The 144,179-nt window shown below is 40.6% G+C and overlaps 3 protein-coding genes across 5 annotated transcripts in view; 1 reads left to right on the forward strand and 2 right to left on the reverse strand.

Annotated features, from left to right (window-relative positions):
- Window positions 1-394: 394 nt before the first annotated feature.
- enpp2 (ectonucleotide pyrophosphatase/phosphodiesterase 2) lies at window positions 395-40,834 on the reverse strand. 2 transcript variants are annotated; one of them, XM_050047709.1, is made up of 25 exons: window positions 40,752-40,834; window positions 39,847-39,952; window positions 30,785-30,940; window positions 26,517-26,642; window positions 24,526-24,586; window positions 23,420-23,517; window positions 23,135-23,214; window positions 22,723-22,842; window positions 21,923-21,978; window positions 18,366-18,431; window positions 15,874-15,946; window positions 15,583-15,691; window positions 15,325-15,450; window positions 14,258-14,289; window positions 13,092-13,219; window positions 9,749-9,824; window positions 9,415-9,502; window positions 9,083-9,252; window positions 5,803-5,848; window positions 5,387-5,526; window positions 4,668-4,803; window positions 3,362-3,439; window positions 2,988-3,120; window positions 2,399-2,552; window positions 395-1,900 (listed from the first exon to the last, which is right to left on the reverse strand). In XM_050047709.1, exons 1-25 carry the CDS (start codon window positions 40,767-40,769, stop codon window positions 1,730-1,732), a joined length of 2,547 nt encoding a protein of 848 aa, XP_049903666.1. In that variant the 5' UTR covers window positions 40,770-40,834; the 3' UTR covers window positions 395-1,729. The 2 variants fall into 2 exon arrangements, with proteins under 2 accessions (XP_049903666.1, XP_049903665.1); XM_050047708.1 differs by having other exon boundaries at window positions 5,803-5,938.
- Window positions 40,835-41,635: 801 nt separating this feature from the next.
- On the reverse strand, window positions 41,636-76,966 carry taf2 (TAF2 RNA polymerase II, TATA box binding protein (TBP)-associated factor). Of its 2 annotated transcripts, none has more exons than XM_050047705.1 (27): window positions 76,429-76,966; window positions 76,154-76,208; window positions 75,222-75,382; window positions 74,154-74,272; window positions 73,669-73,810; window positions 72,858-73,089; window positions 69,966-70,150; window positions 69,600-69,713; window positions 65,947-66,046; window positions 64,523-64,608; window positions 64,274-64,409; window positions 63,999-64,153; window positions 63,620-63,734; window positions 63,069-63,178; window positions 61,897-61,962; window positions 61,427-61,553; window positions 60,682-60,807; window positions 56,143-56,283; window positions 55,597-55,707; window positions 55,076-55,269; window positions 53,899-54,038; window positions 53,488-53,557; window positions 51,877-51,986; window positions 45,426-45,655; window positions 43,710-43,874; window positions 43,414-43,516; window positions 41,636-43,311 (listed from the first exon to the last, which is right to left on the reverse strand). In XM_050047705.1, the coding sequence occupies exons 1-27, from the start codon at window positions 76,476-76,478 to the stop codon at window positions 43,013-43,015; spliced, it is 3,642 nt and encodes a 1,213-aa protein (XP_049903662.1). In that variant the 5' UTR covers window positions 76,479-76,966; the 3' UTR covers window positions 41,636-43,012. The 2 variants fall into 2 exon arrangements, with proteins under 2 accessions (XP_049903662.1, XP_049903661.1); XM_050047704.1 differs by lacking the exon at window positions 51,877-51,986 and adding an exon at window positions 52,221-52,330.
- Window positions 76,967-95,975: 19,009 nt separating this feature from the next.
- Window positions 95,976-144,179, forward strand: part of LOC126392352 (dolichyl-diphosphooligosaccharide--protein glycosyltransferase subunit STT3B-like) — a 71,275-nt gene continuing 23,071 nt past the window's right edge. The window contains exons 1-5 of the mRNA XM_050047710.1: window positions 95,976-96,568; window positions 132,819-132,927; window positions 134,347-134,634; window positions 137,243-137,308; window positions 138,445-138,544. Of these exons, the coding sequence (XP_049903667.1) occupies window positions 96,285-96,568; window positions 132,819-132,927; window positions 134,347-134,634; window positions 137,243-137,308; window positions 138,445-138,544 (847 nt within the window). The 5' untranslated portion in view covers window positions 95,976-96,284. The remainder of the gene's footprint in view (window positions 96,569-132,818; window positions 132,928-134,346; window positions 134,635-137,242; window positions 137,309-138,444; window positions 138,545-144,179) is intronic.

A 144,179-nucleotide genomic window follows, 5' to 3' on the forward strand; every position in this document is an offset into this window, starting at 1 on the left:
TCACACAAGCGTTTCCAGAAAACAACTTTCTCACCTTACCCAGTGAAACCGTCTGGGCACAAATTTTCATCTCTAATGGGAGTTTAGGAGGTTATACTCTGGCCACATGTTCTACCACCAGTCTCCACAAGGTGGCAGTACTGAACAGAGGCATAGATCTTTTATATGTGCTACTGTTGGCAGGCTCCTGTGGCTTTTGAGGCTGCTGCGTGTTGTAACGTAAGTGTATTTCATGTTACATTCATCATACAACCACGCAGACGGACTGATTGTGTTCACTTTGCTCTACTGCTGAATACCCACACTGTATCTTCTAAGGCTCTGCTGTGTGCAGCCCACAGCTGGAGGGTTGACTGAGAAGCAGCTGGACTCACTTCATACACACCACACTGGATTTAGCAAAAACACTTGTTTATTGTGATGACATTTTCATAAAGCATAAATAGGTCTCACAGGTGGTAACTGTTTTAGGAAACATTTATAAATCATCAGCATTGACATTATTGTTATTGTGCACAGAACAAAAAGTCAACAACACATATGCACACACAATCAACAGTCAAACACAAACAGAAAATATATCGAGTTCAACATATACACACTGTACACACACACACACACACACACACACACACAACATTGCATTATCATTTCATTAAAAAATAAAGGCAATTTCTTCTCAATCACTGAACATCATGAGAAACGGTTCAATAGAGACATAGTATGAGTCAACTTCACATCAAACAGAGTGGATCACTGTCTAAAGAAAACTGAAAATGTGCACGAGTTTATAAATCCTGCCGTTTTACTGAGGTGATGGTTTGTTCTAAGACTGATTCTGTTGCTGGCTTTGTAGTGCAATTGAATATTTTTACCACTTTAAAATATAACATTATTTACACATATGGAATATCGTTTGTGAGACAATAATTTGAATGTTTATATACTGTACAAAAACCCCTCAAAAACTGCTCCTGGATATTTATCAGGGAATCATCTGCAGCATGTGTTAATGACTTTTTGAAAGGCCCATGAGTAACATAGGTAAAAGATAAAGTATTTGTGAATGTGACGGATGTGGCATACCCCCAGTTCACTGCATCTCATAGACTGCTACTGTCTACTGTACTGCAGTTATTATCTGATCATGTGGCTCTGTCTTGTACTGAGGCCCTACAAATCTAATTATAAGACTCATTAGTTTATATTTTGCTACCATGCTGCATTTTTATAAATAAAGCTGTGTTCAATCACAATTTTTAAAAAAAAAAACAAAAAAACATGGTGGTGTCAGATAATATTCCACATCTCTGATATTTACACATCATGACAAAAAATTACTGGTATAGATTTAATAATGAAAACTGCATAGTAAAGTAAGATAAACTAAGCACTTTGTTTTAAAATTCCAGAATTATACTGCATGTAGGTCGTGTTTGCAATGTGGAGGGTTTTTCTGTGTATGTAACAGACATAAGTGGACAGTACCACAGCTAATAGCTCAGTGGTGTTAAAGCTATATTATGACAGATTGATAAAATGAGATGAAACCATATACTCAGTGAAAGGGCCACAATATGGATGCTGCAGAGCAGCTGCAGCCATAGCACCCAGCGACAGCTAAAGCTGGTGTAGCTCAGTGTGACAGAGATGATCGCATCTCTTCCTTGTACCACATACATCCACCACGGTTGGAAAAGGTCATTAACATTAACAGAGCCGGCAGGTGTCAGATCTCGCTCTCGTAGGTGTGCATGTAGGTCTTGAGCGAGAGGATTTCAGGGTAGCTCCGGGTCGTTCTGCGGTACAGGTCCAAGCCCGTCAGGATCTCCACGTCTCGGACTCGAGCTGTGTGCATCTTCATCAGGTCCTCCACCCAGCGGGACTCCTCCTCCGAGCTCTGCAGGGAGGCAGTAAGAAGCACACATACATTAGAAACAAATAAAACTAATATGTTTTAAGTGGATGATATGAGTCATCGCATGTCTGGATTTTAAGTTATCAGAGAAACAAGCTGAGCAAACATTAGTGGTAAGTCAGTTCCAGTCTCTGCCGTACCAAACAGTGTCACAGAAACACTGATTTTTAATGTAAAACAGCTTTATTCAGTGTCTGTACCAGTTTTAATCACTGTGTGTGCTTATTTTGGAAAGGAAGAGACCTCTGGTAAAAACTTGAACAGTGAACACTGAGGGAATTCTAACATGCATACATTCATATGTACATACACTTGGGTTGTGCTACACAAACTGTTTAGGGGAATGCTCTGTTCAGGGTGACTAGTTGATGCAGAGTAAAGTATCCAAGAGGTCATACACTGTGTGCAGTCTCTTTTCTGTGTGTATATGAGTGTCATTAAATATGATGCATGTGCATGAAAAGGTGTGATGTTCCTTACGTTACAGGTCTCGTCATTGCTGGATCTGTGCGGCAGGATGAAGGCAGCGCTGCTGAGTGGGCCGCTACACGAGTCTGCAGCCTGTGTGAAGTCTAAGCAGCTGGTCAGGACCACAAAGTAGTGTGTGGGGACTGGTATCGTTCCACTTACATACCTGCAGTAAGGGGCAAACAAAACACTTGAGCTCAACTTGTTGCATTTGAATAAACTTCTCCCCCCTAGCCAGATTTATTCTATAAAGCATTCTTTATAAACAGTGCTGAATATCTGATTTTTTTTTTTTCCAAGAAAGAAATGGCATAAATTTAAACTTCCTTAAGAGGAATCACATAATAATGGCATTGTATGGCTGAGTTATTTAGGACTGATCATTATGGTAATATTAACACATACAGCATGTGGCACTGTCAGTTTTAAATGATTTTAGCCCATTAGATGGAAAATATATTCTTTGTTTTTCCATTATTTCTTTGGTTCACAGTGAAGCCTTCACTACTACTGAATAATTTCAACAACTGAAACATTAAGAAATAACTTTCTGTTGCTGTTTGAAGCTGAATCAGAAGTGAAACAAAGTGAATGTTCTCACTCTCTTATCTTCTCAGCTGAGTCTCTGACACCATCATAGTCGTAGTCAAATATGGGTCCAATGAGCATGTTGACTCCGTTTCTCTCAGTGGCATATTTCTTCACCAGTGCTCTCTGGAAGTAACCCCATATTCCTGAGACAGGCAGGTGGATAAGAGAGGGAACAAAGAGACGAACAGAGGGATGAGAGAAGGAAATATGGAAGACAGGATGACAGGTGATTGACGATACAGAGGAGCAGTGAATATATCAGTGTCATATCAGCACTGATGAGGCTTCATTTTTATGCAGGAAAACACAGCAAAATCACAACATACAAGATTTCAACAGGACTCCAGACATCCTGAAGAAAGCTCTGATCACTGACTGACTTACTCTTGAATGCAGGATACATGGGGACGGTGTTGGTGATGAGGACAGCATCATATTTTTTGTCTATGGTTGAGGACAATTCTGTCAATAAAGAAAAATGAAATGTGATTAAAATGATTTCACGTGCAGTGATGGTGTTAGATCTCAGTTTCTGGACAAAATAATATTACAACAGATTTTAACAGTAAGGGAAATATGAGAATGAGAACCGAACTGTAAAAATCATGAGACACAGAGCATGCAGCCAACCAGTTGTTTTACATGTGGACTGTAGGTCAGAATAGCCAGAAAATCATGCTGGCTTGCATACTGCAAAATCAGACCGGATGTAGTAGAACATCCTGGTATTTTTGGCATATTACATTTGACATACTATGTACTGGGACATACTAAATCTTTTTCTGCCATACTATAGTATGTTATTATGGGGATTGGAACGCACAGATGATCTTGCTGAGCTACCTGCCAAGTGAGAAACCATTGATTGGTTTCACACTATGACTTTAACAGTCACCAGGGTTGCACATAAAAGGCAGATTTCAATCTAGTGTCAGAATTCAGTTAACAAGACAAGATTCTGAGAATTTTGAGACGTTTTATCATTGACTGCTATAGTTTACATGAGGATGGAATTTAAGATTTTGTCAATAATTCAGCTTTTGACAAAAAATTCTGAAATTTACCACACTACTTCTATTTTGTCCTTTTTTAATGAACATAGGAGATTTATTTTACAAATATCTGCAGTAGCTGTCTTACAGTGTGGTTTGCATTTTGATACACTGAGGGCAGTCAAAAGATGTGGTGTAGCAAATTTGGTGTCACTCAAGCAAAAAAAAAATTAAAGATGTGGGAGGAGATAGAATTGACAAACTTAACAGTTTTTGAGATAAACAGGGTTATTGTGACTGAGCAGGGAGGAGGAGGGCTGTTTGAGGAGGAGTAGGAAGTTGGATTGAGTCCAGGTGTAAGCCCTTTCCTACAACCTCCACAGCAGAACCCTGGGCTCCCTGATATTAATTGTTTGACTGATGGAAATATGAAAATCAGCAGCAACAGCACTGATTAATGTCTCTTTCCTCATATGCAACACAACAAGTCATCATTGCAGTGGATCCCTCCTGGGTGTCTCATTGTGCCTGACCACACAGCCTTAGTGTTCATCTTAGCTCCTGCTAACTCAAAAATCCTTACAGTAACAGAAAACCTTATACAGTCCTGAGAATATTCCACACTGATGGATTTCATAATTCCTACAGTGTTACTGTAATTCAGTGTTTCAGTGTTGAGGCCACAGTGGTAAACTCACGTGGTGGGTACAGGAAGGCGTAGGTGATCTGTTTGTCTGCTCTGTAGTTGGTACAAGACTGACTGTAGGCTGGAGGGACTCTGCTATCAGGTCTCACACAGTTGGAGAGAGCTTCGGGCAGAGGGAACACTTCTACCTGAAGGACCACACACATGTACAGAGGACATAGGTCAACTAACATTAAAACTTGAGACCACTTGGCTAAAAGCTGTTAGCGGGTCACCAACGTTATCAGACGGTGATATCTGGTTGAAATCAGGTTGTGAAGTCGGGTGACCAGAATTCAATGTCAAGACAAAGTCTAATGCCAACGTCAATTTGACTTAGAATACCGACGACAGATAACTTTGATATTTTGTTGGTTTTAAGTTGTGTTGTTAAGTAACCAAAACTCAGCATCAACTTAATATCTCATGCCAACATCACATTGACATAGAATAACATTATTTAGTTGTAAGGTATGTTTAACAAAAGCCAACGTCTGCAAAACATCAAAATGTCAATGTCCACACAACCTGAAATTCTAATGTTGTTAGACATCCTCAACCTGAGGAGAGTCATGAGTCCTCCTCCAAGTTTCTCTTTGGAACCACTAAAAAAAATCTCCCACCCATGAACAATGTTTAAAAGGTAAAAGAGACTGAAACTTTACTACACCATCCAACAGTAAATATTTACAATAATGTCCACCGAGACAAAGAGCAAAGGATGAAGAGTACCTGTCTGCTGACTGTGTATGAGGTCCACAGAGGCATAGAGAGAGCCTCACTGTAGCCGCTGATGTAGTCACTGTGGTGGAGGATGAAGTATTTGGTACGGAAGAGTACAGCAGGTCGACCATGCGGCAGGTTCCTGCTGTCTGAGAGAGGGAGAGCACAGAGGGGACACAGCAGAGGAGACACAGGTCTGTAACACTGCAATCTACAGTGAAGTGACCAAACAGCAACATGTGAAAACTAAAAACTTTGGCATGCCACATCACTGTATGCATAGGATCATGATGCAGGTGTACTTGATAACTTATTTATTTCACAGAGTATTTAACTTTGAGTGAGTTTCTTCATCCTCAGAGGCTGATAAACTGCATTAAAGACAGCTCATTTATCTATTTTCAGCAGCATCATAAAAGACTGACCATCCATAGCTTGCCTCAGTCGCTGGTTTAGCTCCTCCACTTTGTTCTGTAAGAGACAGAGCCAGAGTGACTCCAGGTTATAGCCTCGTACAAGGGTCACTTTCAAACCTCTCTGGCCCCTACTTTTTACACGCAACTGCAAAAAGATTGGAGATTGAAACAATCTCTTGCCAGAGATCTACATGGGAATCACAAACACAGCATACATAAAGTGAAACACTGCAGAGGAGGGCTGGGTCCAGCTCACTAACAATACAAGCCAATCAGGAAGTAGATCTCAGAATTACACTGACAATGTCTAGACCGAGATGGTTGTCAAATGTGAACGATAAAGCTTAATGAAAAGAGAGACGGAATTTTTGTGAATAAATTCACTACACATTTTTGTTGAACTGACTTGACTTGAAGGTGAACTGACTCCAGCTCTGCAGCAGTAAGCAAAGATGCAACAAGGCAATCAGGTACTTAGATACAAATTTTACATGTCAAACAGGCTCAGTCACACACAGACACTCACAGAAACACACAAATAACAAATTAACCATGGGTGATAGGCCCATGCAGATGATTCTTTTTACAGGTTTGCTGTGTAAAAAGACAACTTCAACTGTACTTCAAAAGCAAAATAGAAAAGTAAAAAAAAGAAAACCTCAAAAAGAGCAGGTTGTTCTCATTGTTCACACATATACCTATGAAAATTAAGGCACCAGAATTCATGTATAAACAACGAAATCATGAGCCAGTAATTTGTATATATCGTAATCAGGAAGGCTGCAATCACATGGCCAATGTGCTGACAGGAGTAAAGAGGGAGGGAGTATAAAGTGCAAAAGTTCACGTAAGGAGGCAAACTACGGTGGTGGATGGTCAAACAAACACAGGACTTTCCCCCAGAGGAACAGTGTTTGTGCCCTCTGTGACCTTTGAGCTATTTTAAGGTACGTTGTTACCATGTTTCTTTTCCTAAACCTAACCTACGTAAGTCCAGTTTGGTCAATAGCATGATGATGCACAACCATGTTTCTTTTCTTAAACTTAACCTTCATAACTTTACTGGCCTAGTTAAAGGGGAACTAGATGTTTTTCAAAATTCATAGGTTATTCCTATGTTCCAAGACAGCCCAAAAATACTGGTAAACATGATCAACTCTCTCCCAAATCAAAATCTAGCTCATGTTCACAAATGTTGATTGAACCTTCCTAGGCCATGGAAATAAAATATTGGAGTTCCTTAATTTAGGTGATGCTCCCCTTTAAGTATTAGCTTTATGTTACATACATTAGAGATCCAGTCATGACAACGTCACCTTCAAATGGAAATAAGAGCTTGTACCCAAGTACAACAGACACATTCTCAGAAAACTTTTGAATACACGAGGAACCTCTGAATTACTTTAAATTCCCATTTGACCTGAAGATTTTCATTTTTTTAGTGTACATGTCAGAGGATGGATCAATTGTTATCTCTGGGGTTTGCTTCGGAATACCAGATTTGTACACAATTGCAAGTTCTTAGACATATTCAAAAAAACGACAACATAATAATTAAAAAAAAAGCAGAATTTTGAATGAATTAGCAGCCAAAAAAGTCAGCAGATCACACGAGCAATAAAATAAACCAACTGGTCCTCATGTTTCATCTGTCTCATCTCATCTCAGTCCAAAGATTGACTCCACTCGGAGTCAATCTTTGGACTGATTGGAGGGACACTGGATAGTTCCTTATAGCTCCCTCATATCTGTTAAATCAAAGCATTACAAAATACCAGTTTTGTAATTTAGAGGCTACAGACTACTATGGAAATGAGCTTTTAGCTACATCTGGTACAATAAATACATTGTGCATTGTCCTTTTTAAATACAGACTAAAATAAAAATACAAAGATAAATACAGAGTTACTGATCCTGCAGGAACACAGGGAGAGTGAGCAGTGCTTCTTTTTTTAGGGGATGTTAAGTGGTCTCATGGTGAAATGTGAATGGTTGGCCTCAGGCCAGCAGCTCAGTCAGGTTAGTCATACTGTGAACTTTGTGAGGGTCTAATTTGGCCTGGGGGAATCAATTAAGTGTTGTGTAATTCTTATTTGACTGTGATCACAGATGAGGGAGCTGTAACATAATGTGCAACAACAGAGGTCATGATATACAGGAAACTGTTTGAGAACATGCTGAAGGGCAGTTTTACCCACAATTATGTCAACAGTATTTCATCATTTTTATATGCTGTATGATAATTACTGAAAGCGAGGGGACAGGAGCATTTGATATCATTTTGTGCCCCCAACCAAACTTTATCACAGCAAACTGCCTTCTTGCATCGACTCAAAAAGCTGTCATTGCATCATTTTCTTCACATTCCAGTAATACATTATCATTTTTGGAGATTGGCTTGTTGATCAACTGCAAACATACAATAGTTACCAAAAGTATCCATGTATCACCATTAGCTCCAGTGCTCCAGGGACATTCATCAAACTCACTAAGAGGACCAAATTTTTCCTAATTAAACCTAGTCTCCATTATATGACCTGTAGATTTATACTGCCTAATCAATGGAATCCTATCAACTTCTTGTCAGGTGCCCTGTAATCTTTGCTGTACACTCATGGCCCACTTTTCCTTTGGAAACAAGGAGAGCACTCCCTGCCACTTTAAAATAATACCGGTGAGGCCTCAAAACCATGTGATTTGCTGTAGATATTCACAGCAAATGGCCCTCAACTTCTCTAGCATTAACAGGATAGTTTGGATCTTCTGAAGTGGTGTTGTATGAGCTACTTATCCATAGTCAGTGTATTACATACAGTAGATGGTGGTCGGCACACCCCCAGTTTGGAGAGGCAGGCAGGAGTACAACACGGAAGCTAAGTAATGTACTGCTGTAGAGGGGTCAGCAACAAAATGTATTTTAGCCATCTAAAAAAAAGATCAATAACAGCTGCAGCATTCTCTATATTTTGAATATTTTTACCACTTTACCTTGCTTTCAGACAGCACTTTGTGATGGGACAGCCATTATTGGCTTCAGTTCCCCATCTCCGCTCTTGTCAAAGCTACCAGACTCGATTGAGAAAAACAATAATTTTAGCTTGCTGTATACAGTGTTAGCATAGATAGCATGGAGCAACATAGCAGCAGATGGAGACCAGGATGATTTTGGTTTCACTGATGTTATTACTAATCTAAGTGACAGACAAGCCAATCTCCTAAAAGACAGTATTCCTTTCAGCAGTCTACAGGAAGCCGGGCGCAGGTCTGCCACTGAGTCATCATGGCTGACCTTGTCGTCGCAGTTGCAGCCCAGGTCGTCTGTTCCTGCAGGAACAAGACCGGAGGCTACTGGCCTGGAAACTTCCTCTGGCATGGTGGGTCTGAAGGAGGGACTTCTTAGCAGGTGGTTCAGACTGCCATGGGTCCCATTATTGGGAGCTGGTTTCAGACCCAGAAGATCTGAGAGTGGGAAAGATCAGTTTCATGTCAGCTTAAAGAGTAAGTGGAGATAGTTGTACATAAAACACACTCACATATTAATTTAAACACATTTTGGCTGATCTAAGATGACTAGAATCAAACACACACACTCAGACCCAAACACACAAAAACATGCCTTACCACACATGACATTATAAAGCTCGATGTTTTCAAAGGCTGGAACTTTAGTCTTGAACTTAAATGTTGGTCCATAGCCCAAGAAAATAGTCTGCAAATGAAAGTTGATGGCACAAGTCAACTGATGTGTCACAATAATTAACAACAGTTAGTATATCACTGCTTCTGATTTAAGACTTTATACTTGTGTGCTTTGGTTATTAAACAGTTCAGTTTCAGTGATGGGCATCCTGCAGGCCCACAGTTTATACAATCAAAGTATAATAAATGTTGCTACACCGGATATCCAAAACCAACCATAATTCTTCTTTATGCCACTGTAGATGATCAACACTACCTGCATGCTGTTGATCTTATTGTCATATCCATGGTCACCAGCAAAGCCACAGTGCCTCTTTCCTTCAGGAACTTTCCTGTAATCAATAGTAGAAATCATAGATCAGGATCCGGTTGATGCACATTGAGATTCGCTCTGATAAGCTAAAGGTTGAATATGATGGTTCATTCTTGTCTTCAAAGTTGTGACCCAACTTTGAAGTATCATTTAAAGATATGTAAAGGTAGCCGTACAATCGTAAGAACTCTTGATTCAGCTCAGTTGTCTACTGATCACAGGGTTGGCAGTTCAATTCCCCCTTCCTCCTATTCACTTGTTGAAGTGTTCCCACTCCTGATGGTCAGGCCAGCACTCTGCATGGTAGCTTCCTGCCATTAGTGTGTGTGTGTGTGTGTGTGTGTGTGTGTGTGTGTGTGTGTGTGTGTGTGTGCATGAATAGATAAATAAGAAACAAAAACCTTGTATATATATATATATATATCCATCCATCCATTTTCTAACCACTTATCCTCTTGAGGGTCACAGAGGGGCTGGAGCCTATCCCAGCTGACATTGGGCGAGAGGCGGGGTACACCCTGGACAGGTTGCCAGACTCTCCCAGGGCTGACACATAGAGACAGATGATCATTCACACTCACATTCACACCTACGGACAATTTAGAGTTATCAATTAACCTGTCACCAATCTGCATGTCTTTGGACTGTGGGAGGAAGCCGGACCCAGAGAAAACCCACGGTGACACGGGGAGAACATGCAAACTCTNTTATCAATTAACCTGTCCCCAATCTGCATGTCTTTGGACTGTGGGAGGAAGCCGGAGTACCCGGAGAAAACCCACGGTGACACGGGGAGAACATGCAAACTCTGCGCAGAAGGGCTCCCACACCTGGGATCGAACCAGCAACCCTCTTGTTCCTAGTGTCAGGTGCAGTGGCCCCACAGGAAATTTTTCACAGGGGTGGGGGCAGCAATTACTAGGGTGGCCATGGCTCCCCCATGTAATAAACAGAACTAGAGCTTGGTGGGCTATGTGCAGTAGACCAGAGTGTTCCCTACCTGCTGAGGCCATCTGATGTCTATGGAAAAAATAAACTTTAATTACCAGGGTGACCTCTAGCTCACCTGGTAGAGTGTGCTCCCCTTACAGGCTGACCCCGATTGGGGTTTGATTGCAACCTGCAGCCCCTTGCTGTATGTCTTTGCCCCTTCTCCCCCACATCTCCTGTCTATCTTCACCTTTACTGTCATTACAGGCAAAATCTGCCCAAGAATAGTCTCTAATGTCAATGATATTCAGTCTTACATTGATCGTTTGTTAAAATCCTGGCTGGGATGTTCAGAATATTGTGTCAGATGACCCAGAAAGTTTTGCAGCTAAGGTCCAAACACAAGCTTAAATCCTGCATACCACACCAACCATTTTTATACCACTGTAACTTGTCTCTCAGCTAATTCTTTTACATTAAATTTTGTTTGGCATTTCTGAAAGACGCCGACTCATCCATCTAAACTGGGGTCAAATCAGGATAATCGAGTAAGGGAATGACAAGGAACAATTTCCCAAAAGTGGAGGAAAAAAAAAAAGAATGTGTCATTTAGACCTTGCTCAGGATTACTGGTACCTACCAACACGTGTCAAATCTCATTTCGTCTCTAAGTGCAGGAAATAAGTTTCAAATGTTTTTGAGCATGGTGAAAATCTGGGGTCAAAGAGGAGGAAGAAGCAGTACAAAAACAAAATGGTGTTTTTCTTGACTGACATACTGACCTCCAAGTCATCTCTGGCTGCATACCACATTTGTCACACAGCATTTAAGAGCTCAAACAAATCAACAAGGGTTTCACCAATTACTGCATTAACCCAAAAAGGTGTCAGATATCCAACTGGTTTAGAGCGACCTGATGCAGCTTCAGTCCACACAGCTTTAAATGGGTTAAACAGTGATATTAAATACAGCTGAAGTGCAGTATGTTGTCAGTATTCACCTACTTTAGCCCTCAGCCCAGGACAAGCAGTCCTTCACACAACCTAAGCCACAGTCCTCTAATTGAAAAACAGCCACTTTTTATTAAGTGTCCATTAAAACACTACTTCCAGTTATACACCTTAATGTGTGTATGTGTGTGTCCGTATGTATGGGTGTGCGTGTCCAGGGGGTGAAGCCGCAAGCATGTTAAAAATGTAAATGACTAGCTGACGGAGAAATGAGACAAACTCCGTGTTTCATTTGGTGTGAACGTTTAGTTGGTTTGGGATTTAAGCAGACATTGACTAATGTATATGTGCCTGTGTGCATGTGTGTGTGTGTGTGTGTGTGTGTGTGTGTGTGTGTGTGTGTGTGTGTGTGTGTGTGTGAGAGAGAGACAGAGAGAGAGAGAGAGAGAGAGAGAGAGAGAGAGAGAGAGAGAGAGAGAGAGAGAGAGAGAGAGAGTAAACGCTCGGACACTCTGCTCAAAGCTCCGGTGCCAACGATTAGCCCGTCTGTCTATCTGAGCTGCACAGACACCTCAAAGATCTCTTTCATTTAGCAGCTCTGCATGTTTGTGTGTGTGTGTGTGTGTGTGTGTGTGTGTGTGGGGACTGAGACAGAACGTAGCTCTCCCATGTTTCACCAACCAAAACAGCATGACAACTCCATGCAAGGAGGCCGTTGCTGACATGAACACGTATACACACACACACACACACACACACACACACACACACACATAGCGTCGTTAGCCAAGGTGGTTTGTTTTCACTTTCAGTCATGATGACTTCACGGTTTACTCTGTCACCGAATCACTGCAGTGAAACTTCTCACTGCTCTACATCAGACGCCTGTCAGAGTTCATTTCAGCATGTCATTAACGTTTCAGCAGCTGCACTTTTGAGAAAGATGTGGGTTTTTTACATGGATGTGGCTCTGGACAGCACATCCTAAAACTTTTCAGCACGACACGTGTTAATGATGCGTTGATAGCAGCCCACGTTTACATAAAATGTGATTTTAAGTAAAACAAGATGTGCAGTAAAAAGCGTCACTGATGGGTGGGCTGAAAATGCCACATCTACACTGACTTCACAGAACAGTAGAGCTCATCCTAGTAGTAGATACAGCCACAAATCAAAACTACATGAGTTATTAGAACTTCTTCTGGAGAACCTCAGATGGTCTAAAGAGATTTAATGATTATGGAATCTGAAGTTACAAGGAGCGCCTTCTTATGATTTGCAGGCATATTTAAGGACTGTATCTCTGATTGGCCTATTGAAAGAAGTGTCAGTTATGGGAATTGTCCACTTTAGCTTGTAAACATTGGATGATATTTGTACTTCCTGTTATAGTGGTGGTACTGTACCTTGCAATGTGCCACTTTCTGTCCACCAGCAGATGAATATCTTCAATGCGTCGGTTGTTGGCGTAGTGCAGTCTCTTGGGCAGGTGCTGCTTCATGTATGGCTTAAAGTGCTGGTCTGCCTTCTTGCACTGCAACAAAGAAGCAATCATTGGTATTCTGATCCTACAAGTGCTGATCAAGTAGGTGACAGACAGCAGTGTTAATTCTGTTGACGAAACTAAGATGAAAATTTTTCATCGTAGACCTTTTTTCTGTGATGAAAATGAGACAATGATGAGCTAAAAATAGATCTTGGTAATAAAAACTAAAACAAAATTTGTTTCATTTTCGTTGATGAGACGAAAATGTTAATGGTGGACTATCAGACATTAAAAGTCGAGAATGGCCGTGTACGATTGCGCCAGGATGTTTCGCTAGCCAGCAAAAACAATCACACCAGAGCAGAGGCAGCTGTTGGTGCGAGTCTGAGCTGTAATTCAGCAGTAAATAAGCAGCTGTGTGTGTCTGACTGCGAATGGTGTAAATTTCTGGTGAAATTCTCTTCTTATCAAATTTTATAAAATTTTCCATCATTACTTTTTAAGTTCACAAATTTTAGTGTAACATTTGTACGTTTCATATATATCATATCAATGTTTTTGAGGCGACATAGTATATGACCTGACTTTATCATTGGAAATCATGGGGGGTGAAGGATGGTGCGACACCTTGGCAAGACGCCTGCTAAGCTGCAGGATATTGCAGATCACTGTTTGAGACCATCAAACAAAAAAAACAGTTGTTTTTTAGCAAGACATTGCTGTTTCCAGCCACTTCTTAGCCACCAAATGTGGTTGTTTATTAGTGACCTGTCGCTGTTTTTTCAGTACCAGCATCTGTGCCACAAAAAGCGGTTGTTTTTAACTGAGACATTGTTTTGTTCTCTGCATGGATAGTGCTATGAGAAACCTTATTTTTTGAGATTCAAAACGTGACTTTTCCTAACCATGACCAAGTGGTTTCGGTGCCCAAACCTAATCAGTTAAACACAGTGTTGTCAAAAAGTTTCAACATATCCCCTACATAATAACGTACAAATGAAACATATCCGTGCTTTGCAGAAATGTACAATACCAAAAAATTTTCTGGCAACTGAGTTGTATTTTTCGTGCAAGTCTCATACTTACTGTTAGATTTGCAACAACAGCCTTGGGGTCATCTGAAAAAAAAAATAAATAAATAATAATAATAATGGTCAGAGCAGTGAAACCTGTTGCAAAGCATTTACCATCCATAAAGTAAAACAAAGCAACAAACCGTTCTGTATATTTTAACAGTTTACTCTCAGAAAAACAATACAAATTTCATCAAGTGTACTACTGAGAAGTAGGTTAGTAGGACAAATGAATGTAGACACTAAACAAAATGTCCGTTTTCCAAGAACAAGATAAAAGGTGGTTCAGTTGTACCATTGCATTGGTCAGACGGAGCACACTTACAACCATGTTTCCAGTGGTAGCCACTGTATAGTATGTACTGTGCACGCTGCCAATGATAATATCAGAGCCTTTTTGTTCTTGCCTGGAAATGATTGTGTCATGTTTGATGATGAAGGTCTAAAATACCAGAAGCTCTGAATACAATAAAATCTGCATAAATAAGCGGGCAGAAATCCTAAATAATGCTACGTGAAAGGAAAAAACAAAGAAACCAAAGAAACAAAACTAGAATTACTGCCCTGCAGTTGTATGCTTCCGCACATGAGTCAAGTGTCCCTAACAGTTTACATCCATGTCTGTGAAAACATGAATGCTTAACACACATCTTCCCCCCGACAGCACAGAAGATCTATACAATCAGCACAGTTTCAAGGTGGGCACCCACGATTCATGTCACCAATTCAATATCTATATTCCCTCAAGGTGTTCTTGAGATATTGTGCTCATAAGAATGAGACAGACAAAGTCACAGTGCCCTTGACCTTTGGCCTATGACCACAAAAATCTAAACAATTCATCGTTGAGTTGAAGGGGATGTTTTAGCCAAGTTTGAAGAAATTCCCTTAAGGCATTCTTGAAATATCACGTTCAAAAGAATGGGGCCGATGTACGGATGGGCATACAGACGAAAGGACGGACAACCTGAAAACATAATGCCTCCAGCTATGTCTAACGTTGGCACAGAGGCATTCAAAAAGGAGAGGGAATATCTCAGCAAAAATGTAGTATTATGAACTTTTCTCTTGGACTCTTACATTTAGGGTTGTTAGGGTGTCTTGAGCGTATTCTGCCTAGAGACCCAGGGATGAGGATGATGTCATCAACGTTGTTTAGGTAGTGACTAAGAAACTCGGTGCGTTCACAACTGGCCTCTTCCATTCCTGAAAACACACAGGAAAACAGGTAGTGTGTGATTGGCTGGTGAAACCAATTATGATGTGAACTGGCAATGCAGTGCAGTGTGTTTGTGTTAGTATGTGTGTGTGTGTGTGTGTGTGTGTGTGTGTCTGTACCATGATCCCCCACCAGGATGATGTTGACACAACGGTGCAGTTTCATCTGTTTGAGTCCATCCATCAGTTGGCCAACGATTCTGTCGATCACCCTCAGAGGGTTGTTCAACTGAAACACACAAAGGGAGTCAAAACATACTGTGTGTGTTTGTGTTTTGATGATACACACAGAGAGGAACTGTATGAATGTATATGTTTATCCTTGTGTCTGGTTTGTGAGCTTTACCATGTGTTTGTCTTTCCATACAAAACCACACATCCCAAACACAGACGCAGTTCCGCTGTACTCACTTCTGCGCTCATGGGCCCCATCTTGTGTCCATATGTGTCTGGCTGCTCAGAGTGCATGGCGTAAACATATGGCCTGAAACAAGATGAGACAAGTCAGACTGGAGATAGTAGATGTAGTGATGGCATTAATCAATAATAATAATAACACCTTTTCTAAATCATGCTTTATGGTGTATTATTTGCAGTAGTGTAACTAAGTACATTCACTCAAGTACTGCACTTAGGCACTTGAATATTTCCATTTTATGCTATTTTTCCCAATACATTTTTCACTGCTTTGTTTACTATACTTTTCAGATGAAATGTTACATTAAAACAACGTGAAAAATAAATAAATAATACAATTAAAGATTGCCACTGTTGGAGGATCAAAGAGGTCAAATTATCTAATATTTCACAAAATTCAAAGATTAGAGAGAATATAAATAGATTATATACATCTATGTATCGGAACTTAGTTTTTTCTTCTTCCCTCTTAATCATCCCATGACCTCTAGGATTTATCTGGTGACACCCAGGAGGGGCCCAACTCCTAGGTTGGGAACTACTGTACCACTCTAGCTAACTGTATATGAAGTACTTAAAACCAGCTCTGACTCAAACAGCTACAACAGTAACACGAAAGCAAGTACTTTTACTTTGATAACATAAGAACATTTTGCTGATAATACTTCTGTACTTTACTTGATTAGGAATTTAAATGCAGGGTATTTTATGATTGTATTGCTACAATCTGAATACTTCCTCCATTAATTCTCATTTGTCAAATAAATTAACAGTATGAAAGCATCAGTAAAATGTGTGGGTGAACAGAAGATGGTGAAGAGATACATGTAAAAAAGCCACTTAAGAGAAGACCTACAGGTCCATTCAGGGTGTAGAGGTTTCAGAGGGTGTACGGGGGTAGTGGAGGCCCCAAATGCAAGCCATTTACAGCTTTTCATGTGATAAGTAAAATCAAAAAAATAAATCTGAATCTGACAGGAATTCAGTGCAAGGATGCTGAATCAGGGGCAATATGGTTTCTTTTCTGGCACCACTTAAAGGCCTGGCTGCTGCATTATGCAATGGTGTGACACCGAGGCGATCACATCTGCCATGCTGCAGGCCACTGTTCAGGACCAACAGACAACAGAATCAGTTTTTTTGTTTGTTTGTTTTTTTAGTGAATCATCGATGCGTCTTCCAGCAGCTTTTTAGCCACCAAATGTGTTTTTTTTCTTAGCAACCTGTCCCTTTGTGTCAACAAGATTTTAAAGGTACTATTTGGGGCTTTTTTTGCCTTTATTTGATAGGACAGATTTAGCTTGAAAGGGGGAGAGAGAGAGAGAGTGGGGATGACATGCAGCAAAGGACCATGGGTTGGAATTGAACCCGCGGCCACTGTAGCAAGAACACAACCTTTGGACATGGGGTGCCTGCTCTACCAGGTGAGCTAGTGGGCATGAAACTGGGTATTTTAAGCCAAAACATGATCTTTTCTGACCATAACCAAGTGGTTTTTGTGCCTAAACATAACTACATGTTAACCAAAGCATTATTGAAATGTATTTGCTACATAATAATGTGCAAATGTAACATATCTGTGGATCATACAGGAACATACAATGGCAACATTTATTCTGGCAATTGGGTTGGGGTGGTACTGGCAGAAACAGCAATAGCACATGTAATAGTAACAGTGATAGCAGCAGCATTATGTTACTAGTAAAAGTAGTGGTGATGATTGGAGCAGTAATGGCAGCCGTAAGAGCAGTATAACAGCAGCAATAGTACTAGTACTAGCTAAAGACCTCTTAGTAGTAATAGTAGTTTAAAGTAGTAGCAGTGAAATTAGGCACAGTCACAGCAGCAGTTGTAATTGTTACAGCAGTGTAAGTAACAGTATAGCAGTAGTGATATTAGTAGTAGCAGCAGCAGTCAGCAGCCACACACAGTGGCTGAGTCTGATTTCTATCATTCGAGTTAAGTCATGTAATTACATGGCAAGCACAATCAGATGTACAGTAGCAGCGGAGCGCGGCAGGGTTAAACAAGGAGCTACTGATTGACTATTATCAGGAGGTAAACGGAGGCATGTTCAGCTACTGAACATGAGGTTTACAGAGTCAGTGACTCTCATTAGCTGTGATATCTGCATATCATTAGATGTAAGGAGTATGATTAGCTCTCTCATACTTAAACCATACATGTTTGTTTTGATTCAGATTTTGCTTTCAGTTTTTTAAGTTCAAATGCTGAATACCCTTTAGCTGAGGAATCTGTCATATTCAAGCTAGCTGGGTATGAATGCACTCATTAGCAACTTAACCTCGATGTATATTTTCACTCTGAGCATCCAGCTGTGGTCACAGATTACATTACAGAACTCCAAACACCTAATGGGATATGGTGAAACTGTGTTTCCCGCTCTTGCTGAGCTGTGGATGCAAGTGTTGACAAAGATGACAGACAAATGTGAGGCAGACAAAAAAAAGAAAAACTGATTTCACCTCTCTCCTTCAGGAAGGTGGAGCCACTGCAGCATGGTCAGTATCCGCCTCTCCAATGGGATAGCACTGGAACACAAACACACACACACACACACACACGCACACACACAAAGAAGGGTAACATTAGTCAAAGTCCACCTCTAGAGACATTTTAAAGTATGAACTATATATTTTTTTAAAAGCCATAAAAAGGGGCAGGAAGCAGATCTACTCTTTCTCATTTAGAAATTCTAGATCTGGCCTCCACCCCACCACCGTTGCTTGCAGTAGGTTAAGCTTTCACTTTCACCAGCACTGCTCTCGCTAGGTTGACCAATGAAAGTGCAGAGCGCATCAAGATAGCCAGTGTTAGTGAAACATCGGTGTGTTGCTTGTTATTCTCAGGCAAGCAACAGATGTCCTACCTCAAGAGAACGGTTGGTGTTAGACACCTGACATCAAAATCGACCTTTTGCGTCGGTATGAAACGCCACTGGGTAGCGTTACTTTGTAACACGGTCGGATGGCACCTGTCGCGGCAGTATGATACGCATCAGGTTGAAACTCTGACAGTGACAACATAATATAGGGAGGTGGAAAGTCTTTATAGGGTGGGTGGGAGGGGCAAATGATGGGTCCAATTAACCCTGAACTTTCACCCAGGAGCCCGGTGTTCGCTTCCAATGTAGCACCACACGCTTTTGTTGCCTAAACCTAACAATGTGCTTTTGTTGACATCCTGGCATTGATTGCACCGTCCAGGAACAAACTTTGCACACATACAAGTCAGTGTAGTCAAGATCAGACACTCTAGGGGACATAAACAGAAGAAAAATACATTTTTGAGTGAATGGGGAAAAACCATAGCTGCAAGTGACATACAAGCCAAGGACATAAACAATGAGTTCCAGTAATGGGCTCTGATTCTGGTGTCCTGCCACTTTCATGAACCATTAAACTCCAAACTGTTCCTTTAACTCTCAAAGAGCCTCATAAAGTTGAGGGTTGTAGAGAACGAATTTCAAGCCCTCTCACTGTTTAAAGTGTCTGTAAGTCAAAGGCTGCCTGTATGCTGCCTGTGTAGTGATGAGGCCACCAACCAAGCTGCTGGCTGTCATACAGTCCACAGCTGTCAACCATCAAGCCCAGTACTGAGGCCCTGAATGGGTCTTGATGTATGTGGCAGTGGGGGGCAGCATGGCGGAACAAGGAGGTGTGGTTGCACTGCATTAAAGCTTGACAGCAGGCTTCTCTCTCGTGTTTGCTCCCTCTCTGTGCTTTTGTCTATGTTCACACTTTTAAATTTTCCCTCCTCCTGTTGTCTGTTTTATACTCTCCCTTTCTTTTTTCTTCTCTCTTCTTGTGGTTTTGGGGGGCGACCTCCCAGAAAGCTCAACCCAACACAGACCCTCAACCAGTCAGCCAGTCATTCAACAATAATCACTGGTCCCCATTACCATGCCAATCCCACTGTGGTACTATATCATTTTAAAAAAAAAAACCTTTCTCAGCCACACAGAGATGTCAGCACAGACCTCCACTCTCACTCCCTGTCATATGCACACTCCTGACACTTTCGCCTGATTCTCTCTTTCTTCCTCGCACACCTCTGTCAGTGCCAAGTGCAAGAAAACACTGTAAACCACACTCTGGCCCCCATGGTTCTATAGAGTGGCACGTCTGCGACCCCGCTTCACAGAGGAATCCTGCACAGTGTAAACAGGCCCATTTGCACAAATTGCTGAAAAAACAGCCCTCTGCTGAGATCTGCCTCCCGCTCCATCAAAGCCTTCTCTGTGCTGATAAATGTGGGCTCCTTTGTGTTCCACAGGCTCTAGGTTTGGTGCAGCCGCCTGAGTAAGCAGCAGGAACATGAACGGGCATGTTCTGATGACTTCCTTTGAGAACTTTTGCCACCAAATGATTTACAGTCTCTAAATTATTAGTTGTAATACAATGCATCCGCAGTGGCCTTTAAGGCACATTAACACCAAACTCTGTTTATTTATTTTTTTAGTTCAGCTTGTTTGGACCAAGCTGCAACCTCCGGACTGCAAAATGAAGGCAAAGCAAAAGTGCCAAAAAACTGCAGTTCCCCTAATGGCCACTTGAGGCTGTCTCCAAGAGTGAGTCAATCCCCATAGATTCCAATGTGTAAATGACACAGCAGTAACAAACATGTTAACAGCCTGGAATAAAAACAGGTTTTGGTCTCTATAGCTAATTTCCTTGTTCATGACAACTGTACAGGGATGAGTTTTTAAATAACTCACTCTTTTACATTTCATTAAGGCTTTCAGTTATGCATAATTAAGGGTGTGGCTGCTTTGAATAACAGGAGGGTTGCTCTCTGTTGACAAGTCACTCCTACAGCAACAACATTGGTTGGCTAACCATAAAATAAACCCAGATTCACAGAGCATAACCCCCAATTTCCACATACTCCATCTGCGCCATTCACTATATAGCAGATACGCTCCCATTCTAGTGGATAGCTTCATTTCCGCACAGCGTCTCTGGAGCGTCCAAGAAGCGCCATGGCGCTACGCTTCGTCGGCGATACGCACTAGGTCTATTTTTCAGTGACTGCGCGTCCATAGCACGTGAAGCCACATTGCTCAGATCGCACCAAACCGGAAACGGAACGCACACAGCATCCAGTAAATTGCAATGCGAAGAAAATAACACAATGCACGGACTATGGATTGTAAACTCTCAATTTTTTAAAAATCACGTTACATCCTGTCGCACAAGTTGTCAATCAGTACAAGGGTCCGAGGAAAGATGAACGAGGAGAAACTCATAGTTGAAGTGGAAAACCATAGTATTTTGTATGACACCACAAATCCTTTCTACAAGGATACAAACCGAAAGGAGAAGACATCATGTGAAACTGCAGGAGTTTTGGGAGTGAATTGTGCTTTTTATCGCGTGATTTCGCAGTTCTCACGTGAGCTTGCGGCTCTGCTAAGTGGTACGGCGCTCCAGAAACGCATCCAGTAGGGTACGCGCCATTGGTCGCTCCAGATCCGCAGCGCTGCGCAACACGGCGCAGACAGAGTATGTGGAAATTGGGGGTAAGTATAGTCGTAGCTGTCGTTATTTCAGTGTGTTATCAGTTCATGATAGTTTACTTGTAACATTTTGGTCACCTATGAAATGCTTTTAACTTTTACGGTAAATTACGACCAACAGTGCATTCAGTATAGTAAACAAGCTGCATCTGACTCCCTCTGTGTTCTGTTTACAATCCCTGATTCATTTATTGGGCAACATGAACAAATATAAAAAATGATTCCAGAGCAGCTGAGACTCAAGAGAACAAACTATTGTACAATCGCTGCATCACCAGCTTTAAACTGTTTAGACTGAGAGGAGAGGCTGTCATTGCAAAGTGTCCAACCAGCTGTGATGCCCAAAATAGTAATAAAAGAAAACAAAACTACAAAAGTATTGAAAAGAAAAGGAAGACATTTACTGGCAGTTTGTGAGGCAGAGCACCAACAAACTGCAATTAAAGGCTGGCAGAAGTACTGAGGAAAATATTTTGCAACTGACAGCTGCAAATGTGGACTTACACAGGCCAGAAGAAGGTGGCAGCCTTCACTCCCTGTTTGAGCGCTGTGATCCAGATCTAGGAGAGAAACGAAAATTTTATCAGTCTGATAGATTACTCTGGACACAAACAAAAACATGAGCGCGACAGACCAAGTTCGTGGTGTGCAGTATTGTACGTGACAGTACACTGAGAGGGATATCCCTCTGTGTGTGGGCATATACGCTTTTTTCTGTTATTCTAGTTGGTATAAAACCATACAGTAGGTTGGTTTTTGTTTGCACTCATCAACCATTTTGAACGACACCGGTAAACCCTTGCTAGTTAGCAATGCATCCAGACTTGATGTTTTTTTGCTCAACTTGGAAAACAACAAATGAAATCCTGGCGCAGGTTTGTTCTTTGAGTAAAGCCACAAAAACAAACCCTGAGGAGTTCCAGACAACTTAATGTTAAAGCTTCGATTTTGTATGAACAAAAAGTGACCCCAACCCAGCTTTCATATTACCATCTGTTATTAATCACTGGATAATAAGGCCTATCAGACTGGGTTTGTTGGATCGGAGTCCTGCCAGTCATACTGTAGTTGGCTTCAAAAGAAAAGTCTTTCCTGCCTTTGTTGGCCACTCATCTGTGACCTGTCAGTGGAATTTGACACAGTAACTTTCAAAGCCATACACAAAAGTTATTTATCGTCAAAGCAGATAGAAAAGCAAAATAAAATCCTTGTCAGCTCAGTAATAAAAATATATAATCATAGTGTTGATGAGCTACAGATGGTTAAAAAGAAAGACTACAGCACAGAGAAGAGACAGTACTTACTGGCTGGCCTCCCCACCAGCGATGATTGAGTTTCTCTCGGCTTCTCAGGGTGAAGGTGGCATCAAATACTGGGTCATGCATGGAGTTGCCGACGATACCATGAGACTCTGGGTAGAGACCCTGCGAACAATCGAGACTATGCTTAGACCAAATATACAATCTTGTCTCAACCACTTGGCAAAAAGTACCTCTGAAATCTTAAGATTAAACATTGGCATACTTGCTCACTTATTCAGCTTTAGCTATACTCTGTTGGCCTCAGCTGTACTTTGCGCTTACTACTATTGTTAGCAGACCATTTCAAGCTACAGGTGAGGTTAACATCTGTAAACACTGGCAGCAAACTATTCATTACACGATGCAACTGACAACCTGATTATTGATGACAATGAGCCATACGGCCATGCCATACCGTAGCCAGTGAGTAGAGGTTGGGGAAGGTTTTTGAGGGGTAAACAGGCCTCATGTATGGAGCATGGGTTCCACATGTTCCTAAAAGAGAAAAAACAAAGCAAAGGAAACCCCTAGATTAGCACAGAGATGCCTATGAATAGTACCAAATCAGTTATTGATTGTTTATAAATGCTCATGGTTCTATAATTCACATCATCAACATAGTCTTCCCCCTCATTAAGGAGAGAGAACGGAGATCTTACAGCTTAAGCAAATATTTCTCATATTGCTATTCAGGTCTTACTCAGTTTCTCAATGTTGGGTATGACCTTGTTTCCTCTCTTCACATAAGAGGCTCTAAATCCATCCACTGACAGCATGATGAGGGGTGGGCGCACAAACCTGCACATACACATAGCAGAGGAAGAAAAAATTGTTGTTTTATTTTTTTTTAAAAATGCATGTTTGTATTTGTCTTTCTGCAGCTAATCTGACAAACTACTGGACTCATCAGCCTAACATTTTTTGTGCACATGTATGACTGTATGCTCAAGGACTTCCTGTGGTTGCAATGATTCACAGTTGTTGAAAAACCTATTTAATTGACTACTCTGTTTTATAAAATCACTGTCTCTTCACTCCTCTTAACTGGCTGACAGGGGCTGCAAGTGATCAGCAATTGCCTCAGTTTGGAATCTTGTTTCAGCTAGGGACAACCTGCGTGGCAGTCATGTTAGTGTTGGCATAGTCTGAGTGGGTGGAAGTTCGCTGCAAAGATCAGCCTCTCATTGGGCGGAACGAGCCACCCGCTGAAGTCCCGCCCTACCACCTCCGGTTGCAGTTTTCAACACGTCCTTTACTAACTTTTGCGGTGTTTGATCTTGCGGGGATGTAGCCATTTTTCTGCCATGGTTCGCGTCCTGTAGGCGATATTTTTGTGGGCGTGTTACACCACACCTGTTTCCCCCCGGCAATATTTTTGCAAGCGCACCGTTGCTGTGGCACCACCAAGAACGATTGTGATTGGTTGAAGGAAATACAAGCAGCTGGGGCGTTTTTTTCTCCAATCTTAAAGTGAGAGTCGGCCCAGCCAGACCTTAAGTGAGAGTCGGCCCAGCCAGACCTTTCTTTTCTTGAGAAAGGTCTGGTGAGCGAGACTAGTGTTGGCATTATCACTGTGAGACTGACATTGTCCATTAATATTTTATTATGTAGTCATTGATCCCACTCCTGTAATGCATACACGCTGGACACACAGCCTGCCATGCACTCTCCGTTTCCACCCACATGCCCCAAAACACACACTGGACAGCTAAACCTTTTGCTAGTTCAGATATGTGGCATAAAAACAATCTTTATTAACACTGATTGATCCCTTCACAGCCCTTTACTAATCAGATGTAAACGTACCCAGCAGGACATTCAGATGTCTTGATTTCCTCACACTCATCCTGCAGCCATGAGGTGTCCCCTGAAAGAACATGATCAGAGGGGGGATTGAGAGAGATAAAATGATGTATGAACAACACAAACCGGTGAATAGCTGGTTTGGAACAGTGAGAATAAGGGTGTTTACATGCATTTAAGTAATCAGGTCACTATAAATCTGCATATTCACATAGCATATTAGCAGTGATCAGACTGCTTCCATTGATTTTAAAGCACTGGCTTGGTTATTTTAACTGTGCTGACAGAAGACGCAGCATCCTCACCAAGGGATGCATGATAATACCAGCATGTCATCAGTAATACCAATATCAGCTTTAAAATGAAATATTAGAATCAGCCAACATGTTTTTTCTTACTCTGCACAATGAATGAATATTACATACATTGAAAAGTATTGTATTTCATGTCTCCATCTGCTGGTGGGCCACCACAGTAAGAGTATGCATGTATAATATGATGTTAATTCCACTACAGAAAAAAAAAAAATCACTAAATCCAGATAGGGAAAAAGTGGATATATCAATATCAATATTGGTTATCAGCCAAATAAGTTGTTTTATATTTTAAATGTTTTATGGGTATTGGCAACAAATATCCACTATCATGCATCCGTAGTCCTGACTTTTTTATTGTTGTGTGTGTCTGAGCAGACCAACAGAGCCCAGCTCTTCCTTACAGCACAAATGTGTCTGAATTCCAAATTCTTTGAAATGCACGTACATAATTGTGAAGCTGATTAGAAACATGGTTGCACATTCCTTGGGAAAACCTAGCTGGAAAATGTTTCTCATTTACATGACGTTTAAGAAATCACCTTAAAAAACTAAAATATAAGAAATCACCTTATTGAAGGAAGCTGACCATAATTTGGATAATTAAAGGAACACTTCACCCCGCAAATGACTGTTTGTATATCAGTTACTCACCCTGTGTTATGTTGAATTCATGAAGGAAAATGGTTTTGCGCATGCCTTTGGTGAACAAAGAATCCAAAAAAAAGAGAAAATTCTTCACAAATTCAAGTAATAGGGGTCCACTTTTAATGACAGCAAAACTATATTAAAATATCCATCTATAAACTCTCACACGTGTGCAGTATAATCCAAGTCTAATTTATCCAGTCGTGTGCTCAGTACTTCCCAAACAGACAACCTTTTCTGACAGGGAACTGAAATTTAGATTATGTATGCTCTCTTCAAAGCCAGACTTCACTGACAAAAACAGTAATTTTACCTCGCTGAAAACAGGAGCTGCTGGTCTACAGCTGTCTCAATCTGTAGTTTGTTTGTGTCAGTGTGTTAGGCAGCGGTAGGCCAACAGCTCCCATTTTCAGTGAAGTCAAATAATCGTTTTTGCCAATGCAGTCTGACTGTTTGTAATTGGTTGCTATGATATAGTTTTGCAGGTGTTAAACGTGGACCCCTATGACTTTAATTCATCAAGGATTTTTGGGGGTTTTGGATTCTTCATTCATCAGAGACAAGCAAGAATAACAATGTATTCTTCACAAATTTGACGTTAAATGGAGCAAGTAACTGATACACAAATGGTCAGGTGGGGGGTGAAGTATTCCTTTAAATACATGTAAACACACTGATTATAAACATACTTGTTAATTGTAGCTTACAAGCCAAGGACTTTGTTCATATTTGCATTTCATTTTGAAAATGACCAAAGCATTCGACATCTAAAGTCACTGATGCTGACAGTTAGGTGTGAGTTTTTTGGATGTTTAAAGTATCAGCTTACTGGCTAATTTGCATTGGCTATCTAGACTACAAACTAAAGTTAGCAGTGTACTTTTTCTTCATGGACTTTCTGGTATACAAGCTTGCTTGGCTCGACAAGGTGCAAGATGAAAACTGAAAACCTGTAATCTACAGTGTCAGCCTTTCCATATAAGAACATTTCAACAAATATAGGACATATATAGGACATTAAAAGTTGCAAACCTTTACACAGTGTCTTGTAGTTGGTACAACAGTCTCCTCTGGCCAGACAGTCATCAGAGCAGTGGCAGGCATGTTGTTCATTTCGAGTCTCCCCACATCGATCTTTACTGCACTCATAACCCCCCTCTGTATATGGGAACATAGACTACTAAGTTAAAAGAAGTCGTTCACATAATAACCACCAGGGGATAAAGACAGTACACTCAAAACCTTGACATATACACAACTAATCTGATAGAGTAGTGCTGAAACCACAAGCACTGAGAAATGAAAGCTGATACAGTAATCATCCAGTGGTCTGGCTGCATACCATACAGCTGAGTACTCAGCAGTTTGGGACAAATGTTGCCAACATAGTATGTATTATGGCCAAATTCTCAAGATGAGAACACCAGATGAGAGTTGTAGCTTAAAGTTCAGTGGGTATATGCAAGTATATCACCACTTTCTGGCACAGGGAGGATTACAGTGGCAAGGCAGCGGTAAGCCAAAGACCACCAGGCTGAAGGAGAGGACATAAAATCAAACCACCAACACTGGAAGTAGCAGAGGGGAAATACATAACCAGGGAGACAAGTACAGCTTACACAACAAGTAGAAAACCTGTTCAGGCTTCCATGGCTCATTTTCAGCTCATATAACTAATTTGTACAGCTGGATAATCAGACTTAGAAATGATATCTCTGATATCTTGGCTTGAGAACAATAATTTCAACTCACCAGTGTGTAAGAAGTGTTTGTCAATTTAGACGGACTAGAACAAACTTTCCTTCACTGAACATTAATAAGCTCTGTTAGTATTTGTCTAGACAAAAAAGGGCAGACATACAAGTTCAGATCCAAAATAATCAGTGTCTGGCTAAATGGCTCTATAACATGGCAACATACTGCAAAGCACAGTTATGATCAACAATGAAGCAAGTTCATCATCAAAGCAAGCAGTAGTGAAGGAAAGTGTTAAAGCAATACCACACCGTTAACCTCCACTACCCAAAGTCCTGCAGTCAAAATGATACCTGGGTAAAAGTAACTGATTAACTTTAACTATTAGTATCAGTTTTATAGGGGTGTCCACATGGGGTGATATGCTGCTGTAGTATGTAGGCTAGCTGAAAACTATGTCAATATGAGAGTTTAGGAGCTTGCATATTGATATACAGGGTTTCCATGGTCATGGAACTTGGTACTTCTTATTATTCTTCTAACCCCTGCAGCGCTCAGGTGAGGTTGGGGCTTTATAAAAAGGTAGCGACTAGGTGCTAGACCTTAAGCAGCAGGCCTCCAAGAAACACAATGCCAAAAAAAGAAACACAAATACAAGGAGGCAAATGCCAAATGAGAGTGAATCTGGGTTTTTTTATTTTTACTTTCACTTAAGCTGGCAAGTGTGTTAACAAACAGTAACTGCCAATCCTGCATAGTATACCTTTAAAGTTATTAATTAGCTGATGTGCAATTGTATCAGGGTGGCTGGGGCCGCCCTGGCCACCCCTTGGCAACGCCACTGAATATCAAAAGTAAAAGTACTCAATACAGAAAACTAGTCCATACCCACTGAGTGTACAGTTGCCCACGTACAGTTCCACATGGTGTGTGTTTGGGATACAGGTCATAGGAAATTGCAGATTAAATAGTCAACTGAACCCATTAAGAAGAGCAATGTATTCAGACAGAGTTTTTGTGAATTTGATAGTACGATTGCTTTATTGAAAGTACAGTAGTACCATTGCCAATAGTGTGATAGTTAGTGGGCTAAAACTGTACATTAGTAGTTGAGGTAGCACATTGAAAGGCAGATAGTATATGTTGTATTGACTCAAAAGTGGGGCGCACTGGTAGTTCACATGAGAAACATAGATTGACCACGTCAGTGAGTTGAAAAACATGGGACAGACAGAATGACTGACTGACTGACTGACAGAATGACACACTGACAGTTTCCGTGATTATGTACAGCATACCATACCATGACTTAGTCATACCAAAAATTAAAAAAAAAAAAAACATTGGTCCACAGGGGGAGCCACAGCGATCAGTCACATTTTAGCCATTTTTAAGCATTTTTCTGTTGTCATAGCGCCACCCAGTTGCCAATTAGAGTTAAATTTCTCCAGTCACCTTGAGACATCCTGTTCTACATATCTACAAGTTTAGTAAAAATCTATATGGCGGTTAGGCCTAAATAAGAAATTAGCTCTCTAGCGCCCCCATTTTGTTTGATCGGGTCAATAATGGAGGGGTCCCCTCAGATTATGTGTGGTCTAGTCTCTATATACAGATTCTACATTCAGTGAATGTAGAGTCTGTAGGCAAACCCCGGAGATCTTGCCTCTGGAAGTAGAGTGGAAGAGCCCTGGTTTCCGGTTATAGGCTGTTTGTAGTCCGCGTGATATTGATCAATCACGTTTGAGCCGGCTGTAGTTGTTGCCAGGTTAAACCGTCCGTGTGGTGAACTAACGAGGCGGAACATAATTGCTGTCGCTGCAAACTCTGAATCCATCGCAATGGTTCAGCATATTAACTTACATATAAACAGAAGTCGGAAACGGAAATTCGCCTCCTCCGCCCAAATCAAACCGGAATGCCCCAGAGGCTGTATCGCCGGAAGTCAGGTGCCAAATACAGCCGATGGGTTCCGAGAACGTGTGTGGTCATATGCCTACAAAGTTGCATGGTGATCAGTGAAACCCTTGAGATGTTATACACCTTTATGTGATGAGCCACGCCCTCTGCAATATTCATTGCCTTATAGAAGCTCAGTTTTAGTNCATCCTCCCATGACCCTCTACCACTGTGCCAAATTTCACATGGATTGACCAAGTCAGTGAGGAGAAAAACGTGGAACAGACACACCCACACACACACACTCGCAGACAGAGTTTTCATCATTATACAGTAAGATGACCTGAAAATAAGGGTTTTATGATTATATGAATGGATTATTGCCACTGATGCAATTGTGTGTGTAAGTAGGATTTTACAGTTGGACTTGGTCGAATTGGAACTAATACATAATACACACAATGTTGGATAAGGTAAGCTATAGCACTGCAACCCATTTTACAATATAACTATAGCAGTAACTGCAGCTGTCAGATAAATGTAACAGAGTAAACAGATAATATTTCTGTCTGAACTGTAGTTAAGTGAAAGTGAAAAATACTCAAGTAAATTACATGTACCTCTTATTTATATAAGTACAGAACTTGAGTTTTGTTCTAACATACATGATATGTTATGTGAAACATATCTGTTGACAAGATGATTCTGAAATGTGGAATGATACTATAAATCAAGACCATCCTTTCACAGCAACACATCAGAGGCACGTTACACAGCTGACTTTCCATTTTGTTGGAAAAAAGTTCTTGTCCACCTGATGGATATTAAATGCCAGATGTTGAAGGATTTCCTCCAGCTTTATGATGTTAAATTCTAGGATTGTTTTATTCAGCCTCTCTGACCTGACCTGCATTATCAAGAGCAACCGTGAGTCCAGCCCAGTCACCAGAATAAAATGTTGGCATTGTAGTGGTAAAATCAATGATAAATGGACTTGCATATGTAGCACCTTTTTGTCTTCTCAAAGTGCTTTTACACTATATGTCACATTCACACGCACATTCATACACTGGTGGCTACCATACAAGGGGCCACCTGCCAAACAGTTTATACATTCTCACACACGTGAAGAAGCAGCCATCAAGAGCATTTTGAGGTCCAGTATGTCGCCCAAGGATACTGTGACATGTGGACTGGATGAGCTGGGAAACCGCCAATCTTACAACTAGTGGACGACCTGCTCTAAGTCCTGAGCCACAGCTGCCCGTACAGTTCATATGTATCATATTAACATTTCTAAGATTACGTGCATATTGGCTGAGTTTCTGAGACTGTTGCCAAGCAGCAGACAGCTGTAGACTGTTCGGAATATTATGAAATGCGCAATGCCAACATTTATTCTGGCGACTGGGTTTTTGAGTACCTTTTCCCTGATATTGAACACACTGCCAAGAATCTGGGACTCATTTTTGTTTTCCGTCATTTCCGGTATTCTCTACTTTAGGAATATCTCTCAAATTAAACAATGCAAGTCAGTTTAAGTCACAATAGCAGAACCCATGATAGCACTAAGCCAAAGTCTTTAGTTCTTAAGTCTAGTTTTATCAGCTACGTTTTGCTCTTGCAGTACTAAGACAGAGGGGATAAAAAGCTGCATAACAAGAAACAAACAAATGAGAGGACAGGCATAGAGGATGACTGAGTACCTGTCCTGAGGCAGAGCTGATCGAAGTCTGAGCAGCAGCCGTTGTAGGTCTTACACAGGTTGTCACAGCGACAGTTTGGTGGTTCCAACTCGACCAGCTCAAAACACCTGTTCTTGCAGGAGCCAGATGTTGGCACATACTGAGCTGCAGAGCGAGCTGTGGAAAGAAGCACAGATTCAATGAGTGTTCACTTTGATGTTATTTGGATTTCCTGCTGTGGGCTGTATTGTCTCCAAACACAGCTGGTACACATGTGAAAACTGAACACTGACATACAGAAATGATTCCCTGGCTGCATCAGTAGAGTTGCTAAAGTGGACCAAATAGATGTCAAAAATATTTTAAGGGTTTAAATATTATGTGTTTCTAGTCAAATGTAATTTGAGGCAACTCTTATCATATACAACCATCAGTGTTGTCAGGTATCTGAATGATAGTTAAAGGGACAGTTCACCCCAAAATCCAAAATGCATATTTTCCCTCTTAACTGTGTTGCTATCTATGAATTTAGATTGTTTTGGTGTGAGTTGTTGAATCTTGGAGATAACCGCAGTACAGATGTCTGCCGTCATTACAATATGATGGAACTAGATGGCACTCAGCTTGTGGTGCTCAAAGCGGCAAAAAAAAAAGAAATTTAAAAAAAACTCAACAGCAATGTCTCTTTCCAGAAATCATGACCCGGTTACTCAAGATAATCCACAGACCTTGTTGTGAGCTGTTTAATGTCGGAACTATTTTCCTTTACCGAATTACATCTGCAGAGAGGCTCATGCTTGTGACAGAGACAGAGATATAAACATCAATGGTGTCCTACTTGGCTGAGCTGTAATGTTAGCTAGCTCAGTGGTGCTAGGTGAGCTAGCAGTAGAAGCAGTGTTGGGCAAGCTACTTGAAAAATGTAGTGAACATAATATAGTGTCACTACATTGAAGCAAGCTAAGCTACGTAAAAATGGCAAAAGTAGCTTGCCACTTGCAAAGCCTTTTCTCAGTGATAATCAAACGAATAGGCAGGCAAAAAGTTGAACTGTCTATTATGAAATAACAGACTTAAATTAAAACTTTCTTCTGTTTTTTTTGTTTGTTTTTTTTACTTCAAAGACTGCCTGACATTTGAACATGTCCTCCAATAACACGACATCAGTCGGCCTATTGCTCTCTCTCTTTTTCTCTCCTCTTCTGACTTAATGCATTTCTCTGTCTTGGCCTCTTTCAGTAAGCTATCTGTCTAATAAAACCATGATAAATAATAGACAGTAATATAAACAATAAAAATAACAGACCTAAATTAAAACTTTTCTTTTTTCGGGACATTAGAACATGAACATGTCCTGCAAATACCATGTGACCTCAATATGTCTCCTCTCTTCCTACTTAATTCTGTTCTCTGTCTCTAAGCTCTTTTCTCTGCACTTGTTGTGTCTATTTCTCTAGTGTCCACTGCAAATCCACCAAATATATACAGTCTATGGGCAAGACTCGAGAGACGCGTCAATAAGTGCAATGTAGCCAATCACAGACAGAGTGGGATGGGTCCTACAAAGAAATGCCATTTAATGAAAGATTAGTGTGTGATGTCATACGTAAATGCTCCCCTCGTCTACATGCCTCGGTGTGGCGCTGTTATCAGTCACATTACTTGTCCTCAGTTTCATTATCCTTATTTTATCCAGACCTCCGCAGAAAAAAAGTCTGCTGCATTTCAGAGCATTTCCTAGGAAAAAGGGCTTGCAACTTTTGTAGACGCAACCGCAGTACTCAATTAACTAATCAACTTCACTACTGAAAAACTATTTGACTCAGAAAATAGTGACGTTACCACCACGCTACTGAGAAATTTGTTAAGTAAGTAAAGTCGCTACTTGTAGTGACGCTGCTGCCCAACACTTTCTGCATGGTGATACAGGTGTAATTCAGTAGGAAGAAATAGTTCCCACATGATACCGCTCACAACAAGGTCGGTGGAGTACCTCGAGAATCTGGGTCATGATTTCTAGAGAGAGACCTGTCAGTTGAGTTTTTTTAAATGTATTGTTTGGCGCTTTGAGCACCACAAGCTGAGTGCCATCTAGTTCTATTTTATTGGAGAGAAGGCAGACATCTTTATAGCTGATATCTCCAACACTCTGCAACTCACACCAAAACAATCCAGATTGATAAATAGTACTACAGGTAAGAGGAAAAATATGTTTTTTTTTATTTGAACTTTCCCTTTAGGCCCTTTGTTTGATGTATGATCAATGATTATAAATCTCTTAGACATGTCAGAGCCATAGGCCATCTTTTTCTACAATAGTGAAATGGTATGGAGCTGATTCATACTCTATTGAAATGCTTTTTAATTTATGCTATTTATTTATTTTAGTTAGTTTTTTGTTTGTAGCACCTGACAAAACTAAAAAGCACACTTGACTTTCATAGCTTGTGAATCCCATTAGCAGAGAGATATCATGGGTCAGAGGCACACGTTCACTGTGACTTTAAACTACAGTCCCTGATTTTTGGTTTAGCCCCCAATGGTGCCCACAAATACCACTGTCGTTGAACTCAACACCTTTTCACAGTTCCAAAACATTAAGAGTGAGCTGGGAGGACATTTTGGCTCTTGGCCAGTGGGGGCAATAACACAATACTGTATATTGTCCAAAAAGTGAATGAATGGCTGCACTGTCCAAATGTCTTTAAAGTCAACCTGCAGTCATAGATACTGTATGACTACAATATACTACTTGGTCAAAAACAACGTGGTTGGCAAACTAAAAATTAACAATAAACAATTCAATTTATTGAATAATAATTGATAATAACTTCTAATATATGTGACCAAAGGTCTGCAAGCCATGTGGCAAACTAAACAGTTAGCCTACTAAACTTTAAAACATCTTCTGGGACCCAAACTGTGGTAATTCTATCTCACTGTGGGGACAGGTTTAACTGAAACACAATAATGCTCTTTTCCACTCAGGTCCCAAAGGACGGTGGCCCCGTATGGAACCCAACCCACATTGTGAGTACCCCCTGGCTTAACTGAAGACATCCTGGAGATCTGAGAGTGAACTTATTGCCACATTTCTAACAACGTGCTCCTTGTCCTCTAACTCGTGAAAAAAACAACCTTACTCACAGAGAAAACCAGAGGATGCCAACAGGAGTTCTTCAACACACATTTGTGTGCTTCTGTGTGGACATACTGTATGTGCGTGTGTGTGTGTTTTTGCAAGTACACGTGCATGTGCCAATGTACTCTATGTGAAGGAACTGAGGTGTTACACTTCAAATTATTTATGCTGCCCAGCTAGCTGGCACAGTAGTGGAGACTCAGAGCGTGGTACAGCATCAATACCCTCTTTGCTATAAGACTCACTCCGGCTCTGTGGTAATGAGTGTGGACTGCAGGTCAAAGGTGAACACTGTGGATGTCTTTTTATTTCAGCCTGCTAGAGCACATACAATGTCCTCTTGGCTCCATGAGTGTGAACTTGAGCTCTGCTCGTGAATACATTTATTTGGAGAAACAGAACAAGGGAAATGGTGGAGTGGAGTGTGTGCGGAGAGTATTAGGGTAAGAGAAAATGACAAGGCAAAAGCATAGACTGCGTAAATAATAGACGTAGCTATCATGATGCCACCTCATGGTTTGTGGACTGCTGTTTTGAAGCCCTCAATTCAGCATTTTGGCTGTTGCCATCATGTTTTTGTTTTTTTTTGGAGCCAGAGGTGACCATATTTCATTTCATTTCATTTCTTTATTTGTTCCGATCATGGCAATATTCAAAATCATCAACTAAAACATATTCCATGACCGAAAAGGAGTAGGAAGAAGAAAATCTTATTTTATTTTATTTTTTATTTGGATGGACAGTTGAAGCTGTGGCTGTAAATATGTTTATTTCTGCTGTGAAGTTGGGCATTTTAACATGTGGGTCTATGGGGAGTAACTGGCTTCTGGAGCCAGCCTCAAGTGGCCATTCAAGGAACTGCAGTTTTTGGCACTTCCTCATTGGCTTCATTTCTCAGCCTCAATTGGGAAAAAGCCATCCGGGGTGCAGAACAAAAACAAGAAGACAAAATCTGCACATACCATATTCTCTTATTGTTTATTTATTATTATTGTTTGTTGGCTAAGTTGTTTATTTGTGTTGATTTTTCATTAGCGCTTGCTCTTGTTAGTGATAAATACAATAACTCTAGAAGATAATTGTTATAGTAATTCAATGTCAGGAGAATACCTAATGCCAACGTCAGTTTGTTATAGAATATTAACAACAAATGACGTTTGATATTTTGCTGTTTTTGAGTTGTGCTGTTAAGTAATCTAAATCTGGCGTCTTCCAAACGTCTCATGCCAACATCACGTTGACCAGCCCTGTCTCCTAGAAATTCGGATTCTATACAACAAAATACCTTTTGAGGGAAACGTTATGCCAACCACATTCCGTTTTCTATTGACATAATAAGGAAATGTTGTTAATTGACATTCTCTAACCTTAACCAAAGTCCTTTTGTTGCCTAAACCTAAGAAAGGAATCTGGTTGTGAACCTGAAGATCTGGTGCCAAGGTTCTGCACTTTGTACACCCGCCATCCTCCCCAACCAACTCCCTCCGAAGCCTACATGGTACATGAATGCAGAGTTATTACCTGACAGAAATGTTCTCTGTACGCATAATCCAGGCAGTGATTACACTGCCACAAGAACGTACTTGAACGTTCTATTCAAGTATCCCAGCAAGTCATGACAGTGACACATTGAGCCAGCGTGAACAATAGTAGGATCCTTAAAATAAAACAGATAAATGGAATGTGGCCATCATTCATTTCTGTGAAAAGGGCCTATGTTCTCCACTGAGAATGGCCTGTTCCATTTAAGTCAAGACAAACCAGGTAAAAGTCAAAGGTGGTGCAGGATTTCTTCCTCACCCTGACTGGTGTGCTGCTAATGATCAGAAATACTGTATTGATCTCTGAAGGGAAACTGTCGGCAGCAGTGTGCTTGGTGCTGCCACTATAGGCTGGTTGGTTTCATCTGTTTAAATAGCAGAGAGCTTTCTGATCAGAGTAAGTAAATCCTGCTATAAAGAACTTACACTGACAAAGACTGACTGAGGCAGATTGCTTGCCATCTGGTGAGTTTGAATTTTTGACTTTGTTCAAGTAACAAACTTCATGAGGTGAGTTATTCAAATGTCCAGGTTCAGGCAGATGAATATGAAGAACTGTGATGTGTCGAATGACATCCCTGCCCCGGGGCTGGGTTATCAAGAAGTGATCCGAAATGGAAAAGATCTGATTATGTGTTTTGAATGACCAAATACGGCAAATTTGCTTTTAATAAGTTATGTATCTTTACATGTTAGGCACTTCATTGTTCTTTCATTAAGCTGGGTGTCCTTTTACTTAACACGTCAAATATACAGCTTTAATTTGAAGGAGTACACTGATGATAAGGACCAAAGCATTTACTGAAAACAAGTTTACTCAGATTCAGGGGAGACTCGTGGGTACCCATAGAACCCATTTCATTCACATATCCAAAGCTGAGAGTTCAAGGAACCGATTTGAAAATGGCCATGCCAGTTGTTACCTTGCAAAAATTTTCTTAACTTTGGAGCGTTATGAATCCCCTCTCCAGCAAACTATACCGACATAGCTGATATTAACAAATGCCTTAGGTTGTCTAGTTTCACAGCCTAAACAAGAATTACCACCTTACGGGTGTATGCCTCCACAAACCTGTCTAGTTGCAATTACTGTTTGTGTCTGTGAAAACATGGATGCTTCACACACATCTTCCCCCTGACAGCACAGAAGATCTATACAATCAGCACAGTTTCAAGGTGGGCAGCCAAGATTAGGGTCGTCAATTTAGTATCTGACCAAATGTCTCCCCTTCTGTTCCTGAGTTATGACATTGATTAATAGCCAGAAACATACTCTTGTAGAGCATTGTAGCGTCACAGTGATGTTCATCTTAGAGGATGAATTTCTGAGATTTGTGAGGTCGCAGTGAACTTTGACTACCAAACTTTTATCATTTCATTGTTGAGTCCAAGTGGGCGCTTCAGCCAAATTTGAGGAAATTCCCTCAAGGTGTTTTTGAGGTACTGCATTCGCGAGAATAAGACATACACAAGGTCACAGTGACCTTGACCTTTGACCACCAATTTCTAATCAGTTCATTTTTAAGTCCAAGTCGGCCGTCAAGGCATTCTTGAGATACTGCGCACTAGAGAATGCAATGGATGAGGTCACAGAGACCTTGACCTTTGGCCTATGACAACGAAGTTCATCCTTGACTCATAGTGGATGTTTGTGCCAAATTTGAAGAAATCCATTCCAGGTGTTTTTGAGATACCCCGTTCATGAGAATGAGATGGATTCAAAGACACAGTGACCTTGATCTTCGACCTTTGACCACCAAAATCTACTCAGTTCATCACTGGGTCCAAGTGAACATTTGTGCCGAATTTAAAGAAATGTGTACTGATGGGCTAATGAATGGACGGACGGACGGACAGACGGATGGACAACCTGAACAGATAATGCCTCCGGCCACAGCTATCACCAGCACAGAGGCATAAAAAAAGAGTGTGCCATAGTATCAGCCTTCACTTATTTTCGACGGAACGCGGGAGCAGCAATTGTACGGCTCCCTTTTGGGGGCACCGCTGTACAGAAGCCAGAACCAAATTAATTCAATATGAAATACCTTATAGATATTATTATTATTTAACTAACCCCCTATAGGACACAATACAGTGGGTCCAATTAAAGACAATTTATGTTGGAAATGTAAAATAGAACAAGGTACACACATGCATGCACAACGGGAATGTCCAAGGGTACATAGGTGAATGGTTAGCATGTGAGCTGCCCAGATGACCAAATTATGTCTCCTCTGGGACGAAACTATTGCGGTTGAGTAAATTCGCATTCAGAGCACTAATAACTGGCTTAGTAAGTTGTGCCTGGCTGATTCTAAGATGTTAGAAAGAGCCTCACACTCCTACACTCCTATATCAGTGTCTGTTCGGTTACCCCCCTGTGTTCTGTGTTGATTTGTTTTATTGTCATTAGATATTCTTCTATAAAATTAAGCAAAAATTTGAATTATAAAATAGTATATTGTGATTTGAAAAATTAAGTTGACAGAGTAAAGAATTTTTTTTCCATTTTTATGAAAATTGGAGCTTCAATCTGTTTACTCACTGATTCAGTCTAATGACGAACTGATGAACTGTTATGAAGCTGTAAACAACTTGAGATACCAGCCTGATGAAGATTAAGATAACCCTAAACCTTTGGTAAATAAAGTGTGGTATATTGAAGAACATTTGTGCCATGTGTTTTGATTTTCTTGTAAATCTACACTCATGGTGTCCACAAATGCATTTTTCCCCAAATTCTTCTGATGCAAAAATGCTGCAAAAACATACAGCAACAAAATTCCAGCACAGACTGCAGCCGCCGCCTGTTGCTATGACAATCTACGGCACAGTGAAGCAAGCTCTGCCTCCTCATGCCGACAGGGTTTGAGAATGTGGAGCAGAAAATGAGCTCCAATGCTCTCTTAATATTGACTCAAAGTAGAGCAACACAAACACACTCTCTCTCTTCAAAAAAACACGCGGGCTGCCCAATCCCAACCTCGCAGGGTCACAGTGATCCGTTGTAGCCTCCACCTACCCACCACCACCACCACCACCACCACCATCATATACTCTCTGCTCGCTCATTTCATATGCACTGGCAGACACTTCATATAGAACATAACCCAGCAAATAAAGTGAGCAGGAGACATTCCTCTGGAGCTGCAGTTGCTGGTGTGGAAAGTTAGTTCTCATCTAATTGCATGTTGTTCATTAGGGGAGTGATCTGGGAGACAGCCGGGGGTGGACGTGTGTCACTCCGGCTAACTAGGGTGACTGATTGCACTTGAAGCTCACATAGGGTTCAAGATTTACTCTGCTCTAAAAAAAACAGAAGTTGTTTTCTGCGTGTGTCTTGGACTTGGAGCGTAGCTTTAGGCATGTCCTACCCACACTTGGCCAAGATACATTAATGCAGATCCAAAATACACTTTGCTGCGCCTGTGCCGAGCCACTTTGGCAACGGAATTAAAGTGTGTGACTTTTTCTCTGGTTTGCTGAACACAGTTCTGAGAGGCTTTCACATGAGCTCAATGCACAGTTGCATTGTACTTGCTGATTAGACACACAGTGCTTGTAGTGTGGAGATGCAGGGCTGCAATTAACAATTATTTTCATCACTGATTTATCATAGTTTGTTTTCAGATTAATCTGTTAGCACATAAAATGGCAGAAAATTGTGAAAGTTTGTCTATTACAGTTTCTTTGAGGCCAATGTCCTATCTTATCCCAAACAATACCAAACCCAAAGATATTCAATTACAAAAGTCTTACGTGGTATTAAACCGAATATCTTTGCGTTTTGGACGCGTTAGTTGAACAAAATAAATAATCTGAAGCTGTCATCTTGGACTTTAGGAAACTGGAATGGGCTTTTTACACTATTGTTGACATTGCTTTTTATCATGTGCAATTTCAGAGCTCTAGAAATGATTACAATGTTACAGCCTTTCAGGGGAAATCACTGTTTAGTTCAACTCCCCACAGCTCAGACCGAAGCACCCTGTGATCAGGAGTCACAAGTACACATTTCATTGTATTGACGGGTCTTGAGCCACTGAGGTATATCACATAAGGCATTCCTGTATAAAAGGAAATACTCTTTCTGCTCAAATGATATCACACCAAAGAAAAAGGACAGATTCCCATGTTCCCACTTGACTCTGTGAAATCTTTCCATAATCTGACAGACAGTCCAGGCGCTCTACTCACTTACTGATTTTTGTAGGATTTTTTTCTCCTGCCTATTATCCACAAGGAAGCCATCGGTCAAAAACAGCCACCCTGAGGGTGGGAGAGATTCAGTCCTTTTTTTTTCAAGGCCACCTCAGTTGTGTGAGTGCTTGCCAGCTCAGGGTCAAGCAGTTCAAAGATGTTCTCTATGTTTCCTGTAACAAGGCCAGCGTACTCACACTCTGTCCTGGCTGACGTCCCGTCCTCTCCTGAGCGTCTGGGCCGGTCGTAGACAAATCCTGAGCACACATCAGTGCCACACAGGACTGACAGGATCCAAACAAGCTGAGACAACGACAACACATCTGACATTAGCCATTTGTATAACTGCTGCATGAACTAATCAAAGCTCGTGAGGTCTATTTTCCATTAGAGAGTCAACAACAAAACAGAAATGACAGACACAACAGCCTCTCATCAGACTATATACTTCTTAAAAAGTAGAAGTCAGTTCTTCCCTGCAAATGACACACACTTTTTGTGTGTTTTGCTTGGCTTTACATTTGCTGTGATTATTGCTAAATGCTTCAAAATGTGTTGTATTTCTCTCCTTATTTGCTATATTAAAAAAAATAAACAGTCCTGGAGGCTGAGCCTTCTGTGGAGCACTGGCTGCTCTATAATGAATTCTCAACTTTATATTTTCAATTTTTTTGTGAAGCATTAAAGCCAAAAAATGTGGACAGACCAAATCACAGCTTCACATAACTCTTCCTTTATTGTAATTGGTCGAACACAGGTCATACTAAAGTATTTTGTCGATGACCTAACAAGATGGTGTGGAGTTTAGTTCAAAGTGAATACGGACCACCCGCATCCGCATAACAATCGCCTTTGATGGTTTGGCGGATCTACAGTTGTTGTGCAAATGCTTAGCAGCGGAAATGAAAGCGGAAAGAAGAGCATTCTTGCAAAAGCTAGGAAAAAAAACAGGAATATGCCCTTTCAGCCACAATGAACAACGCAAACTACCAAAGATATACGGTTAAATGAACGCGTAATTACGCACGGATTTACGCACAGTGATGTCAGTACACTGGAGTGAACTAAAACTAAAACTTGTAGACATGGAGTCTTACCGTACCAGTTTGTGAAGCAACATGTTCCTCTGTCGGGCTGAGCGTGTCCTGTGCTGTAGGTCGGAGAGTGAGTGATGCTGACTCCGAAACCGAGGGACCACCGGAGAGGAGGACCGTTGAAGAGAGCAGGAGGGAGGAGGCAGGGAGGGGGGAGGTGACTGAGAAGAGCGGACAGGACTCTTATTGGTGTTGGGTTGGAGGAGGGCTCTGCTCAGCCACGATTCAGATGATACGGGGAGAGCAAAGAGGGAAAGATGAGTGGGGGGAATGCAGTTCGCAGCTCGGGCCAGGAGCAGAGATTTACCAGCTCCTCAGATCTGCCACAGCATCTTTACACATGTAATGTTGCCATCATATATGACATTCATTCTGTGTCTTTGGTTTCCACACTTGCGTACTCCCACACTTCAGCTACCCGCCAGTAAAATGAATTAAATGCCTTTATACCAGCACTTCAATAACCATCAGACACCCAGTGTCCTTTGGCAAGTGCCTGATGTAGCCTACTGTATCCGTGAGGAGCATATTTGTTTGAATCAATGCTAAAATGACCCTTATAAAATAATATGAAAGAATACTAATGAAGTAAATTTATAAAGGTAGAACAAACAAACAGCTTAAAACAGAGTCTCTGCTGTCAGTGAGACATTATGTCCTCAGTCCTTACCCTTTCTTTTATTGATAGAGGGATTTCTTCAAGAGGAATACTGGTGCTGGGGTTCCTTTTTTATCTAAGATTAAATGAGATAAGAGACAAGTGACAAACACAATCTAACCATGGACACACAAAAATTATTAGTCTTCCATGTAGCTCACAAGTTGCTGCAGCCAATTTTTCACAAAGGCATCAATACATTTTGCTTTTAGCACAAACATTTTAAGAAACTGCTAATTGTATTCAATTTATTTAAAAAAACATTAAATCAACAGTTAACAAAAATTACAATGTAGAAAACATTAGGCTCATGTTCCTAAGTGAAGCATCTTTAATTTTCCATAGAGCTTGTAAAAGCTACTCAAACTGTTATTTCTCTTTCCTCTACATGTTGGTCGGTACATTTGTGAAATCAATATTGTGTTACAGCTTTGAGCACATTATTGTGTTTAACAAAGAATCAACCTTGTATTTAAAACACCTGATCAACAGTTTGTAATCCCAAGAAGGGAATCCACAACCATCAGGGACAATCTCATATCACACTGGAGATCACAGGATAATAACAAGTACTAATGGGAATAAATGCTGACAGGGACTATTTAAGCAGAGTCAAGAGCCTTAACATGAATGTTCTGATTCTGTCTTTTATTGTTTTACTTAGGAAAGGCAAGATGGACTTGGGAGGCAGATTGAATAGGAAAACCGTTTTTTAACACTTGACCCCTCTGGTTATCTAAATGGGGCATGTTGAATTCTGCATGTTCTTTTCATTGTTTAAAACCACCTAATCAAACAAAGGGATACAGTGCCAGAGAAAACCCAGCCATAATTGCCTCTGTGGAGCTGGATTCAATCTAGTTAAAACATTCATGAACACAAAATGTATCTTTTATTGTCAATGATGACAGAGGGGAAACAAAAAATTATATATTTTTTTAAAAACACTAGTATTACTTGAGTTTCAATTGTACAGTATAAACTGTACAGGAAATTCCTCTGTTTAATTTCCATCTGTGAGCAAACAGGGAAATGTCATTTGCAGGATGTTAAAGACACCGGAGGCCCAGTCCACACAGAATGGTTTGATCCACACCACGATCAATCATACACCCCCTCAGAAGCCACTCATTGAATGCTGGAATTGAGCTGTGGGGATGAGGCGCACCAGAGTGGTGTCTATGGGGGGGCTGTCTGAGGTTGGCTGGGACTGTATTTGCCTGCTTGTGGAGAGAGGTGTATGTGGTTGCATGCCTCAGACAGATTGGAAGCGGTGTCAAAAGTCCACAAACTCCTGCAGGCTGTGTGTGCGGTGTGTGAGGATACAAGGACGCCTCAGGAGGGTTTCCTTTAATGACACTGCAGCCTCAGTTCAAAATTCTGTTTCCTCTCAGAAGCCAACACGGTCTGCTGTTTCTGCTGAGGAATCGACTGCTGCCGTTATCTGAGGATTACAATTACAGTCTCCCTGTATGATAATACTACTGTGCAATGAATGTTTGGAACTAAATATGTTTTGCCACTTTGTGTCTCCATGCTCACAGGGTTGCAAGCCTGCTGCTAAGTGGATGTTACCCTGACTGAACCAAAAGCAAACTCTCCTCTAGATGTTCAGTCAGACAGAGAGGGTGAGCGCAGGGACCTGCCGCTGGCCGGGCTGTTGCTGTAGGCGTGGGAGTTGTCCCTCTCTCTGTCCTTCTCCTTGTCCTTGCTTTCATGTTTGTGCTTATGCTTGTGTTTGTGCTTGTGCTTCTTCTTCTTTTTCTTGTGCTCATGGTGGTGGTGGTGATGGTGGTGGCCATGTTCACCGCTGTGTTTGGAGGACGAGCAGGTGGTCTCTTTGGAGAAGGACGGCACGGGTGTGGCAGGCATGGAGAGCATGGACTGTTCGACTGACGGTGGCTCTTTACCTACGGAGAGAAAGAGGACAGGTGTGGGTGTGTGTTAGCAGGTCATGTGTATTTTTATTTATTTTTCAGAATGATGTAAGAAATGTGTGTGTGTGTGCTCACCTGGAGTAGAGGGTCTCTCTAACAGGTTGAGATGATGGTGAATGAAGGCCTGACTATCATGAACCGTCTCCATATCAATATCTTCGTCTTCCATTGTGTTGAACTGCAGATTAACACCAATAACAGATCATCAATATTTCAGAGTCTTTAAAGAGATAATATTGTGACAGAATATCCCAGATGTAAGTAAGACAGAAGCACATAGCCTGAATGAAACAAGAGACAAACAGAGTACGAAAGACGGTCCCATGTATGTGGGCAGTCCCATGCAAAGCGCAGGAGCAGAGATGAGTTACCCTGATCTTGAAGCGCCCTCCTCTTCCATCATCGTCCTGCTGCTGCAGTACCTGTCCTGGCTCTGGAGGGGAGCCCAGCGGGGTCTCAGCCTTCCTCTTCAGGCCCTGAGGGGGCTGGCCCACCCCGCACACCCCCAGTGAAATAGGATCTGGCTCTTCATCCACCTGGCAGACACAAACAAACTTTAACATGTAGTTGTGTGGCTTCCTTGTTTGTCTTGTTTTTTAATAAAAGTTTAAACATTTATATTATGGCCTCTGCCTCAGCCTCTTAGAACTAACTTAGGCTGATTGCTGGTGGACAAAAGGTTTTTTATGACCATTGTTGACCCCCATGCTTTTGTTCAACAGCAAAACTCTGTTATGAAGTAGAATGATTTATTTATAGGCTTAAGTTCTCCCACTGCCTCCTCCTGTCTGTAATGTAACATGTTGACATTCTAGGCACCACCAGTTTTACAAATGACTGTTGCATACCGCCATACACACCCTAAACTCTCCCAAAAACACAGCTCTCTGAGCAAACAGTGTAATAATGAAATACACAAATGTCAATGACCAGGGACCACAGGAACTGCGCTTGACTAACATTTGTTCCCCTTTCCTCCCCTCTCCCCTCCAACCCTCCTTGGTCAGTGTTCTGTCCCCTCCTTCCCTCCTCTCTGGGACTGAGAATGTCTTTCTTGGACTGACACAGTGGTGATACGAGCAGCATAGACATCGGAGGCCAGTGCAGTAGTAGTAGCTATGCGACTGTGCGTGATTTCTGTGCTTGCATGTTAATGAACAGGGCCTCGAATGTCAAGTTCGCACAGGGCTGGGAAGAGTCTGTTGTGTTGAAATACAGAAAGCTTAGCTTAGTGTTGCCTAAAAGAATATCGATGTCATGGCTAAATCTTTTGTTGATTCCAACAATGTGGAAAAGTCCACTAGATCTCTGAACGAGACTTTTCCTTGACTGAGACTTGGTTACACACACTAACAGAACAGATCAGTGAAAGGTAAAGAAAATGTTACATTTTTCTGAAGGGTCCTTTCCATAATGTTGTCAGACACTTAAAATAACAATCTGAGCCGGTCAGTGGCAAAAACAAGCACTTTAGTGGATGTAATTTGACGTTGCACAATTGCCCATAGAGATTACATTGCAGTCTGTTTGGCCACTGCAGCTGCAGCACTCTCAATACTGGACCAGTTTCAACAATTGTTGTCTCTGTTAGTCAGGTAGACACAAAGAAACTTGGGAAAATAGGGTCAAGCTAAAAAAACACAAAAAACAAAGTTTTCCTTTAACAGTGATTCTGGGTGCAAAGGTGATGCAATGGGAATGAGGTACGGCCAAATACTGTTGGCAGCACTATAGTAGCCATAATTATACAGATCCAACCTAAGATAACAAAGTTTTTACAAAGTGGCTACTATCTGTGTGCCATCTGAAAATGTTTATGTTGCACTCATAAATCAGAGACATTCAGAACAGAGGGAAATAAAGACCACCGAGGAGCTCACCCATTACATCACCATTAGCAAAGAAACCAATGATGTAGTATGTCTTTAACTAACGTGTTTGCTGGCTGAAACTACACAAGTTATGGTCAGTGTCTGAAATACACTCATGGGATCTGTCAAGACATCACTTTAAATTTAGTTCAGTCAGTAGATCATAAAGTGCATTTTGTGTTTACACTAAACTAACTGTCCTGACACAACACTTACAGCTGCGTAGCTCATGCCGACACCGTGGATGCCTATACTGGCGGCTGTGTCCATAACAGCACCAACGCCCAGCTCAGGCTTGATGGTGGGGTTAAGGACAGCTTTCTTCTCCTTCAGGTTTAGCACGAGGCCCAGTTCTGGCAGGGGTAAGCAGGACGGTCGAGTCAAACCAAACAACGTGTAGTAGAGGTTCACAGCATCACAGCGCAGCCGCCAGTCATGAGAGGTACCTGAGAAAGGAAAGGGCAAGGTGAAAAGAAGGTGACGTGAGGGCAGCGGGAGAGAAAACAAAAGGCAAAGCTGGTTAGGTCAAATGAAGTAGAAACAATTGGTAAAGGCTATCTGTCATCCAATGACAGGCTTACACCAAACCACTATTAAAGGTATTTCAGTGTCACAGACAAATTTCCAATGTGGGAATTGAAATCATTACTTTTAGCTTGGTTGGTGCGTGCTCTTGTGATATCAATCGTTTGGTGTAATGTGGTCATAAAACTCAGTCTGAGCTGTCTTTGGTCAAACTTCTTCACATTCTGACAAAATCAAACATGTTTAATATTATTGGAAGTTTTTAGTCTCCGCTCATGCAAATACTGAAATTTAATGACATGAACATTGTCAACAACCAATAGCTGCATTCTCTCCAGCACCAAAGTGGGTCGACAGTTAACATGGAGGGAACTCTTGAGATGCACAAGGACATGTCTCAGTTCTCTTGCACTGTGGAAAATTAGTAGAAACTGGAGAAGTTGTGGAGTCAACAAGAGTCAGTGTTTAATCCACTGCTTATTTGATCCACCAACCGGCACTTATTTCAGTGAGAAATGTTATTTGAAACAGTTTGCCTCCCAATTTCCATGCTCCCCTCCTGATAAAACATTGCAGCTAACTAACGGAGCCTGGTAGCAATTTAAGCCGACAAAATCCAAAATGTAAAGTTTGAAAGTTTATCTTTATTGATGCAGAATTGACAAAAATACTGTCAACTTATCTCACCTTTAGTCTTGTGTTTTTCAGAGTTATGTGTTTTTGCAGACACAAAATAAAGTGTTAATATGTCAGATTTCTTAAAGGGACGTTGGCATCATATTTTCCACCAGGAGCAGGATGGGAAATAACTTAAAAATAAATCTAGTTGTAATCTTGCAAATAGTGACCTTTGTGATCTTTGCAATATCTTATAGTGTGACTAAAACTCACATTGTCTTCAGATGTGAGAGGGTGTCAGACTTAGTGTTTTTAGTCTTCTAGTGTATGACAGGCATTCTATGTGTAAAAACACAACACCAAGAGCACCGTCAAAGATTGCCAAAAAGTTAGCACCAGTATCCTGACTTGAATGATTAGCACATCTTGCTTTTCATTATAACAGCAAGCTTTTCACCCCACCTTCGAGTGTGGCCATTCGGGAAAGCTATCAATACTGTTGGCCTTCAGGCATGGTCGTGGTCCAAACTACTTTTTCAAACCCCGGCAATTTACCCTGAGCTGCATGATCCTTAACCACACATTTTATCTGACATTCTCACAGAGACAATGTGAACCGAAAACAAGATAATTAGCTCCCAACGATATAAAAGCTAAATACATCATTATATGAGTCATTTGAGAAGCAGTGTGTTGAGACTTGGAATGAATGAAACACTAAATATTGCTGAAGCTGACAATCCAAAGGCCAGGCGCCTAACACTGGAGGTGGACTGCGGCTTTAGAAGAAGGTTGAAATAAATGACTCTAACGGCAACAGAAAGTACTCTGAGTTTGTGTTCTTACGGCACTGACCTTCAGCCAGTGAAACATCATCCTGTGTGAGTGTGTGTGTTTAACACGTGGGGGGCTTTGGGTAACAACCAACACATTTTCATAACATAGTATTTAAGGTTACCACACTCTGGTCACTTTGTATTTAAACTGGCAGCACAGTGCGGCTGTCCAACAGCCACCCACACTGACTGACCCACAAACAAAAGTTCAATGGAAATAATGATCATCAATATTTTTGTTCATCCTTCAAGCTTGTAAGTCAATAAAATGAAATAACACGGTGCAATAAGAACCCAATGGTCTTCGGGAATATGGAATTGTGAACATATACTTGTATTTGGGTTTTGAGACGGTGTGTATTTAGATTGGCACACTGAACCGTTACGGCCTGGCTAGCTAGCTGAAAGGCACATAGGACCCCCTGGAAAAGAGAGAAATAATGAAACCTGAGGACACAATAGAAGACAGAGCCATGTGCATATATGGTGAGGCACCGCACTGAAAAGTAGACGTTAAACTTTTTCAGTAAATGAACGGAAAAAAACAACCAGATAATGATGAAGGAACCTATAAGGACCCTATTTTGAGAATATTTTAACTGCTCTATGTTGCTGTCAGACAGCCCTTTCCTCTGGCCCTACATCTTCTCAACTGAAGAACTTCCATATTCCCTCATATTCCTACACATCTCTGTCTTCCAGCCTATTCAGTCTCCCTCTGCAAAAGTTCTTCTTCTGTATACCCTGCTTTATAAAGGTATTCTTTTGTCTCCATGGTGAACAACATTGGGTCGTTGCTGTCATAATCACTTTTTTTCTTTTTACTTCTGGTGTTTATTGTCTCTTTCATAAACTGCTGAACGTCTGACCCGAACAGCTGAACTGTGGCGTAACACTGTGCCTCACCCTTGCACTTATGTGAAGGCATATGGACGTTCTATGGTTGAGAAAATGCAGTGCTAAAGGAAATAGATATCTGCGGAAAGGTAAAGCAGGGAAAATATCCTAACTATAGTTTCAATTTAGACTGATATTGATTTGTTTTGTTTTTTTAGGTGGCTTAAATTTGTTTTGCTGCTAGCATCTGTCCCCAGAAGTGCACTGCTTAACTTTTGTCGACACAGCTGCCTAATCTTCCAAACCAGGATTGTGCCGACCACCATGTACTGAAGGTAATACACTGATTACGGATAATTACCTCATACAACCTCACTTCAAAAGATCCAAACTATCCCTTTAACTTTGGTTCCAGCCTCTTAAGTGCTCAGACTTGCTGCTTCTCTCCATTTTTTTTAATGGTTTATAAAATAATGATTAATAAAAACCACTATGCCACAGGTATTTTCCCTGTCTTGACAGCTGTTAAGCTGTTAGAGGGGCAAACTTTTTTTATAATTCACCCATTTACATTTGGCATTGAGTTATGCATAATTAAGGGTGGGCCGCTTTGAGTGACAGGCTGTCTGCAGATAGTGCCCTTGGCTTGTCAGCCAGATCCACCCCTTGCTCCTCCACAGCACCGGCCTTTCGCCCAAACCTGGTCACTTCTGGCTCCAAGAAAAAAAAACAAGATGGCACCGGCTGAAATGCTGAACTTGAGGCTTCAAAACAACAGTCCACAAACCAGTGGGTGACATCACAGTAGCTACATCCATTTTTTTAAAGTCTATGTTTTGAACGTTTTGGTACAGACTGTATGGGTTGTAGCTGCTGCAGCGGGAGTGTGAGCTGTGCACTGGAGACAAAGTCCACCCACACACACATAGTGACAGAGCTAACTGTTAGCACCACAAAGCTAACATTACCTAACTGTTTTGAATGGGTTTAACAACAGTGTTGAGGCATTTCAGTGTCAGTGCCAGTGTGTTGGGACTGTTTAACGGATCAGTGTTGAATGTGTTAGCTCTTTCTAACTGGGCAGACGTTGACCTGACCCTTTGCAGAGAGGCGAGCAACTCTGGATATGACAGCAACAGAAAGTTTGCTAATCTGGCAGGGAGTCAGGGCGGTCTTGGATCAAACCCCTGGACCAAAAAGGATCTATTGAAGGTAACATGTGACTGGAGATGTTTCGATACTGCTTGGTACTTCATTACTTCATTATGGACCTTAAAAGTTATCAAGTAACGATACAAAGCCCGAGGCTCCAGTGGACTATACCAGAGGTTGGAAATTTATTCCAAGTATGCAAGCTGTTATTAATGTTATTAGCATTTTTGTGAAGCTCACCGGTCTAGCTGAAAGGTTCACTAAGAAAAGAAGTACACAGGTGAAAAGAAAAAGGGCAGAGAGGCATTATACTTTATCCTCTACTACATGATGAACTGTAGCAAAGCTCCAAGGTTTGTCCTTTTTCCTCTACTAGAACAGAGAAAAGCAAAGGTCTGGAAACCAGCTGATTGAGAAACACACGTGTTGCATTACCCATTTGAAAACACAATACCAACTCTTCCACTGTGAGTCATTTAAAGTTAATTCAGAACCCCTCGGGATCTATTATAGATGATTACAGAGAACATTCAGTGTCAGTGAGTTGTGCAACAGCTGACTGGTTTAAGGTCTGACAGAAGTCTGTCCAGTCAAACACATGTGGAAAGGGAAACTAATTTATCTCTGCCTTTGTCCATCTGAAAGACAGAAAGCCATCTGTTATCTTTCCATCAGTGGGATGAAAACTCAAGTCAGATGACAAAATACGTCAACTGATAGATCTAAGGGAACAGGGTATGATGCTCATTTCTATCTTTACTGTAAGGGGCTCTGGTGGGAATGGATGCTGTAGCAATGTAAGTGCTCCTCTCTGTCTACTATTTAACACAGAGAACAGAAATCATATAAACTGAATAAGCAGGCATGAAAAGATAAGGTCCCTGATCACTGCCAATAGCATGTTTAGTAAATCAGATGGGTGGTGAACTAGTTCATCTGGAAAACAGGAACTCTGCTGGATTCTTGGAGTTTTGCTTTAGTTAGCTCAAGGAGGAGCCCTGGTGGTTCTGTATTTCTATGTCACAGTGACAGAGCCAACTGTGCTGCGGAGACCTTTAAATGCTTTAATCGTTCTTACAAAATGCTTTAAATGAAGTCCATGACACAACAAAAACTGGAAGGGGTATGAATGCTCTCTGAAGCCACTTTGGTTTTTGAAAACATTCAGACAGCACCAGTTGGTTGTGAAATAATCTCCTCAGATGTCTGAAGCCGCAGTGTCATCAGAAGTGAACTGGTAAAATGAGACGGGCTCCCGTTGTGAAAGATATTATGCTTAGAGTTTTTTCGGCGTCATGGTGAATCAACACTGCTGACTTTGACAGACAGCAAAAAAATGACTTACAGTGCGATGCAATAGTTTCTTTTAAGGCTACCCTACAAACATATTCAGGTCTGTGCATTGTCGTGACACCTTGACAGGGTGAAAGCTTTCTTGCTCAGGTGGTTTTATGTGAACTTTGTAAAAAATGTTGGTATGACAGGGTTAACGTGGCACTGGTTCTTATACGATCAGTACCTACCGACCGCATCACAGTGCAGATTTTGGTGCCTCATTTCGGTGCCATTTTGTGTGAGCGTTTGTGTGACAGTGACAGCGAGGCTGCAGCGAGCGAAGCACAGAGTATGCGCTTAAACGAAGCAGTGCAGTGTGTGAGTACAGTTTCGGCTATTTGTCAGTGAACAAATGCAACAACTCCTCAAGACCCCAGGCCAAGTTTCCACATCCTGCTTTCCACCTGCTGATTAAAGTGGAGCGGGTTAGTCCCAGAGTTAGCCTGCCATTGGAACCTGCCCAGACTCACTTAAGGTGGATTGTTAAGGTGGACCAGCTATTCTCATTTTAGGGACAATTTCAGTCACTCCTCAACAGATAGTAAAGGAATGTCTGGCTGCTGAGTCTCTCTTGAATTAAGGAGACAATCATTGATCCCAACTCAACATTTATTTTTCTGTTATTAGTGCTGTATCTATTATTTAGTTTAAGATAATTGTGTTGGGTATGTTTTTATTTATTATGTACAACCCCAATCCAAAAAAGTTGGGACGCTGTGTCAACATGTCAACAGGTGATTTTTTGAACATTCCACAACCTTCCCAGTAATTTGTTGCCCCTGTCTCAACTTTTTTGGAATGTGTTGTCATCTAATCTAGATTGTATAATGTTTATCAGTTTGAAAATTAAAAGCCTTGTCTTTGTACTATATGCAGTTGAATACAGGTCAAAGAAGATTTGCAAATCATTGCATTCTGTTTTTATTTACATTTTACACAGCGTCCCATCCTCTTTTTGGATTGGGGTTGTAAACTGGTTATGTGAAGTGTTTCATATAAACTCATATTTATATATTTAAGTATACTTTAAACTGTTAAAGAGTTATTATATTGTTCAATTTCACTTCCAAATTTGCCTTTTCAATAAAAAAGACACTCCTTCATGTCACTCACTGTCGTTCCGTGCTAATTTTTAGTATCAGTTCAGGCACCATTGCTGTTTTTCAAGTGTGGTTTTAGTTATGGCTTTGGAAAAAACCCAAACAGTACCCAACTCTAATAATAACACATTTGAAACTGACACACTGGCCGTATACTACTGTATATAGTATACTATACTGTGTGTGTGTGTGTGTGTGTGTGTGTGTGTGTGTGTGTGTGTGTGTGTGTGTGTGTGTGTGTGTGTGCGCACGTGCATGTCTCACCTGAGTTCATAAGTTTCCAGAGCTGGTCGACCAGAGCTTCGTTACACAGAGGGGAGTCTGTTGTCTTGGTGAAAGGTGGATTCTTACAGAGCAAACCCAGGATCTTATGTCTGATGTGACAACAAACAAGAAACACAGACAAACAAACAAGAAGATAGAGATCCACGTTAGTTATTCAGTCATTTTCCATTACCTACAGCCTTCTTTCAACAGCAGGTGAGGTTGGTCATTCAATNTACTGTATATAGTATACTATACTGTGTGTGTGTGTGTGTGTGTGTGTGTGTGTGTGTGTGTGTGTGTGTGTGTGTGTGTGTGTGTGTGTGTGCACGTGCGTGTCTCACCTGAGTTCATAAGTTTCCAGAGCTGGTCGACCAGAGCTTCGTTACACAGAGGTGAGTCTGTTGTCTTGGTGAAAGGTGGATTCTTACAGAGCAAACCCAGGATTTTATGTCTGATGTGAAAACAAACAAGAAACACAGGCAAACAAACAAGAAGATAGAGATCCACGTTAGCTGTGTGTCTGTGAGTTATTCAGTCATTTTCCATTACCTACAGCCTTCTTTCAACAGCAGGTGAGGTTGGTCATTCAATTTACACAAGCAAGATCACTGATCCAGATGGTCAATCACACTACAGGGAAACAACAGTAATCCACAGTTCTGCCTGTGTCAGAACATGGTTGCATGTCATTGTAATGGCAGAGGCAGCAGGCCATGTGTTTTTCACTTCTCCTTTCTTGGCACTAAGTTCTGGGATACCAAAAACTACTTTAAGAGGATGAGGTCACATTTTTTCAAGTCTATCTTACAACAATACTGACATAACTATATGCACACTGAAAGGTTTATTGGTTTCTGTTGTTATTCCTGCCATAAAGACGTCCCTTCCTAAAGTGATGTCAATCCCGTTCTATGCAAAAGGCATTTTAAAGTTGAGGTAAAGCTATGAGAGTTCAGCAGTTTGAGATAAACAAATCAAGACATTATCTTCTGATAGTATTGTATTGTATGAAAATCCCTCTTCGTGCTTTTATGGACGGTTCTCTCACTGAGCTGCAGCAAAGGGGTCGGAACATAGAGCAGGAATTGCACTCCAACTTTAGGGGATATACACTTGATTTGTCTAACTCAGACTAATAAAGACTCATTATCATCTTTAGCTGAAACTCTGGCTTCTGTCACCTATTTGCTTCCACTGAAATTGCTTGCAGGAAGGTTTGTTTTTTTTGCGGCCATGATGGACAGGAGCAGCAGCCAAAAACTGTTTCAATGTACATTTTGGTATGTAATTATTGTATTAAGTTAAACATGATAAAATGTGAAACATTTTTTTTATGGTCAAGGGACCAATTCAAAAACATTGCTGCCTACTGGTGAAAATGTGTAAACAGAGAGACATTCTCTTCCTTTTATACTCAACCTTTTGAAGATTTCTGATGGCAGAGTTGACGGTTTTCTGAGTTCTTCTCTTACTTTTAGACTAAAAAACTACTCAAACTTCCATTTAAACGTTGTGGAAAGGTAAGGACACTGTGTAATGTACAGCATGGCTTTGTGTTAACTGAGTGCATGTGTGCTACGTGCAAATATGTGCTGGCTGTTCGCTGACCTGACATAATGAGCTGGGTCATTCTGGACCATGTTAAGCAGCCACTGCAGCTCCACTGAGCTTCTCTCAACTGCAGGACAAAAACAGATATCATGCACACATGAGACACAAACATAACAAACGTAAATACAAGGACATGTCAGTATGAAGAACATCCTCAAGATCCTGAAGATGTAGATAGAACTGTGTACTCTGTAGAACTGTGGCAAAACAAACACTGTGTTTCTGTGTTTGCACAGACAGATGTATATATTTGCCTTAACTGGCTTCAATATACCCATAACATCAACAATGACTGATATACAAAAGATCCAGTAATGCTGATCTCCAGGGGTCTGTGAGCTAGATCAATGAGCTTCACAAGAATGCTTATGATGATAACAGCAAGCATTCCTGTGATAAATGTCCTACCTCTTGTATAGTCCACCAGAGCCTCCAGTGCAGCGACACGAACATCAACAAAGTGTCCGTACTCAGCGTAGGACTTGAAGAGTGACGCGTCACTGGGAATGTGACCGTTCTTCTGAAGCTGACGGATCGCACTCAGACAACTGGAGAGAGGGAAGAGGAGAGGAACAGAGGAGATGACAAATGAAAGACAGTACAGTTGTGTGGAAAATGAATGCTAAAATATGCCTTTTCCATGTCAAAATGATAGCACACAATTTGCTCTTCCCTCTGGATAAGTTATATATAAATAATACATTATAATTATATAACAATACATTAACCAAATGTTGTGCCTCTGTCTTTCTTTCAAACAAACGTTAACAGCTGATGGTGGCAGATAGATGTGTGTTGTGCGTCACCTAAAACTGAGTCTACTTTAAAATTAAAGCTATGCTGCCTTCAGGTGCCTGTCAAAAAATATGCCAGAGATGAAATGATTTATAGAATTTCTCAGTAATGTTTACAGGCAGAGGGCACAGAAACTTTAAAGACAAATTTTTAATTTTTAAGAATTGTAAAATTTTCATAAAGTTATCTTCCACATCCACAATCTAAACATAAATAACAAAAAACAGCATTATCTTTAGTTTTTGTCACTTTTTAAAATTTCAGCTGTGGGTTGCACATATAACTTCATAACTTCATAACATCAAAAAGTCACATCCGTGCCATTACTACCTAGACAACTCTGTTCCATCATTCCACTATTGTATCTTACATACAGACCAGCAAGGTGGCATAATGGCACAATATTCCTGCCTTGAGCAGGGAGAGTAACAGGGATTTATGCGTCAGCCCTGTGACAGTCTGGCGAACCGTCCAGGGTGTACCCCACCTCTCACCCAATGACAGCTGGGACGGGCTCCACTCCAGTGGTATCCTGTTTTTTCTTTTCATTTTGTTGTCCAGTTATTGCAGCTGAATCCATGACAGGTACACTTCAGCCCAATTTCCTAAAAGAATTAGTGGCAGCTTGTGGCTGAAGATAAGATCCCTATCTGAACATGTTCTGATTAGGTGGAAACTAGACCTGTGTTTTTACAGCAATAGGAAGCAATACACAAACATTTTTAATTATTTTAACAAGTGGGATGAAGATCTGTTAAGTGTATACAGGTAAACACACTATGCTCCTAACCTGACAGTGATGGTGTTTCTGAAGCTCGGCAGCAGTTTCTCCATGTTGAGGAATCGTGTGATCTCCTCCAAGATGAGACGGACGTCAGCATTCAAATTGTCCACTGTCCGCACCTCGTTATTGATGCTGATGGCTGGGGTCAGAGAGTTGGTCAGTGCTTCGATCAGATCGGCACGGTAGTAATTATCTGAAAACTGAAGCCAGACAAGAGGTGGTTAAAGATGAGAATGTCAAACCCCGTTTATGAAAGCTCATCCCTGGGGCTGAAGATTTATTGTTGGCATCTAAAATGGCAACATGCAAACATATTGCTTTCATAGGGTTTTTAACAAACTGCAGTTTTAGGATTTTTCAATAAATACATTTTTTAATCACTAATAATTATGATGCCGCCTGAACCTGAAAATAAAGCAGCCTGTATGCACTTGGTAACTTTTGGGGACAGCCGTGATCCTAACTGTCTAAGCCTTTAAAAGTTTCTATATCAGAGTAAATGTGTGTGTGTGAATGTGAGTTTTTACTTTGTTTTTTCTGTTGTCGTTATACTTGATGAGGTCGAGGATGAAGTTTAGGACATCTTTGGGACAGAGGTTCTGGACATCTCTGAGTAACGCCATGGCAACAGGCATTGTCTGACATGGAAAACAAAGATAAAACAGTTATCATGATTTGATACAGCGACAAAAAAGATGGAGAAAGACAATTTCATATCTCAGTTTTACAGTGTGCTTCAGTGAGGCACATGATCTTCTAAGTAGAGCCCAACTGATGCTGGAGTTTGTATGAGGACTCTTACATTTGGTTGTTCAAATCAACTTGTCAGGGCTGTTGGACAAAAACCCCAAATAAAGAAATACAAACCACTGTTCGCAAATCTTAAACCATATTTGTAGTATTTCTGTACTGAAATGTTTTTCTATCAGCCAACATATAACCCAACACTGATATATCTGTGCAAAGCTAACAAGATATTGACCATGCCTCAAATGATACTTCAAGTTTGTTTCTTTAGTCTGTCGTGAGTAAGTTGTGTGTGCCTGTCAGGGTGTTATGTTTCTTTGATGTACCTTTTGCAGGAAGTAACTCTGGAAGTTGATGAAGTTGTTGGTCTTGACGATGTTGGGGCAGCTCTTACAGCAGAACATCCGAGTAAACAAGGACTTCATAGCTGGCGGACCCTGCCATGTGCTCACCATAGCATTGGCTATCTGTGAGGTTTACACACACACACACAAGAAGAGAAGAATGCTGTTTAGTTAAATACTTCAGTTCTTTTCAAGTTGCCACATGTGGAGGACAGCATCTGTCAGGTGTCTTCTAGGGTTGAGCCGATTTAAAAATGTTCAAACCAGTTTGACATTAAGCCAAACACCAGACCAGACCAGTATACCAACTTTACCAGGTGTCCCACTTGACTCCTTATTGGAACATAATGCTACTATGTTCCCACAGCAAACAAGCGCCTGACCATCACAGAACATCTGAGAGGTCTGTCCACGCTAAATTCCATAAATATGCACTTCTGTTCTGTCATGTAACCATGTAAAAAACCACGTTCCTTACAAGAGATCAGACTGGAGACGTAACCACTTAAAAGCTGAGTGGCGAGCCTCCTCTCCATCTTCCTATGTTTGTGAGGTTACTTTTTCCAAACAGAAAACACATGTTTCATATTGTGATATTTACTGGAAATGACATATAATATATATAGCCAGCAGCAAGTAGGTTGTTATTAGCGATGGTAATTTACCAGAAATTTAGCTCCCTGGCAATCTTCCCCCAGCCAGCTGCTGCCTTATTTTGGTTTTGTAGTGAAATGAGGTATTGTTTAGATATGATAAATAAATACAAACAGGGTGTCTGACAAAAGTTGCGCTCTACACAGCGCACTGCTTTGCTAGCAGCCAGTTAGGACACCTCTTTAATCAAATGCAAATTGTTGCCATATTGGCGTTGTTTAGTTTTAGTAGAGACTACCTCTGCCACGTCTCCTCGTCACCCAAAAAAAACACATGAAGTTCTAGTAAACAAACACAGCCTGTGCTGCTCTACTTAAATTTGATCGTCTTCATGTTGAGGTATTCAACTAATGGCATGTCACACACAAGTGGCTCCATTAGTCAGTTCTTAAACATGAAAGTACGTTCATCACGTTGTCAAAACTGCTTATTACGTATGCAATTCAAGTTGTATTTAGTGCCATGATATGAGCTGCACAGGTTGCTGATGTAGGCTACTTTTTCATTTGCCAGAACATGTCATAACTGCAAATGTCGGTTCAGCTAGTCCGGCAAACTTGAAACTGACCCAGCTCTAGTGTCCTCCATTTGCTGTTGTCACAGTAGATTAAAACTAAATATTATAAAGATTTCTGCAAAGCATGTGGAATGTGAAATGTACACAGACGTATAAGCTGAAGTCTCAAGAGCTGTGGTAGTTACTGGAGAAATACTGCATGGCACACAACTGACAGGTCAAGAATGTTGTAACTTTTATAACAATGTCCTTTCTGTCCGTTATAATTTCTGTGGTGAGAAGTGAACTACAAAGTAAAAGGCAAATATACACGAGTAGCTCATGAGGTTTCCACAGGTATGAAGACCAGTGGCTCCAGCGGTCTTTGGGTTCCAACAGGATATTGGGGAATTTATGTTAATGTGGTAATATAGGGCTAAGGGTCACTGACACAGGATGTTGTCGTTTGGTAAGATAAATAAAGGGGGGCATGCACACCGGAATGTTTTTGTATGTGTGTGTGCACGCATTCACGAACACATCTGTGTTTTTTGTGTGTCAGAGTTTTTAACGTGTGCATGCGTTTGACAGTTTTTATGCCCCCCTCCCCACCTCCACAATTTTCAGCCCCGGGCTGTTCCTTCTTCGTTCCAACATTTTCTACCAATAACAAGCAAGTAAATGCCATCCCAACCAATCACAATGCAGCCAAGTCCATCTGAGGTCAGTCATATTTCACTTTGTGGTTGGTGTGGGTATGTAAGTCTGTGAGTGGGAGCCAGAGTGTGTGTATGAGTTGTATGTCAATCTGTGTGTGTGTAGTACCAAAGGCCATTATGATGGGGTCTGTTGGGGGTTCTGTAGCCAAACACAGCAACTTAATGAAAGAAGCGAAGTGCTGCCATTTCAGCCTCCACTCAGTTTATCATGTTGTGAAAATATTGGTTCAGGTGGAACCTGAACGGCAGAAAATCCAGTGGGGTTAAAGTTGGAATAAACCAAATCCAGAGAATAGAGAATTTCCTGTAGCCACAGAATAGGATTATTCAGTCAACTGAGCAGCGAGAGTTAAACGGCTGGGTGGCCTTGCTGGCTAGGAAGTTGTTGTTCTCATACTGTAGCTCTCTTCACAATATTGTTTGAACTAAAGAGTTTGTAAAAAATCTTTGATTTTTATCACCATAATAATAACTGAGAGAAAAGGGCAGTAAATACAGGTAAGATACTGTCATCCTTGATTAGATATGACAAGTTTCTAAAAAATAGTCTTAAACTATGAGGACTGCTAGTGTCTCTCTGTGAAGCTATAAACTGAACTTTGTTTTTCTCCTCTCCCTCCACACATCACTCATCTAGACCTTCAGAACCTTTATCCATGTACTGACCCTTTCCCTCCTCTTACCCTATTTCCTTTCATCTACTAATCCATCCACATTACTCCCTATATCTCCTTTTCCCCCTCTCACTCCATCTTTGCCAAGCTACACTCTGTTTTGCAAACCACAGCAAAATGTACAGAGCATTCCTATTCATGTTAAATGATGTTTTAATCAATGTGTGCCGTCATAAATCTCCTGGGCCCTCTGACAGGCGACAACATACTTCAGCCCTGACCTAACTTACTTTTAAAGCTACAGTTCATGACTTTTACAAAATAACTTTTGCCATATTTGCTCAAACTGACACTATATTCACACAGAAGTATATAAGACAGGTACTATGTAAAAAAATCTTTTTCCTCCATTCCCTCTTTGCATTTCTGAAGAGCCAAGGAGAGTCGAACGCAGCTGTCAATGATGTCAATCACTGCTCGTGAACTGCAGTTAAATTGTGAAACTAGGCAGCGCTGATCAAATATGAAACAAGATTCTGTTACTGCATTGCCTGTTTCTCGCCTCGATTATTTTCTGAAATATGATTTTAGTGTGCTGTTTAGCTGTGAAATGGGAACATTTGTTGAAAACAGTCAGGCCAAAACGAAGCACAGCCCACCTGCTGGCGCAAACCCTCTCATTTTATAGCTAAACAGTGTAATAAAATAGGTTTCTGAAAACATCTGAGGCAAGATACAGGCATTGGAATACCAGAATTTTAGCACTACAAGGAGTCAGGAGAACATGATTTCTTTCCACAGATTATCTGTCTCATGTCCTACTGTGTGGATATCGTGACAGTTTCAGCAAATATGACAAAAAGTTGTTTTTAAAAACTGCATTGTATCTACTTCGGCAGAAACTACAGTGGCTGGTCCAACTGGCTTGACAAGCAACTTCCTCTGAGTGACAACTGTCCAACCACCATCCCTGCATATTCAGTCCCAATAGTCTTACCAACAGCCACTAGTTAGCAACACCTCTGGTATGATATACCTTTCCTGAATTATGTCTTTTGACCTGTCTTATCAAAGAAAAGAACATGGTTTCAATATGAAGTTTTGTGTGAGTGTACGAGTAGAGGCAAGTCAAAAGGCCATCAGGTGGGTACCTGCTCAATAACTGCTCTTTGGTTGAGTCGGTCTCACGACACATAGAAAGCTCACAAACTCAACACAGCCCTCTGTAGCAAATCGGTAAGGAATCTTAAACCCAATCAGTTATGCTATATATATAAAATGGACAAAGCAACAATGTAACACACATTCTTGACACTATAAATGTATCTACAGCCCCCTTCCCCTTGCACAAAAACCCCAGCAACACCCATTTAAACCTGCCTTTGGTCTTTAGTGGGAAAGTTTACAATTAGCATTCATTCCTGTACAAATGACTCTGCAGTAGTCACAGACATTTATTGGCTACAGGTCTGAATGGCAATGATGGAAACATGAGACCCAGGTGAACGGGTGTCATGTTTCACCCCTTTTCCGGCATGACGCAAGGAGGCACTGCCACAAATTCTGTCCATCCCTGTCCAAACAGCCCTTAAACATTTTTCAAAATTAGTCTGGGCCGAGTTTGAAAGAGAGACTGAATGAGTAACAGAAATAACCACCGTAACAGTTTTTCACTGGCTGCTTTCTACCATGTACTGATGCCAAAACTGTCATCTTTGCATCATATGGAAGTTACTTTTTTGCTGATGTATGAATTGGACCTGGTGATACCTGAAGTGACTGTTACTCATATTAAGTTTGTATGCATGATACAGAGTCCAGAGTTCATCTCAAATGTATTGTGAATCAAGCTGTGGAGGAGTACACCCTGAGGTATGCCCTGCATCCTCAGATCCCTCAGATACTGTCAAAATTTCTGTTCTGCTCCAGTGTTGCTGAAATACAAAACACATGCACACACACACACACACACACACACACACACACACACACACACACACACACACACACACACACACACACACTCTTAGACACATACCTTGGCCAAACAGAAGCAGGCTTGCATACGGACTTTGTAGAAACACTGTTCTTGCTCTAGGATGTCCGTCAGAGCCAGTCTGGAGGCAGGAGTCGGGAACTTCTCCAATGCTGAGATGGCCTCCTCCTAGCAGAGAGATAAAGTACATGCTCATCTGCTGAACATCAAACCGCAAGCTGGGAATGTGCTTTATGAGCATTTCATCCTGTTCAAATCCACTACAAAATCTACTTATCAAATCAAAATCCTTTCAGATCCCTTGTCAAATCTAATTACATTTACCTTTAAACATTTGAAAGTAACTGAAGGCTAAACTGAAAGATGTCTAATCAGCTTTTGTTAGCTGCAAAAGAAACACTGAAACACTCCAGTTTATGTCAGCAGCCTAATTAATGATCACAGCCTGCAGCCACAACCTGAAAATACAGCTTGAAATGTTAATTAAATGTTTCTGACTTTAACCCATGACAACTACATTCAGCTAAAAATGAGGAACTGCTATGAACATTTTTCATTTGCTCTTGTCTAAGAAAAGAGAGTAAGGAGAGATAAAGGGATTGGTCAGAGCTGGGACTTAAAGAATCCGGGTAAGCACACATTAAGAGTGGAGTGATTTGCCTCAGCAGTAGGTAACAAACTGAACAAACTGCAGGGTGGCATGGTCCACGTGGATGTTACTTTAATGATTTGCAAATGCTGGGGAAAAAAGCAAGTGTGGAGAAGTGCACTCTTGCCATTAGCCCACCTGTGCAACTACATCCCTCTCATAGCGCAGCTGATACTGCCACATGAAGTCGGCCTGCTCAAACTCCACCTTCCTCAGAATGGACATGTCTGGGTCGATCCGGATCCAGAGGAGAGGAGAGTCAGCACTGCAGATGTAACAGGAGAAAAACACGAGTGGGGGGGGGGGGGGGNAACAGGAGAAAAACACGGGGGGGGGGGGGGGGGGGGGAGTACTTTAACTCATGTGGGCACCTCAAGGTAGATGTGGAAGCTGCTTCTGAGGCCTGTTAGTACTTTCACACAACATTTAATCTTAACACAGTGTGGCTGATATGAGTCATGTGGATGTGACGGCTCAGCAGGTAGATACAGCTGAAAGAGTCAATTCAGTTTTGAATCCAGTATTACATAATTGTAATGCAGCTTCAGCACCAGGAAAACACAACATTCACTTAATATATTCAAATAGTGACAGGAGTGATGTCTTACTCCATGGCTGATAAATCCATGTCAACTTCCTCTCCATTCATCAGAGGGATCTTCTTTTTCTTGTTTCTGGGAAAAGAAACCAATAAAACAATCAGTCATTAGTCAACCACAAACTAAGGACTAACTCGAGGAAGATTCTTTTTTTTTTTTTTTTTTTTTAACTTTCTGATGTTTCTGTTTCATGAAAAAGACACAAGACGACTGAGGAGAAAAACAGCAAAGATGGGATCAAGTGCCTAGGTTAACAAACATATCAGGAGGCACCACAGGGCCACCAAGAAACTGGACGTTGCAGCAAAGACAGAATTAAGTAGAGATACATTTAAAAAAAAAAAAGTCATAAATAAATTCTAGAGCCCATCTTGTGGTGGGATCCATGATACAGAGATCCGTGTTTTAAAGCTAATGTTGGCCAGGAACGTAAAATGGGGAGCCAATGCTCGGATTACACCCATCTTGGAACTTGGCCTTCGGTTTGATCTCTACTACACACCAGTACAGTTTCAGGACTGCCGCAAGTATGGTTGTGAATTTATTAACCAAATCTATCCCCAGACAGACAGACATGCAGACAAACACCTGCCAGAGTACTCAAACCATGTTTGAGGTAGATCCTGCTACACTAGGTGTCAGCAGGAACACATTTTGCCATGCTGACTGACACACACACACACACACACACACACACACACACACACACACACACACACACACACACACACACACAGCCTCATTAGTTGAAAACAACACCAGCTGTCACAATGTGGCGGCAGCTGGTAAAAAACCTAATACAAAAACTATACGAGAGCAATTCCAGTCGAAATTACAAAGGAAGCAATATACATACATCACCCACAACAAGTGTTGCACCTTGCATTAATAGTGCAGCACTGTCTAAGCAAAGTGAAATGGGTTCCAAAAAGAGGAGCAGCTTCAGCAGTGTGGAATAAACTATGGCGTTCTGAATGTTTTATGAACAGCCCTGGACATTTTTACATACTTTTTTTTTTTTTTTTTTAAACAGATTTTTACAAATTCTACCCTGAAATATCATGATATTATTTAAGGTCCATAACGCCCACCACCACTAACAGCATACACTGGAAAAGAGTTAAATATAGTAAGTAATAGCTCTGTATTCATATGGTAATGTGCTGTGTAGCAGTGTGTACCTTCTGCTCTTGGAGTGACAGGGGATGTCATGTTTGAGGCTGTTCTCCTCTATCTGCAGCGTGTGGTTGAAGGATCCATCCAGCTCCTGCACTGTTACTTTGATGGGACCCTGCAGGGAAATATACATCTGATTATTGACAGCAAAAGTAATGATGATGTGATGGTACTTCCAGCCCCTTACAGACCTGGAATCTGTAAGATTACTATATTAATTTATTGGTTTAAGTGATGGATCCTTGTGTGGGGAAAAATCCACTATCCAAACATGAGAGCACTGTTTAAGGAAGAACAGCAATGGTTTTTGTACCACCTTTGGTACACCCCATGGATGATTATAGAGAGAAATTGTTTTTTTTTCTGTTACTCTTCACTGTAAAAAAGACATTAATCCATTCATTGACTAATAGTGTCAGTAATCTTGGGCATGCAGACTAGATTTGTGGCCGCAGTATACCTTGGTTTTAATCAGAAATTTTCATCTGACACTGTAGTAAAAAAAAAGAACTACCAGCAACACAAATGGACTCCAGATACTGTGTCCAACGCTCACCACATATTTCTGAGTTCCAGATGATGTGTAGTCCTGACGGATCTCCAGCTCGAGCACGTTTCTCTTCCTGTTGAAGGCAAAACTGCCAAAGAATTTCACCACGGCACTTTGGTCTCTGAGTACGAGAAGTTAACCAAGATAACCAAGAAAAGTCTGAAAAAGCAACCAGCTGAGAGAGACAGCTACACCAAGCTACATTTACTAATAACATTGCAGTGATACTTGTGGTTCTATTGCAGTGACATGGTCCTGCAGGGAAACTGCCACGTGCTTTTATTGAAAGAGGATGTAAGTTTTTTTAAGCATTTAACTTATATTGCTCCTACAGTGCAACCGGTTCACTAATAGTCACCAAGATTCATTACAGACACAAGGATACACCCATTGTTTGATGAGGGGGCCTATGTCTTTGCCTGAGACGTTGGAGATGGATTTGAGGAAGGCGTGAGTAGACAGAAGCATCTGGCTCCACATGTGACTCTGGTACTTCTGGGATGAGGCTGTGCTGGCCAGGCTCAGAAGCTTGTTGAAAACCTGCAGGAAGGCCGCACAGAGGACAGCAGGCAACAGAGAATTCAAATTAAGTCTAAACCAGCTTCTGTTATCAAGTTAACAAAGCCTGAGTTAGACAAGAAAATGCTGGCTGTGTCTAACCTGCAGCATGAACTCCATACTGATCCTGTTTTCTATCAGCCGCATCACCAGGTGGGCCTTACACTGGAACATCTTGAAGTACTCCCAGGACAGAGTGTGGGGGTGCTTGATGGAGAAGTGGAGGTGGGGAGTCGGACTGAAAAGAAAACAGTTTGGCCGTTGTGTCATGCAAATATAATCCAGAAAATGACTTGTAACTTATATTTCAAATGTTAAAACAGGGATTCAGATTGAAATTGAATGTGTTACTTGTCCTTCTCTTTGCCTCCACTGAAGGTTGGGTGTAACAGAACCCCTCCCATCTTTAGCTCATATTCCACAATCTTGTCCAACTCCTGGAAAACAAACAAATAACAAAATAAATAACATTTACAAAAGCTCTTCCTTTTTACATCTCATGCTCATCATTTGTAGGGCTGCAACTAACAATATTATTTTAATTGTCAATTAATCTGCAAATGATTTTCTCAAAATATTTAAAGGTGCCTGCTACAATTTCCTAAAGCACAATATGATCTATGCAAATCGTTTTGTTTTTTTTACAAACAGTCCGAAACACAAAAATAATCAGTTTACACTCAGATATGACAAAGAAAAACTGCAAATTCTCACGAGTAGCTTTAACCAGTAACTGCTTGGAATTGACTCATGATTGCAGCTCTAATGAAATGCCAAATGTCAATGAAAAAATAACCCACAACAAGACATGAAAAAGTGAATAGATTTTGATTATAGTGAGGAGTTTAAATTGCCTGTAGGTGTGTATGTGAATGTGAATGGCTGTCTTTCTCTAGGTGTCAGCCCTGTGATAGTATGGGGACTGTTTTAAGGGTGTTAGCTTGCATGTGCCGGGTTTTTGCCGGTATCACGTGTAGCTGTCCAGCAGATGAAAATGTCAAAAAAAAAAAAAAAAAAATGTATTAATAGAATATTAAATTGCCTAATATTGTGTGACCTGTAAGATATGTTGCCAAGACAAGTTGAATATAACATGACGCAGACCATATTTTAGGATTTTTTTCCCTCACGGAGCACCCACACAAGGAAGGTATGTAGACCTATCTATAATATCATAGCTGGTTTGACTTGACTTTGGTAATATGGTTTGACAAGCTGTGATTAACACAACTGGAAAGTGAATGCGGACATCATTGTTTTCAAAAGTCTCTGTTTTTTCCCGTCCAGACTAAAACGTTTCACTGTAGTATTAGAACAAAAATGGGGTCAGACTCAGCAACATTTTCAAAGGTCTCTGATTTAGGGGTTCCAAAACGCTGGAGTAGCATAGACACTGGTTGTAAATACAGCAGTAGTTGCTGTAGTTGCGTTGTAAAACACAAACATATTGTCGATGTAGCCTTAGTGCCACCAATTCTGAGAGTTTTCCCTCATTAAAGGGAGATTTGCCTGGCATTATATGAAGCGCATAAACTTAAGTTGCCTCCTCCAACTTCATGACATTTTTTCTTTACATTTTACATTTTTAGGAAATATTAGTTTACATTTCTAATGAGTGAGGCCACTGTTTAAACTACAATAACAAGACGACATGCATCACTAGATAATTGACAGATAGATTACATGGCACGTCAACATTTTAGGAATTTTTACCAATTTCCTGAGGAAACATTCTAAGAGTTATGATAGGAAAAATAGTTGAAACAAAAAGTCACCTCTTTGATCCAGTGGCGGTACTCATTGACTCCAAAGGTCTTCTTTAGGTAGAGGCCGTAGATGTAGCCTGAGATTCCCTTCAGCACCCACTCATCACCCCTACAGAGGTAACATACAATGTCACTGTAGTCTGAACATACAAATACAAATCCTTGCAAAATATCAGTGAATTCATAGTTCTCTTTATGGTTTATGGTGCATGTCCAACCTTTCAGGAATTACTCAGAATGAATAATAGCAAATGAAGTGCACTTTAACTCCATGACTTATGTACATTAACTACAATTTCAGCGTCACTTTGAAGGGCGTCTTTTTAGCTTGTGATTCATGGCAACCAAGAAGTGTGAAGCTACTGAACAATCGGGCCAGAATAAACAGGAATATGAACATACGAGAGTGACACCTTGAAACTGAGCGAACCCTGTTGCCCACACTGTTTTGAGCTCTTTAAAAGTGAACACCCTTTTTACAGTATTTAAGGCCACACTTGTGTTGCTTCATCACTATGTAATTGTAAATTTTACCCATGTGGTATTTCTAGGAGGAAACCTGGCATGGCAAACACAACTCTCATAAATTTATCAGCCCAGATTTATTAGCTTGTAAAAACAAGAGACACAATACGTTGATTCAACCTTGGTGGTTTCCCCGCTTGATGCTGAATTGAATCCAGTCTGGCTTGTGTAGTACAGATGATTTCATCTGTGTATCTGCTATCAACATAATGGAGGGTATGGAAGTGTTTTCGATCCACTCTTTGCCCCATTACAAGATCATATTATGATTGATAATTAATAACTGTTGAACACGGAAGCTGCAAATTTCCTTTCTTTCATGATCTCAACCTCCCAGGTGGAAAAAACCTTTCTTGAAAAGCAGCCCCAAAGCACTGGAAAACTGCAAAATGTCCAACAACACAGCTTTTTAGACAACGAAACCTTTTAATATTGGTCCATCTTCACACCAGCACAGCAGACATTCATTAACAAACATAGTTCATCTTCTATTAGACACGCAAGGCAGAGCTAATAGTAATCCAAGCTCTTGTTTTCTAAAGCTCATGAACAACTTCACTATTTGTCAACATGGTTTCAAAGATTTGAAAAAAGAGTAGTTTCTTTTTTTCTTGTGCTTTCTCTTTTATGTCTGACAGGCTACTGAGCATGGCCTGTTTTCAATTACAGGCCCCAGTTAACCCCCACTCTGATTAATTGCTAGCAGGCAGCTCCATGCTTTGCTAAAATCAAAGAGATCTGACTTTCCTGAGGTCGTTTCTTACACGACACCAGCCGGCTCAACAACATAAGCAAACCAAGGCTCCACATCTGATGTGTGTTTAGAGGTCAGCGAGGAGAGAGGAGGAAAGGGGAGGGGGAGAATCGAGGATGCGAGGAGGTAAAGGTAGGACACCCAAGCATTTCTCTCCACAGTATTAGCAGCACTAGATAGTGTTAAAGTCCTACTGATGGGCCTCTTAACACAAGCAAGCCTCCCTGTATTATTCCCTCAGTCTCTCACACACGGCGACCACACTGGCCAAGTTGCCAAGCAGTAACACAGCGATCCATCATGTCGACGTATACAGTCATTCAGGCCAGCGCTGGCCCGACTTCTGACTCCTAGTACTGACAAAACAGCTTAGTTCTGTTGTAAATCTCTCATCACCAGCCTTATATGAAAATGTCTGAAGGCTAAATGTTACCACACTTCTAAAAAAGACCAGAATGCAGTTGGGAGAATTGCTGGGCTCTGTTGAACGTGGTTTGTACATTATGTGTGTATGCCTCCAAACAATGATGACAGTACTTTTCCATTACATACAAATCTGGCCCTTTAGGTTAATTTAAGTTACTCAGAGTCTCAGGAGGCTTAGTTGGTACAATGCAGCCTTTGATCTCATTTAAAGGCTGAAGTATTTCTACCTGATTCAAATGGCCACACTCAAAGAAGGCTTGCTGTCAGGGAGGAGTGAGACACACTGAACTGTACAAATAGGGGTAACAGCACACACTTTTGGACAGTCTCTCATTGAAAGCACTGCGCTTGGTTGTAAATGTAAAAAGTTAAGTTAGTAATTCTGTGAAGAATATAGAGAGTCTGACAGAGAGGTTCAGACCCGGCATACTATTATAACTCTGCACACCTGGCCAGCCACTGTGTAATGGAGGAATGATTATCTGATTGTCTGTTTCAGAAAGTTAAGCAGGCTTTCAACTCTGTTGGACAACAAACACTTCGTTCAATGTGTACTGAGCCCTATAGTCAAGAGCTAGTCTCGTAGAAATTTATGCATGCCTGATCCAAAAAAAATAAAAAAATAAAAAACTTTGAAAATGTCAGTGCAATTTGTAGTGATTTAAATCCGTCCAGAAAAAACAAGCACTTATTTAAAGGACACTGGTTCTGAAATAAATGCCAGTCACATTCAGAAAAAAAAACATCTTTCCGGAACACCATCTCAAACCCAGCAATCAACCATTGGCCACCACTTAGGGGTCGACAGTGCCAGTATTACACTCGCAATTGCCCCTAAAAATAGATATGTGAGAAGTGGAAAAATCATAAACAAGCACAGTGTGCAAGTAAAGATTACAACCTACTGTAAGTTACAAATTGTTCAAAACTACAAATCCCACAATTCCACAAGCTGCAATGCAATCACTAAAAAAAAGTCCATTAATAATTATTTTGAAGGAGGCTTCACACTTTGTATTAACAGAGGCGGCTAAAGTTAACATTAGCATGCCAGCTGGTAACACAGGGCGACTGTGAAATAAGCAAATGAATCTACAGTGACCTCCGCTGTCACTTCATCATCCACTGGAGTCACGCAGACAGAACACAAGGTAATGGATTTAATTTAAATCGGCTCAAAATGTCCCCATGGCTTGTGTCTTCCACTTCCACAGTCCTCTACTTGTTTTCACATCATAATTGCACACAAGCAGTCAAGACGGAGTGAGACCAAAACAACCTGGTGACATACACTAAGATTATTTTTCCTTTAGTCATTGAGCTCTTTAGCAGAAAGGTTTGTGATGGTTTGTGTTATTGTTGACTGGCACACAGTATATATGCTCTGTTCTGTCAACATTGGATTGTGTTTTTAATGTGCTAACTGGCTAACTAGTGTCAAGGCGGTCTTCCAGTTTCCCTTTTTCAATGACGAAAACGGACTACATCAGTTTGCTGGGATGGAGGGGTATTTTGTCTCACACAGGCGCACAACGTACATGCTGGTTGGCCGTCAGCTGTAGTCTTTACGTTGTGTTCATGTGCAACTTTTTGTTTGAGCATTGCATGGAGATTTCATTGCCACTAGCTCTCCGAAGTCGGTTTGGTGTGTCTTGGCCTTAATAGCACTTGTGGGAAAAAGTTAAGTGTTGAGCCCTGCCACTACAATGTTTTAACTGCTGTAATAGATACTATGTTTGTTTGCTTTGTTTTTATTTAATTATAATTATCTTTAAGTCTGTTTCCTGCTAGATGCAGAAAAATGCACCCACATAGTCCACAGAACTCTCTTGATTGACACTATGATTAGCCAATGAGAAATGAGCCTTCAATATCTGTAGACTCCGAAAGGCACATCTGCCGGATTGGCTCAGACTTCCTGTCTCAGACTTGAAAGCCTCACTGTGTTGATTCTCACCATGACATCCTGGAGATGAAACAGCCAAAGAACTGCTGAGCCAAGGCCTGGGCCAGACAGCGGCGTGTCACCGGGGTCTGGTCTATAATCAAAGCACTGTGGAGCAGGTTGGTGCTGAAAAACACAGCCAACAACTCAAGTTGAGATCGAATTAGATAAATACAGTGAATAAATACAGTATGAGTACAATCTGCAACATAGACAGGTTAGTGTAAATTAACCTCAAAGAAAATACTGCTGGCTCTCTAGAACTGGGGATGTTTTGGACAAACAAAAAACATGTTTGCACAAACAATTATGTGGGGACACAACCTGACCTTACCTTAACAGACAACGAGTCAGACACACACTCTATCTCGTGCTTACCTGAAGATACTCATGGAAGCATAGGAGGACACTTGTACATAGGCCTCGTCCACAAACACAGTCTTGAAGCAGGCGTAAGGGTAGCGGCATGTCAGAATCTCCTCATAGAACTCAAAAATCTCATGTAGGTAAGACATGGTGTGTTTGAGCAGCGGCAGCAGCTGTGGCAGGCAGAAATGGGTCACCTAAGATGGGATAGGAGGACAAATTACAATGTCATAGTTATATATTCAGCGCATTTTAAAATGTCAGAAAAACAAAGTAAAATGTGAAAAATGTCCAGAGAAAAAGACTACAAGGTCAAACCATAGCTACCACAGCAGAATACCAAGGGTGTCCCCTTTGTGCTTCTATACTGCATTTTCTGCCACTACACATTATATAAACAGGGGGTCCATACACTGCATCGCTGAATTCTTCAATTCATTTTCAATACTGCTACACAAGCAGTTTAGGGACATCTAGTGGTCATTAATAGAAACTACAACGCTGGGTAAAATACTACTATATTACATCAGACCTGCAGCAATTAACAATTTAGTCAATCTCATGAGGTTTTTTGACGAGATTAAACATTGCTGTGATAATGGTTTACAGATGGCTTTAGTTTGTAGAGATGTTAAGAAAATTATCCTAGTAAAAACTGTAATTGTTGAGACTTTCTCCCTTTTCCATTGGTGAATGTTAGACCAGCAATTTGGACACAACTATCTAGTCTCTCTGTACTTGCAAGAATTACTACATGTTGCCTTTAAGAGTGACACATAAAATTCATGCTCAACAGAGAGGTCTATCAAAGCTATGATACACTGGTCGTCACTTATGAAACTCAGGGCTGTACAGTGTGACATATGTGTCGCACGTGCAGCACAAGAATCAGTCTGTATGATGAATAAATTACCCCTGTAGTACCCGTGTTTTACAGCCATGTGCTTCGTGTGTGTCAGACAGAGCCGCTTGTTTGTTTAGGTGAGGATTTGTGGACTTGTCTGCATGTGAGGTGAAATAATACCGCATTGCAATTCCACTTGGTATCTGTAGTCTATCATGCGATGGTGAGACAGCGCCGAGACGCAGGCGACTGATGTATTTATAAAAATGCAGCACTGTGAGGATACAGACATTTCATGCACCAAATGTATATACACAGACCTGTTGATGTGTATTCTGCCTGCACTGGATCTGTTCATTTGAGTCTGCTGTCACTGTCACCCTGCAGCAGGGTTTCCCCACACATTTATTTGTTTGCGGTGGCCCGCCACAATTAAAACGTCTGCTGCCGCAAATAGATTTTCTATTTTTGGAGCTGGACCGTTCATTAGGAATGCTGTTTGAATATGTATACATTCAGTCATTTATAGCACCAAACTGTGCACAGTGTGTGTACTGATCACACTCGGGGCAGCAGAACATCAGGTGCATTGAAAGTGGGTCTAAGAGTTTGCATTCACTTGCAGCAGCTGCTCCTCTATGGCCTGATCAGCTCTGACCGGCTTGACAGATCAATTACCCACCCTACCAGTCATAAACTGCTGCTGGGGAAAAAAACACTCACGAGTTGCGCCTGCACTGCATTTACGGACCTGTATAAACCTCGGAATTTAGAGAGGTGACTCAGACTGATACATAGGGACACAAACACATTTAAAAAAACACTTTCACTTCACTAATAAACCAGAGAATTGTTCAGTTACACTGGGCTTCATGATCAAACAAAGTCTCTCTCCCTCTCCACAAATACTTGTGTACTATACATGTAGCCTGTATCCCAGTAAGAAAAAGGACACACTATAGTTTAAATACTAATTTTAAACTTTTATACATTGTTTTTTATAATTCCAGCAGGTTTTAGAAGGTGCTGCAAACAACTCAGCACCCCACTTCCTATGTCCATGCTGTGCATTAAGCCCAATAATAAATAAAGATATTTAAAATAATGTCTGCATTTTGTCAGTACTATGTTCATTTGAAAGGTCAAAAAAAAAATACCTAAGTGTAGGAGGGCACTTACTTCAGGGATGCAACTAACGATTATATTCATTATCGATGTCCTACACAATGTCAAAAACCCTAACTGCTTACCGAAAATTCCTAAAACTTCTTTTATGAAAGACTAAGTGAAATGGGATAATTATTTTTCAAGTTCAAGTCCTGTGTCCTTGTGTTGGTTGTTTAGTTGTCTCCTGTTACATGCTAAATGTGTCCAAGAAATGTTTGAGTAATTCTATATCAAAATCCCTCTCTTTCCTCTTTCTGTAGAATGTTAAGAAATGCTTGATGACTCATCTTGAACTCAGGGGCGGTGACATAAATGTATCCAATCAGATGTGATTTGGGGTGACCAGCTAACCTCATTTATTGTTTAAAATCCGCATTTGACTTGTAGTTCATAGATATAGCAGAGCAGAGCAATTTCTCAGTAAAAGGGGAGCAGGTGGATATTAGTCAGCAAAACATTTCCAGAGAATGTGGTTGAGATCTAATTTGTTCATGTCTCCCTCTCTCGTGCTCTTTCTGGCCTGAGAACATGAGGGAGGTCACCAGTCCTACAGCTCTTCATTTCACTCTATGTGATTTAAATCCCTCGCATGACTACACCTCATCCACACATTTTTAATGTGTCAGATTAGAGAAAATAAAGCCAACTGCTCTGCCATCTGTTTCACTGTGACTTTAAACACATTAACCAGAATGTTTAATTAACACTGTGTTTACTGTTTAATCAAAAGCAGTTGTTTTGGGAAAGAAATCACACCCATATTCCTTTTGCTAGCTGAAAATTAATCAATGTAGACGTCAAAAGAGTGATATAGGCTTACATTTCCAACATCCCAGACTACATGCAGAACTATTATCATTTAAACCTGCAACCACTGGTCACTACAAACCCACCTCATGCATGTAGGGATCTACAAGGATTTCAAAGGGCCCCACAGCCAGGGAGATGTTGGGGGCTGCAGTCGGGATCGGGAGGACATAGTGGAAAGTCTTCTTCCTCATGTCGTGGGTGTAGATGGTCTCCACCAGATCGCCACAGGACACAGCCACCATGGAAGCATCCACGGTGAACTCCAGCTTCCATGTGCACAGTTCTGAGTAGGAGTCGACACAGGGGAACCAGAATCTGTGGGAGCAGACCATATGATGAGCTTTGAGCCCTGACCACCACTGTCACTGACTCTTATGGTGGAATGTGAATGTCAGCTGTAAGTGTTAGTCTGCACAAGAGCATAGGAAACGTCCAAGAGAGTTGAAGAGTGAAGAGCTTAGAGGGAGAAAACGAGTAATAAAGTCTGAGCTGTTATATGACAGACTACACGTAGGAGGCCTTACTACAATGTAGGTAAGACAGACACATTTTTGACAGTTTAAGGAATCTGTCACTTCAAAGAATTTTGTACATTTCCATGATGCATTTACACTTCAACACCCACCCCCTTTTGGCAGTAATGTACCAAAATTTAAGCAAATATTTCATTGTTAGAGTCTTGCTGTGAAGTTGGACATTACGTTTACAATCCAGTGCTTGTGTATACAGAGACTGTTTTTGTTTTAAAATGCTGTTTTAAAATGAAAACATATTAGGGTGAAAATGGCCTTAATGTCTGGTTTAGTTAGTATTCTAACTGTCATTGTTGAATTGAAGAATGTGCTTTTATTTGACTCAGCTACTATAAATCAAGGTAAGTCACTGTTTCTATACCTGGTGGAGTTCTGGTATCCGAAGGAGAACACGTGAGCTCCTCTCTCCGCCATGCTGCCTTCCACATCAGGAACTACGAAGTGGAGACCTCCTTTAGGCTGGTCCAGGGAAAACTCTATGTACACCTTTAAAACTTTTAAATCTGGAGACACAAAACAGAGAAACATTGGTGTATCGGTCATGATCTCACAGTTCAATATCTGATGAAAATCCAAGAGTGGAAAACATTTCACTTATTGTTATTTGATAATCCAAATCATGTGACCATGTTTCCTCAAGATATCAGGCAAGAAATTTTGATCTTAAAATGTGATCTTTTTATAACTATCTGGTGAAGATGGTGGAATTTTAAAAGGACAGTAGATTTTTAGTCTTGGATCAGCAAAAACACACTTCTGAATACTCTGCATTTCACACAGTAAATGATCAACAACAACTCTGCATGCCTTTTCTAATCGTCAGTGGCCTTTATGCTGCCATCTTACCATCTCCTTGTTTCCAGAGTTCAGAGGGAACTTTGATGACCAGCTCCCCATGTCCTGCATCAGGGTCCACAGCACTCACTGCTGCCGTGTAGGCACTGGAGAAGTAGTTGAGGTTCCTCCTACACAGACACACAAAACATTTACACAACATGATTATGTTGTAAGCATCTCTTACAGTAGCCACACAATGATATTTACCAGCAGAGACAATGTTGCAACAGCAGGTACAGTTTTCACCTTGTGAGTTTATGTCTGTGCCATCGTGGCAAAATGTGGTCTTGGTGACACCTTTTGTAGCAGGAACTACCACAAAAGCTGTTTTGAGTACTTCGGCAGATGTTTATACACCTGTCTTGTCTGTCTGTGGCCAGATTTTTGTCAATATGATAGCGATAGCTTCGCAATCATACAAGATGCAATCACAAAACTTTATAGGTGTGTAGTTGAGATCAACATGAAGGCTGACTTTGAAGATGGGTGTAGTCAGAGCAAGGGGGTCAGAAGTAGGGGACTGGGAAGTAGGGAAGGGGTCCTTACTCTACAAATCAAGATAATTCCTTACAGTAAAAGTTAACAAATGTATGGTGTTTCACAGAATATATCATCATAACACAAAAACCTACTGTGTCACATGTATTTCCAAACCTATCGGGAGATTTAAATGATAAAATACCTGAGGGGCAAAAAGACTAGTAAATGCATTCAATATTACTACTTATCCAAGAATAAATGTTTGAAATAAATTTGTCTTGATGGCTCAATTAAGGTTTGATGCTGAAGCTGATGAGGCAGAAATATAAAGAAAGTTATTGTCATACTTTAAATCTGAAAAAAAAAAAAAAAAAACCCTACTGGTCATCATTGTCTTAGTCACTCACTTTAAGCTGATATTTTCGGCATCACACAACCATACAACAAACTAATGTTGTTAACATTGTCTATTTACTTGCAGTCAGTAGACAATGTTAATTTGACTGTTCTACTGCGACACAGTAACATTTCATTTGTAGACTAACACTACAGTGAAATGTTCAGCGAAGACAGTGCACACTGCACTGACATACTCACTGCTTGGACTCATGGTGGCACACTTCCAGTGTAGGGTCATTGTAAATGAATGGAGCTTCGAGTTCATTGACTCGGACCCTGTAGATGCGGCACTGTTTACTGTTAAGCTTGATCCTGTTGAGGTTGACCACTGTGGGGAAAATGGTCAGCTCAACATAGCCCTAAGGGATGCAAAAGAAAGGAAGAAGTTAGTGATAACAGACTGCAACTGTAATCAGTAGCTAAAGTTATTTTCATTGTCTGGATTAAATAAATTGCATTTAGCGATTTGTTCACTGAAAATGTTCCAAACACAAGTATCTGTGCTGGCTCTATCACAGCAGCAAAGTCTCTCCATGTCCTTGTGACTTATTTTTGATGTAATTCTATGGAGCTGTAACACACAACAAGTCTGACACATTAGCTTACACAGTATCTAATAACTGCAAATTATGTATCGTTCTCAGTGTACAGTAATAGAGTAATTGTTACAATTCATAATCCACACATTTGAGACTGCATCAACCGTTCTCTGTTCAAATCACTACTCAAAACTCACCTTTTCAGAACTGCTTTATATGTGTGATTTATATTGTGTATTTATTATATATATTTTTTGTGTTTTCTATACCAGTTTTAACTTTTATGAACTGTCTTTCAGTACTCTAAAAGCATTCTGCAAATAAAATGTGTTATTATAATTATTTTAGTATTCATCTTTATTTTTATTATTATTATCCCTGATTAAATGAGTGCACTGTGTAAATAGGTGTGGGTGGGAAACCATTTCATTTCAGGGGCTGCACTGACTGGATAGGATGCAGCTTGGTTTAATCTAAGTCACTGCTGGCTGTCTGTCTGTCTGTCTGTCTGTCTACAGCACAGTGATGAGGCAGATTAAATTGCAGAGCTGTTTTACATTGCTGTTGGTGTAATGTAACTTCTGTACTCACAATGACAGATTTCCTCTGGAAGTTGATGTTGTTGATGCACACCACCTGGTGGGTCGTAAAGCAATGACAGAACAATAATGTCAATATGTGATATGAACTTAACTAGATAGCCCGTCTCATTCAATAAGAGGAAAACTGTTCTTGTACTTGAAGTAACGTTACTGCCTGTACTCAGTGGAGCAAACAATAATACTGTACTACTACTATCAAACATGACTGCAAACCATTTCATTCATTTCACGCCAGCAACAGAAAATGACACAAAAGATACTTATAATTTAAAAGGTCGTGGGCTCTCAAAGCCTTTATCCTTCTTCCTGTTCATCCTTTTTTCTTGCTGTTGTGTCTTGACTGAAGTTTCAACATGCCATTACACCGCTCCGTGATAACGCTCCGGACTAACGTTACTTTGTAAGCTCAAAACTAAAAAAAAAAAAGTAAAAAAAAAAAAACATACAGGTGTCCTCTAATGTAACAGCGACACTAACAGACACATTAGCTTTATGTAACGGAATAATGCTGGTCGGAGTGAAATGCAACAGCCAGCTCTGTACGTTACTAACGTTAGACACTCTGTGATGACTGCTTTATGTTCGGTTTGTCTCCACCGGAGATTGCTGTCGTGTTTTTACTGCGGACGTATCCATAAATATAAGTCGGCCGTGACTTGCAGTCCGTATCGTGATGTTATAGAGTAAAATATGTCCATATAATTGTTGCTGCGGCCGCCGTGCATCAAAACATCCACATATATCCTCACTATCCGGCTGCTGATAGCATTGTGTTGGCGGCTCCACTGTGTTCAGCCATTTTGTTTGTAACCTTTGACCTCCCGCGTAAAATGACAACAAATATTATTTTATATGTAAAGACGCAATTACCAAAATGCGCACCACACACATTACAGTCAATATGTAACTGTTTCTAAAACAAATAGGAGGTACTTTAATTTATATATCTTAAATAAAGTGGTTTGCTACGTCAGAGTGGGGCGTGCCTTAGGAGCACTTCCGAGAAGTGCACAAGCCTCGCGAGAGCGCACAATGTGGGCGGTGATAACCATGATATATTCATTCATGATGAAATGCAGCTCTGCAAAATAATGCACCTTCCAGATATGTGGATACTGGGAATTAAATGGTTTTGCCTGCACTTATCTTTGGCCTTTCGGCTCGACAGAGTGAATTTCATAAAAACTCCTATTTCACTCGGATGGGCGTGGTTTTGCAGCACGTAGCAGTGCACGCTCCGGCAAGCTCCGTGATCGTTTTAGCTCGTGCTCGAGTGCACGTTCATGAGTTCTCCACTTTGGTAACCTGCGACATGATAACCTGCGTGTACCGTTATAAGAAGGCTGAACAAAAATTCTGAATTATTTTGGTTCGATGAAAATGAGAAGTTGGTCTGAGTATGGGCTAGTTTTTATTTCTAAAGCTTGGAAAATTAGGCAAACTAGACTGAATGATACACATGCACGAATGAGATCAGTTTATTTGATGCATATCATATAGAATATATAAAATTAAGAATATATTTTAGTAGTATGATAACAGTATATTCTGTAGGGTACTAAGTTAAATGTTACCTTTAGAACTTGTTATGGATCTGCTATATTTCTATAAAGAAAATATGTCATTACAAACGTGCTTGACATGAAACAAGCATTTTGATTGGTCTGAGATGACTTGAATGGGCAAAGCAAGGATTAAAAAATGACTGGTCCCAGAACTTTCGATATAAGCTATGTGGCATGTTGAGTATCTCTTTATAGTAATAAGAGTGCAGTTAACACAAAAAACGGTTATAGGATGTTGCATTTTATTAACATTTTGACTTAAAATCAAACTATTTTCATAACATACAATACTTTTCATGGGAACAAGTTTTAAGTGAGTACATAATGCACTCAAGTAAAATGGTACAAAAAAAGAAAAATCAAGTTAGCATGGCACATTTTTCTGGAGTGATACCAGCATGTTTTTAGGCTACCAGGTGCCATAAAATCATGACCCAAGCTAATGTTTGCCACCCTGTAATAGTAGACCTTTTTAATATTTTTGTCACTTAAAATATAGCTATTAAAGATGATGCAGTGAGTCTATGTCAGCCACAATAGTCCAGAGTTATCCATCATTGCTACATGCATGCACACATGTCCATCATAGACTAAATGGTACCAAGGAAACAGGCAGCAAAAGAACAGTGAAAGTATGGCACAAACACCTGGCAGTCTTTTCAAATGAATAGTTTGCTTATCTTAATGATTTAAAGAATTTATGACTAAAATGATAAATGGATTTAACCATTTAAAAAACAAACACGACTGTCCCATTTCACCTGACTTTATCCAGTAACATGTCAACAGGTCTGAAGGTGGAATTACTAATCTCATCTCAAAAACTGCTCAGTAATTAAAGCATCAACAGCCAATGTGAGGACTGTACTGTGTCGGTGTTTCAGAGTTATATATAGACTTTTTCACTTGAAAGGTTTTTACTTAAGATAAGATAAGATGAGATAAGATAAGATAAGATAACACTTTATTAATCCCACACCAGGGAAATTCACACGTTACAGCAGCTCAAGGGTCAGAAGCAAAAGTTAAAAGCAAAGAAGTGATTAAAGTGCTAAAAAAGGATAAGAATATTACAAAAATACAAAATTAGATAAAATAAAGATAGAATAATATAAAATCTATATACACTACACATACCCTTCACTTTTACAGATAGCCTACTGTACGTCCATGATTGATAGCTGCACAAGATCACAATACACATATGGTGTGTGGTATATTTACTGTAAAGATAAAGACATATAACTTATGAATAAGTAAGTGGGACTGTATTTTACTTATCAATGGAGGGGGTGGCTGGGATATGACCTCTTTTTCTTTTTCGTCCTATATTTTGACCCTCTCTGAAGCTACAAGTATTTTTCTTTGATCCTCCCTGAATGACTGCTGGAAAATGCATAACCCTCCCTCCACCATAAATTAGTTTATAGATTTTTAAAACGTACCCTTTGATGTTTACAAGTTAAAGTTAAAAATTATTTATCCGTGTTTATTCACTCTTGTCATGCATGCTGGTTGGTGTGTAACAACTTATTTTTGGTCAAATTTTAAATGGGATGTAGAAGTAAGTGATTTTATCACTATGATGAATATCACTAATTTAAGCTCAGATCTGCTTATGTTTTTTTCTGAGGGGCAGGTTCGTGGCACATGATGTGTCCAAGGACTGTCAGAAATTTGATAGTCCAACGATAATTTCAGGCTCTGGTGTGATTTTGGCAGTTTTTAAAGAAAAATTGTTAAAAATCTTTGATAAAATAAATACACAAGAGCACTCGGAGAGCGCAGACCACCAAGCAGCTCGGATTTCCCACCATTCTATTATTTTATCCACTTCGCTTCAACTGATCACCACCAAAATTTTATCATCTGTTCCTTGTGCCATTATCAACCTTTCCTTTTGAGAACTTTCTGAGTTATTTTGCAGACAAACAAACAAACAGACAAACACCGGCAAAAACATAACCTCCTTGGCAGAGGTAAAAATACAACCATTTAGATTTGTATGCCCCTCCTTAAGCCAAAATAAAAAACATAAGTCCCTCCCCAGTGCTTGAATAATTATCTGACATGCCTCCTCCATTTTGCACTACCCCATCTCCCTCATAAGTAAGGAACAGTCCCTTAACAGTAACTTCTTCCTCTGATTATTTCTCACACTGTGAGGAGTCTGATGGGTCCAGGAACACCTCATCAAACAGGATCAGGATAGAGCATCAGGTGATTGAGATGATCTGTAAAACATGGCAGATTCAGTGTTCCATTATATGGTCACGTTTTGTCAGGAACAACCATGTACAACTGCAGATACATTTGGTCTTGGATGATGAAGCATATATTTAGTGAAGTATGAATTAATGACAGTACCAATACTAAGGTGATTAGTTAGTTAGTTATTTTATTCACACAAACAAATAAAACACAAAAACAAACAATGTATTACCAAAAACAAATCATTTTTCTTGTCGTTTCAAGAACATACCACAAGGGGTCATCATGCCCTGATGCTGCTGTATCTTGGTCAGAAAGTTGCTTTGCTTTTCTCTCACTAAAGCTTGCACTGAGGGGAGTCCTGCCTCCAACAGGCAGGTCAGATTAGGTGTAGTAGACCTAAAGTGAGGATTTCATCCTCTTTCAGAGATTCAGCAGACTGTGATGACACTTTTAACCAAACCTCACAACCCATACAAAATAGCTGATGGAAACAGCCTCAAAAACTTTTAAGATACACAGAATATGGCATCGTAGCTGGTGGATGAGAAGAAAATTAATTTAAGTGTTTTATCTTCTTTTACATGTGGGGTAAGTGAGGTGCAGTCATTTCCATCAGCACTGGCTCCAAGATATGTACAACTGTCACAATGACTCACTGTAAACAAATCAAGCTGCATAGGCTGCCTGTTTTCTTCAAATCCCAAAATAGCCATAAACTTTTTTTTATTTATCTTCATAAACAAGCACACCATATTCATCACAGTATTCCTCCAAAAACGTCAGTTCCTCAGTCAGCCTTTCTCTCAATGCTGCCTGGATAATCATGTCATTCATTAGCATTAAAACATGGAGCTATTTCAGAAATCTTTCATTTCCACATTGTAATTTAATCTTTTCTAATAAGCAGTAAATATCACAAACAGGAAGCAGGATGTGGGAGATCTTTGCCTCACCCTGATGGAGGATGTTATTGCGGTGGAGCACAGGGTACTTGTTGTCACTCAGTACACTGATAGAGTCAAAATCTTGCTAATTCCACACCCTGAATTTGGTAAGATTTTGCTACATTTTGTAGACTTTAGATAAGTCTATGAAAACAATGTAAAGTTGAACCTTCTTTCTGACAACATATTCCACTATAAGCTTTAGTGCCATAATATGTTCAGTGCAGCCTTGTTTGGGTTGGGCTCCTGGTCTCCATTCAGTACAGAGTCATACAGCTTTGCTGCAATGTTGATCACATTTATCCTTGGAGTACTTGTCACAGTTGAGGGGGTTACCTGTCTTGGATATCATGATTAGTCTAGCATTACAGTATGAGGAGGAAAAGTTATAGGTTATTACATCATCTCCAATGTGTCTATAGGAACAGCTACAAACAAACTGAACTTGAATAACTCAGCTGTGTCAAGTACTGAGGAAGAAACTGATTATATGGAACATCTGACTTTGACTGTAACTTGTGTTGTGACCAAAAGCTTGTTAATTAAGTAGTAGGTGCAAAACGTAACATTTACCAAGCGAGACTCAATTGAGCATAGCGTTAGTTCAGGCAGGACACAATGTCAAGCTCAGCTCACATCCCAGCTACATCAGCTGATCTCAAACAGCCCAATTAACTGATGGATCAGCTGACTGATGAAAGGGAATCAGCTGATAGATCACATGATTTCTTTCTATGCAACCAATTGGCAAATCTCATTCAGGGCGCCCTATTTAAACTGCTCTGGCCTGTCTGCTGTTGCTGTTTCCTCTGCAAGCTGTTTTGCAACCCTCCTCCACCCCAGCTCCTCCTTTTCATGCTGTGTCTGACTTATCAATGTCATTTCTGTTTGTCGTTGATGCTGCTTCGTTCTGTTCCCAGGGGTTCTTTGCTGCTGCTCTCCCTGCCTTAGGCTTTCCATGTAGGCACATGGAAGGGCAGGGAGGTGCGCTCTCCCTGCCTTAGGCTTTCCATGTAGGCACATGGAGGGGCAGGGAGGTTTGTTCTCTGCCTCAGGCTTTCCTTGTTTGCGTGTGGAAGGGCAGACAGGTGTGTTTTCTCTGCCTCAGGCTTTCTGCATACGCCTAGGAAAGGCAGAGAGGCCTAAGCCCAGAGCCATACTGCCAAATATAATACTGCAAATGGAAATAAAGTTTTCTTTGACAAAAATGGTCCTGACTGAAGTACTGTTGGTAGAGCAGTGCAAGACTACATGACTGCAACAGGAGAGACCTGTGGCTACTGATACTATTTTAATACACAGTATAGGAGACACTGGAACTGCAAGAGAGCAACCGTTTCACAAATTTAGAGAGGGTTTACAAAACCAGGGGGTCCCTAGTACCAACTCAGGCAGACCACAATGTGGACTTGGATTCTTTCAAGGTTAAAATATATTTTATTTTAAATCAGTAAAAATAAAAAAAATAGAAAACACAAACCTTTAACTAAGATCAAATAAAACATGTAAAATATCTTTAGCAAGAACAAAAAGTGACCATAAATAATTAAAACAGAATATAAACTATCTTTAAGATGGAGGAATTATTAATAAATCTGAAGAGGGGCTACAGTCCCTTAACAACACTGCAGTAAATTAACCAGAATAAAATAAAACACAAAGGCACACTAAAGATGAATGCAAATATGAGAAAAGTAGTCCTTGCAATAAAGCACCTGCCATCACCCCAAAAGATATTTTTACAATTTTTGACAAATATTTGTAAATTAGTAGTCCTTCTGTATTAACATTAAAACTAAAAGCAAACCAATAAACCCAACAATAATAAAATACATAAAGATAAAAAGCAACAACTGGCCAGCTTATTCAGAGTAAAAGTCAAAAAATGAATCCGAAGCACTCTGATTGTAGTTGTGAATCTTTTATTGATTCATGGATAAACAAACAATTACCACTAGAGAGTCTTCATCAGGGTACGGTAAATTAAAAAAATGGATAAATGAAACTTGGATTACACTGCGTGACTTGTGTGAGTGTTGGTAAACTGATGTTTTGATATAGTTTTGCTTTTGTTAAATGTGGACCCCAATGGCTTAAGTTCATGAATAATGTTCACCTTCACTGTGGAGACATGCAAGACAAACAAATATTTCTTCGAATTCAACGCAACACACAGTGAGTAAATGATATACAAATGGTCATTTTGTGGGTTAAATATTCTTAAAAATACAACTTAGGTCATGCAAAGCAGCATTGGCAGTCTCTGCTCTGCAAGGCCACAAAGACACATGTTTCTCTGATTCATTTTAGAGAAAGTAGTTCCTGGAAATATAAATTGACATGTTTAAATGCAGTCATCCAGCTCATTTGGCATCATAGGCAGGCTTCCCCTGGCGCTCAATGCTGTACCATGTTCTGGCTGTGATGACCACTTATAAATGAACGCATGAAGGTGAACTGCATTGCCAGGACTAAAGGTTGTACCCAGGATGGACTGACTTTTAGCATTAGATCATCATTCTTTCCTTATATTTAATTTTCTTTTACTTTGGGGATGTTGGCCTACATCCTTGGATGTGAAGACAAAGTCTTGGAGCACCAGAGAATGTCTGGGCAGTGAGGATACCTGGCTGAGAGGAAAGCTGCACACAGGTGTTGTGTTAAAAAAAAAAAAGGTACACTGATGCTGAGGACCCTGCACATATCACATACTAAGTTGGATGAAATGATTAGCAAACAATAAAGCACAGGCTGTCATAGCAGCAGAGGTGTAAACATCTGATGGAAATCACGTCCACAACTTTGTGCTGTTTGTGTGATTTTTAAACTTTGATATAACACATTTACAAGAATTACTTCCTGCATATTGCATTGAGTTGCGTGACTCAGTCACTCTGCAGTGAAGCTCACCACCATGGAATTATGCTCCATCCCTTGCATACAGCTGGCTGAAGCAATATTAGGATGGGTTGCAGAGATGACACAGAACAGACTCAGAACAGGTAACTATCAGGTGAATGTCAGCTGGAGATCAGTCCAATATCTTTTAATACTAGTTTCCTAGTTACGGTTATGGTGGCAGTATTGGATCTCTTCCTAGAAGAAGTTGAGATGAATTGTTGTTTGCCTCTGAGGGTGAGTAGTTGCCTGGTAACAGTGCAAATATCAATGACTGTCTGTTAGATAACACTATGTTTGTGTTATCTAACACATGACAGCCCACAACAACATTACCTTTGGTCCTTTTTATTTAATTTAATTTTAATTTTTGTTTTGAAAGAATTAGTACATTGCATACATATTCTTATCTACATATATCATTCTTTCAAAGATAGCAGAACAAATGGTTCATTTTTATGCCTCCATGCCTGTGATAGCCGTAGCCGGAGGCTTGATGTCTTCAAGGCTGTCCGTGCGCCTGTCTGTCGGACCATCTGTCCGTCCAAACCATTCCCATGAACGTGAAATCTCTAAAACGGTTTGACGGAATTTCTTTTAATTTGGCACAAACGTCCACTTGGACTCAAGACTGAAATGATTATATTTTGTCTTCAAAGACTGGGGTCCCTAAACAGTCTTAGAATTGCATAAATTGAGCCTGACTGAAAAAACCTAAGAGCTGACAGCCATATACCCTTTACACCATTCAAGTTCTACACACAATTTGACCAATATTTGATTAACATAGCCCTCAAGATTGAATGAATAAATGAAGACAATAATTATTTGTTCACTTGTGATTTGATCTTATGATTTAACACCTTGCAGTCACTTCTTCAATCAATGTTTGATTTTACTTCTCTGTCATCATTCATTTCAAAATAAGAAAATAACATCCACTTGGACTCAATGATGAACTGATTAGGTCCTGCTAGTCAAAGGTCAAGGTCACTGTGATCTTGCATTTGTCTTATTCTTGGTAACGTAATATCTTAAGAACACCTTGAGGGAATTTTTTCAAACTTTGCACAAATGCCCACTTGGGCTTAACAATGAACTGATTATAATTTGGTGGTCAAATGTCAAGGTCACCGTGACCTTGCATCCATCACATGCTCGTGAATGCTACATATCAGTAAGGCCTTGAGGGATTTTTCTCAAATTTTGCACAAATGTCCACTTAGACTCAAGAGGGAACTGATTAGAATTTGGAGGTAGAAGGTCAGAGGCCACTGTGACGTAACAAACCATATTTTTGGCCATAACTCACAAATTCATATGGCAATTATGACAAAATTTCATGCACGTGTCTAATAGAATATTTTGATGAAATGATGACATTTTATATCCATAAGGTCAAAGATCATCTTAACTCTGACATCATACTGTGCTGCAAAAACACCTTTCTTGCCATTACTCAATGTCATATCTCAGGAGCAGAAGAAGAGACGTTTGGTCAGATACTAAATTGTTGACACTAATCTTGGGTCTCTACCTTGAAACTGTGCAGCTTGTATAGAACTTCTGTGCTGTTGGGAGAAAGGTGTATATGAAGCATCAGTGTTTTCACAGGCATGGATGTAAACTGTGAGCACATCTTGACTGGTTTGCGGAGGCATACAATTCTAGATTATATTATGTGGGCTGACTGCAGTACATAAATCCAGTAAAAATACACAAATAAATGAATAGTTCTGGGAGGAAAATAAAAAACAAACAACAGAACAACAGGGAAAACATGTTGTACATACAGCTTGAGTCCTGCTACAGGATCACATAGTCACAGAGGAGATATCTATTTTGTCCTTTCTTCCATTTTAATATAGGTCCATAATCAGTCCCAGGGAGACACCCCTTCCTCCTGATCGCCACTGTTTCCACTATGACACTAACCCATTCTTTCAGTTCTGGGGCCTTTTGTTCCCTCCATCTATTTTTGATACTATATGAATTGTTTGAGACCAGTCTGCAGGCCCCATTTGCCCGTGTAGAGTTATTGGTACATATGTAAGTAGGGCAGTAGGACCAGGGGTCATTAAACAATCCCTTACACTGCCACAGGGATACCAGGACCACACTGCGCCAAGCTGTTGCTGCTACATTCAGTTGAGCACCACTTTTGGAGACACTTCTTGAGTTTGTCTCCTTGAACCAACTCTGATCTTAGTTCATTAAACTCAGAAGACTGACTGGTCTTATGGTCTCTCTGCAGCACTGCGGGATCTTGGACTCTTCCGTTTCTCAGCTCAAGGTCCATCAGCTCCTTCAGCTGCTCAGGGGAATGCCACTCACAGACCTGTTCAGCATGGACAAACATGCGACTGTCAAGGTCAACTGAAGCAGCAGCAGTACTAATAATCCTCTGAAGGTGTGTTGGCACTGTAGCAAAAAATTGACTTTCTCTTCTCAGACCGCACTCTATTCAAATCGCTTATCATGATGCCTTTATGACAACATATCACTGTTAATAATTTAACAGCAGTTCTACGCAAGTCTATATCTACACAGATGAGTATGGAGTGCCTTTTCTCTCAGTGGCTTTTTTACTGGATTTTCCATAATGATAGTGGCCATGGATTGATGAATGAAGTTTGTTCAGAGTGGGGCCTGCAGGGGAACTATGACATCATTTGTCCAGGATCTGCCTTCAAGCCCTGACTGTCACTTCTATTCTTCTCTTCCTCTCTACACCCTCCCAATTTACCTCTTACCACTCTTTACCTTGAAGTCTGCTTTAGCTCATCTGGCTGCAGCCATTTTTCTTTCCCCCAATGAAGACTTGAGGGTGGCATAAAAGTTGCCCTGTTACTAGACCTGATAGCTCCCAGGCACCTTTGTTGCACCTGCCTAAAACTATCCCTGCCTTATAGATTTGACTGTGCCTGTTGATGTGCCTCTGTTGAGTTGTTTTTTCTTTTCTGCTGACACAACAGGCACTACACCTCTGACTGTTTTATCCTTAGATTTAGTGTGTGATTTCTCTCCCCTCAGTTCTGCACATTCAATTCTCAAGTAGACCAGATAATCATACCTCCACTGCTGGATTCTCATTCTCAATTTAACACCACTGTGTCAGGGTGGCACTCAAATTCATAGCTTTACATTTTTTTTTACCTTTTCAGAGCCCAGTTATATGGAATTTGGCCAAAACCTAAATTTATTTTGTACCTGTCCATTACAGTGGAGGAATAATCTGAACATAAGTAACCACCTAATAGTAAAGATTACAATAAATAGTCTTAACAGATTTTTTTTATCAACAAAAATTACATGACTCTTTATTTAAACCATATATCCCTGTTCATTTTCTGGTGAAATTCAGATCCCACATCCATTTTAATTGACAGAGTGAAAAAACCAACCTCAGTAAACATTATAAATCTTTCATATGATATTTGGGCATGTTTAAGTAATATAACATCTCATGTTTATTCAACACCCTCACTAATTTCCTGCAGGGACACACAGGAATGCTATGACAAGTGTATGGTTCATATAGAGGTGGAAGAATTACTCAGATCCTTTACCTATGTAAAAGTACAAAAAAACTCTGTTACAAGTAAAGGTCCTTAATTTAAAATCCAGTAGTATGAGTACAGGAGTATCATCAGCTAAATGTACTTTAAATATCAAAAGTAAAAGCAGTTGTTCTTGAAAAATGTTCACCGTGACTGATATATCATTATACATCCATAGGTGTCATTTATACTGGGAATGTTTCCAGCACTGTTTGAAACGGCTGATTTTGTCCCCCACATTTTTTAAAAGCATAATTTGTGAAAAATGTTCTGAAAAAAGCTTGCACCAAGAAAATGTTTATTAACAAGTGAGAACGCTTTGAGAAACAATGCCATGTAACTATACAAGGAAAATTGTCCAAAAAACAGTAACGAAAGGTAACAGTGAATCAGTGAATAGGTGCCACGTGTACATTTAAAGAAGTTACTTCCTCAAACAGAAGACACAAAGGAGGAGAGAAGAGTAAATCATGCCTACAGGTGTGTTGACTCGGCAGAGGTTACGTTCAATAAGAGAAGTTGGTCTAGAGGCGAAAAACATATTTGAATGTAATACAGAATGCCTCAGAGCCTTACTGCATTACATTCTATATTATATTTGAACTGTCACCTGCCGCCTGAATTCTGTGTTTTCCTTAACATAAATAAAGACGTTTAAACCATATTGTCCTAACCTAGGAGTTTCCCAAAGGCTTTTCGTCCTGGCAACCATAGCAATATTAAAGGGGAACACTACCTAAATTAAGAATTCCAATATGTCATTTCCATGGTCCAGGAAAGTTCAGTCAGTATTTATGAACAAGAGCTACTCTGTTTCAAAACCAGAAACTAGAGTAAGTCTCAGACTTGTGATGTCACATCACAACTTTGAGTTTTAGCACTTTAGTTTTTGGATATACGAGAGAGTTGTTCTTGTTTACTAATATTTTTGCACTGTCTTCGACCAGGAATAACATGTATGAATTTTGGTAATAGGTGTAGTTCCCGTTTAATGTCTGTGTTGGCCTACAAATAAACACCATTCCTACCACACTCTATACTGTATGCATTATTCTGCAATGACATGGCTAACAGAGCTCTCTTTTAACACAGCAGCAGAACATGTTTCTTTAGCAGTAACTCAACTTAACTCTGCACGGCTGAAGCGATCAGTAAACAAATTAAGTCTGATCTGGTCCACTGTGAGGCCACAGTAGTTATGCATTTGTTTGTGGCATGGTAAAAGTATGGCTCTACTGAGTAAAAACTCTTTGATACTGCACATCACTTCACTGTTTATTGTCAAATTTGGAAACTGTCCAGTGTGTACAGGCCAACGTCAGCACTAAAAGATAAAACCATACATCAATTTACTAGAATACAGGTAAAACAATTAGAATTATTAACCTTAAGTATTATTTAAAAATAAATGGCAACCAGCACTTTGCCTGCAAATTGAACACAACACGTTAATCTTAGTCTTACCACAGGCAAACATTGTTTAATATTAAAAACACTCAGACCTTTCTCCTGCCACTACTCCTGGACTGTTAGGACCCTTTGCAAAAAGAGACAGTAAGTTGTTGGCAGACTCAATTTTATCATTCAATCATTTTTGAAATAAAACATACAACAAATTCAGTATTCACATCAAAAACATATAACTCGGGGAGCATTTGCACCCCTACACTACCTTACCAGTTATTTAATTTTATTTGAGACACAAAGTTTGTTTGGCTCACCAGGCAAACATGTGCACAGGAGTGACTGTAGATCAAAAATGAGGCTCACACACCTGTGCTCCATGAGCCTCTTCACAGTTCAGGTGTTCTCACCTTGACTGGCCAAATTTTGCCTGGGTCCTAGCGTCCCCCTGCTACACATGCAAACAACTATAAGACAGTGTAATACAGACAAAAGTAAAATATATTTGAGCAATATAATTCTGGTATATTTTACATGATGACAAATACATTCAGTTCTAATTAGTATCAGATTACTACAAAATTACATTTAGTCTTTGTAATATAAATATTTTAAACTTTTAGGAGATCACATTAGGCCAATGTAATCTAACTCTGTAAGTCTGACTTTCAGGAAAATCACATTGATTCAATTTGATTGTTATTATTGTGATATAAATGGTTTAATTGCATCCAACAAACATGATAAGTTACAGCTATATCAATCTAAATATTTCACATGTAAATTTGCCACATAATAAAAATACATTAAACTGAGGAGCTATTTCTTTGAGCGCAAGCCAATAAAACCTATTTCTACATATCAACTGTGGTGTAGCAAGAGAAAAAAAAAGCCCAGCTTGTGTCTGTTAACTCTCTTTAAAAGCACTGATGCTTGAGTCTTTTCCAGTACGTTTTATCTAATGAAGCAATAGCCAAAGCAGCTGAGTCTGCCTCATGGGGACAAAGAAACATGAGTTAATATACTCGTGTTTTGAGTGAGATCAGATCCGTAAGATCGTTAAGCCCATATGCTTCCACATGAATGAATCAGGCCTTAATATAATTGTCTTTGCATTGTCAGCTGTATGATATCACCTGAGCAAAGAGAGTAACAATCCTCTCAAAACTAGGGGATTTGATTAAATGTGCCCATCCATGAAATCTCTATTTTCAGTTCTACTCTATTTTAAGTAAATTTATTTCACATTATTTGCATTTTTGCCAGCTGCTACATGTTAGGGGCATCATGTGTATGAATCCAGCTGATGAACAGATCAGGAAACCCGAATGTATTCAGTGTGAGGTCTGTCAGAGTTGAGCCAGCCTGTGCATCTTCCACACCTCTTGCAGAGGACAGTAGTCTTATCGATGGTCCTACACACAAAAGACAATCTCTGATGTCTGTACAGCCTTACGGGGTGTTGAATCTTAAAATGGCCCAAAAGTATTTAAAAAAACACAACCTCTCTGAGCACCTTAACTCCTGTACCTCGTGCAGATTCAATAAGCAGTAGGTACTTTGCCCCCAGATATGTACCTTAAAGAATGTCTTCCCAAAATTCATTTCTACAAACTAAGATAAATCTCGGCATTCTTTACACATTTACAATTCAGATAACATTTCTTGCTTTGATACTTTCAAAGTTTTCATACTGAATTTTTTTTTTAACTTGGCTGCAAATGGTACTGCATTGAAGAGTTATGGTGCATGCAAGCAAAAAATTGGACCCTGGGTACATATCCTGTGCTGCATAACATCTGAGGCAACAGAAAGTCTTTTTGATCCTCACAAGGTAACATATATACTATATTTATTTATGTAGTAACATCAAACACTCTGAAGTGGCTTTAATGTTGCATTTCGGGGTGGGAATACCACTTAAGGAAGCGGAGCCACAAGTGGCACAATGTGAGAGAAGCGTTAAAGGTCCAGTGTGTGGGATTTAGAGGGATATATTGGCAGAAATGGAATTTAATATTCATAACTACATTTTCATTTGTTTATTATAAGCTAAAAATAAGAACAGTTGTGTTTTCGTTACCTTCAAATGAGCTGTTTATATCTACATATGGAGTGGGTCCTCTTCCACAAAGTCAGCCATGTTGTTTCTACAACACATTCTCACTTCAACCTCTTCACATATCGGCATTTGGTCATGTCGACATATGAGGTGCAAGGTACCCGGGTGCATTGGTTGTTGATGTCCTGGGACGCCATGTCAAGTTCAGCCTGTTACATGCATTGTCTGATTTCAAAATACAGTTCCATTTTTACAGGAAATGTACAGTTTGCATACAGTCTCATGGTTTCGTTTAGCTGACACATGCATGTGGTTGGGTTTAGGAAAAAGAACAGGGTTTGGCTTTATAATCATATGGGAAGCAAACACCAGCCTCCTGGGTGAAAGTCGGTTGTTGTTGACCCGTCTACCACCTCTCCTACCCACACTACTCAGACTTGCACTCCCCTAACTTACGCTGTTGTCCCGCCACAGTTCCCCCTGATGCTAGCATGCGTCATTTAAACAATAATGGTGACCAGCCACGTATCATGCTGACGTGAAAGAATGGCTTTTTTTGTCGCTGTCTGATGCTAGAAGTCACTGACCAAGTGCCGGTGTTCAATGACTTTGGAGTGAGACTGTATTGGTTTCTACAGTGGCCCAGAATGGACAAATCAAACACTGGCTCTTGACAGAGCCATTCATGGTTTTGCATCGGCCACTGTAGTTCTCCAACATGCCTAGCATACGGGAGAAGTTTCAGTTGGTAGCCATATGCAATTTTACCGCTAGATGTCACTAAATCCTACCAATGTATCCTCATAGAACAGATATCCTACAAATTAGCCCCCCCACAAATAATGTTATGTCCTTAATGTAAAGTTACATAGGCTAATTGACGTAAAGTTATGGAGGTTAGATTTAGGCAAGTAAAGTTACTGTGGATAGGTTTAGGAAAAGGCAACTGGTTGGGTGTTCCGAACACATCCCCTGGGGAAAGTCCTGTGTTTTGTGACCCATTCACCACCCCAACATGCCACTGTAAAAATCTGCTTGGGACCGCTTCCTTGTTCACTCCCGTCAGCGCATTGGTCACGTGAAAAAAACATACAAGGATGTGCAAGAAGCATAACTGCTGGTTTAAAGACACATTGCGATTTTCCATTTGTTTCCTCAAGGCAATGCTGTGCATATAGGCCACTACTTGTGCATATACCATGCTTCATAAGTGAGATCATGATGTAAAATGATGACCCTACAGTGTTTTGCTTATCAATCACTTGTAATAATGGACAAAGGAACATTTCATGATCCAAAGGGGTAAATGGAACGTTATCAAGTGGGTCTTGATCACGTTCTTGAGTTAAAGGCAGTGATTGTGATGGAAAATGATCATGGATCCACCAATCAGGTTTGAGAGACACATGTCACCACTCTAGAGCGCAGAAAGACACACAGAAACTACACAATCCTCACTCTCACATTTGTTACAAAGAATAATGCACATATGTGAAAAAGGAAATAGGGAAAAGTAACATTTAGCCAAACAAATGCACAGTAATATACACACTAACAAACACACACAAATAATTGCATCATTATTTAATGTATGTATACACAGTAAAATCAGTGAGGCTGAACAGGATTTGTTCAACAGGATGTAGATACTAAAATCTGACACAAATGTGGATTCTCTACAGTATACAAGCGCTCACGCAACTGAAACATGAAAGCTTTGTCACACCTTCACTTGAGTGCATCAATGGTTTACCACTGCACTGGCAGCAAGAGCGCTGCTCACCACAAACTGCGTCATGTGTTTCAGTAGTAAAATAGATTAGAGATTAGATTCGATTCCGCAGGGTGTGAATGCACACTGCACAGATGAATGAAATGACAAATTAACAAATTTGTCTCATTAGCTGCAAAGGTCACTCTCCAGCACTTCATTTATTACTCTAATAGCTGCCATCCTTAAAACATGTAATGTGGGAATCATACAATGGTGATTCACGGCATGCTTATCTAAGCACATTAACAGCCTTTTTATTTGGGTGCAACCAGAAATATGACATGAATGATATTTTAAGGTCCAGTGTGTTTTTTCTAGTTTTGTTTGACAGCTATTTCTTGCTTTTTTTTTTTTTTTTTAAAGATTTGAACCTGGGCTGCTGTGGCAACAGCCTTGTACATGGGGCGCCTGCTCTACCTCTAAGCCAACAACGCCCCGCTTGACAGTTATTTCAGATTTTTCACTGAAGAGTATGCTGTGCAAAAGTTGAATTAAATCCACAGGGCATTAGGAAACTAACACTCAGTCTCAGACTCTGGTTTCAATAGGGAGTGGTGTTAAAGGGTAGAAGATAAAGCTGGTAAAGGTTAAGGCTCAGGCCTGCATATTAATGAAAGAAGTTTCTAAAATCATAAGATTTGTTGCCCAGCTGATGTGAAAAATGAAACCAATTGATCTTTGGTGTTATTTTCATTTATACCACATTATGCAAACTGAGTGTGAGTGAGAACATATTGGGTTACGTTCTCAGTTTACGCTTCGTCAAATACCATCTATGATCTCTAACTTTTATCCTGTTTTTTGCAGAACTCTGTTTCAGTGTTATAGATGTGAAAGATACAAAGATAGGACATTTGCAGTGGGATTTTTTTACCACTACATTTTTCACATTTATTGCACTTATGCAGAAGCATATGAACAACTTTAACTATGCTACCTTACGTATCATGTGTAGAGCTTAGTTTGGGATATGAGATATACAACAAGATACAGGTCAACCTTAAACTTCCTACCTCATATCTCCTGCAGTTTGTCACAGTTTTTTTTTGCATGTGCAGGGTTGTGTGTGTACAAGATAATTCTGCTTAACAAAAAGGTGAGATTTTGTCTTTGTTATCATTTGCCACAGAAAGTCCTTTCGCTTTTTCCATTCCTTGCTCACATCACCTGTTTTTATATATGGAAAGCAATTTGTACAGCACATTTCATTACAACAAAAATCACTGTGCTTCATATGAAAATGTGTGCAACCACTGACCAATCTAAAGACAGCAACTGCACAGATATAAACCACAGAATCAGAAATGCATAGTGATACTGTAAAAGGCCAGCCTACGTATCTTACTGGCGTCACTTTTAGAGGTAAGAAAATTACTCATACGTTCCTGAGTACTACTATAAGTGTGAAACCATTTCCTGTCTCTGGCTTTTAAGACCTACTACAAGTACGTAAATCTGATATCAATTAAGCTATAAAAAATGAATGCAGTACACCAGGCCTTTAAGATTATTAGATATGCAGCTGATGTCAGGATATAAATGTTTCCTTAAAGGGACAGTCCACCCCAAAATCAAAAATACATATTTTTCCTCTTACCTTAAGTGCTATTTATGAATCCAGATTGTTTTGGTGTGAGTTGCCAAGTGTTGGAGATCTTGGCTGTAGAGATGTCTGCCTTCCCTCCAACATAATGACACTAGATGGCATTTGGCTTGTGAAGCTCAAAGTGCCAAAAACATAGATTTGAAAAACTCAACAGCAATGTGTCTTTCCAGAAATTATGATAAAGTTACTAACGGTAATTCACAGAGCTTGTTGTGAGCAGTTTAACGTAGGAACTATTTTCTTCTTTACTGAACTACACCTGCTAATCATACCACAGCATAGAGAGAAGCATGAATCCACTGTTAACTCACCTAGTACTACTGAGCTAGCTAAAGTTACAGCTCAGCCAGGGAGGATGGATGCCATAAATGTTTACATCTCACACTGTCACAAGCATGAGCCTCTCACAGGCCCCTGGAAGTGCACCGGGCTTTGAAGCCAATTTTTGTAGTGGCCCAATGGTGTAATTACACAGTCACGTGATACCATGCAACCTAAAAAGACTTTTCCCTTTTGACTTACATGGCGAAAAGGACATCTGTAAATCAGTAGATACATTTTTTGAGTGTCACAACCATGCGAAACAACTTGTTTTACTATCAAGATTAATTCATCTGGTCTGATAACTATTGTAAAGCCTAGAAGAGGCGCATGATTGAATAATTTTATCCCCATTTCTAGTGGTATAGTAGAGGATATACACAGGTACAGTATATGGGGTATTCCCCCTTTTTTTCCTGGTCATTTACAACATACCCACCTGTCAGTCAAAAAGCCATTGGAATATAGGAGAGTATACCCACTTCCTCCTCAATAACCTATCAATCTACAACTACCACTATACCACTGCCCCTTCAGGTTAACAGAGCTCTAAACCCAAAATAACCAACACGGCCAGGCCAGCGGAAGTCTGTAGTGCACCTGCTGTATGGGCCACACAGTACCGAAACAATGCCAGTCATGTGAGCAATTTTACATATGGTGGTTGAACCATTTTGGTTTCATGCGCCACTGACTTACTTTCATAGAAATGAACAAGTGTTGCCTCCAGCGCTGTATCCAGTTCTCTTTATAGCCTACAGCCATGGCCTATCATACACAAGTAGATAGGCCTACACACTTGCTGCTACGCTGTGATTTGGTTAGCGGGTGTAGTTCGATGGAAGAACTTTATGTAAGTGCAATACAAATTTGCTGGAGTATCTCTTTAGTGGCTTAATTGTTGTTCAATTAAGCATTACTAAATGGTTAATTAACCATTTATAAAGCCACTAGTTGCACTCTATAAACCATTCATAAACAATGGCTTATCATGCAGTGGAATCAAACATGGTTGTTCACAGCATGAACTTCTTACAAGTTTCCACAAATAGCTTAATGTTGATGTGTAAGTTACATTATGAGTTTCACCTCTGGTGTGAAGAAGTAGCCTAACTGGCGTCAGTCAGGGCCTAAAGTTGGCATGAAGCCCCGCTCCTGTCATAGCTCTTGTTCCGTCAGAATATTCAATACTGAAATTCATTTATTTCATTGGCTCGTGTGAATTCAGCGAAACCTGCGCTGTTCGCGTGCCATACGCTCTCCCCGCTGTCTGTCACCCGACATCTTCACTTTCCTCTCGCGGTAGCGCATCTTCAGCGGTCAGGCGGCTCGTTTGTCATTGGTCGCTTCGCTTGTCTGTCAAGCGCGCTCTACCGTGGGATTGGGTTTCTCCCGGAGCCGTGTCCCTCCTGGCTGTACCTGTCTCACTGTGAGAGGTTGACAGCTCTTCCTGCTCCACGCGCAGCTCCCGCCCCTCCATCCAGCTCCAAGGAAGGAAGGAGGAACTGCTCGAGCCGCATGTGTCTGCAAAACCGTGCTGCTATGTGACTCCCCGGGATTATTTATCTGGTTTTGCGGTTGGTGGGAAGTAAGGTTGGAAAGTTTGTAATCACAGCCGGTGTTTTGGAGGGTGCGGGGTCCATAGGGAAGGTGGTGCAAGTGGTTTCGGAAGTGGAGCGTGGCAGCGAAAAGGAAAAAGGGGGGCTTTTCTTTCCTGTGTGATACCAGATAGCTCGCTTCGCTTGCTTGCCACGACGGGACTGACGTAGAATATGGCGGAGCATCACCCGGTTCCCGAAAACAAACACAAATCCTCCCTGAACTCCGGAGCGTCGTACTCGGGGAACGGGCGCAGCAGCACGGCGGTGGCGGAGAGAGGCAGCAACGCCGGGGCAGGAGGTGGAGGAGGAGGTCTGTCCGGCGGCCTGTCGCAGCCGGCTGGGTGGCAGTCCTTGCTGTCTTTTACCATCCTGTTCCTGGCCTGGCTTGCCGGTTTCAGCTCCAGGCTCTTCGCTGTCATTCGCTTCGAGAGCATCATTCACGAGTTTGACCCCTGGTGAGTTGGTCCTGTCACACACCGAGCTTCTTTGACCTGTTTGTCAAGATAGGCTGGTACAAATGAACAGTGAGCCCCGGCAGCATTGTGAGGAAGTTTCTTTGCAACATGTCAAGTGAGCGGGTTCTATCATATCTTGTCACGCGCCTCAATGATCAGAAGCGATGTCCTTGCATTTTTGGTTCGGCCTCCACGAACTTCAAGACCGGTACGAATTGGACCAGTGGTTACAAAAATGAATTAGCTTATTGTGTTGAATAATTTAAGCCACCAGACAATATTCTTGGACATCTTTTGTCAAAGCTTCAGCTTTAAATACACGTTTTTCTTTGTCTTTCCAGGCCATTGTGCTGATTAGAAACACATCACTTAATTTGGGCCCGCATTTTCAGTGGCAAGTGGCGCCTAAGGATCTATTGTAGTTCATTGTAAAGTGCAATGTTGTAACAGCCAGTAGAGGAGGGGGGGTGGGGTGTCAGAGCAGAGCAGACGAGGATAATGGTGACAGCTTCATCTGACGCGGGTTGAACCCGGAAAGAAGCAGTCGCACTGGGTGAAGTCCTTCTGACAGATTTCTCCTTTGTTTACCCACAGCTCACCTCTGCTCTGATTCAGTGCCGTGCAGCAGCACTAGCACTGATTACAGGGTTTAATATAGCCTGTGTGCCAAACATGTGCCACACATATTTCAAAAGGAGCATGTCATGCCTCTCAGTGACTTTAAGGCGATCATGTTGTACCTTATCCCGCACATATTCCTACAGACTTGGTATCAGAATCTGTCTGAAGTTAATGAAACTATTGTTTGTCCCCAGATTGTAATGTGCTTTTTTTTATTCAGTATTCAGATTCATGTGGCCGAGAAAGTTTCCAGGAGACTTACCTTGAGCACTTTGGCAGTGCCCTGGTACATGGTGCTGGTTTTAATTCAAGTGTGAAAAGGGTTTCCTCACACCGTCTCAGACATTAGTGCAGCCAGGCAGCAGCTGACAGTTGGACAGTGAGGTTAGCAGACTTTGCTGCAAGATAAGCCTCCTTACACAGTCAGGTTTTGTACTTTTTGTATTTTCTTGGAATACTTATAATGTGCTCACACATGTGCATGTCAGAGCTCACCGCAGAGATAGCGAAGCATAGGGGTTTAAACAAGCCACTGCTTCTCCAAACCCGAGCCGATGCTCTTTGTTGCACTGGCCGTCAAATTGTTTGTGTTTGATTTCAAAATCTTGACCAGCGTGACTTCTGATATATATTGTCCAAGCTTTTTATTTGTACTCCAAGGGAATGTTGCCTGGCCCAAGCCTGCATTGCATCACTGAAACCATTTAATGATTATTCTGAGACTAGCAGTGTGGATTAAACTGCCAGCTTCATGTCTGTCTGCTGAATAAAAGAGGAGGCTTGAAAGCTTTGGCTGGGGAGAATCCCTCAGTTTCTGTGTGTCGCTGTCTGAAAGCCTAACATGGCATGACATGGAGTGAAATTTATTCATACACTGCTTCATTGTTCTATCATTCTCCCTTTGCTATCAGACTGGCAGCATTATTTAAACTAGATATTTGGACAGTTGAGAAGGTGTGTGTGTCAGTCAGTGTTGCCTCTGCAGGAAATCTGATGATGCAATATGTTAAAGGTCAGTTAATATTTTTTGGACATTTAAAACCTTGATTGTGTTGCAAAATGCACCAATTCTGCCAATATGTTTCCAATAGATTTTTACATTGAAGGTAGTAAATCAGTTTTCAAATAGTTATTACAGTATTGAGGCTGCCTCACCTCATGTTTCAAAGGGGAAACCCCTGGTGTGTGCGTGTGCCACTGTGAGCATTTGTGAGGAGGAAGTAGTTTGTCTTTGCATAACTGATATAAACATACTACAGGCTGCTGTTTTTCTGTCAAATGGACATTTTAAATGTGTAGAAGGAGTCCAGTTTTTCAGAGGTCAAGCTAAAGGTACTTCAAGGTTGTCCAGCATTTAAATGGATAAAAGCCGCAGAGTTTACAGCCCTCTCTGATCACTGTTTGATGATAGTTCCTTCATGTACGACCTCCCGACCTCACTGCAAGGTTGCTGTCATTCTGTAGCTTATCAGTAAAAGAGTATTGCAGGGGAGCTCACAGTTGTATCACCCCTCCGCTGCCCTGTTTGTTCTCGTTCTACCCCTCTCTCCCTCCCTCGCGCGCTCCCTCTGATGTGTCCTTTTGATGTGGCTGGTTAATAGTCATTTTCCTTCAGAAGAGCTAGATCGAGCTATTAGATCTGACAGCAAAGCGGATCGGCGCTGGTATTACCAAGCAGCCAGCCCCTATATAGTTATGCTTTGAGTTGGGGCTGTGTGAATCTTTAATGGGACAGCATCAGAAAAAAAGTAAAAAAACAGCTTCATTAGTACTTATGTCTCTGTCTAGTACAGTAAAGGTTGCTTGATAGAGAGTGGACCTCCCTTGGAGCAAGGTCTGGCAGGGAGACGGCATCTGATCCACCTGTCATCGTGTGCTTAGAGATCTGGCGCTATGAATAATGGTTTGTAGGAAATTTAAATGCAATTAGTGTCAGTAGCCAGTACATTTATGAAGAATGACGTGGCTGATATGAATGAAGCACACTATTTGAAACCACACCAGTCTTCTCTTTGTTGCCATTTTTGTCACATCTGCATCCCAAGTAACTGAAGTGACATCTCAGGGTTGGATGTTGAACATCAGTACTTTTTTTGTTAATGACCAAAATATGTATTGAATGTGAATATTAAATCATCAAGTTCCAAAAGCTACCACTGAATGTCTAGTCAAATTTATAAGTTGATTGCTAATTATTTGAACTGGTAATTTCTTTTTTAAATAAAAGTTTAATCAGTTTTAGATGGTATTTTATTTAGACAAAGTTTTTCTATGGCTGCTTTTGTTGAGACAGATTGCTCAATGACTGACACTTTTTGCATTTTAAATGACAAATGTGGCTGGCGGAAAAAAAAGATCAGCTGTGACTAATTAACATGAATGCCATAGGTACAGAGTTTCCCCCAGTATATCGCAAGCCCGACGGCTCACTTGGCCTAAATCGACCCCTGCTTGGTGAAAGCATCAGGGATTTTTTTTATTTTAAAGGGGTCCCTTTATGCTCATTTTTAGGTTCATTCTTGTATTTTGGCTTTCTACTAGAACATGTTCACAAGCTTTAATGGTCAGAAAACACTTTATTTCCCTCATACTGTCTGTGCTGGAGCATCTGTATAGAGCCTCTGTTTGAAAAGCTTCATTTTTGCACCTGTCTCTTGAAGCCCCCCTCTGAAAAAGCCCAATCTGCTCTGATTGGTCAGCATTTCCGGGTCTTTCGTATCTCTGCACCATTGCACCCAGGGAATAACTGTTACAGATAATAGCAGCACTTTTCACCAGTTAAAGCTTCCCAACACAACCAGACATGTTCTAGCAGGAAAAATGATCCGAAATTGGGGTGAAATTAACAACATTGGCAACCAGTATTACATGTTTCCCTGATGTTAGCATGTAGCTACATGGAGCAGTGTATGTAATGTAAACACTTGCAGTAACATGGGTGGAACAGATGACAGTATAAAGAAATCTGTCAGGAGCTGACATCAGCTTGTAGCCAGGGAAAAAACATTGGAAACAGAGTATTCAGAATGTTCTGAAACCTGAGGTTTTTGCTCACAGTGTCACTTTTACATTCGTTTACCTCATTATTAAAATCTTTGGCCACATTTAACATGCACATCTGACATTGTAGCATTTTATATGACAGAAAATAAGGAAAAGTATAATACGTTTCCTTTAAAATGTATTTTTAATTTTTTTTTTTTTTTTTTTTAATACAACACTTAAGCCTCCTAATAATCTTCATTTTTTTTTTTAATACAACACTTAAGCCTCCTAATAATCTTCAATTCCAGGATTCTGGCCATCACAACTTTAAGGAAGTCTTATTATCCTGGGGCCAAAAACGTAGGATGGGGAGGATGAAAATTAATTTTAGATGATGGTTGGAAAAAAAAACCTCTGCTAATGATATAATGAACGGCAATAAAATGAAACTGACTGGTAATGGTAACGTTTCAGGTAATGAGGCAGCAACTGACATTTGCATTTACAGTGAGTGAGCTGACAGAAACGTTCCGTTATCTATGAGGTGTCAAACCTCTGCAACAGCTAAAATCATGTTACTTATGTTAACGACTTACTTACCTATACATTCCCTGTGGGACATAAGGCTGCAGTAAGATTTCTCCATCACATCTTGTCCTAGGCAACATGCTGCAGCTCTCCACCCAACAGGTGCATCATGTCCTGAAACTCCTCCAACACCAGCTAACAGGACTGTTTCTGTCTTTTTGGCTGCTTTATGCAAAATCTTATAACAAAGATTTTAATTTCAGGAAAGTCTACATTCATTTCTGAACAGCTAAGATTGTATTACAGCACAGATAATAAAAAGGTTAGTCAGTAGTACCACTGTGATATGTAGGAATATGTTGTGTAAAAGTGAATAGACTACAGCAGTCAGATACATGTTTAATCAGCAGTCTAGATCTCCTGATGCTCATCTCATTTCCGGAGTTGAAGCAGTTGTGAACATTTAGTAGACTGCCATTCAAAACTTGTGAACCAACAAACTAAGCTGAATCTGTCTACGCAGCAGTTATTAGCCATGCTAGTGGCATGGCTCTGGGATTGCATGTGTCTGTTTGTCTGTTGACGATGCTGAACTATCTCAGTAACTGTTGGATGGATTGTAATTAATCTTGGTGCACTCATTCATGTCCCCCTCAGGATGACTTGTAATCACTTTAAGTGGGATTTATATTTCTGTTTCAAATCAGTGCCTTACCTACGGCGTAGGCTCTGCATAGATGTGTATCCTATGCTGTAGCCTGATGTGCACCTCCCCAGAAATATAACAACACGTTGCAGTGACGCAGACCGCCTGTTTACACAATGAATTGTGAAGGCAATAAAGCCCTAACAAAACAGCATATTGTCTGTGAGTCATCCTGGCTTCACATGAGCAGAAGACAATCATGTAGCTGCTAACTTATGCAATGTAAATGTTATAGGCTTATACTAATAACAATAGCATGTTTTGTAGCATGTAGGGAAAACGTGTCTAAGATAAGTTTCGGTGAACTTTGTAAGTCAAAATGGAGCAGAATTTCATGATATTAACCTTAATTAAATGTTGCTGTTGTTCCTGGCTTCATAAGAGGAAGAGTCCACTAGCTGCTAGGCTAATTTAAACAACGCAAAATTCATAGGCTTGTGCTAATAATGTTAGCATTTGTGGGGAAAATGTGTCCAGCAAAAGACAAGTGTTTTGTCTGTTAACCTTGGGAGTTATAATGAAGCTGATTTATGTACTTGTGTTTGATATTGTCAGCATTAAGCCATATGTAATGTGTGTTTTAGGTGTGTTTTTAATCAGTCAAACTTTACTGCACTTCACAGAAGACCACTGCAGACTTGTGTTATGGAGGCGTTTTTAACTCAGAGCACCACTGTGCTTAAGTAACAGCATGACAAGGCTGCTAGCAAGGCTGTAGACCCTTTAGTCTTTTTTTAAATTTGAATTGTAAATATTGGAAGCTAAACCTGAACGGGTTGGATAGGCGGACTTTACTCGATGCAGAATGGATAAAATGCTGTCAAGCACCAGCCTTATTTTTATACCCAGACCTATTGATATCATGGTTTGGCTTTGTGACTGATTTGCCTGAAAATTAATATCCATGCCAGCAAAGCGAATTGAGAAGGACATTGTGAAGGCAAACAGAGTGAGATTACAATGGATCCTGTCTAATATGAGGATACTGTTCTCTTTGTTCTCACATGCACAAATGGAAGATAATAGGAAATGGGCCGGTGTTTATTGAGGATGGAGTTGATGATGTGTGTGTGGCGTTATTGCGCCCAGGCTGCAGAACAGGTTATCAATTGTGCCACGTTACAAGTCACTCAGAGAATGGGAGCAAGAGGTTTTGTGTTCTGTAATAGACCCAGGCTGTGTTGCTGTTGTACATCTGTCTGAAAAGATCTGGTTCATCCTCTGTATTTTCTTGAGAGGAAAAAAGTGCTTTTGAAGGTTTCAAATGAAGGGAGGGAGGCCGGCTTGGGAGGAGAAAGAAAAGTGCCTGCTTGAAACAGAATAGGGAAGTAGATCCTACATTTAGCCTTGCTGGCTTCATTTACACTGACAGCCTCTTCAGATCTGATTCTTTTATTTCTGCTTAATCATCTCAATCTCCCGGTGCTCTTCAGGTCAAACGATGCAGTACCTTAGATTCCTTTATTTTCGTTTTATTCTCAGGTGTAGGTGATGGTAGAAAGTGACTTCAGAAACATTATGTGAAACAGAAATTGGATCCAGGTCAGCAGTGGCTGGTGATTCATGAGCGCAAGTACAGCCCTGCTGTCTCCTTTTCGGTGCCTTCAGCAGTGCACTCTGTTCAGTGGTCACAAGGGTCATGACAATTTGTGCCTCTGGCCAGCTCTGTTGACAGACTGAGCCGGTCCTCCTGTAACCTGATTCTTTAGTGGCAGTGACTCTGCCAAACACCAGTGCATTCACTGGGCAGGGGAGCAAATGTTCTGTCCTGTTGGCTGCCAGTAACAGGCAAGGAGATGAAGGGCCAGATAGGCTGCCTGGCTAACACACTGTCAGGCTGACACACTCACAGACCCACTGGGTGGCTGTGACCTTGTGCAGTTTGGACTTTACTCCACACTCAGTGCAGATATTTTATTTACCGCTGCTATTTCCCAGTTGTTGACTGTAATTTGAGTTTTTGTTTTTGGTCTGGCACATATTGACCCAAAAACTAGAAACCCCTGTACATTAAAACTGTCATATCAAACAGCCCTGCAATAAATCTTTCTTTATGAAGCTTCTAATGTTCAGTTGTTGACATCAGGCCTGGGCTCGTTGCTGCATTACTGCAGTAATATGATGCCTACCACAGAGTTGAGCTCATTACTGTCATCACTGCTACTACTTCCAGTAATTCTTTCTCTCAGTCTTCAACATTATGGGAATGATGCACAACGTATTATGATCAACTAATACACACTGTTTGTGGGGTTATCTGAACAAATAGACAGGACTTGAATGCCTGTTCAGCTCAGGGGTTAGCTGCCCATCACCATTATGAGAAAAATTACAGACCTGGCTGTTGTCGTGTCAGAAGACTTTACTCAGCTTATGGTAAATTTTGCAGCAGGAGTTAGTGATTTTGTTTTGGATTGGATTGCATTCAATTGAATGGTGTTTCTTATAGTTCTCCACTTTCAATAAAATTCAGTCCAATTCACCGCCACAAACTTCTGCCTTGTGTTTACCAAGGAGGTGAGTAAACTCTTCTCTCACACAGTGTCAACAAAGGTTAAACTTGGCTGTTTTCACAAAGGTAGTATTTGTGTACGACTCATTATTTGGGAATTTTGTTGGGTGAGTTTTTGTCTCTCTACTTAGGTAACAGATATACATGTATGCAGCAGTCAGATGAATTATGCAGTTTGTTGCATCTGTCTTGATCAGCATTGTTTATGTTCACTTCGCATAACTGGAAACACACTGGTTTTTACAATGGGTGTATTGATAAACTGATCTAGATCAATATTATATTTTTAATCATTCATCAACGATTCCACATCACCAATGCAAAGTGAAAACATCAATAAATATTTTCATCTGCAAAAAATGCCTGTAATGTTAAATTCCCATGGCACTGCCATCCATTCATATCTCCTTCCTAAACATTCGAACAGTGCTAGCGGCCTAGAAAAAGACCACAGGGATATTTACTGATATTGTCTCATATTGATCACAAGCTCCTGAATTGAATCAAATCAAAATCATATCGTGGCAGCCTTTGTGATATCAGCAAGTATCATAAAGAATTGATATATTGTATTGTGATGAATCTCATGATTTATTTGCTACAGCAGATGCCTGTCTACAGTAAACTACAGTAAGATAGTCTTGTTGCAGAAGCACAAAGGACAGCTTTTGGATATATGGGGACATACCTTTCTGGTGACAATTAGTTTGAACTAGTTAGACTGTATTACAATACAGGGGGTTTTCCTTATTTGTGGAGTGTACATTTCTATTTGTAGTAGGGATGCACTGATTTATTGGCTGAACATCGGTATTGGTTGCTAGTCACCTTTTTGACTGTCATTAGCCTATCTGCAAATAAGATGACATTCACCAATGGCAGTGGCCGATGTTTTTCTGTTGTGTCACATCAATTTTGCGCAGGCTAAAAATCAGTATTGTAGACTAACGGCCACAAACTTAAATTAATGAGCAGGTACAAGAAGAATGCAATAAGTGTTTTGTCTACCTGTTGACAGTAGAAAATGTGTTTGGGATGAGCACAGATCTTCTCCGGGACTCCATCAGGATGAAAGGACGCAGTAAACTCGGTATTGACATGTCCATATTACACTCCATATTGTTCCCCGATAATGCTACATTGTGAAGAGCAAATCCGTGTTAAAATCAGCAGGAGAAGAGCTAGTTAACATTAGCTGTTAGCTGTTAGCAGCCGGTGGCTGGAACTAACAGCTCATGGAGGTGGCATTGAGTTACTGATCTTTAACATAAAACTTAGTTATTAGCAAGAAACTTGAATAAAAACAGTTTTTTGAAGGAGAAATTTGGTGATGTTTTCACAGCATTATAAAACAGATATTATTTTTTATTATGATATAAAGTAAAAAGACTTTTAAATAAGTTATTGTTTTTAAAAAAAATGTTTTTCTTGTTAAAGGTTATATTAAAAGTTGTTTAATAAATTTGTATGATCAAATTTGTGCTTATACAAAGGTAGTGTAATTAAGTTATTTTTTTATAGTGTAGATATCTTTATTTCCTTTTAATATATAACAGCAAAAACAAAATAAACAACAACTTAAAAACATTAGTATCGGCTAACAGCCAAGTTGTTATTTTCAGCATCTGTATCAGCCCAGAATTTCACAATCAGCCCATCCCTAATATGTAGTTATGCTACTGGATTATATTGGATCAACAAAACTCAGTGGTATGCATCTACACCCTGTTTGTAACTTCCTGTGGAGTAACTCTGTCCTGATGGTTGATGATTACAGAGCGGCACACTTGTACTCATAAACTCAAATTAAGCTGGTATTTTCAGGAAGTTGACAGGTCTTTCAGCATCACTGACTCTCTTTGCATAATAAACAACTTCCACTGTGCCCGAATGCAGCTGCTATGTCACGGCACCATTGGGTGTATGGACAAGTTAGTAAGGTGCGCCAGAAGGGCAGGAACATCAGAAAACTGCCATTGATAACATTTCAGAGCTTTGAAGCACAGTTCTGTCACATAAATTTGTTTTTCACCAGGAAATCCTCCCCACGGTGTACATGTGGAAGATCCCCTTTATTCAGCTTACATAACACTAATTCTGGTGTTTCATTACGCAACATCCAGAATGGGGATGAGTCACTTTAAGCTATCATTCAGATGGGAGGGTGAAATCGCCTGGAACTAGTGTAAACTTACCAATTTACTCATGTAAATTTATTCTATCAGGGGAAGATGACAGGAAGTGCTTCTGTATTTCCAGCAGGGTCACATTTGGCACTGACCTCTGTGGCGCTGAGCCGTAAAGGTAAAATGTTATTTATTTGAAAACACCTTAGAGTGACAGTGTTTGTGTTCTCACCAGTTTAACCAGTAAGATTGCAGTCAGAGGAAGTATGTGCTGTTATCATAGTCTATCAGTTTGTGAATCTGTGCATTGCGTGTGAACGTTGGACTGTTTGCACTTCGTGGCTGTTGCTGGAGCTGCGAACTCCGCTTTATCACACGCTGTAGCCTGACAGTTCCTTTGCCACCACTTCTTTTTGATCTATGGCCGTTACCAGGGCTACTTCTCCTTTCCTCTGTGTAGTCTGTGCGTATATGTGAGTGTGTGACATGTGCACATTTGCAACTAGTTCTGTGATCTGCTGTGGCACTTCTGTGGAGGCATCTTAACCCTAAAGCTAGATTTCTTTGTCCCAAAATACCAGTACTGTATAAGCACACTGACAGATTGTGATGATGAAACAGCAGTGCAATAAACCCTCGTGTTCTTGTCAGACATCTGCTGATCATGTCTTTGGTTTTACTGCTTGATCTTTTTGTTTTGTTGGTTTATGTAGTGTCAACCCAGTTTTGTTTGACAGGCTCTTTGCTGTGGTGCAGAGATGCCTACAAGCAACACCTAATACATGGGTTTGGCTTAGTTTTAAACTCTTGGAGTAGCCGAAGGTATTATCATATGAGAAAAGACATTTATTCGATTAAAAATTGGTTTACCAACAGTGGTCTACAGATAGATTTTAAGACATCATTTTAGGCTATGCAACTGGGGATATACATTTGTCATTCTTGTTTTGACATTATAAAGCATTTAAGGCTTGAACTTGAACAATTTTTAAAATTACTGAATCAGCTCCCAGTTGTTATTTTGATAAATTGATTGACAAGCTCAGGTCACTTGTTTTGTCTGACTAACAGTCCCCAAACCCAATGCTATTAAATGTGCAATTATACACAGCAGAGAGAAGCAGCAACTCCAAGTTGGAGCCATTACATTTTTGACATTTTTTCTAAAAGACTAAATCATTTTAACACATAAAAACTGTATAGCATTTAAAAAACTGTTAGATTAAGGCTGCTTGGTTGCCTAGAGGTTAGGACAGATAACACGTAACTGCAACAGCCCAAGGTTGATTTTGAGACACTTTGTGCGACCAAAAACCTGTCAAGTACAACTAAACATTTCCATTTTTGGAATATATTTGACTTTTTTAGTAATTTCTGATGGAGTAAATGCACCTGTAGGTGTGGGATTCATCTTTAAAATGTGCTTTTGCAACCTGTTGTTTTGTAACAAAGCTCCATTTGGCATCTACAGTAAGAAATGACATGGAGAAAAGATTTTCTCTCTGTGTTTGAGCTCTTGCCAAGTCTTCAGATGATTTGAATGTGAAGCTTAAAATCTTGTGAATGGCCACTCTAACGAGTTCTTCTTTTTGAGATAGAGAATGTTTCTGCTTTGATTTCATTATGCTTTGAACGGCTACTTCTGGCAGCATGCCTCCATACTGCTAACACTTTAGTTTATGCAGTCTTTTCTAATCACATTATAGAGCCACTGACTAGATGTACTGCTTTCCTTGCAAAGCCTCTCTTTAAGCAAACATCATAGACACATTTAAAATATATAGTGCCATGTGCTGAATTCTTACTTCAGCCTGCAGTACTTCTACTACTACACTCAAACTAGACTACACTTAACAAGTTTTTTACCCATAGTTTTCTTTCTGCAGTGGCTGCAAAGGAATTCTGTGGATGCCTTAGTGTGTTTAAGTAATTTATACTGCTTTTATTTCTGTATTTATGGGTTATAGTTCTAACTTGTCTGCTGAACACCCTCATGTCTGTCTGCCCTTTTTTTTTTTTGCAAAAGCCTTTGTCAGGTTTTAATTGACTGTAGCTCATGTATCTTGTAATGCATTACTCTTCTTCCCAACCGATTATTGACAGATTTCTTCCAAGTGTTAAATATATAAACTGTCTGCTGCAGAGCACCAGACCAAATACTTTGCTGGACAATATCCGCTCAGAAAGCTGCTCTACAAGGCCTGTGCAACAAGAATGCTTCAAAACAGTTGAAAATTAATGCTGTAGTCTTCTTGCCTCTACTTACTGTATTAACCCAATTTCACATGGACTTCTTAATGAGGATAGTAGATAATGACTTAATGAGGAGCATGGCAGAAAAAGTAGCACAGAAGCTACACTGTGATCATTGTTAAACAAAGACTTTTGTGATAATTTGCATCAAACCTGATGTTCACTGAGTTTTACTGCAGATGATACCTTGCTCATTTGGTTCCTCAGTGTTACAGCATCAGCGCACTTCCTGATTATTCTTTAATTAGCTTCCTGCTCCAGTCTCTGACTGGTGTTTCAGGTTCACAGTCCAAACAGCATCATGCTGTATTCTGCGATGGTGCACTGTTTGTCAGGCTGCTTGTTTGTTGGACCCTTTGCTTCACTGCTGGTCTGTGTTGTAATGCTTAAAAAACGTGATCAAATTTAAAATGCAATTTACAGATAATTATGAAGCAACACTTTTTTGACACATATCTGTATTCTTTTGTCCTGTGTTCCCTGTCTTCCTTTCTGCCGAAGGCACTGTCACCTGTTTCCATTTCCTCAAACATCTGTCCATGTATCATCACGCTTCTGCCTCTTGTTCAGTCAGTGTAGAGAATCTGACAAGCTCACTGCCAGCTTCACACAGGCAGGCAGGAAATCAGACCGCATGTCTGATTTAACTCCAAGTATTTCCAGCGACATCAGTTTGAAGAGAATGTGCTGCGCTTGCAAATTGTCCCATGACATTGAAGAAAGTCATCTGTAACCATTTCAGTCTATTCGCTATCTGCTGGGAATCAAATAAGTGTTATTGGTTCTTGTGTGCATAAGTAGTTAGGATTTGTCATGGTTCATTTGATGAATAAACAGACACAGCTTGGCTGCTCACTCTTTCCTTCTCTGTGCCTCTCAAGGAGTCCTGCTCTGTCTCCACCTGTTCTGTAAATAAAACAAAAAGAACTTCAGATTTGTTCATTAGCATATCAGGATTTATTGTCATATGCTTTAAGATACAGGAAATTCAAAATAACAGTTTTATTGCTAAGTAGGTGTCTTTTTCACAACAGACAATTTTTACTTGTTAGCATAGGAAAAGCACAAGTGTTATTAAAAACATTAATTGCTCCATTTTTAATTTTTAAATTTGAGCAGCTAAATATAATTGAGCCATCATTCATTTTAGTATTAACTCCTGAGCTTTTCCTGCTGTTAAATATCAGAATGTCTTCCTTGAAAAAGTATGTTGTAAAAAAAAAATTTAGACTTAGAGGCTCCTTAGCGTCAGTCTGTTTTGGTTGGATTTTGATTCAGATAATTTTGAAAACAAGGATGTACCACTGTGTGTTATGCTTTGTCCTTTTGTCCCACTGTCATGCTGTCACAGTGAAATTTTCCGTGGCTCAAGTCTTGCACATGCACACGTAAAAAAAGAGGTTGACCATTAGTGGAGTCTTAAAGACTGACGTGATAACGATTGTTGTGAGCAGGAAAATGTTAAAAGTTAAAATGATTAACTGAGCCAGACATGCTGAGCATTCCAGTTCCCTACTACCATACTATTTAGTATGCCAGAAAAATATTTAGGGTGTCCAAATGCATAGTGTGTCAAATGTAGTATGTCAAAAATACGAGGATGTTCTACTACATCTGGTCGTATTTTGCAGTATGCAAGCCAGCATGCTTTTCTGGCTATTCTGACCCCTAATCCTCTGCACAGCGGAAGATTTGTTACATCAACTGAGCAGCAAACAGATGACAGCTTGACAGCTGGTTGGCAGCTGATTGACAGCTGTCAGAAGCAGCAGCATTAACGAATGACAGCACATTCAGTTGACTGATGAGCAGTCGAATAGTAATAATCGAAATATCAACTATATAGATGAACAAAATAATCATGGAAATAACCAACAACAAAAGAACATAACTATGAAAATAACAGTGACAGAGAACTGCATATGTCATTTTACTGTGGTGAATATAACTTGTTAGAATCTACAGTGTATGCAGGTAAAACTGAGAAGTATAAAACTACATACATTGCAAAGTAACAACAACAGAGCTCTCCTGGCTGACCTTAAGTTCTGGTGAGCTTGGTGAATGGCGTTTTGTTTTATCTCCATGGTAATGGATATATGAACAAGACGGTCAAAGTTTAGGGTGCAGTGTTGTGAGAGTAGTACGTCCTGATTGTGCGCATACTGCATGCAACAGTACGTACCTTTCAAGGGCAGCTGCAGTACCTAAAAGCACAAAGAAGTATGTAATTGGGAACACGCCCCTAGTGATTGAAAAACCCTGCCCCCCGTCCGCACACTGGGGTGTTGGTCTGCCATGGCACTGATGACATGCATTGTAAAAATTTAAAAAAGTAACAATTATGATTTATCTACCAGATGAACTGTAGGCTGGCAGATAGACAAAGTGGTACCTTTTTTAGTGATCAAATTTGTCGCCACCATGGTGAAGATTTTATGCCGTCACTGATAAGTATCTGCTTACATCCACTGGGCTGACTGCCTTTAAAAAAAATAAAAAAATAAATTAATTCACTGGAAATGTTACATAAGGCCCGTTTCCACTGAAGAAGTTCCTGGTACTATTTAAGGGGCAGGAACTATTACAGGAACGTCCTCTCGCTCGGCCCTCTCAACCGCCATGTCTCCACTGAGAGCGTAGTCGGAGGAAGGTTCCTGTAAAGTTACTGGCCTCTAGATGTGACGTAATCGTTGTGCGTACGTAGGGACGCTGTTAGCTGTTAGCTGATAGCGGTGTCTGTAATAACTCACGAAGTGGCCCGGGGAAAATATTTTTTCCACCTTCTCTATTTTGTATTTTCCAAATAGTCAAAGTACTGATATGATGATCCATAAAGCGAAAAAAAAGAAATAAAGTTAAAGGCTAGTATATGGCTGTGTAGTGTATGAAATGCTAGAGGGCTTTAAATTTAAAACAAGAAGGGGCAGTATTTACTCAGTCATGGACTTCTGCTTCTATAGGGCTGGCTCGCTGTTGAGGTCCAGCCAAGAACTTCATGTATATACATGTTATGTTAAAATGAAGAACAGAACACTCAGACTCAGTCACACAGCAGAAGGGACCTGCTTTCTCTAGAGTTGTCCCCCCCTCTTTTATTCAGGTCAGTGAAGTATGCCCCCGCGTGACTGGTGGAGGCTGCGCAGCCATTGCCCACTGTCGAAGCCAAGTTCCCCTGATGCGATAATTTGTGAAATGTCCTATCAGCACCCATTAATTAGCCAAACTGATTAACTGGTCGACCTCTAGTAAGACGCCACTTAGAAACGCAGTTAAGCCGGTTAACATGTGGCTAAGAAATCTGCTCTCTCTCAGGAGAAGTTCTGCTGAGAAAATCATGTTCCTCTAAACCCATACCCGGATTATGGAAACAGGGTCTCTTGACATTACAGAAATCAGCTTACTGCAGATAGCCAGTAGCAATCCAGTTACTAAAGTGCATGTGAATGCACTGATTGGATGTTAAGCTTAGCAGTTGATGACCGATGAGGAATGGACGACATGATAAAAAAAACTTGAAACATTTTTCAGCATGTCTGCAGCAGTTCCAAGTTGTGTTGGCGGTTAAACTGGATGTTTGTGCTGTGGTTGGGAAAAAATCCCAGTTGTTGTGTTTACTTTACATTCTCTTACATCCTCATGATTCCACAGTGGTAAGTGTGGAATGAGCACTGTGTGTTTTTTACTACAGCCAATTTTCTCATCATGGGACTTTCCAGTCAACTTTAAACATTAACCATAGCAGAAAAGCAAGTCAGACAAAGGTGAGAAAGCTGTGGTCAGTGTTGCAGTGGAAAGCTTCAGATGATTTCCTTCCCTGCTCCACTGCTGCGCTTCCTTGATATTCCTCCACACTGTTCCTCTCCTAAAGTCACTGTGAACGGGCAATTAAAGGAAGTGACTACACAGCTTGCTTCCCATCAAAGAAATGTTGTTACCCTGATTAAATGTACAAACAAAGCTAGGAATTATCATAATGGCCTTGCCTTCTTTTCACAGCTGATGAATCTTTTAATGTGACAACAAACAGTCTCTGTGGCTGTCACTGATAAATATTTATCAGGATTACACATTCTTTGTCCCAGTTTAATAACCGACTGCAAAAAGACAGAGAAGCATGTTTGCCTTGTGTTACATAACATTACAATTCACTGCACAAGATAGCCGAGAAAAGGGAGAATTTACTTAAAAATGTCACTCGGCCTCTCTACTTATCTCTAGGCTAGGCTTCACTCGTTTCTCCACTTTACTATATCCTCCGCTCCCTCTTTCCCTTCCCTGCCTTTCATTTCCTTCCCTGGTCCTCACGGTGTTGCTGTGCCTTCCTCAGCCATTAGGTCGCTGCTGGTTGCCAGTTATATCAGCCCAGAGAGTTGCTGTAGCTCAGCATTCCTCTTTGATGTAACCCAGCCAACCCCTGCACTCTCTGTTCTACTCTCTTGTTGATGCTCTTTTCCTCCATCTCTCATAGTTCTGTCTCGTGGCTTATATATTTCTTACTGCTACCTTTCTATGAGTTTTTCCTGTTTCTCCTGTCAGGTGGCTCAACTGCCAGCAGAGCGACAGGCCCTGACATTTTAGCCTGGCAGTTACATTGATGGCAAAATGAACACACGGTGATATTAGTGAAGGAGAAAACCGTGGTTGTTGTATTCTTCTGATTAGGAGGTTAGAGGGGTCGCAATTGGGAGACTGATCTTTGCTGCTGCATTGTGGCTGGTGACCTGGGTGAATACACGAGACCTGTAATATCTCAGGTCAGTTAGCCTGTCTGTATCTGCAGAAATATTCCTCTTACGTAGGAAATACTGCAGCATTCTGGAAAAAAAACAATACTGCATTTATGGCGGGCCAGCAAAACAAAGCCAAGGTCTACACAGTGCTGAGTTGTTATGTCATGTCACAGTATATTTCAATTACAATACTTATTTCTGATTGCCTGACAAGTGTCTGTTAAAACCGCACAACAAGACAAACAAAAAAAGGTCAATTCGGCCAATTTTGTGCAAAAGGACTGTGTGTAACCATAGTAACAGTATTTGAAAATTATATACATTATGACTTCCCTAGGAGACCAGTTAAAACTATAACCCATTATAGGTAGGGTTGGGTACCAAAAGTGGTACTTGTGAGTACCGACTGAATTACGTTGGTACTGCTGACTGCCGATTCACTTTAAATCCATGGGTGCCAAATATCAGTACCTGCGTGAGAATGCCGGGTTAGGATAAGAGGGTGAATTGCTACAATGCGCCAAAGAGCTCCGAGGCCTGCAGCACCGCATAGCTACTGGATTCAACTTTAGACAGGAGGCGGAAGCGCCCCGAAGCTGGGAAGCTCTGCAGCCACTAAGTCAGCTTCCCAGCGAGCCAAAACTACAGCTGCAGCACCTGTCTGCTGTGATAGCTTTGGCGTCTGGTCTATTTTCTTTTTTATATTTCTTTAGTAATAGCCTTGTATCACTGCTAGATGAGCGGACACACATACACACAAATACAAGCAGACAAAAGCAGGAGATTAGCTCTATGTGTGAGAACAAAAGAGCAGAGGATCAGACTTGCTTTTAAGTCCATTGTGTCACACCTGCAGCCTGTTCAATCACAATTTTTTGTTTTTACCAAGAAAGTAAGGTACCAAAAAAGGATGCTGGTGGGTATTGGTTCAAATGTGAATGGTACCTAACCCTATAATGCCTACCATGGTAGGCATAACAACACACTCCTAGGTGAGCTGATATAGAACATTCCTAACTGCATTGTTGGATGTGTTCAGAAGTGCAACAAAGTTGAATCTGTTAACCCACAGAGTCCAGCAAATTGTTTTATCTGTACAGTACAAGACTGAATGTGGCATTGCCCTTAAAAATCTTTTATATATGAGAACAAAGCTATAGTCAAATCTATGTCGTGTCAAGTATCTCAAAAGTTTTAAGCTGCTAGTATGCTTCATCAGTAGTGCTTGTGAAATAGCTTCACAAACCCTTCTTTGTCCAGTAATCTGTACTGTCTGTCAGTCATTTTCACCCACTTCAGCTCGTGATTGGCCTGTCATGTCCAGGTGAGAAAGTAAGCAGGTTTTGAACTTATCCCTAAAAATCTCATTTTTTATTTTGCACACAACTACCTCTGTCACTTTTCAAGTGACTGTCTGAAAATGTGCACTGTTATTCCTGTATTTAAACCAAATTGATTTCAGATGTGGTTGCACAACATGTCATATGATTCTCTTCTTTTCTAGTTATAATCTGGCCCTTACCGTACGCAGGTCAAGCTGCATAGACATATTTTTCAATACTTTTAGCTTTTTTTGGCTTGCTTTTGCTTTTGGAATTCATTGTGCTATTTTTGTTCGTCTGCAGAATTCCTGTCTTTGTAAATCCCAGTCCACTAACAGTTTACCAGCTTTTTACAACCCAAGTTAAACACGTTTCATTGAGCTGCATTGGAGTGAGAAGCTTTGTCAAGGGCCGGCTGTGAATTTCTCTTTCAGCCTGAGAGCCAAATGACAAATAGGACAGGCTTGCCCCAGAAGCCAGACTCATGGAAACATATTGCCTCCTTCATCATGTGGCCAGCGACGCACCATAGATAGGCCCGTGACCTCTAATTTAAGAAACAAAGCTCCAGGCCTCACAATGACAAACTGCAACTGCTCTACTTACTCTCAATGTATTTGCATAATTTTTCCATAGTCAGATCCAGTGTGGCCACATTGACCTACATGTTACACTGTGTTCCATATTGGGAATGGTTATGCTTTGCACTCTGATGACTATGATGGCAAGTCTGTCACAGCGAAGCCTTGCATTACTATCAGTGTATCAATGGCTTGCCTTTAGTATGAGAATACATACAGCAGCAACCATTTCCATTGCTATAGATCTGTCATTTATCATTAGGATTTTGACTCCATTCTGAATGGAGGCTGAGTATAGGAGAGTCAGGATATAGGCCAAGAGAAAGAAAGTGGATGAGCAGCGTGCTTATGCTGCAAGATTTTTATGGTCACAGCAAAAGTCAAAGAGAAAGCATATTCTCAAAGGAATGATCAGTCACATCAGTAATACAATAAAGAAGCCAACCAAGGTTTTTATGGTGTGCATTATAAAGCCCACATTACATATACACACAAACACACACAGACAGACCTGCTGTATCCTCTGTATTCCAAAACTCATGACTTTATGGTGGTATTGCAGATGAGCCGATACACAGTAGTCACAAAACAGCGGTCCTGGGGCCAAGGCTGCATTGACATGAAAGGAAATGGACTCATTACTCAGTGGAAAATATGAAAAGCCAAAGCGGACACTTCAAACGGCTCAAAGCCCGTCTGCTACCACAGCACAACACAATCTGGACATGCATCAGATTTTATGGATTACAAAATGGCCAGCATGACTTTGTTTGCCAAGTTAAATTTGTAATGTGAGTATCTCGCCGAGATTTGTATGAAAACATTGTTTAGTGTTTTGGGAAATCACTGCTCGGAGAAGGGCTTTACAGGCAGATTGCTTTGGAGTAAACCTTTAAAGACTAACTTGACACTTTATGAAATTCTTGTTTTAGCTGATCTCTAGTGGTTTAACTTCTCACCATGCTGCTGTGTTTTGCAGTTGTACTCCAGGACCTGGTGACATCACTGTTAGGTGTAGTTACAGGTCGGGTTGTTCTCATGCACTGTTTGTACATATACCTTTGAAAAGTCATGTACCAGAATTTTTACATAACCCTTGAATCATGAAGGCTGTGATCACATGACCAATGTGCAGATGGGAGTAATGGAGGAAGTAATATAAGGAGCAAACGTCCGCGTAAGGAGTTAGGTTGTGTTGGTGGTTGGGTCAAACAAACATAAGACTTCACCCCAGGAGATCGGTGTCTGTTTCCTAAACCTGACGTACTTTACTTTCCTAAACCTAACCTACATAACTTGAAGTATGTAACTTTACGTTAATTACGTAACATGACAATCCTTAACCACATTTCCTTTCCTAAACCTAAGTTATGTAATTTTATGGCAAGTATGTAACTTTACACTAAGTACAACACCCAAAAGGGTTTTTTTTTTCTTAAACCTAAGCTAACAGGAGGAGGCACTAATTCGTTGGATATCATGTAGCTTATTTTAAGATACACCCAACAGTAATGCTGAATGTGGTCAGAGGTAAAACAAGCTTGAACCTTTCAACAAGAGTAAGGGCAGCAAAACGTTGCTTTTTAGCCTGGTGTTAAGTTCTTCTTGAATGTGCCTTGAGAGGTTCGTTGCAAATGTGAAAAAAAAAAAAAAAAAGTTCATAACTAGAACACTTTAAGTAAACCAAATATTGTAAAGTGTAAGCTTATACACATCTGTTTTTTCCTGTATGAAATCTTGTTTAAAGCAGTTAGACCATATCACTTGTGTATCCATGCTGTGTACTAGGCACTTAACAACCTGTTCTGACATGCAGGGTGAGTAATGGCACCAAGCCATGGAGGTCAATTTTTGCTGTGGCTGGTCAATTTGTCTCCTCTGTCAGCCACGGTGGCAAGTAATTGGCCATCAGCTGGAGATTTTATTCAGCACCAAGACTCTGTTTTGACTCTTTAATAAAGTGAAAATAGCTGTTAAACTCAGAACTGCCAGACACTGTGGGCAGCACACACACACACACACACACACACACACACACACACACACACACACACACACACATCAGCTCTGTGCCCTGAAGCCACAGCACTGACACAAAACAGACCTTTAAAAAGGAAGCTACCATTTGAACTGTATGAGCTGATTAAGCTTTGTTTATATTGTAGGAAGACTCATACACATTATATTAATGGACAGTATGTACATTTAAATAGAAATAATTATTGAATTGTTTCCCTAGAGGGTGGTAATGAGGTATCTGCTGGTGTGTTTATGTATCTGTCTGTACTGTATGCTTGTATAATGTGTGCAGTGTTATAATTATAAAAATCAGGGTAAGTAGCAAAAATACATTTTCTTCAAACAAGGTCAGGTTTTTTTTGTGCCCACTCTGCTGGATTACACAGATTATGTTTTTAGTTGATGGTTCCCAAAATTTTGCAAAACCATGACACCCCGTCCGCCCACCTTCACTAACAAATGATTTCTGTTTAAACATGCATGAATGACATCACGCAGTGTTTCTGTTTTTACTTACTTACTTTACTTTACTTACTTTTACTTTATGATTGCTTGATGTGTTCAATATCTGTGCAGGCAGAAAAAAAAAAAAACTCTCTTGAGTTTACTTGGCACTATTGCTGCACTCCATTGTTTTTCCCTGCAGGCTACTGTAGCCCCCCCCCTCCACCAGAAGCAGTAAGACAAATGACTATCACTGTCAGATTTAGGCTCTTTGTGTTGGCTTATGTTTGGTTGTTTTACACAGTGTTGTGGACCAAGATTTATGAGCTTTCCTTTTAGCTCTATTTACAGTGAGAAATCCCTCCATCACTTGCTCTGACAATCACTGTTTCTCACTACTGTGCACATGGAAAACTTCTGTGTGAAAATATAATAAAAAGGTGTAGTTGTAGAGCAATTTAACACCCCGCTGGAGCTTGAACACTTCTTCATCAATTCATAACATGCAATCGAACCCTGACATCCAGACAGAGACCGAGTGACAGAACAGCGAATGTGAATGAGTGATAGAGGAGAGCATCAAACAACACAGTAAACTAGCTTAAGTGGTTTGAGTGGCAATCATCAGAGGGTCCACCATACAATATTATTACAGTACTTAAGTCACGATACAATGTTATTGCGAGTTTCAGTATGTTGCAGCTTGCGATATGCTGAGTGTTGCAACATATTGCTATTTATTACCTTTTTTTTTTAACTGTAAATTATGTCCCTAAATGAAAACTTCAGCCATTTTTTGCAGCAAAATGTATCTAGTGGACAAAAAAGGAATTGATTATTTTATTCTAGTAGGCTACCCAAAGGTTAACTTGTATTTGTGATATTGATAATTTATCTAATGAAAAATATTGATGGCTCATTTATGCTCAATGTTCGATGAATAGACAGAGACGGATGGAGCCTTTTGCTCGTACTCTTGCGTTCATTTCATGTGTATTCTGTGCACAATGTCTGAAAGCTTACGGATACAGATGAAATGGAGCAGTGCCATCAGCAGTTGTGGGGGCAGTGTAGTGTAGGTCAACTGAGCTAAGGCCGTAGGAAAAGACATTTAAAGAAATGGCAAAATGGAACGAATTAGTGACATAGTGCAAAAGAATTCTCCGTCCACAGACCACCGCTGTCTACACCCTGGCCTCTGTTAAAAGATACAATATTATGACCTCCTCCTGGTTTGTTGCTGTCTGAAACTTTTAACTCTGACCCCTGAATGTATCTATGCCATCATAAAAGACTACAGGAAGTATGAGGGCAGTGACATTTACAATGTTGGAAATGGGCGTATCTAGTTTCATACATACAGGGAGTGTAAATGAGCCTCACGTTTACACACGGCCCACGTTGTCTTGGGAGATAGCGTGCTCACCACATGGCACATTTCTCATTGTATGCATTTGACGGATTAAAGGATTTATTTGGCAAATAAATGGATTATGTCTGCTTATGATAGGGTGAAAGGTTAGTTTCTGTCTGCATATGGCATGGTAAATACAGCCTGAACAGATAACCACTATATTTTTTATTTTATTCCAGCTATTTCGTGTTATTCCCATGGAAAGTTTCCACCTTGAATTTTTATGGAATTTTGCAACCCTGAACCCCAAATGGCTCCCGATGTTCAGGCCAGTGCTGTGCATGATAGTTTGTGGCTATGTGTGTGTGTGAATGGGTGAATGAGCAGCAAAAACCTTATAGAGTGCTTTGGATAAACGTGTTTTATGAATCTAGCCATTTGCCAATACGAGTTAAAAGAGGAACAAGTTAAAAACATAGGTGAGCTGGTTGACCTGCACTGTTCCATACACGCGGTGTGGTCAGTAGTCTTTATTATTTTTCCAGCGGCTGTGTGAATAGCCCGTACCTCTTCAGTGTACTGTGTGTGTGCAGTAAATGGTAGTTTGCAGAGCAGGTCTCTCTTATCTCCTACAATCGGCTCCTAAGGCACTCAGATGTGTTGAGCAGCTGGTTGGAGAAGCAAAGCAACTCCTCATTAAATAATCATCATGACTGCAATGGGCTGAGACAGTGTTGTTGTTAGGCTGTTAGTGCTTCTGACTGACCAACCAGCACTGCTGAAAAAGAGCTCAAACCAACCCTGTGAACTCAACTTTTATTAAGACCTAGCAATTTTGTAAGCTCTGTAATCCATGACTTTGGTGTCAGATTGTGAATTTAACTCAAATGTAAATCAAATATACCTCAAAAATAAGTGAAGTTATATATTTTTCTTTGAGTTTAGCACTCTGTACATGCATTCCACAACTGGACATCCCTTGACTTCAATTCTCAAAGGTGAAAAAGTTTAAAATCAATACAGTGCAGAACTTTCAGTTTTGCCAATCCTTGCTGCACCATCACGCACACTCTCCCTTCTCAGATTGCTGCTTCAGGACCTTTTCTGACTTGCTACAAAACTCCAGAAATACACGTTTCCTTAATGCATATTTGATAGTGTGTCTGTCCAGGGGAGAGGCTTCTTCAGTGCCTCTCCCCTGGACAGTAGTCCAGGTCTCCAAGCCAACCAGTCGGCAAGCACTTACCCTGCACTGGGATGCTAATGTTTAAACTTTTAACTGTGTTTATCTTTCCGATCTGTTTAACTTTATCTTATTGATTTTCAAGAAAAATATATTCTCCTCAGGTCTGGCAGTGTACAGCAACAAAATGTCTCTCTTAAGCAACAGAGGCAGCCCCACATGCTGAGATCTCTGAAAGTGAACGAATGCACATAGTGGAGAGAAGAGTAAGAAAAAAATGGGAGGGAGAGCAGCCAAACACCACAGGGATCCTACTGCTCTGTTAGGCTTCTTGTCAGGCCCCATCTCCACTTTTAACAAAAGTTTTCACTCTGTTTGGTGGGGTTTTAGATACTTTCCCAAATCAGTTCTGCTCTGCTGTGCAGGCTGGTTGTCAACATCCACATCATTTGTCCTTCCTCAGACTCCCTAAACTTAAAGGCCTCTCTGCTTTATATGTTTAAATGTTTTCCCCTTCCTATAAAAGGTTGATGCTTGTGGTAATGATTCCTTTTTCTTTTATCTGACCTTTGTTTTATCAGTCGCCTCAGGTCAGTTTTAATGAATGCAGATTGCAAGTAAGGGACACATTTTGACATTTTAGCATGGGGAGCAATTTCAAGTAGGCCTGCATTTTCATTATCAAATGACTTTGCAACAATTTTCTTGATTAATTGGTGAATTATTTGGTCTATACAAAGAAAATAAAAAGGAAACTGATTAGAAAACCAACATCCAACAATGTTCAAGGATTTTAAGTTTACAGACACATATAACAGAGTGGACGCCTGGGACTGTCATAACAACTGCTGTATTGCAATACCATGTTATTGGCAAGTTAGCCGCGGAGGATGGCAAGCAACCACCACAGCTGCAATGTTCATGTTTTTTTTTTTCTGTCATGGGAGTGCTGCGCATTTACACTATCTTACAAATGCCAGCAGCTTGACGAGGTGCTGAGCGATGCACATTTGCTGTAAGCGAGCGTTTAAAAGTATTCAACTTTGGGTAAAACACTGCAGCAGGTTGTTGCTGTCAGTCTTTACTCAGCTGTCCAATCACAGTGGAGGAGGGGCGGGAAAAACACTACAAAGACCAACCATCACAGTGCTGAACAGCTGAGGAGAAATGAATACTGAACCCATATAGGCTGGTGGGTCTGTCTCCTCTCCTCCTGTGCTTCAGCCTTCCCTTGTGCTGACACTTTTACCTCAACTAATATTCTGTGTCATAGCAATCAGACACAACCAAAGGGTCTCAGCAGAAAAAATGCTGCGGCCCTTTTTGGGGCTCATCCCCCTCTATGTTCTGCATTTAACAATGAACAGATATTTAATTTGTTTTAAAACAGTTTTATCTTTGTCATTTATAATAATAGCCTAACAATAAAATGTTTCTGTAAAGCACTAAAATGGGGATACATATTTATTTATAATATGCAAAAAAAAATGGCAATAACTCCACATAGTGTGCTGCTGTTGAGCCACCCTTAATCACCACAGCGGAAATTACTTCACCGTGACAGCCCTACTGGATTTGGTGCTTTTCTACAACTCTGATAGAAAATTGAACGAAGCCATATGGGCTGGAACGGCCAACATGATAAGGAATGAGATTAACATGATGAGATGAGGGGAGCGGTGACCACACTGGTGCGCCCTTTTTTTTTTAGACGCTTTCTTCTGTTTCTCATCAGTTCCTGAAATGGACTTGAAGTGCAGAGAATCGGACCATAAAATGGGCCACTAACTGAAATGACTTTGTTTAGTAGGATTTTTGAGGTGTGCTTGGTTTTTGCAACAAGAGGACCATTTGAAAACACAAGTAGTAGCTGTTGCAGGGGAAAAAATATCATCATTGTTCTACAGTTCGTGCTGGAGTTGACCTTGTAACCTGCTAATAATAAGCTCTGCTTCTCTCGTAGACTAACCTTACAAGCCTTTATGTAGATTCATACTCTAGGCAGCAGCAGGTATGTTGGTCTTGCTGTAGAGGAGACGTAAAGCACCTATTCTACACCCTTGGCACTGGTGTGAGCCTCATATCATGATGGACCTACTTTTCTAGCTCCCCAGATATCTTGCAGGTTCTCATTAGAGCCAGCCCTGGGGTAAAATAAAAATGATCCAATTTGCTTCTGTTTCTGGTCTCTTGTAAGACCCCATGTGATAAAGTATCATCTCTGTCCCTTTTGTCCCCTGCTGCTACCTCTCCTCTCCCGTTGTAGGTGATTTAGAGAATGAATGAGGGTCACAACTGTCTGTGGTCATTTTCACAATTATGATCTCTTATCTTGTCTGCAGCCTCCTAGGCGCAAACTGAGCAGAAGGTTTTTAGGTTGATTTAGTTTGGAAATTGTTTGATCGGATTTATTTGACTTATGGAAAGCGAGAGGGAAATTGCGGGTGAGTTGTATTTGTTAGTTCGTACCTATACTCCCCCCTGGGTGTTTTTTTTTAATCAGCCAGTCATACTTGGGTGCAGTCATCCTCATTGTGTCTCTTTGCCTGCCCTCGCTTACCGCAATATTGGATTTGTGGGAATTTGATGAGACATCATCAGATTTTAATAAATGCTTTTGTGTGAGGTCTTCCTCCTCCCCCTGGCTCTAAACCGGCTTAGTCCTCACTCTCTGGCTCTGATATCTACACACCTCCTCTTCCCTACCTCACCAAACCAAATGTGGGATGTGGAAGGAGGTTAATTCTTTACACTTTTTTACTTTCTGTGCGTCTTTGTCTCAGCTCCTGAGTCTCATGCATATCTTTTAACTTCTCTCAGCACTGGTCATTATAGCAGTTTTTATGTCTTATGCCATCGTAGGCCTAAACCATTAGCAAAAGGTGCTGACTGAGGTGAGCAAAGCAAGTGGATTGGCATGCATGTCAGTCACACTATGGCCAGCACAAATAAACGGGGAAGTTGAAGGAGAGAGAGTTGTGTATAAGACAAGGGCAGTGTGTCAGTGTTGCTCCATTGTTGTACGGGATGTACATGTAAACATATCTAACATGCTAGCGCACATTTAAAAGCATCACCCAGATGTGCTGATCGCAAACCAAACAGGAGCACAACTCTTGGCTGCTTGCAAGTATCCTTTAGACACAAAAGCAGAAAGAAAATACTGAAGCAGTTGATATTTACATTGGCAAATAGCCAAAGTGGAACTGATTGAAACACTCCTCCTAATGCACAAGTTAATTTTTTTTATTATTTTTTTTAAAATTTTTCTGTACTTTTAGTGTTTTCAATTTCATATCAGAACAGATGCCTCTAAGTTTTAAAGTTTATTGTGACCTGTCTAGTGTGTCCCACAGAATTAGATTCTGTGTGTGGCTGCAGCTGATGGCGCCTGCGTCCTTGTGTATCAGTCTGTGTCCCCTCTTTGTAATTGGAGGTTTTTGCGGGTCAGTGAACACAGTGCAGGAAGAACTGTACTTTGTTTTTGTTGCGCTTTCAGAGTATGGAGCAATGATATCCAAACTGTATATATATTCCAACAGCGCACTGGACGAACGGTTCAGCTCCAAAAATAGTAAATCCAAATTGGCGGTAGATGTTTTAATCGCGGTGGGCCACCACAAATAAATGAATGTGTGGGAAAGCCTGCTGTCACCTTTTGGAAAAGTGTTTGCTCAGTGTTTCTACAGTGTAACACAGAAGTGTTTGAGACGTTCCTCTTGCTTGTCCCCAGTAAAAGGCTCTGTCTTTGTCACTTACACTACTGTCTATTTAAAATGAAGCACAACGAACAGATTCTTATGCATTTGTTTTTTTTCCCCCGCTGTACCAAAATCGCATGCTGTACTAGGATATGAACCCAACTGTGACTTTTGTGTAACCTCACATCCCTAGTTTAGAAATGACCACTGTGTATGGAAACTGACAAAAGATAATGCTTAAAATGTATTACTGTGGAGCCAAAAGGCGCTGTGAAGAAACTGAGGTTCACCTAAATTATGTGCCGGTGTACCTAAATGAAAAAGTTAGGCACTCTAGTGCAACCAATCCAAACGGTTAGTGTGGAGCTCTGCCATTTTATTGTTGTGTTTGTTTGATGTGTTGTTGCATCTTCTGTTGAGCTAGAAGTGACTTGGACATTTTATCAAAATAAGACTAGTCTCTTCTCACTCACATCCCTGTGAGCTTGTTTTTCTTCTCTGATCAGTCTCCCTTCATCCAAAATGTTGTATCATCATGGCTTTAATTAAGATCTTGAGAAGTGGTGTTACTCCCGGGTTCAGTTCCAGTTCTAAGTACTGTTGTTTCTTTAATGATACACAGGTGTGAACACGTGTAATTGATATTTTGTAATAAGCAGCAAAGCCAGATTACACTTTTTATTGCATTTCCATTTTTCTTGGCTGTGGGGCATTTTGTGCCTTGCTTCTTTTCTTCTTCTAATCCCCAGCCTCAGCTCAAACACTCCTCTCCACTGGAAGAAAAAAATCCGACTCCTACTCTCTGTCCTTCTGTCTATCTGTACTCCTCCTAACTTCACTTCCTCCTCCTACTCCCCTCTACATCCATTTTTACTAATCTCCTGTCTCCTGTCTCCTGTTTCTGTTCGTTCCCATCTCCTCCTCCTCCCTTCTCCTTTCTGTCGATCACATCTCAGCCAAGCCTCAAAGCAGCAACAGTTCACAAACAGACAAGTCTTCATGGACTGTGAAATTAGGTTTTACTTAAAATCGGGCCAGTAGAGTTTAGAGATGATGAAAGTGATTTACTGCATTGTTGTTCGCAGTTACGGAAAGATGGAGACGCAGAGGAAGAGAACCTAATTTCTTTCATATTGGCTGCTCCCGTCGCATCAAGTGTTCAGAGAGCCCTGACCAGTTACTCAACATGGCTTCTTCAAAAGGCCAGATAGATGAACAGAAAATGCAATTATAGTTTCTATCTATTTCACCCCGGGCTTCTGACCCCTGCCCACTCCACTCTGAACATGTGGCCAATACTCTCCAGTGGTATGAGGCTCAAAATATTTTGGCCTGCTGCCCTGTGACTCCTGCCTCCAGTCCTGTGACGGAATGAATACTGGCTGCCTGTGCCAGCTTAATCTTCCTCTTAAGGATAATACACATTAACGTGACTTTGATGTCGGTGCTTCCTGTCCCGTCTCTGTTGGTCTCATCCTGATCCCATGCTGTGCTGGTGAGCCGAATGGTTCTCATCACACAGAGCTTATAGCAATACAGTGTTTACTGTGTGTGCTGTAACAATGACTACCTGATGAACGAATGAACGGACGCTGCAGCTTGACTATGTGCAGTGCTTAGGTACGCTGTCTGTGGTGCTGAACGCCATGGCAACAGCAAACAGTGCAGCAGCCGTATACCTTTTGGATATTCATTGTTTATTTCTAGGTAAGCAAAGAGCAAATAAAACTGAGCCCAAATTTGTTTTTGTTTTTGTACAAACCAGAAGTTGCACATTTAATCTTCTTGGCCCCTCTCTGAAAAGGCTTTTATAATAAAATATGTATAAACAAAAACACATTTTCCCTTAGCAACACAGTCTGCCTGTGATTCGTCGACAGACTCGACCCAGTGCATCCTGGCATAGATTTTTGCCTTCAGGACGACAGCAACAACTCCTTTTAACACAGATGAATCGATAAATAATCACGGAAGACAATCATTTTTAGATTTATTAGTTTAATAAAGTCTCTACAAAACACAGCTAATCCATGCTGGATCACAAAGCTTTTGAAAGTCAAATGTATGTGGGGGAAAAAATACATGTCCCTCGACCTCTTCCTATTGAACTGTGAAACTAGGCAGCGCTGATCGAATATGAATCAAGGTTCTGTTACTGCCTATTTCTCACCTCAAATGTTTTCAGAAACACTCTTGTGTACTGTTAAGTTGTAAGATGAGAATGTTTGCTCTGGTTGGTAGGTGGTGCTTGGTACTCCATTTAACTGTCTCCAACATGGCGGACGAGTCACAGACTTTCTCATTTTATAGCTAAACTGTACACTAAATACAATATCCAAAATCTAAGACAATATTTTACATCACAATATTGATATAACATTGTTATATTGCCCAGCCCTAGTGATCTTCTGTGCTGCTCTGTTGAAGATGTGTGTGAAGCATTCATGTTTTAGAATTTGTAGCTTCTTTGCAGCAACATCCATAGTTGAAGAATCATCAACTGTCATGGCTACACATGTGCCCGGATGGACATGAATGTAAACTGCAACTTGACTGGTTGGTGGAGGTTTACAACCATGTGGCAGTAATGGTATTTGTGTAAATATTTTTGTGTGTATATCCTTTCTACGAGTGTGTGTGTGTGTGTGTGTGTGTGTGTGTATAGCTGTGCATTAGTCTCTTTGATGCCGCCTCCTGTCATCTCCTTAGGGTTGTATGTTCATCAGTCCTCCTGTGTCGGGCTCCCACACACAACAGCATCATGCAGAGGCTGCCGCTGCCTTTCTCATGGAAGAGAGTAGTACGGTTGGGTCATTAAATTGTGACTTGGTTTGGGTGCTTTTTGGCCATAAATAAAGATGCAACAGAGCAATTGTCAATGTACACACAGAGAACAGAGAGAGTTGCCAAAGAGCTTGTTATCAGAAATGATAAATCAAAGTGGTGACTCCGAAATCTGACATAACCCTGTCTTGAACAGAAGACCAAAGATATCAAAACGTATAAAGGGTGATTTAATTGCAAAGTAAACTGGCTCTATAATCTTTACTAATAAATGTATACATAAATAATGTTTTTTTTTTTTTTTGCCTTATCTTCACTTACACTTCAGTCCTCACCACTGCACTGCAGCAGTGTAAAATCACCCAAGGGTAATTGCCAAAAGGGGCACTATAGTTACTGTAAAGATAAAATGACATATTTGCCCGGAGGTAATTGTGCATGCACGTAAAAAGGAACTGAGTTTGTTTCTTTGTATGTATGAACATATTTAAATTCAGCCCAGAGATAGCAGGCTGCTACAGGTACTGCTGTGGTGATTAGTCCAAATGATGCTTGCATTTTTATTTTCACTCACTGCCTGAGTGTCCACCCCCTGGGGGCCAGGGAATGTGTGACAGTAAACTCACATGGGGCCTGTAGTAGAATGATTCACCTTAGTGCAATACAGCTTTCAGCTATATCTCTGGATTATTTACAGACTTTAATTTGTCTGATGACAATTGACTAAGAATGATTAGTGCGTTTTGCTTCCCAAGGCAAAGTCAGCAAATAAGTCCTAATTTGATAAAACTGTTTCCATAACAGGGTTTGTGAGAAGCACAAGGGATTTCTGCTCAAAATGTTCCTATAACCATATACATTTTGAAGTACAATAGTTGTACTGTACATTACTGTACAGGAAAACAGCTCAAATGATCTTGTAATACACTGAAAATGTGCTAATATTTAAACTTCACTGAGCCCCTAAAGTCCTGGATGTTAATATTTTTTATTTTGTGGGCACAACAAAAAGTTATCTTATACACACAAGATAATAACTTGTTCTGACAAGATCACAACTTGTGCACACAAGATAAAAAAATAAAGAAAAGAAAAAAAGATCATCTTTCAGGACTTTAAGGACTCCGTTAAGTTAAGTTACATAAATAAATTTCTTTCTTCAAGAATTTTGCTGAATTTTTCAGTGGAGTCAGAATGACACCAATTGTGATCATGTAACACTTCAAGACATTTTATTGTACAATTTCTCTAGAAAATCAAGGGGGAAGTTACCTTAAATTACATTATAAAGTTTAGAATTTCCTCATTTGAAGTGTCAATTTTTGAGGCCTGCTCTCTGAACTTTTGACATGATTTCATACCCTGTAGGGATGCTTTGATCATTAGGCTTTTTAAGGCCCATGGTGATCAGTGATTTAATGTTATTACAAAAGGTCTAATCTTTTACTGGCCCATTGGTTCCTGGCGCATCTCTATTTCACAATCAGCCATTTTAGCACCTCTTTTACAGTCCTTGTAAAACTAGAAGATATTTTGTACTTGCCAAGTCTTTTACTTTTGAAGTTACAAACCTTTATCAGGGGTCATGGAGCAAAAAAGTGAAGCTCCAACTCGGATACTATTTTTTCTTTGGTCACACTTTAAAATCAGTTTATTAGAATCTTAATACACATAAAAAATATTTTTTCAAAAGCCCATTTCCATTTAGAAAAGAACTGTTTGAGCTTTCAGGCACTAGGAGCCCAAACATACAGCCTACGTGCTTGACTGAATGCATCACAAGTCCTGCAGTGGTTATCGACTAGGCCTCGAGACCATGAGGGCCCATACAGGAGCATAAACTGCCTCCGATGCCTGTGAGGTGGAGATCAGTCATCGGAGGCACTGTTTAAGGAACATTAATTTATTTGCATTGAGTTGGTTTAGTGATCAGGTTTTCTTAACTGCAGTGCTAAAGGAAAAAAAACACGAGTTGAGTCTCATAGGTGTCAATTTCATGTTCTTGTCTGGCTCAAGAAAGGCTAGTTAGCCTATTTCTGGTCAGTCTGCACATGAGAAGAGCTTCCCTATGTTTTAATGAGCTGGATCCCATGGGTGAGACAGACTTTAGCTTGGTCTGAGAGCCAGGCTGGAAAAGGTTTAAGAGCCCATCACCCAGAGAGTTAAGTTTGGGTGGTGAGTGCTTCTTTTGTCCACTGGCTGGCTGAACACTTTAGATACTGCTGGCTTTCTGGGATTGTGATTGTAAGAGGAAAACGAGTGGTGTCCTGTCAATACAGGCAGGAATCAGCGCCAAAGATGCAATGAATTGTATGTGTGTTTGTGTGTGTGTGTGTGCAGGCATCTCTCTTTTTTCAATCAAATAACTGAGCCTCCAGAGTGAGCGTGAACACCCTTGCTCTCAATCTAGCACTCACTCCTTAGGGGTCTGAGCAAGCCATATGCTGCAATCCCTCCATCAAAATCCTGTTTTTCATGGAGGGACACTTTCTATTGAGCATTTAATACTTGCGTAAAAGCTCAGGGGACAAGCAGACTAACTGCTGTGTATCAGCACAGTCTCTATCTGAAGGCTAGGGGCTGGATGCAGGATTTATACAATAGCAGCACTCCATCTACCAGGCTTGTCTAATTATAGACAAGACTGTAGTTGGGTTCTTCTCTTAAAGTCTTGTCGGCTGTAAACAACTTGAGAAACAGAAGGCAGACAGAAGGCCGGGGAAGAATGAGACAGTAGATGTTGAGGAAGGAAGGGCAAATAGAGCCACTGGAGAGTGATTTTCTTAGTGATTTTTGTTCTTTGTTTCTTTTCGCGTGTCTAAGAGTAAATGCCAATAACACCTTGTGTCTACTGTGCTGTTAGCTGAGGTTGCAGTCGTTTTGTGTAAGTGCGGAAGAGTGAAGTGCCAGTTTGCCAACAAACTGTCAATTAACAGCGATTGGTTTTTCAGCAGTTCACTGCATTTCTCTGATTTCTAGTCCCCAGTAGACCTGACATGATGTGACTTCAGTGAAAAGACCTGAACGTATTTAAGATCTCCCCTTCAGTCAGATATAGTGCAAACCTCGATGTACTGATGTTATCTCAAGAACCAAACTGTAAACAGTCTGAATGCAGAGCTACAGTCACAGTCTAGTTTTCTTTGAGTTTGGAGTCTACCTAGGAGCAGACCTCTCCAGTCGCCTCTCTGTCTGTTTTGCTAAATTTGTGCTAAATTTAGACTCATGTCTATTTTGCAAGTCCTGTTGATGCTTTTTGTGGTTGGCTTTGGATGGTGGTGGCATGTGGCTGCGAGTCACTCATCGGAATGATGAAATCAACTCACCAGCCTGTAAACGCTCCTCCTGCAGACTTGTTTGCCTCTAGCAAGGTCGAGGTTTTCAAAGGTAAACATTAGTAAACATCAAATAAAAGATGAAGAAGAATGAACATGAGCTGAACTAGCATCCTGCTACTCATTGTACAGGTGGTGGAAAATAAATTGGACAACCTCCTTGCCACAATATCAGGAACTGTAATATTCTTTGATTCGCTGAAACTTGGTGAAATTCTGGCCAGAGAAGAAGAGGAGGAGAGTGCTTAGCAGTGAATATGAATTAGTGTGACTGTGGGAACGTGAGATGCTGTCCTGTTCCTGCTGTGGATCACTGCTATACGCTGTTCAGAGGCGGCTGCCTGTGTTCAGGAGAGGTGACCATAAGTCCGTCTTTGAGATGTGTGGACAGTTAAATTATTCCACAACCAGAATCCACAGATTACCTGAACCATCCAGGAACATGGACAATTATAGAGCAGCAGCCAACAATGTAAGATGACACAAAGGACTTAATTGCTGTGCAAACATTAAAGAAGCTGATAGGATCACTTTTCACAGGAGTTGTGCCTTGTGTAATTCTCATGTGACAAATAAATGATTGATTGAATTATTCAGTGGAGTAAAGAAAGCAAAGTATTACACACTATCATAAGATAAGGTTCTCACCTGCAGATACAAACATTGTATTACTATTAAAAATCAATCTTGTCACATCTGCAGTACTTCTGTCTGGTAGCTGCTTGCTAGCTGTGTCACTAATGTTACCAGGATTTTCAGGGCGCCTCTTTATGTCCCTTTAATGCCTGCTATAACTTCAGCCATAGTCTTGCAGTTTGCTGTTAGAAGACATTCTGCAGTTCTTGTTGATATAATTTCATCAGTTTACCTCAACGGTATTACAGTCAAATCTTTTCCATGCTTTGACTTTGTTGTGACTTAGTCAGGACTTCCAGCCCTGCTCATAGCTGGGACTTTGAAGTTTCCCTTGTTGTGCAACTTTCAAACTCTGTTAAGTGCTTTGAGTAGAAGCTTGTTTGATATCAACATTTTCTCAGTCTGCTCAGTTGTTGCACAGAGTTTGTACTTTTCACTCTTTTCACTGCGGCTTGTTTGGCGCAGTGAGAGTAGCTTGGCCCACCCACATCAGGTCAGCTGAGCTGCTGTGTTCGCTGTCTTGTTGCTCTGCAATTGACCCTGTAAAAAGAATGCATTTCAGTTTCTTACTTGAGGGCTGAAGCCATGCTAATATGCTAATGTGAACTTGTGGGCTGCAGTTGGTTACCTAAGTCATCTCGTCATTTTCAGAATGGAATAGGAATTTTCACACCAGGCAGCTGGCCTTGAAGCATTTGATTCTCAAATTAACTCTCAAAAACCCAAGAACAGTGTTAACGTTGGAAACATAGTGTCCTCACTGAGTCATACTCTCAGTCCTCTGCCTCTAGGTTGGCTGTAAAAAATGAAATTGTATTATTTCCTGTTTCCTTTTAGAGGTATCAAAAGGGTCTTTAATGCCTGGTTCACGGTACATGACTTAAGCGCTGATTTTCAACTCGCCAACAATTTGTGAAGCTCACCGGCAAAATCCCCAGATCAGAGACGTTGGCTCTGCGCTTACAAATCAGTTCTCGAACGCTTTGTGTGAACTGTTCAAAGAGGCAAGCAGAGCTCCCCAGATATCTAGCAGGCCAAATATCTGGACCTGGGGACTGGCGGGAGGTGCAGTCAGTGAGAGTGGAAGACATGGCACAGGTTAAGGGCAGAGACAAGCAGTACTGCACAAGGTGTGTGTGTGTGTGTGTGTGTGTGTGTGTGAGAGGGAAGGTGGATTATTGCATGCAATTTTTCTGTAAGTTATGAGCCTAATAACTTACTCTGAGTGCTGCTTTGTCACTTTGCGGATTTGATATTTTCTAGTAAGCACTTCCCAGACCTAGGGTTGTGGTCTGGTCAGTCATGTAGTGTGAAAACCACACCGACTTCTAGACTCAGTTATAAGCAGCAAGTTACAGCGATCTGATGACTTTGAAAGTCCTGTAGTGTGAACTTACCTTAAGGTTTCTTTCACACCTTTAGGTCAGTTCACTTGGTCTGGATCAAGACAGTGAACTGCATTTTTGCTTTTTACTTATGATGCATTTATTGTTCACACTGACTATTACAAGAAGTAGAAAAGAGATGTAAATTAGAAGCTAAATGAAGCTCAAGGTTACTCATTCATCGGACTGTTCTGGTGACTGTCATCCTGCATCATGACTGCTTCATGGACCTATTGTGTCATTTTCATATTCTGGTGACTAGCATGAAGCCATGCAACACTTACCTTTTTTTCCCAGGTGTCGTGAAGAGCTCACCAAGGAGTGTTAATTATGTGCATTGTTTGTCAAGAGTGCAATTGAACCTCAATGTCATGAATAATGACAAACTGATTAGATGAAGAGAGGTGTCTTGTACTGGGTTAGGGTTATATACATGCTCAGGAGATTGTTTTTTTCACAGTTCACAATCTGAAGATTGATGTATATGCTTGTTGCTTTTAAATGCTTAAATCACACATTTCCTCCCACAGACTCCTGTGGTTTGTTTTGCTTCCACACGACAAATAAACCACTTGCAAACAGACCATTGATCTATTTAGGCTGGTGCAAAAACTGAACCCATAACCCGTCAGTTTATCCCATTTACTCCATTAAATAGCAGTGTTTAACTCCCAGATGAATCCTCCCACCCCTCACCCCCTTTACTCTTATTTATTTAGTTTAGCTTTCCTTTCTCCCATGGTGTTTGGTTACATTTTGTTGGTTTTTCCTTTTTGTTTTCTTTTCTTCTTTACTACTTCTTGAGTTTGGATGTTGTTACAGCAAAAGAAAAGATATGGTAATTTGTAAACATATGACATAAAAAAACAAACTAACAAAACCTGTCACACCAAATGGGGCAAATGCATTGAGTTAGTTTGAAGCACAACACTTACTCTCCTCAGTTAGACACTCATGTCCTCTGAAGCTGCTCTGTTTGGTTTTGGCGTTGTGCCCTGTTTGACCGTCCACTCTCTCTCTGCCTCTGTCCCTAATGTTGCAGGTTCAACTACAGGTCGACTCATCATCTCACCACCAATGGCTTCTATGAGTTCCTCAACTGGTTTGACGAAAGAGCCTGGTACCCTCTGGGTAGGATAGTAGGGGGCACGGTGAGTGTTTCTTGTGCTGTGTGTGTTTGTGGGTATTTGACTCAGGAGGCTGGGGATGGATTGTGGAAGTGTGTGTACCTTCTGCCTCAGCACCATCTTTTCTTTGTCCTTATTTCTCAAGAGTCACATTACTGTGATGGATCTTCAATCACTCTGTTAAACTCACTCTCAGCTACACGTCTTCCAAACTCTTACACACACGCATGGTTAAACAGCTCTCTGGGGAGCAGGGGGCACTCATACAACACATATAGTGGATCTGTCTTCATCATAGCCAGAGAACAGAGACACCGGGGTCACTTTTAACATGTCATTACACTACGACTCATCTCTCAATTTCCATCTCCTCTATATTTACTCTGTGTGATCTCTTTGTATGGGTTGATGAAAGGAGCGCTAACTGTTGTGGGCTAATCTCTTCCCCAGAGTTCACTTATAGACATTCACATTAGCTGACAAAACAACAGCTTTAAGTTTGTTGTTCTGACTTTGAAGCAACCCTTTGCATCACGTCACTGGAATGAAACAGAGACAAAGACGAGACTCTATACTTAAAGGGACAGTTCAACCCAAAATCAAAAATACAAATTTTCTCCTTTACCTGTAGTGCTATTTATCAGTCTAGATTGTTTTGGTGTGAGTTGCAGAGTGTTGGAGATATCTGCTGTAGAGATGCAGACATCTCTATGGCTGATATCTCCAACACTCTGCAACTCACACAAAACAATCTAGACTGATAAATAGCACTACACGTAAGAAGAAAAATATGTTTGTTTGTTTGTTTTTTAAAAATTGGGGTGAACTGCTCCTTTAAATATTGACCACAAAGATTGGCTGATGGAAATAATGGCTGAATCTGGTTTAACTAAATGAGTTTTTGTAATTAAGTAATTTTAAAGTACCAACAGCTAACAGTAGTTGAAGTTTTGGACTTTCTGTAGCTGCTTAATATAAAGAAAACTGCAGTGTTTGTTACATTAACAAGTTACCAGATTGTTCGATTAACATTTGCTGTCATAATTTTGTTGGTTGATGTAACAATGCAGGCTGGTAAAAGCCCATCATCTCTCCAGTGGCTCTGAGCTAGCAACAAGCTTGTAGTGTTATGGTTTTTACTGCTGTCGAGTTTACTCATTCAGACTGTTAATGATGGCATTTTGCAGTCACAGCAGTTCGAAGATGCATGAAGCAGCATTTTCAGTTGTTCAGTACTTTTGCTGGCTTGTCAATATTACCGCTCTCCTCATCACATCAAATACATATTACATGGGGGAGGGATGAAAACAAGATCAGTTTGAGCTATTCAAACTTTATTAATAACACTTGACGTGTAAAATCTACAGAAAATTAGATTTGGGTTGCTTTTCTGAAGAAAAAATTCTGCCCTGATCTTCCTCCTCTGTTCCCCTCTTCTCTCAGGTGTACCCAGGCCTGATGGTCACAGCGGGCCTCATCCACTATGTGCTCAACCTGCTGCACATCACCGTCCACATCAGGGACGTGTGTGTGTTCCTCGCGCCGGTGTTCAGCGGCCTGACCTCCATCTCCACCTTTCTGCTGACGAGGGAGCTGTGGAACCAGGGGGCGGGGCTGCTGGCAGCCTGTTTCATCGCCATCGTCCCCGGCTACATCTCCCGCTCCGTGGCTGGCTCCTTCGACAATGAAGGCATTGCCATCTTTGCCCTGCAGTTCACCTACTACCTCTGGGTATGGCTATACATACTTTATTAGCCTTTACATAGTGTAGTCCTGACCCTCCATTATGCAGCTATTTATAAGAGTTTTCACTGCTGCTTCAGATGGCTGCTCTTCGTTACATGTTGGGGAATAAAGTGAGTCCGACTGCAATACTAAACCTTTTTTTTCTTAAAGTGACTTAAAGCTGCAATCATTAATATTTTTTATTACCAGTGACTCAAATGACTACTGTTTGTGCAATGTGGAAGTAGTACTAAGTTAATAGTAAGTGGCGTGTACCTCCAAAGTCATTTTTATTCAACACAGAAACTGCAGCAAAGGGAGCAATTAATTTTGTTTTTCACACTGATTTGAGAGTAATGCCAACCTGTATAGCTGTGCCGATCTAGTTGCTGGTTTTTTTTGGCAGTTTTTCAGTTACCATTATTCCAACTCGAGCACAAGAAGATTCAAGCTCTGCGATATTAGGATTGGCACAGTTTTTCCAAATGGGGAAACCACTTTTACTAAACTTAAGCTGAACAAATCTGAGGTGATGTAGAGATTCAGAGATCTAGATACATGCTAGCAGTTTCCTTCAGCTCTATGGCAAATTTTAGCTGATGTAAGCTTTAGTTGTGTTTTTTTGGTCTTGTTGATAAATTAGTTAATCTTGTTTGCAGCCACTGCAGGCAGCTGGTTTCTGCGACAGAGTTCTGATAAATCCACTGTATCGCCCTGCACTAAAAGGCAGACCAATAAAGTTAGCAACTCGCTGATGAATATAGTGCGTTAACGAGCAGCTAAACATCCAAATATTTTTCTTTTGGTGGAGACCAAACCAGAGCTAAAAGGAGAGTAAATATTCGACCACATGAAAGATGCTGCTGCTTTATATCCGCTAGATGTGTAAATTGGCGATTGTTTGCAACCACGTTTGCTGTAACAGCTTTTTAAAGTTAATATATTTTTGACGTTGTGTTTTAAGCTTGTTTCACTGCCCCTCTGTTGCTAAAAATCAATTAACTCAGATGTAGTATTTAGAGCATGAAGTTAAACCTCTTTATGTGATCTTGTAAAGCTGAGTGTTCATCTAAGATGGTTCCTAATGTTAGGAACAGATCATTTAACTTACTAATACATTTTTATTTTGACCAGAATAGTTTCACTTACTAGAATAAACATTCTTTCAAGCCCAGTTGCCACTGGACAAAATGCCACAAATAACCCGCTAATATCTGGCTTTTGTATTTAATGGGAAGGGTTACAATCAGCATTCACTCCCGGGACAAATAACTCTGCAGTGGTCGAAGTAGTGGTCACAAGTTTTAGCCCCGTTGCTAGCGCAATGAAGTGACAGGCTGCCTCAAAATAGCGTCTGTCTCTGTCTCCAAAATTTAGTTGCCACTGAGTTTGAGTGAGAGACTGAGTAAGTAAGAGAGATAAAAAAAAGATAAAAGAAAAGAACCTTTTCACTGGCCTCCATGCTGCTTTCTTTTACTAACCTTTTTTCTGGCCTGTTTGTGTCATTGAACGCGACACACCAAAAATAAAAAAACAGGAATTCATACTTGGCTACCTCTGGTCTACTTGCAATTGGAAAGCTGTCTGTCACCTATTTTTTTTAACAGGTCTTCCTGCATTTAAAATAACCTGCATACACATACTAATTTTTGTGGGAAAAGGGTGTTGGTTACCAAAGACAAGTTCCAGTGTCTCATTCATGATTATACATTAATGTCTGGAGAATGTTGTATATGTTGTTCCTGATCATAGGCATAATATGATTTTTTTTTTTTTTTTGTAAATAAGAACTCTTTCCTTTAACCACAGATGTGGCTTTCTATTTCTGCTTCTACAGATTTATTATTCCTACTGATCCTCAGTGGTTTGTGCATGTGGCTATATGAGCTAATGTTATTCTTAGTGTACATGATCAACTACAACATTTCATGCATACCACTGAGACTTAAAGAAGGAATCCACTATCCCAGTTATGCAGCCTTGAAGATGCTGTTAATTGGTGGTATGGATGGATGGGGGATAGCATAACCTGGTTTACATAAACATTAAGCCTTGTTTCTATACTGTGGATTTTAGACAGATTGTTAATACATTACAACACGAATAAATCACACAGAAAACTAGAATAACTTAACAGTCTCCAGTGATTGCATCTCCTACTCCCAGTATCTCTAACAGTCTCTACCTCCCTTTTGTTCACTTTACCTTAACGTTCCGTCCATCTCTTGCTTCTTTACATTCACCACATCTCATTGGCTCAGCTCCAGTGTCATCCAGCCGAATGCAGTGACTCCAACCCGTGCCTTCGTTAAGTCGGGGCTCGTTAGCCTCGTTAAGCCCTTGTTAACTTCTCTTGTGCACCGTGCTGGGGAAGGTAAAAATGTGTAGGACACGGTGCTCTGCTTTGTGCAGGTCATTAAAGAGCCAAACATGATGAATAATTCAGACAGTCGTGTTGGGTAAGCAGCAGCAGAGCAAATCCTCAAGGAAGAAAAGTGATAAAGCAGCTCAGCTTAATGAAAGCAGCTGATGTAGATTTTACTCTGTGTGTGTGTGTGTGTGTGTGTGTGTGTGTGTGTGTGTGTTAGTTAATGCTCTCTTATGCAAACTACAGGTGAAGTCGGTGAAGACGGGATCTGTGTTCTGGGCCATTGGATGCTGCCTCTCCTATTTCTACATGGTGAGAACATACACAGAAACACTTGTTTTACATTGTACATTTCTGTGCTATTATGACACTAAAGCTTAACCCCTAATGCTAACATAGATACTAAACACAGGTCTGAGTCATAAATGATAGGGAGAGCCATGTGTAGATCACACACTGACTCAGAATCACAGGAGCGCCCAAAAATGACCGCCGTGCCACTGACAGATGGCTAACATCGAACATTTTGTGGATGTCCATCAAACTTTGTTTGCCTCACATCAACACAAGGCATTTTCATCAGACAAAACCAGAGCTTTTCCCTTCCTCACCTATCACTCAGCCAGGCTTTGATGAATCTGTGATGAATCATTTGAACTCCTCACTCTGTAAGCTCTGATACCTTTTCTCTGGCAGCTGCTCACTGACAGGGAGTGACATGACACTTAGAGACAAAAAGCATAAAGCACAAGCTTAGAAAGAGGTGCACGTGTGTTGTTCTGAACATGCCTATACCTGTGTGGGGCTGCTGTTATGAACGTGTGCATGTGTGTGTGCGCGTGCCTTAACGCTGTAGCTCATAATGATTTCACAGCTCTCCGGTGGGCTGTGCAGCTTTGCACCCTGCTTCTGATTGCTACCTGTCTCATTATGGAAGTGTGTGTATGTTGTAAATAACAGAGGAAATACAGCCATCCTTCAGTTCCCAGTCTGCAGGGACTCGTGGGCTCACAATACTGATTACCTATTTCAGGTGAAAGCACTGCATGGATTCAACAGAGATCAAAATCCCATTATGACAAAAAGCAGTAAACTAACCGTATGTGACTTTGTATGAAAAACAAGAACCAAAAACTGTCAAATTAATGCAGGCAACCATGCAAAAGAAAAACCAAGGCACTCCTTGGTGTGAAATAATCTCATATTTATTCTTCCAGCGTAGGTAACCGAACTCCGTCTTCATTTAGCCTGAAAAACACGAATCAGACTAAATCATATACCAATCATAAATGTATGTTACTTTTTATTTGTATGTTCATACATCTGTGTGCAGGCGACCACTGTATGTGTGAATGCATATTCCACATTGTTACACCCCTGCATTCATGTCTGCTGTTTGTAAAGTTCTAAATAAGTAAGAAAATACTCTTATTTTGTTTGTTTCACAGGTGTCAGCTTGGGGCGGTTACGTGTTCATCATCAACCTTATTCCTCTTCATGTATTTGTACTGCTCCTCATGCAACGCTTCAGTAGGAGAGTCTACATAGGTGAGATGCAGCACACACACACACACACACACACACACACACACTATCGGGTGCGGAAAGGGACACGGAGATGTGTGTATATATGTGCATCCGTGTGTGATTAGTGCAACGCCTGTGTACGTGGGACTCCTGTAACACAGGTGTGCAGGTGTACGTACATCCACGTGCACATCCTGTGATTGCATGGGCAGGCCGACTGCTGGAAATCTCGGCCGACATAACTGTCTTAAAGAGGCTGTGGTGTGCTCATGTTTGAGGCTAGAGTTAAGGTAGTGTCATGTGAAACTAGACAACTTAAGGCAGGTATACTGACTTTACCCGGGCTGCTTTTGCAAAATGGCAGGAGGCCAGGGGCCAGTTGATAAACAAACATTAATAATTCATATATGAATAATTAGCCTGGACCTCTGTCAGGGGTTCTGGGTGATCCCTCTCTGGAACTTCTTTTTGGTATAAAAGCTCTATTTAATTGTTTTTTCGATGTACCCTGACATCTTATTTACATTCAAAGTACAAAAAAAATCCCAGCGAGAATCAGTTTATTTTCAATGTTCATTAGACAACTGTGTGTCAGCTGTAAGTTGAGAATCACTGACCTAAGGCATCCATTGGTATCAACTATGTCATGCTAGCTTGTCGGGGAGGGGGCTAAATAACACTCCAAAGTTAGGCTGCGCCAGAGCACAGTGCCATTATGCGTGGCTGTTCACTGTGTTTACCTTCACTAAATGCCCTGAAAGTGATACCAGGTTGCTACAGTATAACCATACGGAGCTCTACACACATCAGACTGCTCAGTTATAACTTTATGTTCAGCTTTTTTTATGAAGGAGGTATACGGATACCAGAGCTCATCATAGCCTCTTTTCAACTTTCTTTTTAACAAAAGTAGTTCTCATGTTTTATCCTTGAAACCCATTGCAGTGCAAATGCTGTAGTTTCACATCAATTACTAAACTATGTGACCATGTATGAGGTAAGGAACATTTGAGTTTTGTTAAAATACCACCAGTTTGATATCAGAAAAGGTCTCACCAAATCAGTTTCTCTATTTTTGATTTCAATCATTGTGGTAGTAACTACCTGATGGAAAATCTGTCTCCATCTGTCTTTGGGTACAGATTTGTGATGTGTGCCCATTTTGTGACTCTCTGAACCATCTAGACATTTCCTGAGGAAATGCGTTCTGTTTGCTGTGCTGTTGTTATCACGTTTAAGTGCGATAAGCGCAGATGGCTGGCTGACAGAGTATTTTATAATCTGCACACCTGCTGATCTTGGCTATATTGACTTTAACCCAACCTTTTGCACTTTTTTCTGCTGTGGCACATATACATGAATCCTAAAAAGAGACTCAAAATATGTCTTAGGGGAATGCAAAAGTATTAGTTGTTTTTATTTCACCCATCTATGTTTTTTTCTCTCCCATGTCCCCCTTTGGGCTCCATAGAAAACAGTTAAAACAACAATAATGAATCATGCTTGGCTAGTAATGTGCTCCATATTTAGATAAATTAGCTGGTTCTTTCCTGCCTCTAAAACCTTGGTTAGGAGTTACATGTGCATGTGCACATGCACGCCCCCATACACACTCCCCTTACCAACACAGACACACAAATACTTTACATTGACATTGATTCAAGGGCATAAACCAGGGGGGTGGGGTGTGTACAATTTAGCTCATTTGACATTCAGTGTAGCACATCCAGGATAAACAGATAACAAAAGGGGCAAAGTAACTGTACAGTCAGCAGCCACACACCTACACACACACACACACAAATCCTGTATTTCCTCTGCTTTCAAAGACTAAAAGCCATGCACATAGATGTGGGGGTAGTAAACAGAGTAGCTTATTAATTTTTGTCATATCTGCACTGTATAAAGACTTACTGATAACTTAAAGCATTCACTAGCAACCGATGTTGTGTCTGTAACGAGACACATATCAGGTTTACACAAATCCCCCAGAAGAGAAGAGATATGTGATAAAAGTAAGAGAGATGGAAAGTGGAAATGTAGGCAGGAAAAAAGGGAAGGAAAAAAAAGATTAAAGCTGTCTTCCCTTCAAAGAGCTCGCCTCGTCGCACACTCTGAACTCGCCTCACTGATCATGAATTAAGTCTTGACCCAAGGCTCACAGCTCCATACTGATGCCGCAACACTGTACCATTGTTTCAGATCCAGATCAATAACCCATACATACTGTACCAGATCATAATTCTGTGGAAATAATGACATATCAAGATGTGACACGTACAAAGTCAGGCAAGGTTAACCTGACAAGGAAGCTGTGAAATGTCTGTCTCTCTCTGAAGACCAGCACAATACATTTTGCCTGCAGCAACAGAGTAAATGAGGTGGTTCAAAGTTGTTATACAGTAGCTTACCAATGATGCATACCTTCATCTGTGATTTAAAGTCCAGTCTGTGACCTGCTGTCACACACCGGCCCTCTCTTGCTTCATCTTCCATGTCTAACAAAGCACATATACCATAATGAAATCCAACTGGAATTTCATTACATGAGCAGCATTGTCTCCTCTGCAGCAGAATAAAAAACAGAATAGAAAACCCTCTGGATGGATGCCTCAAATCTCAAACGGGCATCAGCTAGGCTGCTTGTTCCTAGTACCAGATGAGGCCATCACATTGCCCAGCATCTAGACTGCAGGTGCCATGTGCCACCTGCTGGGACACTTTAACAGGGCGATACCGGGCTCATCCACAGAAGTGAGCTGCCTGGCTGCCAGTAGCACGACTAAATGATTAGATTAGACTTGATGAGAGGTAGGACATCGCATATCATTACATTTAGTTTGCAGTTCACCCCCAAATCAAAAATATGTATTTTTTCTCTTACCTGTAATACCATTTGTCAGTCTAGATTGTTTTTGTGTGAGTTGCTGAGTGTTGGTTGGTTGGAGATATTGGCCATAAAGATGTCTGCCTTCTCTCCAATATCATTTAACTAGATGGCACTTAGCTTGTGGTGTTGAAACCACCAAAATTTTTTTTTTTTACAAAACTCAACAGCAATGTCTCTTTCCAGAAATCATGACCCAGTTACTCAGGATAATCCACGTTTCAAGTTTATTTTTCAACTCTTTTTTTTTTATTTATACAGCACTTTAAAAAGCAAAAGAGGCTTTGCACCAAAGTGCTTAACAAAGATAGACAAGCACAGAGACATAAAAGTGCATAGATGAGTTAAACAAGATTGAAATAAGTTTAAACATATTTTCAACCCAGGGAATCAGATAAAAAATAGAACTAACAGTACAAACACAAGTAAAAGCCAAAGAATAAAAATGGGTCCCAAGGCTCATCCTAAAAGCTCACCTGGCTAATGGCCTCTAGCAGGCTACTATAGGAAAAAGGCCTGTTCCCAGCCTTTCTTTTCCACCACTGGGGCACAGCCAACATGCAACAGTGGGTAGATCTGAGCGGTCTGGCGATGCTGTAAGGGCTGAGAAGCTCTGAGATCTATGCAGGGGCGAGCCCATGGAGGGATTTATAGATAGCTAGAGGGATTTTGAAGTGTATCTTGAAATGAATAGGGAAGCCAGTGTAAGGATACAAGGATAGGGGCGATGTGGTTCTGTTTCTTGGACCTTGTCAATAACCACAGCAGCGATTTAAATTAGTTGCAAACGTGAGATGGTAGCCTGAGAAATGCTGAGGTAGAGCGAGTTACAGCAGTCCAGCCTGGATGATTTAAGTGCTTTATTGACCCTTTCTAGATCAGAGAGTGACAGGAAATGCCTAATGTTGGAGTTGGCTCTGAGTTTGAAGAAGCTGGACCCAACAGTGGATTTACTTGCCTGTTAAAACTTAGATTCCCATCAAAGATAACACCCAGGTGATTGAGGTTCTAGGCGATAATACTTGTATGATGCTGGGTCCAAAGAGTGGGATGTCTGCCTCGTCTTCATTTAACTGCAAGAAATGATGTGCTAACCAGTCTTGGAGACATTTTTGTAATTAAGTGACCCGATTTTGGGAATTGAGTGATAGATAGCTCTGAGTATCATCTGCGTAGGATTGAAAAGAGATGTTGGGAGTTTGGGTGATTTTTCCCAATGGGAACATGGAAGGACAAAAAGAAGTGGACCTAAAACTGAACCCTGTGGAATTCACAATAATCCACAGACCTTGTTGTGAGCAGGTTCATGTAGGAACTGTTTTCTTTCTACGCGCCAGCTGTATCACCATGCAAAAGAAAGCATGCATCTACTCATGGACAAAAGGCTCGTGCTCATGGCAGTGCGAGATGTTAATATTATTGACATCTTCCTCTGCGGAGCTGTAACATAAGCTAGCCCAGTGGTGCTAGGTGAGTTAGCAGTAGATGCACGCTTCCCTCTGGGCTGATACAATTGGTTGGTATAGTTCGGCAGAAAGACAGTAGTTCCTGCCACCTGCAACACTTACATGCATTCAAACATTGATGGCACAGCCATCAGGAGAAATTTGGGGTCAGTATCTTGCCCAAGGATACTTCGACATTCAGAGTTGAGGAGCCGGAGATCAAGGTGACGATTTTGTGATTAGTGGACAACCTGCTCTAACTCGTGAACCACAGCTGCCCGTAGCTATAGGTTACTTTATAGATAAAGATTTACCTATAAAACCAATGAAGACTTTATAAATTGTGATGCGTTGTTATAGATTATAACACCCAAAAAAAAGTTTGAATTTGCTCCACATTGACCAACAGTAAAATAGAATAAGTATATAATAGTATAATAAATACTGTCAGACATTTTTCTGCACAGAATATCTTTACTTTTGAATTTATGTGCATTTTACTCATAATACTAACATGCTTTCTGTTTCAGTGTAAGACTGGTGTATCTAAGTACTTCATCCACTACTGCTTATATCAATGTAAATGTGCATTTAATCAAAGTTAGTTATTCTGTAATTCAAAAATCTACAACAGCCCTGTATTAAATCTCATCTACAGTTTTTGTTGACATCACATTATGAGAAACATCTTTCACCATGGTGCAGAACACCACCAGTAGTGATTACAGACTTCAATCAAATTCTCTCATAACACAATGTCAACAAAAGCTGAATATTGCAAGTTTCGCACAGGTAAGATTTATTACAGGTCTAATTCTATTTGATCACATAAGGTTGCACAGGCGAATGAAAAATGACAACTCAGTGCATTAGGGCCGTTGAGGAAAGGTGTTTCCTTGCATTAATTTACTAGATCAATTTTTTACGGAGCAGTTTGTGACACCGGCTGGGTCAACAGCAATCTTTTTCCATTTTCCTCGCTCTGGCATTCCTAATAATGTTGTCATCATCAGACGACAGCCACAGAGGGAGAAAGTGATTGAGTCAGAACAACCTTGGAACCGTTGCTTTTAAATGTAAATAACAGTGAGGTCTGCTGGGCTTCATGAATCATCTCTGAAGGACGGCTGATGCTGACTGGAAAGCAGAATATCTGAACTAAATATTTCCTCCTTTGCTCCCTCCAGTCTGGTCGAGGCAAGGAGATAATCAAGATACAAAATCACTTGAAAGTATGTGTTGCTCCAACAGAACAGCAGGCTGTTTTCACACCGAGACATACATCTTTTGGTGTTACACCAATAGTAATCATGTCTACTTGTGA

The sequence above is a fragment of the Epinephelus moara genome, chromosome 6 (assembly GCF_006386435.1).
Source record: "Epinephelus moara isolate mb chromosome 6, YSFRI_EMoa_1.0, whole genome shotgun sequence".
Lineage (NCBI taxonomy): Eukaryota > Metazoa > Chordata > Actinopteri > Perciformes > Serranidae > Epinephelus > Epinephelus moara.

What these genes read in the sequence shown, in the direction of transcription:
- enpp2 (XM_050047708.1), bottom strand. An exon ending in TGGGGCCCATGAGCGCAGAA is followed by an intron (nt 15,692 to 15,873) that starts GTGAGTACAGCG and finishes TGTGTGTTTCAG; the next exon opens with TTGAACAACCCTCTGAGGGT. An exon ending in CATGTATCCTGCATTCAAGA is followed by an intron (nt 3,121 to 3,361) that starts GTAAGTCAGTCA and finishes TGCCTGTCTCAG; the next exon opens with GAATATGGGGTTACTTCCAG.
- taf2 (XM_050047705.1), bottom strand. Translation starts at nt 76,478, where the DNA reads ATGAACAGGAAGAAGGATAAAGGCTTTGAGAGCCCACGACCTTTTAAA. An exon ending in ACTCTGGAAACAAGGAGATG is followed by an intron (nt 73,811 to 74,153) that starts GTAAGATGGCAG and finishes TTGTGTCTCCAG; the next exon opens with ATTTAAAAGTTTTAAAGGTG. An exon ending in GGATACCAGAACTCCACCAG is followed by an intron (nt 73,090 to 73,668) that starts GTATAGAAACAG and finishes CTGCTCCCACAG; the next exon opens with ATTCTGGTTCCCCTGTGTCG.